The sequence below is a fragment of the Vipera berus genome, assembly GCF_964194415.1.
Source record: "Vipera berus genome assembly, chromosome: 6".
Taxonomy (NCBI): domain Eukaryota; kingdom Metazoa; phylum Chordata; class Lepidosauria; order Squamata; family Viperidae; genus Vipera; species Vipera berus.
The window spans coordinates 44,383,477-44,503,477 of record NC_138208.1 but is presented as its reverse complement, the minus strand read 5'-3'; the positions used below and the strand labels follow the sequence as shown (position 1 = coordinate 44,503,477).

At 38.6% G+C, this 120,001-nt stretch overlaps 4 protein-coding genes and 1 long non-coding RNA gene across 18 annotated transcripts; 2 read left to right on the top strand and 3 right to left on the bottom strand.

Annotated features, from left to right (window-relative positions):
* Positions 1-11,203: 11,203 nt before the first annotated feature.
* YEATS4 (YEATS domain containing 4) lies at positions 11,204-17,926 on the bottom strand. The gene is made up of 7 exons (XM_081330185.1): positions 17,755-17,926; positions 15,196-15,315; positions 14,689-14,755; positions 14,501-14,595; positions 12,360-12,452; positions 12,049-12,136; positions 11,204-11,614 (listed from the first exon to the last, which is right to left on the bottom strand). Exons 1-7 carry the CDS (start codon positions 17,803-17,805, stop codon positions 11,445-11,447), a joined length of 684 nt encoding a protein of 227 aa, XP_081186311.1. The 5' UTR covers positions 17,806-17,926; the 3' UTR covers positions 11,204-11,444.
* Positions 17,927-17,999: 73 nt separating this feature from the next.
* Positions 18,000-29,588, top strand: LOC308669468. Its single transcript, XR_014026759.1, has 2 exons — positions 18,000-18,102; positions 23,000-29,588. It is a non-coding gene; the product is annotated as an uncharacterized lncRNA (long non-coding RNA).
* CPSF6 (cleavage and polyadenylation specific factor 6) lies at positions 26,525-58,651 on the bottom strand (the record flags this gene model as incomplete). 9 transcript variants are annotated; one of them, XM_081330176.1, is made up of 11 exons in its annotated part: positions 58,488-58,651; positions 49,042-49,251; positions 48,406-48,509; positions 47,695-47,840; positions 45,509-45,682; positions 44,207-44,711; positions 42,275-42,367; positions 41,267-41,382; positions 37,887-38,040; positions 36,719-36,911; positions 26,525-33,114 (listed from the first exon to the last, which is right to left on the bottom strand). In XM_081330176.1, the coding sequence occupies exons 1-10, from the start codon at positions 58,545-58,547 to the stop codon at positions 36,722-36,724; spliced, it is 1,752 nt and encodes a 583-aa protein (XP_081186302.1). In that variant the 5' UTR covers positions 58,548-58,651. The 9 variants fall into 9 exon arrangements, 8 of the variants coding, with proteins under 8 accessions (XP_081186302.1, XP_081186301.1, XP_081186305.1 ...); XM_081330175.1 differs by having other exon boundaries at positions 26,525-26,940; XM_081330179.1 differs by having other exon boundaries at positions 26,525-26,940; positions 36,719-36,908.
* A 96-nt stretch (positions 58,652-58,747) lies between these two features.
* Positions 58,748-100,150, top strand: CPM (carboxypeptidase M). The gene is made up of 9 exons (XM_081330184.1): positions 58,748-59,011; positions 81,736-81,892; positions 85,339-85,436; positions 90,961-91,133; positions 91,978-92,162; positions 95,699-95,869; positions 97,355-97,507; positions 99,241-99,389; positions 99,631-100,150. The coding sequence occupies exons 1-9, from the start codon at positions 58,940-58,942 to the stop codon at positions 99,850-99,852; spliced, it is 1,380 nt and encodes a 459-aa protein (XP_081186310.1). The 5' UTR covers positions 58,748-58,939; the 3' UTR covers positions 99,853-100,150.
* Positions 100,151-101,002: 852 nt separating this feature from the next.
* On the bottom strand, positions 101,003-119,432 carry MDM2 (MDM2 proto-oncogene). Of its 6 annotated transcripts, none has more exons than XM_081330728.1 (12): positions 119,234-119,432; positions 118,898-119,128; positions 118,711-118,801; positions 116,558-116,632; positions 112,096-112,229; positions 111,044-111,093; positions 110,666-110,745; positions 109,823-109,883; positions 108,854-109,008; positions 106,780-106,929; positions 103,981-104,058; positions 101,003-102,464 (listed from the first exon to the last, which is right to left on the bottom strand). In XM_081330728.1, the coding sequence occupies exons 3-12, from the start codon at positions 118,792-118,794 to the stop codon at positions 101,907-101,909; spliced, it is 1,425 nt and encodes a 474-aa protein (XP_081186854.1). In that variant the 5' UTR covers positions 118,795-118,801; positions 118,898-119,128; positions 119,234-119,432; the 3' UTR covers positions 101,003-101,906. The 6 variants fall into 6 exon arrangements, with proteins under 6 accessions (XP_081186854.1, XP_081186855.1, XP_081186853.1 ...); XM_081330729.1 differs by having other exon boundaries at positions 118,898-119,033; positions 119,234-119,419; XM_081330727.1 differs by having other exon boundaries at positions 118,898-119,419.
* Positions 119,433-120,001: the final 569 nt, after the last annotated feature.

Genomic DNA, 120,001 nt, shown 5'->3' with positions numbered 1-120,001 from the left:
CAAGTGTATTTTTAAATAGTTCTTTTTAGGTAGATCTGACCTTAAGCATGTCTCAGGTGGCAATATCTGGGCAAAATTAGGTGGGTTTGGAAATTAGATTGGGCCGGTTAATATTAATATTAATATTAGCAGAAAGAGTTATACGCTGGATTGGAAAGTTAAAAAACATGGAAGAAAGCCATGAACATTTATTCATTACATTTACCGTATATACTTGAGTATAAGCCGAATTTTTCAGCCCACTTTTTGGGCTGAAAAACTCCACTTCGGCTTATACTCCAGTCAACAAAAAAAAGAACTGTCCCTTCGTTCAGAACAGGCTGCTGAGAGAAGCTGCCTCGCCTGCTGCGCCCCCAACAACCGCCGCTGCCGCTTTCCCCCCCCATCGCTCACCCGCTGCCCCCGAAAATGCCGCTGCCGCTTTCCCCCCCCCATCGCTCACCCGCTGCCCCCGAAAATGCCGCTGCCGCTTTTCCCCCCCCATCGCTCACCCGCTGCTCCCGAAAATGCCGCTGCCGCTTTCCCCCCCATCGCTCACCCGCTGCTCCCGAAAATGCCGCTGCCGCTTTCCCCCCCCATCGCTCACCCGCTGCTCCCGAAAATGCCGCTGCCGCTTTCCCACCCATCGCTCACCCGCTGCCCCCGAAAATGCCGCTGCCGCTTTCCACCCCCATCGCTCACCCGTGCCGCCTCGAAAATGCCGCTGCCGCTTTTCCCCCCCATCGCTCACCCGTGCTTTCCCCCCCCATCGCTCACCCGTGCTTTCTCTCCCCATCGCTCACCCGTGCTTTCTCTCCCCATCGCTCACCCGTGCTTTCTCTCCCCATCGTTCACCCGTGCTTTCCCTCCCCATCGCTCACCCGTGCTTTCTCTCCCCATCGCTCACCCGTGCTTTCCCCCCCCATCGCTCACCCGTGCTTTCTCTCCCCATCGCTCACCCGTGCTTTCTCTCCCCATCGCTCACCCGTGCTTTCTCTCCCCATCGCTCACCCGTGCCTTCTCTCCCCATCGCTCACCCGTGCTTTCTCTCCCCATCGCTCACCCGTGCTTTCTCTCCCCATCGCTCACCCGTGCCGCCCCGAAAATGCCGCTGCCGCTCGCCCGCTTGCTCGCTTCCTCGCCCGGGGACCAGCACCAGCCAGCCAGCCCGCCGGCGAGAAGCCCGGCCCGGAGGTGAGGGGAGGGAGCGGAGTCGCTCACCCGTGCTTTCTCTCCCCATCGCTCACCCGTGCTTTCTCTCCCCATCGCTCACCCGTGCTTTCTCTCCCCATCGCTCACCCGTGCTTTCCCCCCCCATCGCTCACCCGTGCTTTCCCCCCCCATCGCTCACCCGTGCTTTCTCTCCCCATCGCTCACCCGTGCTTTCTCTCCCCATCGCTCACCCGTGCTTTCTCTCCCCATCGCTCACCCGTGCTTTCCCTCCCCATCGCTCACCCGTGCTTTCTCTCCCCATCGCTCACCCGTGCTTTCCCCCCCCATCGCTCACCCGTGCTTTCTCTCCCCATCGCTCACCCGTGCTTTCTCTCCCCATCGCTCACCCGTGCTTTCTCTCCCCATCGCTCACCCGTGCCTTCTCTCCCCATCGCTCACCCGTGCTTTCTCTCCCCATCGCTCACCCGTGCTTTCTCTCCCCATCGCTCACCCGTGCCGCCCCGAAAATGCCGCTGCCGCTCGCCCGCTTGCTCGCTTCCTCGCCCGGGGACCAGCACCAGCCAGCCAGCCCGCCGGCGAGAAGCCCGGCCCGGAGGTGAGGGGAGGGAGCGGAGTCGCTCACCCGTGCTTTCTCTCCCCATCGCTCACCCGTGCTTTCTCTCCCCATCGCTCACCCGTGCTTTCTCTCCCCATCGCTCACCCGTGCTTTCCCCCCCATCGCTCACCCGTGCTTTCTCTCCCCATCGCTCACCCGTGCTTTCTCTCCCCATCGCTCACCCGTGCTTTCTCTCCCCATCGCTCACCCGTGCCTTCTCTCCCCATCGCTCACCCGTGCTTTCTCTCCCCATCGCTCACCCGTGCCGCCCCGAAAATGCCGCTGCCGCTCGCCCGCTTGCTCGCTTCCTCGCCCGGGGACCAGCACCAGCCAGCCAGCCCGCCGGCGAGAAGCCCGGCCCGGAGGTGAGGGGAGGGAGCGGAGTCGCTCACCCGTGCTTTCTCTCCCCATCGCTCACCCGTGCTTTCTCTCCCCATCGCTCACCCGTGCTTTCTCTCCCCATCGCTCACCCGTGTTTTCTCTCCCCATCGCTCACCCGTGCTTTCCCTCCCCATCGCTCACCCGTGCTTTCTCTCCCCATCGCTCACCCGTGCATTCTCTCCCCATCGCTCACCCGTGCCGCCCCGAAAATGCCGCTGCCACTCGCCCGCTTGCTCGCTTCCTCGCCCGGGGACCAGCACCAGCCAGCCAGCCCGCCGGCGAGAAGCCCGGCCCGGAGGTGAGGGAAGGGAGCGGAGTCGCTCACCCGTGCTTTCCCCCCCCATCGCTCACCCGTGCTTTCTCTCCCCATCGCTCACCCGTGCTTTCTCTCCCCATCAAAGATCCTTGGAAGTAATGGTTGGAAAAGTGTGCAAGTCTTTGGGAAAGTTCAAGAAGTGAAAGGAATACCCTCCTCTTGAAAGACCAGATAAGGCAGACAGGGAGATGAAGAGTTCAACCGAGTTTCCTCTTTTGTTCAGGCATCTGCACCCGCTGCTTTTAAACTCGCCGGGCGCTGCAACCCGTTTTCCCCGGCGAGTTTTCCCTACCTGGCCCCTGCAGAATCGCGGCGGCGCCCCCGGAGAAGCCTACCCTGAGGCTGCGGCCGATTTTTCCTTCTCCAAGACTCTGCCGCCCAGAGCGTTGTTTCTGCCCCTCGTGCGTGCGTGGGATGAGGCGAGAAACCAACAGCCTGCGTCCATCTCTCTTTATGTATATTTCTGTATATATCTTATCTCGGGATCTAGACCTTTCGAAGGAGAAGGGGCGGCTGGAGTTCGTGAGTTGCTGTGGGACCCAAGGGTTGGGGGAAGAGAGATGGGAGGGAAAAGGGGAGAAACCTGCCGCTGGCTAGTTCTTTGTCTGATCGGGGAGCCTGAACAAAAGAGGAAACTCGGTTGAACTCTTCATCTCCCTGTCTGCCTTATCTGGCTTTTTGAAACGCACCACCGGCTGCTCCGTCCAGAAGCCCAGATTCGGGAGGGCTGCTTGGCTTCCACTTGAGCCCATCTATGTCCACGGGCCCCCCCCCACTACCCCTAGACCTCCGCCGCCGGCGGAGGCTGGATCCGCGCTCCGCAGCGGCAGGGCGCAGATCCAGCCAGCGGCAGAGGCTTGTGGAGCACGGATCCAGCCTCCGCCGGCATGCAGGCAAATCCTGCTAAAGGGCTTTCCCCCCCCCCCACTGGATCCGCGCTCCGCAAGCCTCTGCCGGCGGCAGGGCGCGGATCCAGCCGGCGGCAGAGGCTTGCGGAGCGCGGATCCAGCCGCCGGCGACAGAGGCCTGCCTGCTTCTTTCCGCTGCGGAACGAAGCAGCCTGCCTGCTTCTTTCCGCTGCGGAACGAAGCAGCCTGCCTGCTTCTTTCCGCTGTGGAAAGAAGCAGCCTGCCTGCTTCTTTCCGCTGCCGCAGTGGAACAAAGCAGCCTGCCTGCTTCTTTCCGCTGCGGAACGAAGCAGCCTGCCTGCTTCTTTCCGCTGCGGAACGAAGCAGCCTGCCTGCTTCTTTCCGCTGCGGAACGAAGCAGCCTGCCTGCTTCTTTCCGCAGCGGAACGAAGCAGCCTGCCTGCTTCTTTCCGCAGCGGAACGAAGCAGCCTGCCTGCTTCTTTCCGCAGCGGAAAGAAGCAGGCAGGCAGGGCGCGGAGGTCCGGAGACCTGCCGACGTTTGGGGAGGTTTGGGGAGGTGCGCGCGCACCTCCCCAAACCTCCCCAAACTTCGGCAGGTCTCCGGACGGCGACGGCTTGGGAGAGGTGCGCGCGATCCTGGAAGCACCGAAGCCTCGGCCGCGCGCAAGTCCTCGGTAAGCTCCGGGCGGTCACTTGCTTCGCGTCTCCTGAGGGAAGGGGGGGCGACTGGAGCGGGCGTGTTTCCTTGCCTGCTGGGCGCCGCGATTTGCCCGGGGAACGCGCGGGCCCCAAATGGCAGCGTGGAGCGAGGAAGCGGACAGCCAGGGCTTCCCCGAGAGCCGCGGCCACACAGGGTATTCCTGTGTATTCAGGCTTGCAAAATGGCGGATCGAGCCTCTGCTGGCGGCGGAGGCTTGCAGAGCGCGGATCCAGCCTCCGCCGGCGGCGGAGGCTTGCAGAACGGCGGATCGGCTTATACTTGAGTCAACAACTTTTCCCAGTTTTTGGGGGTGAAATTGGGGGTCTCGGCTTATACTCGAGTCGGCTTATACTCAAGTATATACGGTATATGCCATCCATCTCATCAATAAGGCAACTCTACGCAGTTTACAAGCTTTAAAATAAATATAAAAGCACTTAAAATTAAGAATAAAAACTAAAACCAAGGGGACAGACAGCACTGGGATGAGATCTTTTTCTTATGCTGTCAACCATTTCCAATTAAGAGCATCCCCATTGTGGCTCCAAGTCAACCACCAAAATCAAAACATTGCAGACATATACCCACAGAACCATCAGTTGAAGTTGATTCAAGAGAATCTGTACTTTTACTTCATTAAACCTAGTTGTGCTGCTTGATGTATATAATACATTTTAGAACTAATGGGTCTGTTACCTGAGGAACCATCTCATGCCAATGGTGAGGGATTGGCCAGTGCCCACCCACACCAACAGAAGGGGCAGTGCCCACCCACACCAACAGAAGGCGCTATGGACCCCGTCAGTCAAGGTATTCTGCTTCTGGGGTCCAGGAGAAGAGCCTTTTCTATCATGGAACATTGTGCCTTCCATAATGTGCTCCTGGCTACTTTCCTTCATGACCAGAGGCACGTTCGCCTGACCAATAACCAGTCAAGACGCAGTGAAGGCCTTTTGTTTCATTTATTGCAATAAGTGGGGAGAGAAGCTATCAACACTTGGTTCTCTCCAAAGTTCCAACACAAAATATTCCCTTCTTTATACAGCCTTGTCCCGGCTGCCACATCCCTCCTCTTTCCCCATTGGCTGAGGTACTATGCGGTTACACTCTTTCCGACTGCCTCCTACCTATTTTCTGCTACATACTAAATCATACATCACATGTACATTAATAATATAAAACATTAGACATATTCAATTGTTGGTTTTCAATTCTGGGCCCCTTACAACAATAGGTTCTTTCCTGTTTTTCAGTTTAGTTAAGTTTTCCTAGCTAGCCATTTCCTCTTACAGATGTTTTTATAGCTTGTCTTCTTCCTTTCCCACTCTAAGACCCAGCTAATTTTTGCCTAGGTATTTATCTTACATCCTGTCTTTATGCTATCCTTTCCTATTTCCCAGCCATTATAGTTTTTGGTAAGCTTGTTTATCCAGGCAGTAAGTTTCCACTACAACAAATTCAATTTTAAATTCTGTTTCAATATTAAATTTCTTTTTTTATATACAAATTTTATTGATTTCCTAATATTACATTCACATATTTGAAAAGTAACGTGGTGACTGAGTAGTAGTGATTCAATTACATACACATATCATTAGTACAGATTTCAGATTGCTATTGTAAACATTTCCTCTCTTTTTCCCTTCATATATAGTGTCTATTTGTAAATTAAAAGACAAATTTTATTAATCACATAGAAAATAGCTTTCTTACATATATCCAAAGTTTTTAGTTTCCACATATTCTAGTTGTTTTAACATACAATCTTTTAGACAATCAATGACCTAATAGATTTTTCAGTTTTAATTCCCACTAACATTTAGATTTAACGTTTGATTTTTATCATTCCCAAAATTTTTAATATACTCCCAATTCATCTATCATCATTCCTCACAAAGTCTAATATTCAAAATACTTATCCTGTCTACTTAATTTCTCACCCTCTATGTCAACAAATTAAGGATACAATATGATATCCTTCCTTTTTACTAGTTTTCAGGCTTTTTTAAGTAATAATCAAAATTTCTTTTTATTTCAATATTTAACACTTCCTCTTTCTTCCTCTTTGTATCTGCTATCTCTTGCTTAAACTAATAATTTTCATTTTTAACATTCCATATAGACCTATTTATTACTTTTAACAATAGGTTTTTAGCTTATCTACATTGTTCACCCTTACATGACTTTTTTTCCTTTGCCAAATCATCTTCCATGTCCTTGTTTTTGGGTCATCAAACCAGTCTCCTTGTAATATCATGTATATTAATTGATATTGGCAAAACCATCCGGTCGCTATTTTTTTGAGACAACTTGTAGCTCTAGTGGATCGTCTCTTTATTCTTCCATATCGACATGGTTGTTCTGAATTGTTTATCTTCTTATCCAACTGTTCTTTTTCTAGATTCCCTAGTTCCTTCTGAGTTGTATAAGAAACCATTTCCTTTTTCCAAGTTGTCAATGTCTTTTCTGAATTTTCAAATGTCAATATTTGTTGAATAGTAGATTCTTCTGTCATAGTATTTGAATGTTTCATTTTTTCTGTTGTATTTTGTATAGATGGTTCTTTAGTTGTAGTCAAAGTTTGGGCTTTCATATCTGGGCTGTCTTCTTGTTCCTTCATATAGCCTCTTAGTATTTCATTCACCTGGATTTTTTACCAGCAGAATTATTTAAGAAATTCCTGAGTGGTGGGGTCCAGTATTGGCAGGTCTTTTTATGATGATGATGATAACTTTATTGTCACTTTGAATGTACACCAATCGGCATACATCAAAATGAAATTTCATTGCATACAGCTCTCAAAGGGTCACCACCTCCGATATATACTCCTTGTTCGTGGCCCGCTCAAATTTCACATTGTCCATTTTAGTCTCTAGGGAGTGAACGGTGGCAAACAGGACAGATGGAAATGGGGCTCCATGTGGATTAGCCCTCAAATTTGCTTGTATTCTGACAACCTCGCCTTCTTTCCTTTTTCTGATCCTGACTCTTCCACCTTTTCTTTAAAGAGACGTCCTCGGACAAGCGCTGGCTCTTCGGCTTTGAAACGGAGATGAGCACCGGCCCCTAGAGTCGGAAACGACTAGCATGCATGTGCGGGGGAACCTTTACCTTTACCTTTAGTATCTCTTTTACTGAGAATGGAGGCCAAAGGGGCGGAGTTCTAGTGTTTACTAAGTCATTGCTTAAAGACAGTTTCTCTACAGGCTCTGTAGAAGCAACCAGACATTGATAATAATCAGCCGGGATTGGTATATCAAATGCAAATCTCTCTTCCTTTAGGACTCCTGCTACAGAGTGCCAAAATATTACTGAGTTATAACTTCTGGCAGCTAGCTCAAGTTCTGACCAAATTGAAATGGCATTTTTTTTCTTTAAGTTTATGAGTTTTTTATATTCTCTTCTTATATGCAGCATCCTAGCTTGTATATGACCTTTTTCAACGACTGACATTCAAAATCAAACCAGGGAGACCCTCCCGCATGACAACTTTTAGCAGGCAGTTTAGTTATTAGATATTTCTTCAGCATATTACAAAGATTAAAAAATGCTTTGGAGACTGATAGCCAGTTGGTAGTAGATAACTGAATTGTTCTAGTCCAGTTAACAGCATTCTCTGTTTTACGACTGTCTGATATTGCCTTTATATCAATTTTAGCCCAGATTAACCTTTTATTTTGGGTCACCTCTAAGTTTTTAATGAGTCATCTGTTGGCCATGTTATATGAACTTAAGTTTGAGCAACCTCGTAATGTTACCCTCACAGGCTGATGGTCACTTTCATTGCCTAAATGTACGGTAACCTCTGAAAAGAGGTCAACTTTATCTCTTGATACACAGAAGAGATCTAACACACTGTTTGAGTGGGCTGAGTGGTATGTGTAGGGGTATATATAGTTATTACCTTTACCTCCCAAGATTTGGAGATTACCTTTAAAAATCAAAGAAAGTAGGAACAGACCGTCAGTATTACTTTTGTTGTCTCTAGAAAGCCACTAGGGATGATTATCAAGAAATTCCTTTGGGAATCCTTTCTTTTGAGCAAATTCATGCAAGGATGGACCTAATTTAGCATTAAAATCTCCCCACAATATAATTATGGATTGGGGATACAGTACAGCTATATCATCCAGAATGACTTCTAAACATGACCAATAGGGATGTGTTTGGAGGAATGTATATATTTACCAATATTAATTCAAACTCCTCATATCTAAATTTCACAGCTAAAAAATTTGAAAACTTATTTTCATTATATAGTTTCTCCCCCTGCCATTGCAATTCTTGCTTAATAAAAATATATAGACCACCAGAGGGTCACCCTTTGTTCTTTGTTTTTTGGGCGGGGAAAGCCCATCTGTTAGCCAGGTTTCCTGAATGGCTATTACATCAAATTTAGATAAGAAACTCACTAGTCCACTGTCAACCACTTCTTTCCAGCCAGCTACTGTATGTTCCAAGTCACAATTTGTATAGGAGTTCCAAAAGCAAGATATTCTGACTGGGTTGGAACCGCTTACCGGTCGAGCTCCGGATGGCCCCCGACCTTCGCTCCTTCCGGCGCGATCTCAAAACATTCTTTTTTGAACAAGCTGGCCTGGTCTGACGGGATGGGGTTGGGTTTTTAAAACTAGTTTTAATTTTAATATGTATTGATTTTATGGGCATGATGTTTAATGGCTTTTTAATTTTTGTATTCGATTTTTATTGTGTATTGCCCTGTTCACCGCCCTGAGTCCTTCGGGAGAAGGGCGGTATAGAAATCAAATTATTAAATTAAATTAATTAAATAAGGAATAAAGATATCGGATGTCAGCTTGTTTTTGGAGCTGGACCAATGTTGACTATACTTCCTGTGTAAACACAGTTTTTGTGAAATTCAATATTCCTCCTTGTAAGTTGTAGTCGTTGGTCTTTTTTGATTACTGATATTCCCTTGATTTTGATCTAAGACTGGCATTTCTATTGATGTACAAGGCTTCCAATCCTCCTTCTCATTATCTAGTTGTCGTACTGGATCGTTAATTTGGACCTGTACTGTTATGTCCTTTTCCTTTACTTTTTGTTTTGGACTGACACACCTTCTCTTTTTGTTGGGGATTTGGTGCTTTCAGAAACCGAGTTTGATAAAAGTTCCACAGAAGAGCAGCTACGGTTAGGATTTAGAGCAGAGGGTTCAGACTTTCTGTTGCATTAGCTGCCAATTTCAACACTGAACTAATTATTCCATATTTTTTTTTAGCTCAACTGTTGATCTCCTAGGAAAAGGGTGGCAAACTGATGGATTAATTCTTCTTCATCATCCATGAACTGTAACTGTCCATTAAGTAGATCTGCGTTCTCTTTTTTATTATCCTTATTTTGTTCTATCTTTGTTAATAGAGGGATTCTTTGGTTAGCCGTTAATGTTTTGGAATTTTCAAGGTTGAAGTAAGCCTCCCTAACTTGCCTCTCTGCCCAGAATTTAGCAGAGGCTGAATTTGGGTGGTATAAAATACCCGTATTGACCGAATACAATATTTCCTTAGAAAGCTCTCACGCCTAAGCAACATTGACGGAAGAACAATCTGCCCAAAGGTTAACAATATTCTTTTACATGTCTGCTGGGGAGCCATGAAATCTCTGTTAGTTCATTAGAATATACCCTGCAGTGTAAAAGTTGGGAAAGAGAATTCAGTATTACTCATCTGTTATGCCACCTGCTCCCGTTCAAGAGAACATCTGCAACTTGTATAGTATCCTATGTCTCTGTAGAACAGCCTCTCCTGTGTCTTCTCCATTTTGAGGCCCCCAGTCCATGTAAGCTGTCCATGAATTCAAAGTTAGTTTTGGAGCATGGGCGTTGCGATTTACTTCCTTACCTAATCTAGAGATATAATTTCCTATTAGAGATTTTATTTCTTCAATCTTTTTATTTGCTTCCAAGAGCTGATCAAATATAGCAATAACTGTTTGTGCTGTCAAGAGGCAATTCTTGGGATCCAGATCCAAGTCATCCTTAAAATTGCTCTTAATATTATCCTTATTCTTCCATGTCTCCTAACGGTATTGGTCAGGTGATGAGTGGTTCCTGTTAATCCTTTTACCCACCCAACCTCATCAAACCAAGTGCAAACTGGATATTCACTTCAAAAGTTGGCACAAAATGTTAAGGTAAATTATTAAGCTACATTATTAAAGCATAATGAGGATTGTGTTCCTCATCATAAATGTTGTAATGGTTGCCACACTGGATTATAATTTATGAATAACTCAAGGTGGTGAATATACCTAATATTCATTCTTCCTCCTTTTTTCTCTGTAATAACCACCTGTGAGGTTTCTTGCACAGGTTTCTGGCATTTCTGATTACCGTAGAGCCCTGGGCTGTTTAGGATTTAGGATCAGAACCCAGTTATGAACTGGGCAAACAGTAAAATAACTTACTGGAGATGTTTCGCTTCATTTTCAGGGGCCAATGGAAGAAAACTATTTCCTAACTCATTCCCAAGAAAAGAAATGTACTCCTTTGTTATGTTTAACATTAAATTCTTCACTTATAAAAGACCCGTGTCTTCAGCCAGGCAATTAAATATTATCTTAATATTTTCATTTTTTAAGGTAGCTCTCTTTATACATATGTAAATATGGTTTAAGCTTTTCTGGTTTTCATTATTTTTAACCTTTTCTGTAAATTTGCAATTTTCAGTTAGTAGTGAACTGTATCACTGTGAATGGACATAAGATAATAAATTGTTAACAGAGAAAATTCAACTTTATAACAAGCCCACATATTACCAACAAAAGGAATTGTATAAAATTATATATTTTATCGTATTTTAATATTAAAGAAAATATATGTTGTTTCACATGTTACTTTTATTAGTGGAACTCCAGAACATCAGACATATTGTTTCCAAACAGGGCCATGATCAGTTTTGTCATCTGTAAGGGTAAACCTACCACTGATATTTCTTTGTACAGCCGTTCTATCTCAGGTTTCTGAGAAATCTAGGGAAAGAAAATAATAGGAGACTTGGTTTAGCTGCCCATAGTACAAAGTTTTATTTCTCTTGAGGCAGTGATGGTTTATGTAAATAAGTAGAATTTTGACTACACACTTAATAACAATATCATAGGATTTCATATATTCCTTAATACATTAGAACATGAACAGGTTGTAGCAGCAATACGTTCTCTTTTTCTTTAGAGAGTCACCATTTTAAAAATAAGTGAAGTCAACTGTAACTTAAAACTACGAAAATATTTTTATTTTTTTAAAAAAATTACTTCGTGAAATGTCACATGCTGAATGTCTTTCCTTCCCCCACCCCTCAAAAAAATTCTCTCCAGAATGCCTATATGCAGTTCTTCCCAGAAAAGGAGATGTGTTATTGGTTCCATGATGAAAATAGGTTTCACGTGAAGTCTCTTAAAGTAGTAAATAGGTATTATATATCTTTAGTTTGATCATCATCCTCAAGCTTTCTTATTTCATTTTTTAGACAGTTGATAGTTTCACGGCTTGCTTTTAATCTTTCTTTAAGTTCTGCAATCTCAAAGCTGGTCTTCTTCTTAGCAGCTTCCAACTTCTCTCGAGTTTTTACTTCTACACTGGCAACTAGAAGAAAAATGTACATGGTATATTGCTTAATTATTTCAATATTTCTCTCAAGGTTTAGAAAGGCACAGTCTTTATTATTTTGAATCAAAAAGATTAAATATTCTGGACCGACCATCATGTGCTACTGTTTGCTAGTACAACATACAATGCCTTTAAACTATAGCTGAAATACAAGTATCATTTTAGGAATCCAAAACAACTGGATTAGGTTATCTTGAATACAAAGTTGGCATAATCTACATAAATCAAAATGATTATGCAGAAGTGACCTTTCCATACCTTTCCATAACTACTGTTTCATGAAAGCCAAAGCTAAAGTGAAGATCTTGTTTAAGTCATACAATTATAATAGGAAAGAGGGACTTTAAAATCAAGTTTCAGATCCTCTAAAATCAACATATAACACTGAAATCTTGGCGTTCAGCACTTACATTCTGTTTCATGCTTATAAGCACCAAGTGTTAACTGACGAGATGTAGTTAGCAATTGCTGCATCATAGCAGTGGGGTCCTGAAAAATCTATTGGAAAAAAGTAATACATTTCTATTATTTGCTAGACTGTAATGCTTCACAGTAAAATGGACTATAATTATGTAATTTGATAACTAGAATATTCAGAGTCTAATGGATCTTTCCTTCTGTATACCCAAACATGCACAGAGTCTGAAAAGGAAAGGGAAAGAAGGGGAGACAGTCATCCAATTCCTGTTTCTAAAGTTAATGTAAATTTTTGTTATCTTACCATCTCATCATAAAATTCAGAAACAACAGTTTTCTTTCCCAAAATGGCATTTGTATCAGACTGAAACAGCTTCAGCAAATGATACAGAGTCACCTGTATAATAGAGAAATCTGGTTACTACCCAAATATACAAATCAAACAGTAGGACAGAAATTGAATATTTTACATTTCAGCTTGCCATGATAACTGAAACTGAAAATTTACTGTATACAGACAATAATAATAATAATAATAATAATAATAATAATAATAACAACAACAACAATAATAAAGTTGGAAGGGACCTTGGAGGTCATCTAGTCCAACCCCCTGCTCAAGCAGGAAACCTTATACCATTTCAGGCAAATGGCTGTCCAGTCTCTTCTTAAAAACCTCCAGTGTTGGAGCATTCACCACTTCTGGAGGCAGGTTGTTCCACTGGTTAATTGTTCTGTCAGGAAGTTTCTCCTTAGTTCTAGGTTGCTTCTCTCCTTGACTAGTTTCCATCCGTTGCTTCTTGTCCTGCTTTCAGGTGCTTTGGAGAATAGCTTGACTCCCTCTTCTTTGTGGCGGCCCCTGAGATATTGGAACACTGCTATCATGTCACCCCTCACCCTTCTCTTCATTAAACTACACATACCCAATTCCAGCAACTGTTCCCTATATGTTTTAGCCTCCAGCCCCCTAATCATCTTTGTTGCTCTTCTCTGTACTCTTTCTAGAGTCTCGACATCTTTTTTACATCGTGGTGACTAAAACTAGATGCAGTATTCCAGGTGTGGCCTTATCAAAGCATTGTAAAGTGGTATTAGTACTTCACTTGATCTTGATTCTATCCCTCTGTTAATGCAGCCTAGCACTGTGTTGGCTTTTTTGGCAGCTGCAGCACACTGCTGGCTCATATTGAAGTGATTGTCTACTAAGACTCCGAGATCCCTCTCACAGTTACTACTATTGAGCAAGGTACCACCTATACTATACCTATGCATTTGATTTTTCCTGCCTAAATGTAGAACCTTACTTTTTTCACCATTGAATTTCATCTTGTTAGATAGTGCCCAGTGTTCGAGTCTGTCCAGATCTTTCTGTATCTTAAGCCTATCTTCTGGAGTATTGGCTATTCCTGCCAGCTTGGTGTCGTCTGCAAATTTGATGAGTTCCCCATCTATCCCCTCATCCAAATCATTAATGAAGATATTGAAGAGCACTGGGCCCAGAACAGAGCCCTGGGGCACCCCACTACACACTTCCTTCCATGTAGATGCGGTTCCATTGAGGACCACACGCTGAGTACGGCCTGTCAGCCAGCTACGAATCCATCTGGTGGTAATGCTATCTAACCCACATTTTTCTATCTTATCAAGTAGTAGGTTGTGATCTACTTTATCAAATGCCTTACTGAAGTCCAAGTAAATTATATCTACAGCATTCCTCTTAAAAGAATTAGTAATTACAGGTCACTTGTGATGGAATTGCACTATTTGCTGATATAAACCACGTTTTTTTCAGAAAGCAAACCTTCATTAGTGACATTTATTTTCTATAAAGACACAGGGAACCATTTTAAGATTATGCTGCAAAATATTTGTTTCTTCATAATTTGGCACATAGAACTGTTGTATCATTCCCAGACACAAAGCAAAGAATGCCCAAAGTTAATACATTTAAGTGATTCATTCATTTATCATCCATAGATAAAACTTCTCAATCTTTTCCCAACTGTTATTTTAAACAAGACGCACTCTTCCACATTCTCAAATTTCCAACTAAACTCCAGTGAAACTGACCCACATGTCAATCACAAATAATTTACTTATGATTCTAACATGAGCAAAATTACAGTCATTGACTGCTTTAGGAATTCATGACAGATGTAATCTACTGTTTAAAAAGTCATGTTCAAACATGTACAGCTTTACCCAGTTAAGCTCTCTCTCACACTAATGCTTTTTCTCTAAACATGGCTTAAAACAATTCAGCTGGCTTTTCTTTAACCTTAGCACAAAATTCACAACTTTTATAGACAAAAGTTCCTTTCCAGGAAATACTAGCAATGTATACAGGACCCACATTTTAGCTAACCTGAAATAGAATGTGATTTCATCAAGGTAATCAGATGTATAAAATTGAGTATTGCTGTTTGTACTAGGAAAACTACTTACCGGCCTTTCATTAGGATCAATAAAAAATATCTTAATGATGATTTCAAATTCACCCCAACCTGTTTCAGTGATCTCATATGGTGGTTTAGTTACCACTAAAAAAGGGAGAAAACACTAAATATTAGATAATCCAACGTTGAAAAATAATGAAACCATTCTATTTTCATCAAAGACTGTTTAAATCATACCTCTTAGTGGATTACCATAGCTTTCATGTAACTTGAACTGGATTTTTTTTACATAAGCAGACATATCCTAAAATTAAAAAGAGCCAATAAGAATGTACATATATATATATATGCATTATACTGTTTCAATGTCCCATTCTAGTCTCTGTTACATAGCATTCTACTGAGTAATTCCAGTACTTTTTACAGATTTTAAGTTATTTTCCTTGTGCAATATTTGTGTGTCTTCCAAACTATAATAGCTGATAAGACATTTTGAATAAATCACCAAATACTAAGAATATTTATCAAGAAATGACCTGTATTCTATACAAAATCACTTTAGATTGTGGCAAAAATTGTTAGCCAATTTCTGTAGATCATAATCTTTCACGGGGCATTCTCCTAGCTTTCCCTATATATTTTACTTAACTGTACAGAATAGCAAAGTCCTAATTAAACATTTTAAACACCCAAAATATTCAAAATTGAAAAAACTGCATTAACATTGAAAATATTTTTGCTTACCTCATTTCTATAGGGCTTAACATAAACTGTCCACTGATGTGTATGCCCATCTTCTTCTCGTTTCTTGCCAAAATAGCGGGCAACATTACCATAAACAATGGGTTTTACAATAGTTACACCCTTGAAGGAAAAAAGCAAAATCATTTTATATTCTTACTTTGAAGCTCTGTCCTAGAGTTAAGGACACAGAAAGTTAAAGATTCTTTCTTAGATTATTTTTTTCCTTCAGAACTCAGTAAAGGGACCCTGTTTGGGCTAGTTATTAAGGCACAAGACTAGAAAGCAGAAGACCATAAGTTCTAGTCAGCCTAACTCACCTCACAGGATTGTTGTGAGAAAAATAAGAGGAGGAAAGCATGTTGGACATGTTTGCCGCTTTGAATTATTTGTAAAAATAAAGATGAGACACAAATAAAAAGTAAAAACATATTAAGAATTCCAAGCTGTGTATAGTAGAGATTTACAAGTCACACTATATTTTCAATTACAAAAACTTTAGAAATAATTTTTTCTATATATTATAAATACGTATTTAATAAGTAGTAAATATACTTAATAAGTAGAAAAGTAGTTAATAAGCAGAAAACATACCTTTTCTACTTCTATTTTCCTTTTCTATTCTGTTACTTTTTTAACTTGGCCTACTCGTATCTAGGATTTGAAAGCATGTACTTAAAAACTTTAAAATTTGCAAGGTTATCTGGAAGAGTTTGTGTCTGCTGATCCCAAAAATGTAGACAAGGTCCTTGAAGAGGTTTGATAGTCATCAGCACATTCATTCCCTCTCCTCCTAGTGGATGAAAGACTTCTGGAACTATACAGGTAGTCCTTGACTTATAGCAATTCATTTAGTGACCGTTCAAAGATACAACAGCACTAAAAAAAGTGACATGACCGTTTTTCACAATTACGACCTTTGCAGCATCCCCATGATCATGTGATCAAAATTCAGATGCTTGGCAACTGGTTCATATTTATGACAGTTGCAGTGTCCCAAGGTCATGTGATCACCTTTTACAACCTTCTGACAAGCAAAGTCAATGGGGAAACCAGATTCACTTAACAACTGGGTTACTAAATAATCAACTGCAGGGATTCACTTAACTGTGGCAAGAAAGATTGTAAAATAGGGCAAAGCTTATTTAACAAGTGTCTCACTTAACAAAGAAAATGTTGGGCTCAATTATGGTCATAAGTCGAGGACTTCCTATACTGAGTTTCCTGAAGGCAGAAAGTTAGAATGTAAGTATAAAAGTAGTGTTGAACAATTTAGTATTATAAAATAATAAGCAGTCAATTAGCAATAGCCAAATCAGTACTTCCAATGGGGTTTAAAAGTAAGAAACTAGAACTCTTGGCTGTCTAAGCCAATAAATTCAAATTTATCAGCACTTACTCCCAATACTTATAGGAGGTTACAAACTTAGTTGATACAAATCTTCTGAATTACAAAGATTTAGAGACAAACTATTTTAAAAAATTATGCAGGTAGTCCTTGACTTACAACAATTCATTTACTGACCATTTGAAATTATAACGGCACTGGAAAAAATGACTTGTGACTGTTTTTCACTTATGACCATTGCACCATCCCCAGGTCATGTCATCAGAATTCGAATGCTTGGCAACTGGCTCATATTTATGATGGTTGCAATGCCCCAAGGTCATGTGATCACCTTTTGCGACCTTCTGACAAGCAAAGTCAATGGGGAAGCCAGATTCACTTAACAACCATGTTACTAACTTAACTGCAGTGATTCACTTAACAATTGTGGCAAGAAAGGTCATAAAATGGGGGAAAATTCACAACTGTCTCGCTTAGCAGCAAAAATTTGGGCTCAACTGTGGTCAAAAGTTGAGGGCTACCTGTAAATAAATCCGGAGACACCATCATTTTGAAGAATATCTTACAAATGATTTGAATGTCATTTGTCTGTAATACTGCAAACTATGCTTTCACCATACAAAACCAGGTAATATTTAATAGAGAATTCATTTTAACCACAATTACCTACTGTATGTGGGGTTTTAAACACTAGCAAGTGCTTAAATATTTGCTGTAGCTTCAGCATCCCTTCTTGCACCTATTAAGTCTAGGAAGTCATAATCTAATGAAGGGATATACATAAAATCTGAAGTAACGAAAAATATAATCAATAAGCAATTAGTTAATTCAGCAACGCTGATAGAAAGCAACGAAGAGATTAAATTTAGGGAGAGTTAAATTTATGTTTAAAACTAGAAAAGGCACGTGAAACACAGCTTTCCAAGGAAAGAATTAGTGATTTAATCCTCGAAGATCTGTATGAAAATAAATTCCCTTAGGTCTCTAAGCTCCAGAAGACCTTTCGGCGTTAGTTGCAAGACGGTTCCCTCCTTCGAAACCGTTCGCAAGCCTCTTAAATCAATCAGTACACTTGAACTTGTGCAACGAACCGACCCAAGGGACCAAATATGTGTCGAACCCTGCGATCGCCTTGGGCGTCTATCACTGCCCTTCGGGAGGAAGAGAAGCCTTTTGCCAATTGACCAAAAGCCCCCTCCCAGCGGCCCTCGCACCTTCACTCTCCCACCAGAGTCAGGCCCGAACTCAGCCATTCTTTTGAACATATTGCACCGGAAGGGAAGGCTCCTCGCGCCGCTCTAGCGCAGCCAGGGCAAAGCCGGCCTCATCTGCCCGCCCGCCGCCCGCGAGACCAAGGAAACCCTCCCTCCGCTCCGTAACCCTCTGGGCGAAGCCCGTGACTCTCATACAATAGCTTCCGGGTGAGGTTAACGTAACGCGCATTACAGGCACCTTCCCATTTCCAGCAGAAAGCAGCCGGCTGGTGATGTCACGTGATCTCCCATCGCTTTAGTTTCGCGACTTGGGAGATTAAAATTAAAAGCTAGAAAGAGAAAACTAAAGTACGTTCTTGGTATGTTGCGGTCGTGCTGGTTGTAAAGGGCTACATTTTGGAGCGTAAATGTAAGGCTACAAATTCAGTTTTGAGTTACTGGCAGCTGTTGGGATGCTCCTCGGAAGCTTTTGTAATCCACGTTAGCATACAATGAGAAACTTCTATTTGAATTCCGTGTTTCAGAATCCGTCTATAAACCAATCCCCTTTCCAAAAAAATGTTATCTATGCTTACACTAAAGCATTAGCAATACTGTTGTTATAGCCTAATAAATTTTATATATGAAAACCATCAGTTTAATAAGATGATATAAAACACATCCGTCTTAGGCTGAGTTCCTAAACCAATATATTAACGGTTAGTATTTCAATTTATATAAGATACTGGACTATGGATTATTTCTTCTGCATTGTAATCCGGTCTCTCACCTAGAATATTGTCATTAGAGGAATGGATATACAAGTTATGCTTTTAGTCTTTGGGATGTTCTTGTCACTTCTGCAATATGCCGGTATATCCCTTTTGTTTCTCAGAAACTAACGTATTTCAAGTTCTATTGTTAAATGTTCTTTTGTAAGTGCATACCATGTATTTTATTCTCTATGGTTTTTATAAAGCTAGTCAGCTGTGTAAATCAAATACTTCCTAGGTACTGTTTATTGGGTGTTGGATATTTTGGAATTACAAATTAGTGGCAGCTCAATATAATGATAGTCCTATACATTTTAAATTTAGTTATAGAATTGAAAAGACACATCAAAGAACTAGTTTGCTGTAGTGGTTAAGGAAGGCATCAATATAGAAACTGGGAAGCTATGAGTTCTAGTTCTAATACAGCTGGGTTATCTTGGGCTAGCTAGTCATTCTCTCTCAGCCATAGGAAGGAGGCAATGACAAACCACTTCTAAAATCTTGCCAATAAAACTGCAGAAAGTATTCAGGCTGTTCCTAGGAACCAAGACTGAGTTCATACACTGTATACTTATTGCCTGTTGTTGGAGCTGCCTTCACAAATCTACTTCTCTCCCAAGTATGTTGCACTAGTGCTCTTACAGCAGTATGCTAGTTTCGAAAGACTGATATCGAATAGAAAACATTAATTGTAAGATTGTTATATGGAATTCTTAATATTAGTGATATCTTAATGGTAAAGCACCCCACCTTCCAAAGTATCCATTATTTTAAAATGCAAGTTGATTTTTTTTTACATCTAACCGTCTATCTACAGGTGAAACTCGAAAAATTAGAATATCGTGCAAAAGTTCATTTATTTCAGTAATGCAACTTAAAAGGGGAAACTAATATATGAGATAGACTCATTACATGCAAAGCAAGATAGTTCAAGCCGTGATTTGTCATAATTGTGATGATCATGGCGTACAGCTCATGAAAACCCCAAATCCACAATCTCAGAAAATTAGAATATTACATGCAATCAATAAAACAAGGAGTGTACATAGAACAATATTGGACCTCTGAAAAGTATAAGCATGCATATGTACTCAGTACTTGGTTTGGCCCCCTTTTGCAGCAATTACTGCCTCAATGCGGCGTGGCATAGAAGCTATCAACCTGTGGCACTGCTGAGGTGTTATGGAAGACCAGGATGCTTCAATAGCGGCCTTCAGCTCTTCTGCATTGTTCGGTCTCATGTCTCTCATCTTTCTCTTGGCAATGCCCCATAGATTCTCTATGGGGTTCAGGTCAGGCAAGTTTGCTGGCCAATCAAGCACAGTAATCCCATGGTCATTGAACCAGGTTTTGGTGCTTTTGGCAGTGTGGGCAGGTGCCAAGTCCTGCTGGAAAATGAAGTCAGCATCCCCATAAAGCTCATCTGCGGAAGGAAGCATGAAGTGCTCCAAAATCTCCTGGTAGACGGCTGTGTTGACCCTGGACTTAATGAAGCACAGTGGACCAACACCAGCAGATTACATGGCTCCCCAAATCAACAGACTGTGGAAACTTCACACTGGACTTCAAGCATCTTGCAGTGTGTGCCTCTCCATTCTTCCTCCAGACTCTGGGTCCTTGGTTTCCAAATAAGATGCAAAAGTTGCTCTCATCAGAAAAGAGGACTTTGGACCATTGAGCAACAGACCAGGTGTTTTTCTTTAGCCCAGGTAAGACGCTTCTGATGTTGTTTGTTGTTCAGGAGCAGCTTGACAATAATACGACATTTGAAGCCCATGTCCAGGATCTGTCTACGTGTGGTGGCTCTTGATGCACTGACTCCAGCCTGTCCACTCCTTGTGAAAGTCCCCAACACTTTTGAATGGCCTTTTCCTGACAATCCTCTCCAGGCTGCGGTCATCCCTGCTGCTTGTGCAACTTTTTCTTCCACATTTTACCTTCCACATAACTTTCTATTAATGTGCTTTGATACAGCACTTTGGGAACATCCAACTACTTTTGCAATTACCTTTTGAGGCTTTACCTCCTTATGGAGGGTGTCAGTGATGGTTTTCTGCACAACTGTCAGGTCAGCAGTCTTCCCCATGATTGTGATTCCTACTGAACCAGACTGAGAGACCATTTAAAGGCTCAGGAGCCCTTTGCAAGTGTTATGGCTTAATTAGCTGATTAGAGTGGGACACTTTGAGCCTAGAATATTGCACCTTTTCACAATATTCTAATTTTCTGAGATTGTGGATTTGGGGTTTTCATGAGCTGTACGCCATAATCATCACAATTATGACAAATCGGTTTGAACTATCTTGCTTTGCATGTAATGAGTCTATCTCATATATTAGTTTCTCCTTTTAAGTTGCATTACTGAAATAAATGAACTTTTGCACGATATTCTAATTTTTCGAGTTTCACCTGTCTATGTGAGCTTCAGCTTGTTTTGTTTACTGTTGTTACCTTTAAACTTCAAGAGTATCTTCCTTTCCCACCAACAGTAACAAGTTTAAAGCCCAAAGGAAACATGGGTTCTGCATTTAATAATAGTTTCGGTGTCTTTTGCCATTCTGTCATTTAATTTAAATCTCATAAGGGTTCATTTGGAATGTAGCTGATCATCCTCTTTTTCTTCAGGAGAAAACAGGATAGTAGCTGGAAATTAACTAATAAACTGAAAATATTTTTAAGGGGATTGGATAAAACCTTCTGTGGGAAAAAGAAATGGATCAAAGTATAGTTGATGGGGAATGCAGGGATAGCTTTAAGAGAAATTTTATACTGAGGAGGAAGTTAAAATAATCAAGTATGAAGAGAAAAAAATGGATTCCCAAGGATATTTGATCAACTTCAGAACTGGAAATACTGTAAATGGATTATTTCATTATATAAATATACATTTTAGACTAGGATTAAAGCAGAAATATTAAAAGATTGGTGACATCAAACTTTGTCTTTGTTTACATGAATATGTATATAGAGAACAGTAATCATAGTATTTACATAGCAACAATTGATATAAGAAGTGGTAGAAACATTACCTTTTCTATTTTGTTTTTCACAAGATATTTTGTTTGGCTTGTTACTTTTCGCATTTCAATAAGAGCCACTTGCATTTAACTTCAAAAAAATCCCCATAGTTCCATGAAAAGAAGACAAAATAGACTTAAGCTTTCACTAAAATGTACTTTATTTTTTCCCCATAAAAGGAAACTTCTTTTGCAGTTTAAAAAACCAACAAATGGTTCAATACCAAATTCTTAACAGTGACCTAAAGACTAGAAATAAAGGTAATTAAAATCACCAAATTATCAAGTAGAAGTGAAATGAAATTTTAAAAGCCATTTCTACAGGCAGAGATTTGGTTTATAAAATTTCATGTGTTGGTATGACATTATTCCCTCTTACCTTGTGAAGCCATTTAAGTTCCAAAAATTCAACACATTCAAGATGTTCTTGAGTTGCCAAGTATTAGAAAGTCAAAAGAACCTGGGTTGGTTACATATACCAATCAATTTAAAACCTTAGTGTACATAGTGCTTTCATGTAAACATTTGTGCAAACTATGACATAATAAATTCCAACCCCAGCCATGTAAAAAGTATCCAAAGAAGTGGTTAGCTCCACAGGCACTAAAGAACTATAAAATGAAAGTTAAATCTCCCCACTTTTAAGGCAATGTATTTACAAGAAATAGAATCATAGAATGTTTCACAAAAAATAAGCTGGTATCTAAATCATGCCAAATCCATCAATAAGGAATGCAAGATCACAGTACTTGGCATTTAATTTCACTTTCAAGAAAAGCCATTATAAATTTACTCTAGGAATCCAATTGAAAATCAATCCATCCTCTGCTTCAAGTGTGCACCTGATGTGTTGTGTGAGAATAGATAGTATAAAGTTCTTCAAAGGGGTACCTGTCTACTTTGGCTCTTTCCACCATCAGCAGCAACTTCCCAATAACCTGCCAATAAAGCAATTAGCTTTCATGTCTCCACCCCTTTATACAAAACCCCTACTCTAAATGCTGATTAATTTGACATTTTGTTGAAGGTTTTAAAATTTTTGCAGTAACTACAATGATAAATTGTCTCAGAGTTGGAAGAAAATTGTAAAATTGTCTAATCCCCAGTTTAATACAATATAAAAAAGATGTCATTCTCCATGGAAGAAGTAGGGCCCTTGCAGCACTTCAAATTCAAAGGCAAAAAAGTATTCAGAGTATGTAAGGCACAAATGTATCATCAGTTTGCATCGCTTCAAAGTAGTTATGCTCCTTTCCCAAGGTCATGATGTAGCTGTGTGAGTTCAGAAAAATACACTTATTTTAGGGGTTGCAGATAGGCATTACATTTGTGTCTCTGCATGAACTGAAGCACTATTTTGCTTTTAAATCCAAAGTGTTCCATGTTTATTGCATTTTTGGATCTCAGCTGAGTTGGACTAGAAATGTATGAAAACAGAAAAGTTACTGCTTATATAATATGGTCTTATTCTTTCAGTTTGCCCTGCTGCGGTCCCATGTGGAGAATCTCTTCTCAAAAGTGGCTTTTGATTTGAAAGACTGTACCCCAAAAGCTTGAAATAATCTACATTACGTTTGTAATATGGATACTGTGGCATTATTTTTATTTAAACTAATAATTTACAACTGCAAAGAGAGAAAGCAATATTTGATGGAAATGAAAATGTATTAATAGTTTGCATAAGCATGTGTATGTTTGCTCATGGCACAGTATGTTCACATACATAAGGAGTATCAAAGTTTCTTATATAAAATATTTCTAATGTCCTTTTTAAAATACTTTGTTCTCAGATTAACTATCTGGTTGTTAAATAAATCCCCACTATTCTTCCTTCTCTCAGATGAAAATGTTATTTTCATTAAAACAATTTTGCCTATTTCTCAGATTTTTAAGATTGACAAACAGTTGAAGTATGCACATTTTACAGAGTCTGTTTAATGCTTTTACATTAAAAGCTGTATTTTAAGGCTGTAAAATCTTACATCAAACAAGTAAACAATGTGAATAAGACCCTACATATAAAAATTAGTAATAAGCTGAAATTGGAGTGAGAATCTAACTGCTATCCAGTATTGTATGTACAAAAGAGTTCTTAAAACTAAAGTCATTATATACATTTAAAACCTGAAGTTTGTATTTGACAAAACTTAAAACAACCAAACATAGTCTCGGAATAATCAAAAGCAGTCAAGTACAATCTCAACACTAACCAGGATTTTCACTCGAAAATTAATTGGGAAATCTAAACATAAGTAACATGCATTGCATTTCCACTGCAATATTTGCAATCAGGCTGTTTGGACAAACACATGATAGCTAATGGGCAAGATTTCAAATATGACAACAAGAGTGCATATCTGCTTAGTATGCAATTTGAAAACTTATTCTAAAAACAAAGCTATCCACTATATGTATTGTTAGCTCAATACACTGAGAGAAAAGCTATCTAATTAATAAATTCACTGTTCTAGCAAGTTTAAATTAGTTTCAGGAGTACCATTTGCTGCAACCATGCACATTAAGGAATGTGACAGTGATATTATAGGCAAATGCCGATTTACCTAGGGACATTAAGCAATTAATTTAGTTCAGGTTTTTTTTCAATTGTATTGATAAAAACATAAAATATTGATTTTTAATTACGAATATCTATATACAGAATATCAAGTACCTACTTGGACACATTTTCCTGCCCAGAAACAGAATAAATACAGAAATCCAAACAAACTTTCGTAGAAGCCTAGAAAATATCCAGATTTTTGTTACTGTCTGGTGAGTATGCACAATAATATATCCTGAGTTTGCTCACAGACATATCACAACTGGAATGCCTTCATTTGTCTTAATATCTTTGGAATTCTTTAAATGTTAATTAAAATTAATAATTCCAATTGGAAAATAATTTTTACAATTTACTACTACACATCAAACTTTCACACTACATATATAAAAAGTTATTAAAAAAACCATTCATACTTTGATTTTTGGCAAATCCACTGCCAGCAATGGAAATCTTGAGAAGAAAACATAAAATATGTACACAGCAATAACTGTTCAACTGTAAAAAGTTACACTAAAGTAAGTTATGATTTTAAATTATTTTCATTTTGGATCTTGGATACTTGAAATTGTCCAAATAAAATTTATCCATGATGCATATCTAACTTACCTGGCTGTTTCTTCAGCTTTTGTTTTTCCCAGTTTTTAGTCCAGATGTGCACATTCTAGCTATTTAAAAATGCATTACTGCACTGGAATTCTTAGGGCTACGACAACCACCCTATATAATAAACAAGCCATTCCAAGTATGTGAGCAACTTCCCATTTTCTGATCATATACCTAATCAGCTCTGCACAAAGGAAAGAACTTAAAACCTTAAGTATAACTTTTAAATAAAAAGATTATATGGATTCAAACATCTTAATATTTTACTTGAATCAATTTTTACTTCTGAACTACCTATTTATTTATACATATATATACACACATGCGTGCGCACACACACACGGACACGCACAATGAAATTGGAGGCTAAATCAAAGATAATAGACATTTCCACATACTAATTAGGTAAATTGATCATAATATGCTTAACAGAAGCCAATTTCACATAAAAATGTGTTAATAAGACAAACCAAGAATGGATCATAAGAATGGCCAATGTACAAAAATGATAGCAGCTGTTATAAAAAATCTTTTCAGTGAGCATTAACATATCCATACAACTCGTTATTAACAACTAAAAATTAATTTGAAATAGACAAGTCTATACAGTAGCTTAAGTTGCTCTGGCTGAATTAAGCACATAATAAACTGACTTTTACAACAATGTAAATTAAGTCATATTGGGTAACCTTCAGAGAGATATAATATTTTATTTCTACTCTGAGCAGGATTATGTATAGAACCAGTATAATTTGATTGCTTGCATGTGCCGCTAATAAATGAGTGGATACATACTAGTATGCATATTTACTTAAATGTAATTCCACTTTCAAAGGGAGTCCCGGGTAAACAAACAAAAATCCAGACAATACCTTATATAACTGTATATAACTGAAACACATATATATGTTAATATATATGCTTCATTTATTTTAAAAACTGTAGATGTGTCAAGGATGCTTTTTAATATTATTACAGTTATATTAATTAAAAAAACCCAGACTGATCATGGTTTTTATCAAGTTATAACTGCAAAATATATACGGTGCATTTAATTTCATATCTCAGCAAATTTATAATCCAATTTATTATGATATTGATTAAATATTAAAAAGGATTTTCATTAATTCACAAACCAATTACAGTAAATTTGGGGAAATAGTAAACATTTAAAATGTCGATAGCTTTGAAAGGAGAAATTAGGTAGGTGCAAGTAAAAATCTGAGAAGTCTGTTTTTATCAACAAACGTATTGCTGAGCATGACTATAAATCTGTTGATTCTGGAGTACATCTGTTTATTAGGACAAACTACATTTTACTGTTTAAAGAAATTTCTGGAATTTTTTATTTTTCATGTTTTTTTAAGGAAATTCTTTTATATCTACTTTTAGTTGACATACTATGTAGCTATGTATATGCTATCAGAGCATCTGGAAATAGAACATAACAAAAAAGTAAAAAATGCCCAATTTTTTTTCTAACATTTTGTAAATAAATATGGGTTCTGTATATTGCAACAGAAGTCTTTTGTACATTTTAATTCAAGTTAAGCCTAAATCTTCTCCAATTGAGTTTCAATCTACAAGGATCAGAAACATTAATTTTTTGGTACACCGAAAGGCATGTTCACAAACCATCTATGTAGAACTGGTTACAAACTAATAATGTGATTTCTATTCTTGTTTCATCATAAAGTTCATCAAATACAATAAATTGATGCATTTGTAAAAAATATGCATTTTGTTAGAGACATTTAACACCATTAAATATTGCTGAACACAAGACGCTCCCTGAGGTGTAAACATCAAATAACTCGAACAGATTTACACATCAGCCCCATCAAACAGTTTATTACAACACTACATCTATTATAATCAAATTGGTGCGCTTTACAGACATTATCTTGAACATTTAAACAAGAACCAACTACTATAAAAACAAGCATTTACTTGACTTTTTTCCAATTGTCTGCACATTTTAATTGTCAAATATATATAACCAGTAATAGTTGCAAAAAGCTATATGTTTTAAATCACACAGGTTCCTTCAAATAAAAACAGCTAAGCAACATAAAAAGTAAGAGAGCTACTGGTTACCATATATGCAGATTTGCTTTATTCAGATCTATTCCTGTTCAATTTATCCATGAATCCTTTACAGCTCTGTTCGATCACAAGAAGCAAACTGCCGGACAAGCCTCTTTCCACGAAGTTACATTTCTTTTCTGGCGAGGTGCTCCTCTTCCTTCAGCTGTAATGTGTTAAAATTTGTGATGTAGATTTTGCTAGATCCCACAGCAAGCAAAAATGGTGGTTTAACTATACATACACAATTTACACACATCAAATCTATTTCAGCATATAAATAAAAAAATATAAATAACAAAAATTTGTTTGAAAATCTTCCAAATTGCAGGTTGATCCTTTTAGAATCATTTTACAGGAATATATAAATACTTAATTTTGTAAAATGTAAACATAAATAGGAATGTTTCCTCAGATCAATATTCAAAAAAGTGCACAGAGAATTATGTATCAGCCAGACCATTTTATTACATTGTTAACCATTTTAATTAAAAAATGAAACTATGTGAACAGCTAAATAATAAAACTGTTAAAAACAGAAATTAATCTGACAGATAAATTATAAACAGTTCCTTTCATCTATGTAGCTTTTTGTCCATGCGTAAAAGTTTAAATGGACACACAACTAGATCATATGTATATGAATTAAGAGATGTGTGGAAAAATGAAATGAACTTTTCTCACTTCTAAACACAGCTAGCACTCAAATATGACTGATTCTCAGGTGCAGTCATGTACGGTATTTATAAGCAGCAATCACATAAGTGTTTGGCACTTTGAAATATCAAAGTCAACTCAATAACAAAATTACTAAAGATTTCACCAGAGTTACATAACTGTGCAGAGATCACATGGAAGACTTACTTTTGTTTCAGATACCATGAATAATTATTTAATTTATACTAAGATGTGATACAAACAATACCCCCCTCCCATTTTAATAAAACCAAGAGCTAATATGTTCTTTCTTCAGGCTGTATCAGGAACTATTTTTAAAAGTTTGCTCTGCTTTAACAAAAAAAATGTACCCTAACACATGAATTCCAGAAACAAAACACTGAAAATTTATACTCCATATCTTTAGATTCTAGCTAGTTATCTTTTTAAAAGTACCACACTTTTTAATAACATTATTGTTGAATATTCTATATCAAATCTACAGTAAATATACAAACATTGCTTGGTAACTATTATAACTGATATTAAAAATGATAAAAAATACAGGTATACATCACACGTTTGTTCATTCCTGTGCCCAATGCTAGCAGTATGCAAGCTATACCATTTTTAATAGTTTACTTTTAAATATGTTTCCAGACTTAAAACAAATTTTAAATCTTACTGTAAACTAACTCACGCTGAATCCAGTGGAACATGATTCCAAAAAAGAATGTTAGGATATAGCATAAAACATCAAAGCAATAATTTTAAAAAAAAATTTTAAGAAAATTTAAACTATTTGGAAAAGTACATATTGGTATATTGTGTGTGCAGATATCTAGATAAAGAATTTCAGAACACAGCAATATGCAGCTGCCATAAGGTCTCTCTTACTGCTGATACAGTTCAAGTTAGAAAAACTAATTTAATTAATAAAAATGTCAGATGCCCTTTTCTGGTGATTCCTTTTCTGCCACAATGGGTTTTAAGCAGGTTAAGAATTTAATTAGTTTTCACTTTGAGTATTAAGCATTTGGATTTTTTCCCGTTGTACCTTAAAATCTTTTTAAAATTGATTTTATTAACAAGATGAATCAAAATGTGCATAAATTCTGTAACTAAGTTATTATGCACAGATGGAATCTCAGTTTCAGAGGAACAAAATAACAGCTGCAAGATTATTAGAATTTTCCATTGTGAATACAGTGTCTATTAAGTACCTAAAGAAATAATAAACATGAAGGAACATAGCAATAACTATAATGAACTACTTCTAAAACACTATCTTGTTGGTGAACACATTTTTAAGATTATCAGCGACAAATTTATGAACAGACTCCAAACTTCTCAGTTATTGACACAGATTCTATTCTAAACTATTTCAACATGAATAAATTAATGAATTTAGACTAACATTATTTCCATTGGTAGGTAATATTTTTTAAAAACCTATACTAGCATGTTGTGGATTGGGATTACTATAACACAAAATCAGATTTAAACTCTGGTTCATATACTGGAAAAATATTCAGTGATTTAAATTTTTATAGGAGCATTGCTATTTAGAGATATTTTTCAATATTTATATTAAAATTCTTACAATGGTAGTAGAGTTTTGATATTACCAATATTCTTCCATAAAAATAAATTATCTCTTTGTTCTACTAAATACATAATATTTTCTGTAACTGTTTTTATTGGCCAATTATTTCAGTAGAGTTGTCTGCTGCAATATGTAATTGCAAGTCAAAAACCCAATAGCTTTCGCAATTATTCAAAGGTTTCACTGTGGCTTCACTAAATAGCAATTCAGTCCTTTTGAATAGTTCCCATATGTTAATAAAAATGTAAAGATAAGGCAGGTTTAGGAACTGTGAAAGCAATTAGGCAACTTCTCATCCTCTCAATCACTTCCTACTTTCATTCTTTAGAGCAATTTATTTTCCAGTCTAATAATCTTTTATAATACCAAACCAGATAAATTACTTCCTTTTGATTTTTAAAAGAGCAGGAGAATTTATGGACATTATGGAGAAGGACAGATGCAGTGTCACACAACACAGTCCCCAAAACCTGACCTTATTTTTTACAAGTGCAAGCCCATGACATTTTAGTTTATTGTAATTCCTTATATTCAAAGCCTGACACCCCCCCCCCAAAAAAAATTGTTCACTGAGATTAACACCCATATTTTAACATAAACACTTATTTTTCAGCATACATCACACCATAGTTGCAAATCAATATTCTATGAAGTCTTAGGCTTGTTGTATTTTAATGGATTTAAGTATGTTAAAATGTATACTTGTATACATTTCCTTGCAAATAAAATACTTTGGCTTTTCTCCTCCAAGGAGACTCTTAACGTTAGCATTTCAGCTTTTGGGAAGGGAAATGTATTCCAACAAATGTCCAATTATGTATGTGTGTTTTTTCTGTTATATTTCTAAATACTATTAAATATTATATAGTTGTATATACAAAATGAAACTTTGGTGTTATGTCTTACTTTGCTTTTACTCGAGTTAAAAATAATGTTTACTAATTTTTTCAACCACTAGTACTAACGAGTACCAGTAAAATAAATATTATAGCAAAAAAGACATAAAACATACAATCACCTGGAATAAGAATTTCAGACACAAATATTAAGTCTTTTAGGTTTAAAAGAAATGCTTTCTCGCAAAGTTTTTAAATAAAAATTTGGATTATAAAAGGGAGACATAGTTGTTGCCAACCATCTAATCCAACTAGCTGCCATCCCTATACATTTCACTGATTTCAGAACAAATTAGCATTGCCTCTTAAGACAGCAGTAACAGTATTGACTAATCTAGCCATAGCATCTACTTATTTAAATGAATATAGGTATAGTTGTTGCAATACATCTGCCCAATCCATTTAATATTACAATTTACCAGGATCATGAACAGGATGTAACCAACTTAAGTTCTAAATATAGGCTCAGTCATCTGATATGCATCTAGTACATAATTATTCTGATCTTGTATCTTTATTTATATAGTTTATATAAAATAGATAAGAGATGAAGTAGTACAACTGTTATGCTTGGACACAAGTGTTTATTCTATTCTGGTAGATTCCATTTTATTATGTGCAATGCCTATACATAAAATGCTGAGAAAATGGAGGAATTTTATGTTTCCACTTTTCATTAGGTATTGCAGCCTACCCCATCTGGTGCAGCCTACATATGTTAGATTATAATTTCCATCATCCTCAGACAGTATAACCATTTCCTGTGCTGACTGGAAAATGTAAACAGTAATCCAACATATATGGAAGCCACTAGATGGTGAGAGCTACACTGAATATGCAAATACAAATATTCTTCCCAAGAATAAAATGTTAAGATTTTTTTTTCTACACAAAAAGACAGATTAAGAACACGCTTTGTAAAAAAAAACAAAAGGCCACATTTTAAATTTTACACAAATCTGACCAAGAATTATGTGCATTCAAACTACTTTTAAACTATAATGATGTTATGCTTATAGTGGTCTGAGACCACAGATAAATTGTCAAATGAAGCTCAAATTTATCAATGCTAGATTGATTCATCCTCTTTTTAATTTAGTACTGTATCAAAGTTGCGAGAACAAATTACTGTAAGCAAGTAAAAAGAACAAATTGATAACTTTCAAAATCTGTTGTTAAAAATCTTGTTTGTAATGTATATGATATGCATCAGAGCTTAAGATTTTTAACTTCCTGCATTTTTAAATGCTTATCTATGACAAAGCATAAAATTAGTAAGCTCATCACAAGATAATCTACAATTTTCATGCCTGAAGAATTTTAGAAATGGTAATTATTATTTCTATACAGTAATGTTGCTTTCAGCTTTTAATCTATGTATATCATCCAACACAAATATGATCTGTTGCTATTTGCACACAAATTTCTGGTTTTTTTTGGCAAGTACAAGAAAATAAGATACACATCTGAAATATTTACAATTTTCTTGTACTTTTATAATGACAATTTACAAAAGACATAACAAAAAATACAGAAATTTATGAAAACGTCCCAAATAATCCAGTAGCCAGAAAAACATGTCAAGGTACATTTAAAAAAAACATCATTAAACACATTGAAACCATGTGAAAATCCATTTTGGGATCATTCAATGTACCATTCATTAACCCCCAAACAAGATTGGAAAGTTACATCTGATTTCAGAGGAACTACATAAATACAAGTAATACCTATGGCTGTAGTAAATATGGGTGATTATCATTTTAGGTTCATAGGAATAGAAAACAAATTTCGGCACTTTCAGAAACTCCTGTTCAAAGGTGAGCAGTAGAGTTCTTGCAGTGTATGACTATATATTATATGTATGGTTTCATCTTACTCATAAAAACTGAGTAGGAAAAATAAGGCTGAGAATACTATATAAACTTCAAAAGACCACACAGTAATGCATTTTTGTGAACTCATTAAGAACTTGTGCAAACCTGATTTCCTCAGGGTCTGAGGATGATACCTTGCACAGTGTCTTTCCACCTATTAGAAATATTTTTTTCTCTTCTGGGATGAAAAAGATATTTGACACAATCTAATATGACTAACATATTTATATTTGGAAAATACCAAAAATATACTTTGTGTGTGTGTTCAATATCCTTCATTACACTGATAGAAAATTGTGTCACTATGTTACAGGTACATCTAGTTATATTACTAATTACCAGAGGACACATCCAGAACATTAGATTATGTGCTGCTGACATGTACAGCATCTGGTTTAATTAAAACCAAAGTTGTAGATGAAAATTGGGATTTTAAATTGTATCATTTATCCTTCAATATTCTCTTTGGATAATATATATTTTTAGATGGCCAACATGTCAATGTAGGTGGGAAGTATTATTAGTTAACACAAATACTGCATAATTTAAAGTCTGAGATGAAACTTTGGCTGGTGGTTCTATAATCAACACAGAACTTTATATATAAAAAATCTGGTACCCTCATATAACATAGATAGTATAATTACATCAGATTCAGAACTGTGTCCAAAACATTGCATCTTTTAAAAATAAAAATGGGTTTTATTTCAGAGAAACCAAAGATAATCGAGTTCTATGACTAATACACATAACTGTATTTATCCTTGAGGCAGACATCTCATTCTCTCTCATAATAGCAAGTGCTACTTATTTTCATAATTGACAAAATGTAGCTACTTTCATGTACGTTTCCCATTATCTTTTAAAAACCTAAATTCAAGTCTTCATTCAAACTCCTCCTAAGAATTATAAAGTGAAAACTTAAACATATTTTATGGTTAGATTGCAAATTAGTAAAGGTAAAAGTTCCCCCACACATGCTTGCTAGTCGTTTCCAACTCTAGGGGGCGGTGCTCATCTCCGTTTCAAAGCCGAAGAGCCAGCGCTTGTCCGAGGACGTCTCCGTGGTCATGTGGCCGGCATGACTAGATGCCAAAGGCGCACGGAACGCTGTTACCTTCCCACCGTAGTGGTCCCTATTTTTCTACTTGCATTTTTACATGCTTTCGAACTGCTAGGTTGGCAGAAGCTGGGACGAGTAACAGGCGCTCACTCTGCTATGCGGCACTTGGGATTCGACCTGCCAAACTGCCGACCATCTGATTGACAAGCTCAGTGTCCTAACCCACTGAGCCACCGCGTCCCTAGATTGCAAATTATATAGTAGTATATTTCATATTTTAGGAATTTATTTTTAACTATAAATTACATACTATTATTTCAAATTATGAAATATAGAAGATTATTGTAACCATTAGGGCAAATCATATTGTTTTATATTGTCTGATTAATATTTGAATTCATAGAATTGAACTTACTGTACTGAAATTAGGTAACTGAAAAATTTTGTGAACTGGAACAGAAGCTTCATGTACAAAATGAAATTTCAAGGATATAAAACCAAATGATCATTTCAAACAAAATTTCTCCAGTTTGAATTATATGTGCAAGGATCACTCTATAGTCTATTCAATATGTTTTAATAAACTGTAACAACAAAGGCCAAATTATTATATTTACATGTTTTAGTTTCCTATTATTTGACACTGGCCAGAAGCCAATGGGAGTTTTACCTCATTCCACTTATCACCAATAAGTGTCTTAAATGGGATAGGGATAGTTGAGCAAGAAAAAAAAAGTTCAAAACCACATTGGGCATATGTAAAATAACAGACAGAATTTTCTAGGCTTTTAACATCAAGTATATAAATGGAATTAAAATAAAAAAAATAAAAAATAAAGTATTTCATACAATACTGCTAGGGTATATTTAATGTTCTTTAATTGATATATCAACTTAATTATATTTATTAAGGAATATATATTTCAGACTTAATTCAAGGTTATTACCCTTTCAGGCACTATTTAAATTAGCAGGATGTTCACATGGACAGATTAGTAGGATATTAGCTGGATATTAACTGTGACTACTAATTGTATTATTAAGCTCCTGAAACCTTCTGCCTCAAAAAAAGTATTTACCTTTATTAAGAGGTATTCCTTTCACTTTGACCCAAACAGAAATCATGTGGCCTTCCAGATGCTCACAGAATACAATTCCCACAATACATCTCCTGACAGATCCTTGTAATATATCATTCCCTCTAGAATTTGGGGATAGGTTTCTCTAAGATGAGAAGAGGATTTTCTTTTCTTCCCATCAATGACAGATACATATTTTAACAGTTAAACATGCATAAAGGACAATAGCTCTTATATTTATAAAATGAATAGCAAAACTATAATGATGATTGTTATGAAAAACTCAACTTATGTTTGTACAATTGCTGGAAGAAGTCACTGCACTAAGACCATAAAATGCTTAACTAACGGCCCTCAAATCTTCCCTCAGCACATATATAACACCCACCCCCATACTAGCCCATGAATCATTTAGCAAAATCCTAAGCATTAATAAATAAAACTGTACTGTACTGCTGTACAGTAAATTCCAAGAACTTTTAGACTTGAAAGAAGTACTACAAATATTTTGAATTGAAAATCTGCATTGTGCACATAGGTTTCCATAAAAATTTTTTTGAATGAAATAAAAAAATAAGCAGGGTTATCAAATGAGGAAAGAGGCTTATGGAATGTCAGGTGTAAGGGAACCTAAACTGCTTTAAAAATACTGTAAGTATAATTCTTACTTGCAAATAGCAAACATTTGCAAACATCTTACAAAATTTTGAAACAGATCGTGCAGATAAAATTAAGTAAGAAGAGCATGCAGTCAACAATAAATATTAAGTGCCATCTACTCAGAAAAGATTAAGAGTTGATAATAAGTAAAACTAATACATTTTTCACTGTGTATTGAGTGTACTCGTTATTATTCTTGAAAAAAAATCATAAAATCCATGTGAGAAGTGCAAAAAATTTTGAAACTCAAAAGAATACCTGTTATAATGTGAAACAACACATGTTCATGAACATTATTCTCTACTTAATTAGTGTGTAACCTAATCATAGCTATGTCTACAGAAGTAAGCAGTGTTTATTAGATAACCGAAAAAAATCTGGAAGCCAAGAAAAGTTAATTGCTGTAAGATAAAAAAAAGGAACATAATGATTCTCTAATGAGAAACCTCAAATACTTTTTGACCATTGGCAGCATGTTCAAATAAATTTTCAGGCTTAAAGAAAAAAAGAAAATAAATCGCTGCAACTAGAATCTTAAAAAATGAAAGTGACTTTTAAGTAACGAGAGTCCTGGTAATGCAGTGGTTAGAATACAGTACTGCAGGCAAACTCTGCCTATAGCCTAGAGTTCGATCCTTATGGGGCTCAAGGTTGACTCAGCCTTCCATCTTTCCAAGATCAGTAAAATGAGGATCCAGATTGTTGGAGGCAATATGCTGACATTGTAAACAACCCCGAGAATGCTGTAAAAGCACTATGGGGCAGTTTATAAATGTAACTGTTATTGCTATTGCTATTAAAAGAAAGTGCTACCCAAAAAAGTAGCACACTATTATTTAATTCATTGGAACTAAAACATAAGACAGCATCAACCTTTGGAAACCATATATTAAAGCTATTCTAAATGTCACATTGTTGACTATATCCTACGCTACTTAAAAAAAACCAAAACTATGAATAATATTGAAAACAAGTATGTATTTTCTTGGTGTGGAAAAAAGCATGCAAGGTTCATCAAGGGTGGAAAAAGAACCAGAGAACAAATTGTCAAAAAAACAAACAAACAAAGCAGCAACCCATATGACTGCATACATGAAATTGTACTGATACATTCAGCTAGAATCTCATTACTCTACAGATGATAAAGAAGTCTATTAAAAATAAGAAATTTATATTAATTACTGTCATGAAGAGAAACATCTTATTGAATAGAAAAATCAGAAATTCTATACAAAGTTCTATGAATAATAAATATTACAAATATATAAATATTACAAATATATCTGCTTTTTGGAATTTGTAATGTATAGAAAGTACAGCATTAATCAATATTTATTTGTTGTTTAATCCACATTTAGGTAGGGTAGTCAAACAGAACTTGAAAGATACAGGAATATAAGTTCTAAAATTTTCACAATGTCTATAACTTTACTGCCACTATAGTTTTTTTTTATAGTTAAGGTCTAATGCTCAAATCTATGAATGAACCCAGTGATTTCAAGAGGCTTCAAGTTCAAATCAATGTGTTCAAGCAGTTAAGCTCTTAAAGCCTATCCAGATACTGTAATGCAATAGTTCACAGGGCTCATTGATAGTCTCCTCTAGCAGCGCTAGATCAGTCTTCAAGCATAGCAGCCATTGACTGTAATAGCTGTTGCTTCTTGAACCTCTTAGTTTCAACTTTGGCTTCCTATTACTAAACAAGAAGTTTATAAATACTATTTTACAAATCTTAAGAATCAAGACTATTCCAATACTGGCTCCTCAAATCCTAAAGAAAAACCCATGTTGCTCTCCTTTTCTGCAAATATCTAAGGACAGGGCATATAATAACAGGACCAACTGAATCCTAAAGATCTGAATTAGCTATTGGGCAATTAATTGATAAGACAACAAAAACTACATATCACTTCCAAAAAGAAATGCATGCAATTAGCAGAGGAGGGAAAGGGAAGGAATAGTTGGAGATACCACTCTCATACTTACCTGACCATATCTCCCATTTGAAGTGTGTTCAGTACAGCATACTGCTACATAATTCAAGAATATATATTTATTACATTTTCAAGATTAGTAAATTAATAATCCAGGAACAAATGTGCCCACCTCTTAACGATGACGATATTCTCGTTCTCTATCACGCTCTCTATCACGGTCTCTATCACGGTCACGATGCCTCTCACGTTCACGGCTTCTTTCCCGATAATAATCATCATGGCGATCTCTGCTACGAGATTTATGGCGTCGGCTTTTCTCCCTTGATCTACTATGGTCTCTCTCCCTTGACCGTTCACGTCTTCTAAAAGAAATTACTTCCTTAATTCTCTAAAATCAATTTACATATCTTGTAATAATCTAAAATTTCTTGAAGTTTTGAATAAAAAAAACTAGTGCCAGTACAACTACTCATGATGAATATGTTTTGGTAGCCCCATTTTTTTAAGTAATGCAAGGAATGACTGTTATTAAGGAGATGAAAAGGCAAAATAGATTTTTGTAGTACTAATTACAAATATGCAAAATGTTCTGGGCACAAAAGCTTGATGCATTAAAGAACTTGTTTTGGACTGCCCATGCCTGAACCAAAACATGCTTCTTTGAATGTTTTGGTCCATCCACAAATGAAGCAGGGTTATTTTGCTCCATGCATAGGAACAAAACAGGATTTTTGCAGGCCAGTGAGTCATTGGTAACAGCTGAAAGACAGGAGGGTAGGGAAAATGGTAGGATGATAGGCCAATGGTACATGAAGTGCTGGGTGCTGAGAGGGGAGAGAAGAGGCAATCTGCAAAGTAGTATATATATTTTTGGTTATACTGAAATATGGCTGAAGTAAAACAGTTTGGTAGACCTCAAGAACACAATGTTTGTTCTGAATTTGGAAACAGCATTTTTCCTATCTCGTGTATACTCTTAGCATTGATGTTGAAAATACAGTGTATTTCTTTTTAATGGATTCACTTCAGAGCTAGCTGCTATTTAAAAAATGTTTTACTTTCTATTCTAAAATTTCATCACCAAATCTTTATAATTTTAGTTCCATTTGTTTGTATAATAATTTTAATTATGTTTGTGCCCACGTGTGTGTGTGTGTGTGTCTGTGTCTGTGTATAAAAAGTGGCTTAAATAGGATTGCTATTCCACTGAATGAGAATGAATAACCCAAATTTTCCTAACCAAAAAATTGAATGTGTAAAGATCCAAGAATCATACATTACAGAACTCTTCTTGTTCTACTAAACATCAAGTCAAGATTTTTAAACAAAAGGTTTACCTTGACCCAGAACCGTAAGACTTTGATTCAATCCCATGAAGACAATCTTGCAGAGAGCTAATAAGTACTTTGCAGCGATCATCTGCAGATACTTTGGACTGTTTAATTAATGAAATTGCAGTCACCAATGTTTCTATAGCACTTCCATATTCCGCTGGAAAATAAAATTTGGTGAACAGATATGTATTTGATTAATATAAAAAACCTATAGTTCAAATATTTTCTTTTCCTTCTCAAAAATGTACCAAAACTAAAACCATGCAAATATATAGTGAGGGAAAAAGTATTTGATCCTCTGCTGATTTTGTACGTTTGCCCACTGACAAAGAAATGATCAGTCTATAATTTTAATGGAAGGTTTATTTTAACAGTGAAACAGAATAACAACAAAAAAATCCAGAAAAACGCATTTCAAAAAAATTATAGATTTGCATTCTAATCAGTGAAAGAAGTATTTGATCCCCTATCTATCAGCACAATTTCTGGCTCCCAAGTGTCTTTTATACAATGTATTACCTATATAAAAGACACCTGTCCACAGAAGCAATCAATCAATCAGATTCCAAACTCTCCACCATGGCCAAGACCAAAGAGCTGTCCAAGGACATCAGGGACAAGATTGTAGACCTACACAAGGCTGGAATGGGCTATTATATTATTGATTATCACTAAGCAGCTTGGTGAGAAGGTGACAACAGTTGGTGTGATTATTTGCAAATGGAAGAAATACAAAATAACTGTCAATCTCCCTCGGTCTGGGGCTCCATGCAAGATCTCACCCCGTTGAGTTTCAATCATCACGAGAACGGTGAGGAATCAGCTCACAACTATACGGGAGGATCTTGTCAATGATCTCAAGGCAGCTAGGACCACAGTCACCAAGAAAACAATTGGTAACACACTACACGGTGAAGGACTGAAATGCTGCAGCACCCGCAAGGTCCCCCTGCTCAAGAAAGCACATGTACAGGCCCGTCTGAAGTTTGCCAATGAACATCTGAATGATTCAGAGGACAACTGGGTGAAAGTATTGTGGTCAGATGAGACCAAATCGAGCTCTGGCATCAGCTCAACTCTCCGTGTTTGGAGGAGAAGGAATGCTGCCTATGACCCCAAGAACACCATCTCCATCGTTAAACATACAGGTGCAAACATTATGCTTAGGGGGTGTTTTTCTGCAAGGGGACAGGACAACTTCACCACATAAAAGGGACGTCAAATCTTGGATGAGAACTTCCTTCCCTCAGCCAGGCATTGAAAATGGGTCATGGGTGGGTGTTCGGGCATGGCAATGACCCAAAACACACAGCCAAGGCAATAGAGGAGTGGCTCAAGAAGCACATTACAGTCCTGGAGTGGCCATAGAAAATCTGTGGAGGGAACTGAAGGTTCGAGCTGCCAAACGTCAGCCTTGAAACCTTAATGACTTGTAGAGGAACTGCAAAGAGGAGTGGGACAAAATCCCTCCTGAGAGGTGTGCAAATCTGATGGCCAACTACAAAAAACGTCTGACCTCTGTGATTGCCAACAAGGGCTTTGCCACCAAGTACTAAGCCATGCTTTGCGAAGGGATCAAATACTTATTTCACTCATTAAAATGCAAATCAATTTATAACTTTTTTGAAATGCATTTTTCTGGATGTTTTTGTTGTTATTCTGTCTCTCACTGTTAAAATAAACCTGCCATTAAAATTATAGACTGATCATTTCTTTGTCAGTGGGTAAACGTACAAAATCAGCAGAGGATCAAATACTTTCCCCCTCACTACACAATAAGCTGATAAACCTGTTCTTGGTTTACACCACTTTAGATTATAAACTAGAATTTAAAATGAATGAGTAGGACTCAGTCATAAGATTTAAGTACACCACTTTAAAAAATATAATTAAATACTAGGGGAAAAGATTCCACTCTAGTATTCCTCCCGACACGAATAGTCTCTATATAAAAATCTTTTTTAAAAAAGCATGCTATTATATGTGCTCTATGACAGGGGTCCCCAACCTATGGTTTGTGCCCAAGTACTGGAGTGCAGTCTGTTGGCAACCGGGCCGTGAGAATAGCAGGCGAGCCCCACCCACTAATGGTAGCACTGCTGCACAGGCACTAGCAGCCCCATTTGCACATGCCTGGGGGATGCTAGCACTGCTGCCAGAATCATGCGGGTGCCAGTGGCCCGTTTGCACATGTGCTCACCCCATTGATGCGCATGGCCCACTTGCGCATACGCACGAACATTTTTCTGCTGCTCCCATTCCTGCCGGGCCACCAAGCCAGAAAGGTTAGGGAACTCTACTCTTGAGTCCACTCTCCCTCTCCCTTCTGGAATGGAACAACGATTCTTGGCCAACTCACAGTGGCCAACTTGCTGCAGCCAGTTTGCTGTGGGACAATTCACCACAGCTAACTCTCCACGGACCAATTCAATAATTCAATTTAATTAAAAATTATTCTAATTTTTATCATTCACATTTCATTTTATCCCTCCTTTTGCATCCTTTCATGATTCTATTCCACCATTTCTTTGATATTAGTGTAACTCTTGTCCCGCGGCAAGTTGTCCCATGGCAAGTTGGCCACAGTGAGTTGTCCTAGATCCCCTATTTGACATACAATACACAGATTTACTTATCCATCATTCGTACAAACATTAATAATATTGAAGCAACATTAGAATCTATACCACTCTACTCTTCCAAATCCTTCAGTAGATTGAACAGCTGATAATACCTGTAATTTCTGAATTATAGTTTACAGGTTACAGATATAGATTATATATGAACAACAAAAATCCAGTATACCTATCCTTTCTTGAAACTTGTGTAAAAAAATTTCCACGCGTATATTCATAAAAGTATACAATTTTTTATTGTTATATTTTTTCCTTTTAATTGCTTTTTGTTCCATTTTATTAAATAAAAGCAAAATGTTTAAAAATCCAAAAAATATTTTGTATTTAAAAATTAAAAGAATTTATGATATCAACAACTGACAAAGCTTTAAAATCAGGCAAAAATAATAAATAAAAATACTGTATTTTAAATGCTTTCTGGAAGAATAATATTAGTCAGAGCTGAAACACTAATATAGGGGCCAGAAGTCAAGTGTATGGCGTAGACTTCTACTTTTTTTGTACTTCAGAAACAAAGCCCCACTTCCTTGCCCTTGGAAATAAATAAAGCCACAAAAATTACCTCTCCAGAAGAAATGTCCTAATTCATACAGGAGGAACCAGTCCTTTTAGATAAGCATAGCATAAGCAATAAATATCCTTTGACCAGAAAGCTTTATTTCCTATATTTATTTTTCTAGTTCATCTCTTGCTTATATGTAAATACAGATTATAGAACAAAATAGTCACTAAATTAAATATACTGACCAGCACTTGCATCTGATACAGCTCTTGAAATGGCACTGCTAGAGATAGCCCTATTTCTATTCATAATTTCTTCAAATTCTGCTTCACTTAATGGTGTCCTTGCAGCATCTATTTCTCTGCAAACAGACAGAAGTTCCATTTTTATTTACCTCCAGCAGCGCAATATTACAGTAATTTTAATATGGAATTATAAGCAAAACACATAAAAAGAAAGCTTTTTCTTTGCAATACAAAACCTGCAAGCTAGAGAGAAAAAAGTATACTATCACAAAAGCAACAGTTCTGATATATTTATGCAGTGCTTTCCATCTTCAGAAAGCTTCAGATGCTTACAAAACTTCTGTCAATCAATGTATAATAATTCAGGTACAGAATCAAAGTTGCCCCAATCAAAAAGTATGGCCTCAATGCATATGCTTATTCTCTTATAAGAAACAGTGAGTAAATAATTGTGCCAAAAATTAAAAATATTCTATGTTCTGTAATGATATAGTACACATAAGCAAGGTAAATATGCTGGCTGCACACTTGGCTAATTATTTAAATTACCTAAAATTGGAGATAGAAAATGTTAACTTATTCTGCTAGTGCCCTTTTGAACTTCGTGACATCTGTCAATCTCTATCTTAAACAAGATCTGAAGACTGACAATATGAACAGAGCGACCTTTTTTCCTTCTAAAGGCACTCTCCTACACCCAAGATGTAATTAACCAGTTTTCTCCTTCCCTCAGCTTGTAACAAATACAAATCAAAACCATGTAATTTCACTGAGACACTTAGAAAGGAGTTCATGCTTTGTGTGATGTTAGACTATATGTTCTTCATATTCCTTCCAGCACTATAAATTATATGGCTTAAATTGCTTTTGAGAAATGTTTCTTGCAAATGTTAGTTCTTCTGGTAGAAAGAAAATGCAGAATAAGCAATTCTATCCTCTTAAGAGCAAGAAGTGGATCAAGATCCTACAGCTGATTTAGCATAAGAGGAAATGTCTAAAAATTCATACCTCCCTGCGTTTTGAGTATTATTTTTCGTTTGTCTCCAATACAATGGCATATGTAATTGTTCTCTTATGGACATGTTATTTCCAGTGAAACGCCTATGATATATAATTGACAATTTAAATATAGTTATGGATTGTAGTTCAGATCATCATGAAAATATTGGTCATTATGTGCAGAGGTTCTATTCCTGCTTTCACCACCCTCAGCCCTCCTTTGCTAATTAAATTATTCTCTTTATATTAAAATAGAAATTTATTGAGTTCTTCGTATATTCTTTCAAGCATTTATGCATAATGCTTTAACTTCATAAAAATAAGCTTTCTTACATTTTAGATGTTAATTCCACAAATAAATTAATACTACTGGACTCAATGTTTCAGGAAAAAAAACTATGCTACTTATTTAACAAATCTTTATGCCCACAAAGCCTCACTGATATACTCACAACATGCAAAAAAGGGTATGTATCACAACCTACAAAATTTTGAGGTGATATAACATTCACATAAAATAAATACCATCAAAAATAAATATAAAGAAACACTATAAGCCTACAGCATGCTTTCAAATGAAGCTAGCAAATAAATAGGTTGATTTAAAAGCTGAAATATGGAGTGGTGAAGCAGTCATGTGAAGTCACTACAGATATTCATAAGCTGAATATTGAAAAGGTACTGCTGAAATACACTGCAATATGCCTGTTGTCATCCTTTATTTTGTAATGGCTGTTTTCTCATATTTTCTGCCACCTGAAAATGTTCTCTCACTCTGTCACAATAACTAGTTAAGCTAGGCAGTAAGTATTGCAAATGAAGATCCCTAAACATAAGTAAAGCATACTGAAAAGAAAAACATGCCAAGACAGACAATCCACAGAGGTTCTATTAGAGGCCTCTTCAAATTCTGTCCATTTAGTACAGCTTTGTAGTATTTTGAATCTGAAAGGAAAAAGTGCTTTTGTATACATAAGTGCACTCATATGGTACTTGCAGTAACTCCATAAACACAGCTACTTCTTTTCTCGGGACTGCATGTTTGCCCTCTGCAACTGCAGAGCAATTTGTATCCACACAGGGTCCAAAACAACTTTGTCCCTTCAAACCAGTCCAACTCTATAATTTAAATCTTAAGACAGTAGATACTGAACTGTTTTATAGGCTATTATGCCACTGAGAGAACTGTGTCCATCAGAATAATGAATTTTAACATTCCAGAGCAGATGGGTATCTATGTATAAGAGACAGAAGAAAGCAAAAGCCATGTCTGTTATACAAGTATAAATCTCCCTGCATTTAATAGTTAGCTGTTTTGTGAGTAACAGACACATTAAAAGAAGGATATTTAAAGTTAAAAGCAAATCTACCGAAGGCAAGAGAGATGTAATATATCTCATTAAAATAATATTCATAATACATTCTTTAAAAGGCTTATGTACAATACATAAAGGACAAAAACAAACAAATACGTAAATGAATGGAAGACAAAAGACCTAAGTAGCATTTTTAATCGACTGTTTGGTACAATGCTTTGGTAGGCAGGTGTCACAACACCCCTGGAAAGCAAATAGTGACAAAGAGAAACAGTGACTATTCAGTTAAAGTATGGGTGAGCTCTATATACACTTTTTTGCAATTATGAGCCTCAATTTTCTTTTAGCAGGGTTTCCCTGGTGAAACATGTTTTTGTATCACTTTCTAATGCAAAATGACAGATATTCCCCACTGCAGAGAATTCTAGAACTCTAATCAACAGAAGAACACTGGAGATCCCAAAGTCATAAAATACTCAGAGGGGGGGTTAAAAATAGGAAAATACTGTTTTAATGATGACACCAGATGTTGAATATCCCTTGTCCAAATGTAACAATACTATCTGAATGGGCTCTAGAATTCCCTTAAGTCAATAAATATGCAATAAATGTAAGGCATACTCACCTGCCTGGTGGCCCATAATCACCTCTGTCATATGGTGGAGGTCGGCCATAGGGGTCTGATGGTGGTGGACCACGACTGTCTGATGTAGGTATGCCACTGTTGGCTGGTGGGGGGAAGAAAGCTGGATTCACGTGTGGGGCGGGAGGGGGAGCACCTGGTGGTGGCCCAGGTAAGTGAGGAGGAGGAGCCAGTGTAAGGGGTGGTCCTAAAGGACCAGGTGGACGAGGGGGGAAAGGACCTGGAGGTGGAGGAGGACCTTGCTGTGGGGGTGGAGGACCTGGTGGAGGACCATAGCCTGGAACTGGAGGTGGAGGACCAGGTGGAAGTGGACCCAATGGAGGCTGGCCAAACGGTTGTCCTGGAAACAGAACTGGAGGAGGGGGACGGTCACCACGATTAGGAGGACCAGTTAGTGGAGGAGGCAGAACCTGGCCAGGTGGAGGAGGACCTGGTGGGCCTGGTGGGCCAGGAGGACCTAGAGGTGGACGTGGAGGAGTCTGTCCAGCTAAAGAGGGAGGGAAAAATGTCAATTATTAATATTCTATTGCCCATGTTTTTCCAAACACATACAAACATTTGCAGTATGCCGTCTCATAGATAAAATCCAAATAGATGTCAGATTCTAATTCTCCCCTTTCTAGTCAAAAGGAAGGATAAAAACTAAAAAAAAATAACTAATCATATTAATGTCATTTAATTTGCTATTTGTTTCTATAAAAGAATTATTCAAAGAAGTCTTCTTCCTCTATCTCTTTTATTTAAAAAGCTCACAATTTGAGTATAGGCTCAGAAGGGAAGTAGCAACAGTAGAACACAGAATAAGCATACCATCAAAGTAAACAAAAATGAAAGTGAAAAAATATGGAAGAAACCTTATAAATAAAACTACCATACCATACTGCTGAGTCTCGCTGGGAATCAGGTGAAATATGCATTTAATAAATTATGTTGTTGTTGTTCATCTTATTTAACAAACAATTTAGGAAAGCTTTTAACAACTTAGGCAGCCTTAAAAGGAGTTTCATTCTATTCTAAACGGACTACCTTTTCAAATGAAAAAAGTGGAAAGTCTATATTTTAATAGAAGAGAAACCATTAGTTAATGTAAAATGAAAATATTCTACATTTCTGTTCCTATTTATTGCAAAACTATATTATACTGTGTCTAAGTCTTTAATGCACAATACAACAACATTTCTGCACTACTCCCAAATTTCAGGAACAAAATAAAAAGCTTCAAGTCTCCTACCTCTGCAGAACAACAAAACTGCAAAACATATACAATAGAAGGAAATACTTTACCTGGAAAAGGTGGAGGGGGCCCTCCAGGTCCAGCTGGTCCCGGAAATCTGTCTCCTCCAGGAAGGGCACCTGGAAAACGGCCCCTCCCTCTGTTACTTGGGGGAAAAGTTGCTCGTGAACTGCCTCCTGGGGGACCAGCTTTTCCTTCACCAGACATCTGGCCTGACTGTGTAGCTGCAGTTAATGAAATAAAGTGTTTGAAGTGTTATGTACTACAGAATTAACAGGACTCTTAAACTGGTGTATTCTATGTCAATTATAGTTTTCTTTGGCAATTCTGTTTTACAGGCAGCATGTTATTAATAAGAGTTTTGTTTTGTATGTTTAGGTTTTCATTTAGAAAGAAAATTGCACAAAGAAATTTCTACCAAGAAAAAAGAATGCCATTCTCTAGTTTTTATCTTGTCTACTAGAGTTTAAGATCTTCAAGTAATTTGGCTAGAATACATGTTACAGGTAGTCCACGATTTACAACCACAATTGAATTTAAAATTTCTGTCACTAAGCAAAACATTTATTAAATGAATTTTGCCCCATTTTACAACCCTTTCTTGCCACAGTTAAGTGCATCCATTGCAGCTGTTAAGTTAGTAACATGGTTGTTATGTGAATCTGGCTCTTTCAAGGATTCTCATAGTAAATATTTCCTAAGCAACAATGTATGGATTTACATATCAGATAAAAGAAAAATCAGTCTTCAGAGGCAAGTCCTGCTTACTGCTTTCGTGAACAGGACTCCGGTGGCAATTGTTTAGATTATAGTAATTAACTATATGCTGTCTTCTCTGTAAATTTGATACAATTCTACTTAGAATTCCTGCTAAATACTCCAAATGATTTGCAATACACAGATTTCAAATTAATCTACTCCTATGGAAAGTACGACCTACCCCCAAAATAAGCCCTAGTTTTGGGGCGAGGTGCATGCCTAAAAATCAAGTTAGGGCAGTGTGGGTGGAGCTTACCATTGCAGCCAGGCCTCCCATGGATCAACACTTGCCTCGCTGGCCCACTTCTTTTGCAGCCGAGGGAGGAGCTTCATTCTGCAGCTAAAAATGGAACTCCGGCCTGCATTTCGCTGTCAGAGGCCTTTCTGAAAAGCCTCTGCAACCAAAAACTGTGGAAAGGCCTCTGATGGCGAAATGCAGGCTGGAGTTCCATTCTTAGCTGCAGAATGAAGCTGCTTCTTCAGCCAATGAAGTGGGCTGGCTGGGCGGGGTTGTTGGTGCTATGGCAGTGAGTAGAAAAGACCCCCCCCCAATAAGACCTGGTGCCTCTTTTGGAGGGGAAAAAAAGACCGGGTCTTATTTTCGGGGAAACACGGTACTTAGGTTACTCATTTAACTGAGAATTATGTAACACAGATTATTGCCGTATGTTGAAGAAAATATGTAAAGAATAAAAATTCTAAATCCTCAATTTTATAATAGCCAGTAGGGATACAATTATGTTTATTTCAAATGCACAGACATTCAAGTTAACTGTTACTATTTTTTATATAGAATACATGAAAATGGTAAAACGGTGCATATTTTTTAAATGGTTCAGAATAAATGTTTTGGACCTTACACAGATGGAGCACCCCTTTGCTCTTCATTAAAGCAGTGTCTGTTTTTCAGACTTCCGCATAAGTCTGAAAAAAGATGTCTTGCTTTTAAGTGTCATATTAAAAACACTGTGCTTTAATTTAATTCATTAAAACAGTGAAAATCAGGAAATACTATGTAGCCCTTAAGAATAAAACGTACTATGTTTGTACTTTATCCAAAACACTTTATAAAAATAAATTTGAGACGTATAGATCAGGGATCCCCAACCCCTTGTCCATGGACCGGTACTGTTCTGTGGTCTGCCAGAAACTGGCCTGTGCAAACAAGCAAAGTCCCATCCACAGGATGCAGGCAGTAAATTAAAACATGCCCCCTCCAGATAACTTTAAAAATCACTATGAATAGTTATTTAATAAAACTAAAGAAACATGTTTTTCTTTTATTTCCAAAACATACTATCTCCAGCAGTCGTCAATAGTAATTAAACAAGATAGACCTTCAGTAAATGAGATTGAAAGACAGCACATTATATAAAAATTATTAATCATTCAAATATATAGTAATTGGTAATTTCTAACCCATCTCCCCCCAAAATGTTTTTCCAGTTCACAGGAAGCAGTAGAGAACAATTCTTACTTTTTCTCGATTGCAATTCAAATTGACTCAGAAATTGCTTATTACAAGGAGTTACAACAGGATTTTGACCATGTAACTCTCTTTTAGGCAACAGGTCCATCAGCTTTTTGGAAGATGCCTCAGATCCCACACCTACAAGAGCAAATCTGGAGGACAGACAATATAATTTTATGATGAGAATTCTTAACAGATCCCTAAAAGATGGATAACATGCTAAACCAAGCCACATTATGATTTAGCACAATATGCAATCATAGGTGTATTATATTCAGCCACTTAGAATATCCCATTATAACTTTCAATAATTATAATCATGACTTAATTTTTAAATGTGGAACTAATTTTTTCACCCCATAAATTATTTTCCAAGTTTTCCAGAAATACTTTTTGTAGATCAGGGGTGTCAAACTGCCGGCCCACGGGCCGGAGCGTCACGAAAAAACCGCACCCATCCCATTTTCGCCAATGGGAAAAAGTTCTGATATGTCGCGCGACGTCACATGACGTCGCGAGTTTGACATGCCTGTTGTAATCGTCTCAGTTGTTGTTTGTAATCTGATTCTGTTAAAATCAGTAGTTTTCTCATTCTGATCTCTGATCGTCTTCCCACCTATTTTTTTCCTATTATTCATCTGTATTGTCTTTCAAGATAAATATATTGTAACACATCTTTAGAAATAACATTTGTGCTGAATTTAAATATATTCTTACCCCTTAGATTGGCCATTAGCACGGTTTTCAAAAAATTTTATCTCCAAAATATCATTTACACCAAGCGAATGAACTGCTTCAGTTAAATCTTCATCTGTGGTCCACTGCAAAACAGTTGTAAATGACATTTCTAACGTAACAAAGGAGCAATTCTTTTCTCAACACACCATTTAAAACAATGCTCAACATAACGCACAAATATACACACTAACATATTCCATATTTTAAAAATAAGTAAGCTACAAGTTCATTTCACAAATCTGTTATTGATTACAAATCCTACAAAGTATGCTGCTCAAAAAATAAAGGGAACAGAAAATAAGACATCCTATTATTAAATACAGTACATTGTGTTGTTTAAGTGTTCCCTTTATTTTTTTGAGCAGTATATGTTACAATCACAATTATAGTTTAGTACTAGTTTATATTCCACATGGGAAAAAATGTTTCATGTTTGCACCTTCAAGTAAGTTTTCAGAAAAATTGTTTCCCAAGTTACAGAGCGACTGCCAAACCACAGTGAGTAATTCTGAATTAAATCGATTACGGACTAAATGACTAGTGCAGCGGTAACTAATGAAGCACTTACCCAAGTAAGAATCCAATTAATACAGTGGTAACTAATCAAGCACTTACCCAAGTAAGATTCCCAATATATAATGCAATTCTCTTTCCTGTATATGTATAGACAACATTTGGTGCTGATCCTTTGCCCACATCATCTCCAACAGATGGTGGAAGAGAGTCCATATAATCACGATCCTCTGGTGCATCACCGTTATTGGCAGAGGGAGAGATGACGTCGTCATACAGATCTATCTGATCGTGTCCACCATATTCAGCCTCCTAAATGACAATGTATAAATATTAATGATCAGTTTATTTATCCAAAATAATCCAACATCACACTGTAATTTCCATAGTGTCTACCTTTTTCTGTATCTTGTCTATGCAAGGTAGTGGACTGTGATGGAATGTCCACCTGAAAGAGGGGGAGATTTTTGGCAATACAGTGCATAGAAATAAAATTATATTGTATCTGCCATATACTTTATAATTTATAATATATACTGTAGGTAAGCCAGATTTGGTTACAACAATCCTTTTGAATTTTCAATATTTTTGCAGATCAAAACATGATCTCTTCTCCACATGTCCTAAAACTAGACGAAGAGAATCCAATTAAACAAATGAGTCACAAACATTATACTCACTAATTTATTGAGGAAGATGATCCAAAGCTACAGATTTTATGTAGCAAATGTATATGAACTTTAAGGATTATCTCCTTTATCTGAAGGAGAATGTCATGGTTCCGACAGACAGAGACGAATAAAGCAGAACTCCGAGGCTTGAGAATTCCTCAAAGAACATGTTTATTAGTTACAACGTATCAGCATGGTCAAAAGTGAAACCAAGTCTGAATACACAGACTTCAATTTTTAAAGTTAAATGTCCCACCCATAAAACTATGCAAGCAACTACATCCCCCAATATGATTATTTGTCGGGCTTTTTATGCAACGCCCAGTCCCTAGGCTCAGGAGCAGCCAATGACCTTGGTTCCCACGGGACAGAATATTATTTTGACTAATGAAGCACCTGGGCAAAAAAAACAAACCCCTCCATTCTAGTGGCAACCTAGAATGAAAAGAAAAAAATGGCTGCATCCATGCTCATTGGTAGAGTTGAGAGTGAAATTAAAGAGTAGGTGTTTCAATCAATGGAATAATCAGTTCTGAGTATGGGAAGTTTTGCCTTACTTAAAGAACAGATTTCTCAGTATTTGTGATCAAAGTCTGATCTTCACAGGCTAGATATGTGAAAGTGTGTCATACCTCAAACAAAGGAGACTTCTGAATATCACAAAAACAAAAACAAAACTGGTTGTTAACAATTACGAAGCTGAAAAATCTTTGGACCTCTAGCAGTCCACTGTCAGGCAGACTGTGTATAAATGGAGGCAACTCAATCATTGCTGCCCTCCCAGGAGTGGTCCAACAACCAAAATCACACCAAGAGCAAGGCATATAATGCTCTGAGAGGTCTCAAAGATGCCCAGAATAACATCTAAGGAACTAAGGGCTCTTTTGCATTTGCAAGTGCCAGTGTTCATGAGATGACCATCAGGAGAATACTGAACAGCTGGGGAGGGAAAAAACAGTGAAAGGAAAGACAAGTAAAAGATCAAATTTGAGTTGGGAAATGATACAGATTTCACTGGGGCCAATGAAGAAAAATGTTCATCATGGGAGAGGAGATCAGGCTGCAGCTTAAAATGTCATTGACTTTTCCATTCTAACACCTTCCTTCCTCCCTTTATGATCCAACAATGCAGAGCCTACTTTGCCCAGCCATACTTTCTAGTGCTCACCAACACATCCAGATACAACACAATGGAAAACATGTACAATATGCTGCTTTTTTACATAAAAAAGGAAAGACTGTTTCCTGTGATTACTAGTAGTAAAAGATTAAGAAAAAATGCTAGAACCCATTCTGTGCACAATTTTTCGACCTTGTTTAACAGAAACAATAAATTCCCTCATTAAAATATTATTTGAAGTTGCATGTTCTTGAAATTAAGAATTAATTGGTCTAGCAAACAATTTTTATAACACAACATTGGTTAGATTCATATGTTGTGCTAAGCTACAAAGAGGTAAGTCACACTACTTATTTATATTTATCTAATAACTGTAATATTTTACATTTCCCAACACTATACAACAATACAATATCTTCAACGTAATATAAAAATATAGAATATCATAAACATAACTAGTAGTCATGAATAGTGGAGCACTATCATAGTAACAGAGGGACGCGGTGGCTCAGTGGGTTAGGACGCTGAGCTTGTCGATCAGAAGGTCGGCAGTTTGGCGGGTCGAACCCCGAGTGCCGCGTAACAGAGTGAGGGCCTGTTACTCGTCCCAGCTTCTGCCAACCTAGCAGTTTGAAAGCACGTAAAAATGCAAGTAGAAAATAGGGACCACTACGGTGGGAAGGTAACAGCGTTCCGTGCGCCTTTGGTGTCTAGTCATGCTGGCCACATGACCACGGAGACGTCCTAGGACAAGCGCTGGCTCTTCGGCTTTGAAACGGAGATGAGCACCAGCCCCTAGAGTCGGAAACGACTAGCACGCATGTGCGGGGGAACCTTTATCTTTTACCTTTTATCATAGTAACATATCATTGTCAACATGAACATTCCATATTACAGATAGTCAACGTACGACTAGAATTGAGCCCACAATTTCTTTTGCTATGTGAAATATTTGTTAAGTGAATTTTGCCCCATTTTATGACCTTTCTTGCCACATTTGTTAAATTATTTATTTATTTTATTTTATTTCCATTTATATCCCGCCCTTCTCCGAAGACTCAGGGCGGCTTACAAGCTTAGCAGTAGTTATTAAGTTAGGAACATGATTGTTAAGTGAATCTGGCTTCCCCATTGACTTTGCTTGTCAGAAAGTCGCAAAAGCTGATCATATGACCCTGGGACATATGCGTCAGTTGCCAAGTTCCTGAATTTTGATCATGTGACCAAGGGGATGCTGCAATGGTCATAAGTGTGAAAAGCGGTCATAAGTTAATTTTTTTCAGTGCCATTGTAACTTTGAACAATCACTAAATGAGCTGTTGTAAGCCAAGGAGTACCTGTATAGTGCATGCTTTATTATATGGAAACTCTCTTACTGGTAGATATCAAATAAATACTTGCAGAATGTGGCACAACCAAAAGTGCTACCACTGGTTAAGACCAATTTGTAGGCAGATTTATATGGGAATCTTGACAACACATGCCAGGTTGGTCCTCTCATCCATGATCAAATCAAGGATAAGCAGAGCTTTACTACAGTCCAACCTAGCATTCAATAACAGCAACTGGAGACCAGCGCAACTGAATGTCCATTGACAGGGCATCAGGGCTAAGATCAAGGTGCTGGAACATGGAACTATTTCAAGACAATAGTTCCGTGATCCCCAAGAATGGACTGTTCCTTGTCTCCCAACATATCCCCATCACCCAGGAGAAGCTCCTCATACACCCTCCCCCCAAGATCTACCTCTGGTTCTCACCCAGGGGGAGAAAAAAGGGCAGTCACTTCACCTCAATGGGAGACCCCCCCAGGGCAACTACCAAGCACTTTGCCTGTTAATAAGAACAACAGCATTTCTTTGTCCTTGGGGCCACAGGAGGGCATGGTTAATACATACTAATACTGGTAACTCAACAATTAGTATAGCTGTCAGATGAAGTGTAGTCATCATGTTACTCTTTGGGCTTAAGACAATGGTTCTTCTCCCAAAGTGACAAAAACAAAGAGTGAGCAGTCAAGTTGTCAGACTTCCCATCCAAGATAAATCACACCAGATACTTCATGACTTAACTTCTCAGAAGACTTAGAGACATGGTTCAATGAGATTAGAAATGAAGCCATTATGCAATAGTTGATTGCCTATCAGTACAAAATCACCTTTATATTTCATGGGTTAAATTTGTGGTTTTGTCTCACCCTTCTAAATTAACAGTTTATAATATAACACCTAATAGCTATGAACCTAAGCAGATGTCCTACAGTTGCAAGAAAAAGTATGTGAACCCTTTGGGATTACGTGGAGTTTTGCATGAATTGGCCATAAAATGCGCTCTAAACGCCATGTAAGTCACAACAATAGAAAAACACAGTCTGCTTAAAATACTACTACACAAACATTAGCTGTTGTCATGTTTTAATTGAACATAAGATGGAAACATTCACAGTGCAGGGTGGAAAAAGTATGTGAACCCCTAGCCTAATGACTTCTCCAAGAGCTAATTGGAGCCAGGAGTGAGCCAACCTTGACCCCAATCAGTGTGATGATATTGGATGTGTTGCTGACAGCTGTCCTGCCCTTTAAAAACACACACCTATTTTGGGTTTACTGGTCTCAAGAAGCACTGTCTGATGTGAACCATGCCTCGCAGAAAAGAGCTCTCAGAAGACCTACGATCAAGAATTGTTGACTTGCATGAAGCTGGAAAGGGTTACAAAAGTATCTCCAAAAGCCTTGATGTTCATGTGTCTACGGTAAGACAGACTGTCTACAAATGGAGAAAGTTTAGCACTGTTGCTACTCTCCCTAGGCGTGGTCGTCCTGTAAAAATGACTGCAAGAGCACAGCGCATAATGCTCAATGAGGTAAAGAAGAATCCTAGAGTGTCAGCTAAAGACCTACAGAAATCTCTGGCACATGCTAACATTTTTGTTGACACATCTACAATAAGGAAAACATTAAACAAGAATGGAGTACATGGGAGGACACCACGGAGGAAGCCATTGCTGTCCAAAAAAAATATTGCAACACGTTTGATGTTTGCAAAAGAGCACCTGGATGTTCCACAGCACTACTGGCAAAATATACTGTGGACAGATGAAACCAAAATTGAGTTGTTTGGGAAAAACACACAACACTATGTGTGGAGAAAAAAAGGCACAGCACACCAACATCAAAACCTCATCCCCACTGTAAAACATGGTGGAGGGAGCATCATGGTTTGGGGCTGCTTTGCTGCCTCAGGGCCTGGACGGATTGTTGTCATTGATGGGAAAATGAATTCCAGAGTTTATCAGGACATTTTGCAGGAAAATGTACGACCATCTGTCCGCCAACTGAAGCTCCGCAGAGGATGGGTGATATAACAGGACAATGACCCAAAGCATACAAGTAGTTCAACAAAACAATGGCTTCAACAGAACAGAATACGCCTTCTGGAGTGGCCCAGTCAGACTCCTGACCTCAACCCAATTGAAATGCTGTGGCATGACCTTAAGAGAGCGATTCACACCAGACATCCCAACAATATTGCTACACTGAAACAGTTTTGTGAAGAGGAGTGGTCCAAAATTACTCCAGATCGTTGTGCAGGTCTGATCTGCAACTACAGGAAACGTTTGGTTGAGGTTATTGCTGCCAAAGGAGGGTCAACCAGTTATTAAGTCCAAAGGTTCACATACTTTTTCCGCCCTGCACTGTGAATGTTTCCATCTTATGTTCAATTAAAACATGACAACAGCTAATGTTTGTGTAGTATTATTTTAAGCAGACTGTGTTTTCCTATTGTTGTGACTTACATGACGTTTAGAGCGCATTTTATGGCCAATTCATGCAAAACTCCACGTAATCCCAAAGGGTTCACATACTTTTTCTTGCAACTGTACGTTTAGATAAAGGTGATCTCATGGCCAGGTAACCACTACTTCCTGCATCTGTTCCTCAATTCTTCCATATCTAGCCTCTAAGAAAACCAATTATTTAATTTTAATATACAAGAAATTATTCAGATTAGATGGCAACTTGCAAAAGCAGCAGTTATATAACAACCATAACCAGATATCCTATTTTGAACATAACTTTTGCAGCAATTTTTCATTTACATTTTCTTTCATTGATTTTAAATGTATCAGATCACAAATTTACTAAATGCATACAAAGCAAAAAACTAAGCCAAATAGAAACTTGTTAATACTTCAATGAAAAGCCACCAAAAATATTCAGGGGTCTAGACTACAAAGTTGAGAAAACTTTCTGGAAGAACACCAAGCTATTTCTATATTGCTGCCAAGAAAACTATACTGAATCACCAGAAGTTGCGCTCAACTTAAGGAAGTATTTAAATTTTAATTGTATTATTTTAATTTAATTAACAATAGTTTTCATCAAAATTTTATCCACTTCTGGTGCAGAGCCCCAAGCCTGCCATTCAAAAATAGGGGAGCTCTCAGACTGAAAAAAATTGCATTATCTTTGCTTAGCATAATGTGAAGTCAGCCATCCCTTCCAATTACATTTGGCAAAAACAACCATTCCTTGCAAAAAAAGAAAAATGTACCATACTCAACTTCAAAAAGAAAAAGAATGTATCCAAAATCTATGTATCCTTTAAACATGTATTAATGTTAAGTGAAACAAGGAATTTACAGCATTCCTAATAAAACTACGTATTATCATTATAGGTGTAAACTACCAGAAGACAGAATGATACATAGCTTAGCAAATATACAATGGACCCACCCACCCCAAAATAAAGTACTTACAATCTGGTTCCAAAGTTCTTCACTGCTGCCCTCCAGTCATATAACCACATTTCAGGCAACTTGTTCTCACTTAACAGTCACTTGCAGTGTCCCACAGTCACATGACTGTGACTTATTTTTGCCAAAAATTGGCATTTACTTCCAGTTTGCAGCAAAAATGTCCCATAGAGAACAATGAGCTCACTTAATGACTATAGATTTGCTTAATGACCACCATAAAAACATTTATAACACGTGGGTGACCTGCTTGATGACCATAATATTTTACTACTGTAATGGTCAGACTCTATTACAGTTGTGTCGAGGACTACCTATGAGAAATTTCCAAGAAGGAAAAAGATTTAAATTTAAAACACATTCCCAAAAGTAAGTTTACAAATGAAAATGGAAAATCACATACAGAAAATATTTCTGTATTTTTTAGTCAGCACTACAAAACAGGAATGATAGCTGCAAGAAATGCGTCTATTGTGGTCAAACTTCCAAAAAAAATCCCCCCTCCCCAACCAGCAGCATAGACAACTTTTCCTCAAGAATCCAGTTACTCTGCAGCAAGAATAAAAACATTAGAAGAAGAAGAAAGGCAGCCCAGTAAAAGGATGCCTGAGCAGGAAATGGAATTTGTTCACATCACCTCACACGCAGGCAAAAATGAAAGTAGAATCCAAAAGAGGGTGATATTTAATCTTTTTTCATTTAATACAAAACAGACCATAAGGCAGGGGTGTCAAACTCAATTTCATTGAGGGCCGCATCAGCATTGCGGTTGCCCTCAGGGGGCCAGGTGGGTATGGCCAGCTCTACATCATTGGCATCAAGGGTACCTATGGGGGCCTGGGCAGGACTGGGACAGATCTGAGGGTCTCTGGCAGGAGGAGGGTCTCTGGGCCAGGGCCAAGGCAGTGGGGGCCATTCCCTCATTGTTTCCAGGATGGCTTTGCGGGCCACATGAAACCACTTTGCGGGCCGGATCCGGCCCCCGGGGCCTTGTGTTTGACATGTCTGCCATAAGGGGACTGAATCCTTGCAGAATATAAAATACATCCACAATCAAATCCCAGAAGGATTTGACTCATTTGGTATATCTTTAAAAGCAGAGTCGAACTGACTTTTGGAACTAAAGCAGGAAACACTGTCAGGCATTTGACTTCTTTAATTTTGTTCTTTAGATTCACATGAAGCAGTCAAGCAGAGCTCATAAATCATCAAATCAGCAGTAACCTCATTTGCTTCTGCAGGAAAATCTAAAGATGAAAACTTTTTAGTGGAAATAATAAGACAATAGAAAATCTCTGGGCATTCTCAGGAATCATCCCACAAACAGGAATACCGATTCCTGTGGCATGGCTCCAACTAAAAAATCCAGAGGACAAATGAGCTAGATTGCTTGTTTTATTTCAGGATGACTGTAAAATTGCTCCAGCAAATCAAGATTTCTCTCAAAGATGCACTTGTAGTTACTTCTAACTGGAGTTGAGAAGCAAAGAGTAGCTATAGATGCTGATCGTTATTAAAAGTAATATTACACAGCATGTAGTTTTTTCCACACTGACATGCCACTCATTATACGTAACTGCAGCTACAATGCTAAAACCCCAGTACTACTATCAAATCTCATTGAGGACCACCGTTTTACATTATCTGCAATTGCAGTGATGACTATATAAACATTCCTATTCTTGATACAGCACATTTAGAAATCTCTGGTACAAAGGCCCAAGATACAGAGATGTCCAGGAGCTAATCATTCATTCAATATCTACAAAACTTCCTACTAGCACAATTATCAGCCCACTCAGTAAGTAACATTTCAGGAAGTCTAAGTGAAACAACTCAGGAATTTAATCCCAGCATCTTCAAGAAGTTACAGACCCTGGGACACTGCAACTTTAAAATATGGAAGAAAACAAGCAAAAATTTCAAAGCAGTTAAAACATAAAACAGAATTATATTTTGGGGGGCACTTTTAAAAAAGAGCACATTGCTTTAAAATAAATCTCCTATGATAAATGTTTAAAACAAATCTCCTATGATAACATAGGAGGAAAAAAAAGAATAAATGACTCAATATCCCAAGCCAGAACAGAGCCAAATTTATCAGTTTTACATCATAGCATGCTATTTAGTGCTATCATTGACTGGGAACACAATTATGCAATCGAACCGTTTTACCATTCTGTCCCATTCTACCGATTTCAAAAATGAAAAATTATTTCCCCAAACGTGTAAAAGACACCCATTCAATCTTTACGAATTAATAATCTGAGGAAGCCGATGCTCCTTAAAAAGTAACGGAAATGTCATTCTGGCATAATCGAGTTCATTATCAAAACTTGCGCATCGAACGTTGTTGCCATCATTAAATTTGGTGCAAAAAGAAAAGAGGGCACCACCAAAGGAACCGCAAACTCTTCTTTGGGGGGAAAAGGAGTTACTTTTTATCCCCTACAGGTTGAAAGCGATCATCTTGATGAATCGGCAACAGACAGGAAGGCCGTGGAAGCACTCTTTTTTTTTTGGCGGCTTATAAAGGGAAGGCTGCCGTGTTTTTGTGCCGCGGTGTTCTAGCTTCCCTCTCCTTAAGGGAAGCAGGCGGAATGGGGAATACACAACGCGGTGTCTTAGGGGAGAGACTCCTCCTTCGGCTCATTGTCTCCCAGCGCTTGGGAGCCTCGTCGAGAAAAGGGAAGAGGCGGAGCGGAGGGGGGGGGGAAGAAAAGGCGCATTCTAGGTACGATGCCGCGCCCCTGTCGTGCGATCCTCCGGGCGCCAAGCACAGCCGGTGTGCAGCCACGCCACAGGCCAGGCGGGAAAGTCGCGCGGCACCGCTGGTGAGCGCCACAGCCAACAATGGCGCCGGCTTCCCCCTGCGCTGAGAGGCCCGCACTAGCCAGCCACGCTCCGCCACTCGAAAGCGCAGGCCTCTCCCCCTCCGCGCAAGTGCCATTTCTGGCTTGGAACGTTCCCCGTGGAAAGCCGGCCGCGCACCATTTCCTACCTGGTTAAACTCCTCTCCTACATCGGCATAAATGTCTATGTGGTCCACGCCGTCCGCCATATTCCACGGCTACTGCTTCGCCTCGGCCAGCCCCTCCTGGCTCTCTACAGCTGCCGCAGCCAGCCACCGCCGGAGAGGAGGGGGCGAGTTAGCGCTGGGCGACGTCACTTCCGGGAACTAACAAGGGAACATCCGGCGGGTAGAAGTGCGGATGCTCCGAAGGACCGCAAGGGTGGCCACGCCCACGCGGCGATGGAGGAGAGTCGTCGCCTTGTCCAAACGGCTACGGAGCTTCTCAGTCATCCAGGTCACGGTGGTCCAAAAGGCGCTTTTCCAAAAGAGAGTTTTTTTCAGTTCTGAAGAAGCTTCTTAGATGAGAAGCGAAATGTTTTCAAGGAAAAGACCAAGAAAGTCGGGTTGCCTTTTGGAAGAGCACCTTTGGGACGCTTTCCATGTCCTTTTTCCTGGCCAGTTCCACGCGGAACGAGTTGACAGCAGCCGCAGATCAGTCGATTGCCATTACGGTAAAGTCCCCTTGCCTTAGCCTTAAGTCGCGCTGCAGAGCGGCTCAGAACCACCTACCAACAGCAGAAGTTTCGAAGGTGCCGCCTTGTGCTCCGGATCTATAGATGGAGGAGAAGACAGAGGGGACGAGAATGAGTCTAAATAAATGTTTCACAAACTTGACAACTTTAAGATGTGTGGGTTTCAACTCCCAGAATTCCCTAGCAACCCATCTTGCTGACTGGGGAATGGCAGTTGAAGATCAGATATAATAAAGTTGCCAAGCCTGGTCTAAATTATACAAGTGGTCCATTTAGTTGGCAGCCACTTTCCAAGTCAGAAGGCTTTCTAAAGTCCTTACTAGTACCTGCAGTTTTCTTAAACTAGGATGGATTTTCAGATTACTAACCTTCTCTTGTTTTCAGAATTGTGTGGAGTATTCCTAAATCTTAGGGCAAAGCATAAACAGCGTTGGAATAATAAACAACTTCCCATGCATTAGCTCCTGGGTCCAGGCATCTCCCTTGCAGTTTTTCTTTATCTGATGCCCTCCAGAGGCACTGAACAACAGTTCTTTTAATTCCCAATCAGCAAAAGGAGAACCCAAATAGTCACCAAGGAAACTCAATTTGTAATTTGAAACAGCAGTAAGGATTTGAGATTATATTTCTGTAATGACTCCCTTGAGAAATAAACTCTTGTCCATTCTTTGACTGTTTTAGCTTTTGCTGGCATTATTAGTGGATAAGTAGAAAGAGCCAGTGGGGAAAATAGTAATAATAGGTAATATCCAAAGAAACACAGTGTTGTCTTTCTTTGAGGAATATAAGGTAGTTGTACATTGTATTTCACATCTAGTTTTAGCCTCATAATAAAAACTTATTAAATTGATTTGCTGCCTGACTCCCAGTGATTCTGGGCAGTTTACAATTGATAAAACATTTCAAAACAAGGAACAGAACACAAAAACACAGCCATCTGTTTTCAACTTTCTCCATTCTTGTTCCACTGATGTGCACATGCAGACACCCACACATATATATACATCTGGGGATGGGGGGTATTAGGAGTGTCAGAGAGAGCTAGTTAGGTGTGGTGGTTCAGATGTTCACCTAAGAACCAGGAGACTGAATTCTATGCCTCCACTAGGTATGAAAGTCGGTTGACTTAAAACCAGTCACACACTCATCCTAACCCACCTCACAGGGTTGTGGTGGTGGTGGGGAAATAGGAGGCAGGAGAAATTAGGGGAATTGCCCTGAGTTAACCAAAGAGGTTTTTTTTAAAAAAAAATGAATTAAAAACATAATAATACGTGTCACAAAAAGCTGGATGAATTAGAAGTTTCTACATACCTGCTGCCATCTAATGGTTGTTTAAAGTAAAGCTCAATTATAGCCCTAAGCTAGTGAAATTGCACCTCATACTGTACAAGACTTCACACACAGGTGACTCTGTCACTGCCCTCAACTTAAGTAGGCATTGGCAACTAGGCTGCACCATCCAGCAGACAAGCAGGACAGTTTGCTTCTTTTCTGTTCCTTGGTAATAACTGCTTTTTTTCAATCTCTGCAACAACCAGCAATGTCATCACCTGCATCCCTGCCCTGTTCTTCCATTGCTTGGCCTTGTATACTCAGTGGAGGAGCCAGATGCAGATACTAGATACACTATAAGACATTAGTAGAGGAGCAGCAAGTAGAGACCATTATATTGGTGGGCACACCACAGAGAGGGGTAATATGTGGGAAGAGCCCTGCTTAGGAGCTACTATTTTCTGGGCCCCACTGCAACTGTCTATACTACATCTCCTTTTAAGTTGCTCTTGATTGACATAAACCTGTTAGCACTTTCACTGCCTCTTTTGCAGCTATAAATAGTTCAGTGGGTTTTTCTATTGGTTGTTACTTCTATAAGCTGCTTTTAGTCTTTTTTTAGATTGTTATTGTTTAGATTGTGATTATTTTTGAAATTTCTATCATGAATGCAGCAAATATTTGATTTTCTTTAAAAGATCTTGTATTTCTCATTTTCTTTTACATTTTAATTTATTTAGTTGTCAATATATTGTTGCATTCATTTGCTTCACTCTTGTTTGTTTTGTTCTTTTAAACTTTTAAACTTTGCTTGACCAAATAAACATTATTGACTGAATTGTGTTTTGCCATTTTGGGCTGAACTAACTTTCCTTGTTTTCCTGGATTATGTTGAAAGTGTATGTTCAGTAATCACATCTCCATATTCTTCAAAATGATCCTCCATCATTTTGTAATATAATTATATATTCTGAAGCCATTAGGAGCTTTTTCTCTGAAAGTTTGGAAATATTTTTCCACTTAATTTTTTTTTAAAAAAACTATCTTCCCATAGTTCCTCAAGTTCGCTTTTGCATGTATTAAATGTATGTAATCTGTTCCTTTTTTAGTTTTACTCATGTAATAATCTGACTTAAATAGTTCAATCTGGTCCATTTTAACTAATTTATTTATTTCTAAGATGTCCATTTTGGTAGTTTGCTTTGATAGTTTCAACTCTTTCTTGGTTTGTGCTTCTTGCTTTTCATATTACAATTCACTTTTCTTCTCTCACTATCAGTGACCAGATTTCGTTGCAAAATTGGTCTGCCAACATCATCATATGCAGATCTACTTGTGAAGTTCTACAATCTGCTTTTGTAATTTGTATTATTTGATCAGCTTCTTCTGATCTGATTTGGGAATTTCTTCTTTTAGTGGTTTGCGTATTATTTTTAATTTTAACATTGTTAGGCTTTGCATGCAAGGGTGATTTTGCCAGCATGGCTGTCAGGTCATTGGGGTTCTTCCAACATATAAAGAGAATAATCTCCAGAAAAGAAAACTAATTTATAGAGATTTTAAAATTTTAAATTCCGCTTATGTATTCAGAATTATGAATTCTCAGATTGTAAAAAATACAGAAATATAAATTAATTTTATAATACCAAATTGTCATATATTGTTATTAATAACCAGTGGTGGGATTCATCTGGTTCGCACCACTTTGGCAGAACCGGTAGCTAATTTTTTGTTGCCCAGGCCCAGAATGGACTTCCAGAAGTGGCATTCACACATAGAACCAGTTGTTCACATATTTGAACCACACCACTGTTAATAACTTATTACAATAGATGTCACTGTAGCTAAAGTATAAGAAGCATACACAGATGCATCCTGCATCTTCCCCCAGATTAGGGGTGTCAAACTGCCAGTTGCATCATATGGAGACCACGCCCATCCCAGCTCTGGCAATGCAAAAAAAAGTTGTGATATGTCGCGACATGTCACGTGGCGAGTTTGATACCCATGCCCCAGATGAAATGAAAGATAGGAAGTTTTAATAAATTTTGTACAGAAAGTATTTTTGCTCAGGACAGTATTTGTAGCTATTTTACTAAATAATCAGGTAATATCTTAGTGATAAATCAAACATTCAGATTGTCAACTTGAATTTACTTCCATTGAAAAACTATGACAAGATATCAAAGCTACAAAATTGCTTAGCAACACAAATGGGACATCAGTTCCTTTTGAAAAGAAAGAAGGGTAATAACTGGAGGGAAAAAATAATCAGAAAAAACTTAATACAAGGCTTGATTCAAAGAGACCACATGACATATTCTCAAAATATCTAGTATGACTTGTGCTAGGTCATCCTCTTAATGAACAGTATTCTGCTTCTGCTGCTCCACATAAACAGGGAAGAGCAGAGATCTGGAGATGTCACATAATCAAAGGAACTGATTATATGAAACTGATTAACAAGGAAAATGTACGCCAGGGGTGTCAAACTGCCAGCCCGCAGGCCGGATGCGTCATGCCAAAACTGCGCCCACCCCATTGCCGGCAATGGAAAAAAAGTGGTGATACGTTGTGATACGTCAGGTGACTTTGCGAGTTTGACACCCCTGATGTAGGCAGTTGCTAAAAGAGATAACTAGCTGGGTGATTGTATTTGTAGATACTTTATCTACAGGTTTATTTACAGGTTTTGTTTTACTGTTCTACTGACACTTGAACCATTTTAATAGGAGCAATTATATTAATTTGTAAGCATATATGTCACAAGATGTAATTTTACTAAAAAAAAAATCTGCTTTCTTTGGAACATGAATCCTTTCCTTAAATTTTCTTTAAATTAAACTATTTTTATATTTCTCATCTAAAATAAGTTTCTGTTTGTAAGTTTAGTCTTAATTCATTTAGTGTAATTAAATATTAGTCATGTACAGAATATATTATGCCTGCTGTTTTAAAAAGATAAGCACTACATTCCCGATGTGCACAAAATGTTGTATACAATTATCATAAAAGAAAAACCAACACTTAAAAGACTTACAGTTATATTAATAATTTTTGGTATAAATGTGTGACCTGTTAAAAGGTGAGAGGACAGAGAAGAAAGCTTTCATTCTTAATTTTCACAAAAAGAAATCATGAATGAAGAGATGAGTCTTTTTTCAGCAGTTGCTTAAAACACATTCTAGATCATTACGTGAGTGCTGGGAGCAAAAGCTTAGTTGTGGAGAACCACAAGGTGGCAGTTTGCAAGTTCAGACACAAAGAAGGTGAAAAAAAGACTAAGGTGAGACTACATTTTAGCCCTATCATAAAAAATTATTTAGGCATCATCCAACATTAGCAAGGTCCAAACTTACAATACGTGTTATAACAACTTTATGCCTTTTGGTATCCTTATCTCCTAGCTCACCATAGTTTGCTATTGCTTTTCTTCCTCAGAGTCAGACATATAAAGCACTTTCTGTCTCATTTTCTTCCAAATTAAGTGGAAAAATGTCTATTTTGCTAACTCTACCAGTAATAGAAGGGGGGGAAATGCCCCTTCCCCAATTCTTAGCTTTCATTTCCAGCCATCCTGGAATGGCAAATGTTAGTCATCAGTTGTTAGATTTTCACCATATACTTTTACATTATCAAATTTCAGGCCTGGGTGATTGATCTTGCACCACAAACCAAGGGTATTTAAAGAGAGAGAAATCGTGTACTTCTGGTGGAGATATGGCCAACAGCTGACACACCCTGAGAGTCTCCTCTCTCTGGTCATTTTTCCAACTCAGCAACAGAAGGAACAGGCTTCCTCTTGTTTATTTGACCCTCCTGGGCTAGGGAGTGTCCCAGAATCATCCCTCAAGATCCTCCGAGATAACAGCATCAGTCTGCAAGCCGTTTTGGAAGCTGTGCTTCAGAACAGCGGGTGAGCTGAAGCTGGGAGGTAGGGTAGAAATCATGTGGGTGTTGGATAAAGCAGCCGTTTTGGAATTTATTTTTCAAATGGACACTAAGCTGTGCCCTCCATGTCTTAATTTATGAGACTAGTGTCTTTATGAGCTAAAAGAGGCTCTGTTTAATTACAGCTTAACACTCCTTTTTGAAGCTATACGCCATTTTTGAGACTCCTTTGTTGTTAAATGACAAGGAAGAGGTTTGCTGAATGCAGCCAAAAGAAGGTACTTTTTCTTTTGAAATACAAGGATAAAAGTTGTGGTTTTTAATATAGTTTTTAAAATAATCTGTAGCTCTGTATTGTGTGATGTTGGTGGTTGAAATTTTCCAATTTTCATGAACTCTGGCCAGAAAAAGGGAAGAAAGGAAAAAGAAAGAAATAAAAAAAGAAAGAAAGAGAGAGAGAAAGAAAGAAGAAAGAAAGAAAGAAAGAAAGAGAAAGAAAGAAAGAAAGAAAGAAAGAAAGAAAGAAAGAAAGAAAGAAAGAAAGAAAGAAAGAAAGAAAGAAAAGAAAACATTCTTTTGATCACTAGAGGGAACTGAAGTTAAACATGAAGACATTTAACTCTGAGCTGGAATCTGCTATCCAAGATGTTTTCCAAAACTCTATACAGAAAATTAAATATATAATAAACTCCCTAGGGTTCAAAGATTTTAATGATACAGAGAAGATTAAAAAAGATTATCAGCCCACTGTAGAAATCTATCAACCCATTGTGTCAACTCTACAAAGGCTGGATAATGCTAACTGTACCTTTGAAATACATATCTGACACCAATTTTTATTATAATGATGGTTTGAATATTAGCCTCCCAGTGCAACTGATAGAAGAGTATCAAGTAAATTCACATCCCTTAAGAGGTCAAGTTTGGGATTTTTTCCTCATGAACATCAACATGGTCAAGAATTCTTTGAGAAAAAAAAGATATGATTGACATCTTAGAAATGGAAACTACAAGGACCTGCTCCAGGTTAATTTACAATGTTTAATAGAACAACCTTTTGACATTTTTTTAATGGATATAAACAAGGCTGAGAATTCCTTGAAGTGACACTCTTGAGAGGAAAAAAAATCATTCTATGAAGACAGGCTGGAAAAAGTGACTTAAATTAATGGTTCAATTAATTAGGATGGATTTTTATAAGCTTTGACATATGTATTAAAAAAGTATTAAGGTAGCTTCATATATATACAATAAGTGCGTAAATGTATGTTCTCTTTGTTCTTTTTGTAATAATGTGAAAGCCCTAACGTAGTTTTGGGTTTGGGTTTTAAAATGAAGAAGGTGGGGGGTTTTTTGTTTTCCTTTTTATAAATAATAATTGAGTATTGCTTAAAGGTAGTAAAGTAGTTTAGCTAGGGAAGGTGTTTTCTCCCTTTAGGGTTAAAAAAAAGATTGAACATATATGTAGCGCCACCCCTGTAGGGACTACTTAAGTCCTGGGCCCTCCTGACCTCCCCTCCAAGTGGCCACCAGTTCAAAGAGTTCTCTCACAGTGCCTCTGCCTAACAGGGCACATAACACAGTGGTATTCTTCAGTCACGATTGGCAGCCACGCACATGGGGCGGTGATGGTCGCTGTCTCGATGGTGACTCACTTGGGATGATGGTGGTTGATCTCAGGCAATATGAACTTACAGGGAAGATGGTAGTCGAACTCTTAATGACAACATCTTGGCCAGAATGATGTTAATCAGCTTCTGGTGACGGCAACTTGCCTAGAACGATGGCGGTCAGTCTCTGGTGATAGCAACTTGCCTAAAACAATGGTGATCAGTCTCTGGTGACAGCAACTTGCCCAGAACGATGGCGGTTAGTCTCTGGTGACAGCAACTTGCCCAGGATGATGTTAACCCGTCTTTCATGACAACAACTTGCCTAGAACGATGGCAACCAATCTCTGGTGCTGGAAGAGGCCTCCCTTGTCCGCTCTCCTTACTCCTCTCTGACTTCACTCCATGTAATCCCTTTTCATCTCCCCCAGCTGATCCTATAAAGAAAAAAAACCCTTACCTCCCACTAAAAGATGTATGTCAAACTCTTCCCTAACTCTCCCTCTGCCTAACTTACTCCAATGAGGGAAAGGAATTAAAACTCCCCAAACTACCCTCTCTCCCTCTCTTTGTCTGGCCTGCCCACAACAAAAGAGAAAGAAACAATAAAACTTCACCTTTCCCCATTCCCTCTCTCTCTCCCCCCCTCTTTGCTCTGCTTCAGGCAAATAGCTCCAGCAAGCTACTCCCACTCTCTCTCTCTGCCTGGCCTGCTTCCAGCAAACGGCTCCAGCAACTACTCTTACCGTTTATCCCTCCCTGCCTGGCCTGCTTTAAGCAAACAGCTCCAGCAACTATTCTCACTCTCTCTATCCCTCCCCTTTCGTCCGGCTTGCCTGTAACAAAGCAAAAAAAGCAAACGCAAAACCCCCAGCTTCTTACTCTCTCTTCAGTCAGCTGGCTAAGAACGGCAAGCTCTACCAAGCCTTCTCTCTTCCTCTCTTCTATCAGCTTCCTCCTCCTATTTCTTCTCTCCTCTAAGCCACATCCCGCCGCCAGACCCATGGCAGCTGCCAGAGCTCCTCATCTTCCTGCCTAATCTGCAAGGCTCCTGCAAAGCCTCTCAGCTGGCCCCATTCTCACCCCAACTCCGCTACATATATATAGAGGATTCTCTTAATAAGAACAAAGATAAAGATTAATGAGTCAATAGATTTATATACCGTGTTTCCGGAAAGTAAGACCTATCCCAAAAATAAGCCCTAGTTTTAGGATGAGGCGCATACCTAAAAATCAAGCTAGGGGTTATGTGGAGCTGCCCCATGTGCCCTGCACCCCCTTACCATTGCAGCCAGGCTTCCCATGAATTGACACCTGCCTCGCTAGCTCCTTCTTCTGCAGCTGCCTTCACCGCTCACACACGTCGCTCCTGGCCTCCATTTCGCCTTCGGAGGCCTTCAGGAAATGCCTTTGCAGCTGAGAATGGAGCTCCAGATTGACATGTGCAACACCGCCCAGCTTCCATTTCATTATCAGAGGCTTTTCTGGAAGGCCTCTGACAGTGAAATGCAGGCTGGGGGGCACCGCATCCTTCAACCCAGAGCTCCATTCTCAGCTCCAGAGGCATTTCCTGAAGACCTCTGATGGCAAAATGGAGCCTGGGGGTGATGCACACGAGCAGCCGCAGAAGAGGTGGACTAGTTGGGCAGGGCTGTCAGTGCCGTCAGTACCGCAAGGTGAGACTGTGGAAAAGACACCCCCTGGAAATAAGACCTGGTGCCTCTTATTTTTCGGGAAACACAGTATCTTTCCCCACAGAAATGAGAAGCAGAGAAGGTAAAATTTATTCCTTTTATTTCAAGATAAGAATGTATTTAATCTTGCTTATATTTTAAATTGTTTCCAGATTTTGTGCTTGCAATGAAAAAGAAAATGAAATTTTGATTTTGTTTTTGTTAATTAGATAGGTTTATTGTTATAGAAATAATTTGTACATACTGTTGTGTAAAAGCAAAACGTTATGATTGTAATGTTATCTTCTACTGTTCTAAAGAGAATCGGACATTGGTGCTTTTTGCTTTTTTCTCACACTATCTTTTTTCTTTTCTCTCCTTTTTCTAGTTTTCTATTACTTTCTAAATTTTTCTTTGTATTTTATATTTTGACAGACCAATAAAATTATTAAACCTAAAGACAGAGAAATCAAGGTAATTATAGTAATAATCTGTGGGCTCTGGGGACTTGAATATAAAGAAAAATTGAAGTTAAAAATTGCATATTTTCAAGCAAGAGGTTATCAACTGCAGCTGGGTATTACCAATCCTTTCTGGTCTCATGCTTTGAGCTGAATCAACATCCTGACTACATTTATTTTCTATCAGTATATTCCGGAGGTTAGCAAGTGAAGCTGCTGTCATCCTTTATCGCACAAATGTAGGCTCCTATTTCTGTTGCAGAACTTGTTGTTTTCCTATGCCACGGGAAGAACAGAACAAGCTACTAGTTGTTTGAGCACTCCCAAATCACCCCACCCCCATGACTCTTTAAATGAACAAATGCCTAGAGATAGGAGCCCATCTTGTCCCAAATAGATGATGACTGAGGGGTTCAGTTTCACAGAATTCTGAATGACTGTGGCTGAATGGAATGGTCAATGACCTAATCTAGACATAACTAAGGCATTGTTTGTGATTTATTACATAAGGTGTAAGTCTCTAGTTTCACCCAATGTGCTAAAATTTGACCAAACACATGCTCAGAACAACAGAGACATCCAGCCAATGTGAGTATAGAAAATGAATTGGAGGAAGATTCTGCTCCAACTGGTCCCCCTATTCAGCAGTATTTTAACACTAGTGTCTCTTATGTGCAATGACCAGTCCGCTAACCTCAAGCTGCCTGTTCTATTTTTATGCATTTCACACCACAAGTTGTCAGTTGTTTCAGTTCACTCAAATGTCTAAAGAATTATTTCATCAATTCATATTACATTTTGTTCTTAGTTACAACTCAAGTATATTTTAGCAGACAGCAATAAAAAAAATCTCCTTAAATAAAAAGACTGTGTTTCAAAGTCAATTCTAAAAACATACCTTAAAGCATGTGGGAGTACAAATACATCATTCTGTTGCAACTCTTTAAAGCAGCTGTGTTTTCCCCCCCTGGACAGCAGTAGCTGCATGACTCATGGAAAAGATGCACCTACTGTACGTTAAAGAGTTGCATAGAGATTGCATACATACTTTCCCTTCCCTGGGATCTGCAAAATAAAAATTATTTACTAGCTTCAGATGAAAAATAATACAAGATAAAAGTCCCATCAAAGGGTTGTGAGAAATGATGGCAGCAGCAAATTTGTCAATTTTAATTTTTAATATTGGAAATATCAATAAATATAACCTATAAGAAATAAAGTGCTTTGGAGTTCTCCATAAGTCCTGAGAGAAAAATGTTTAAGAAACACACTGTTCTATACTCTCCATTTTTGGTGACATAAGAGCAAAGAGAGCAGCTTGAACTGGCAAGCCTAGACATTCAACAACTGCCAGTTCCTCTCTTGCCATCCCACACATCACCCAACTGCATTCACTTTTCGTACTTGTGCTGATGTATTCCTGCTGGTATGGAGATTTGTTGTGTGATAGTAGCTTGGCAATCAAATGTTATTCCTAAATTAGTATATTTTTCCTCTGTGATACTGCAAGGGCAATGAAAATTGAATGTAGCTCATGATACAATCTATCCAGAAGATGTAACTCATGATAACAATCACTCCAAACAATTCTGTGTCAGACAGAGCAAAGCATTTTAAAATTGTTTTCCTTAACTGCAGGTTGTAATAATAGATTTTGAAATCTGTGGTTCAGATGTCATGTATGGTTTCTTAAGAACCAACACAAATTTGTCTGATAATAGACTTAGAATTTGCAACAGGAGGCCAGACCTAGAGACACTTTTTAAAGCTAATTGTGGATACGGATATGTTAGAAATAAGCTTAATAAATAATCTGCCAATAAAATAGCTTTCAGGAAATCTACAGTATACATTTTTGGAATGAGGATAAAGAGGGAAAAAGGTAATTATCTTTTTTTAAAGGGAATCAAAGGTGTCAGTGAACAGACTAACTTTATGGTGGCAGAGATGTGTGGCCAGGTTTTTGCTGTTCAATAAATTATGAGAGGTATGTGAATGTCAAAAATTTATTGCACAATTGATGACTCATAAAATGTATGAAAACAGGCTTGCATTTTGGAATTTTATCTATGTATGAATGTTGGTCACTGAATACAATGCATCCACCATACAATGGAAGTAAAACAGTTATTAGAATAAACAGAATCCTTAGTGAATGATTTTTTAAATAATTTATGAACAAATTGATAATGTTTTAGTGATATTAAAATCATGTTAGTTGGGAATGTGAATACTCTGTACTTTTGCATGACAATAATATATGTTGGCTGAAAATCTGAATTATCTGCAAACTAATGCAGTAATGTCTTTAGGAAGTTAAAGCAGGCACAATTGTAGCTGCAGCATTGCTATCAACCCCTTTATACATGCATTTGAGATCAATACACATCTAAAAGGGATAAGGCTTTAATTGTTTGAAGATGCATTCACCACCACTAGTTTTGTCACTTGGTCAAAGAATGCAATAAGATTTGTCTGGCATGATCTGTTTTTGACAAACCCATGTTGGCTTTTAGTGATAACTTTGTTCGCATCAAGCTGTTCGCTGATTTGTTTTTTGATTATCTTTTCCAGAATCTTCCCAGGTATTGCGGTCAGGCTGATAGGTCTGTAGTTTCCTGGATCTATTTTTTTCCCTTTTTTGAAGATGGGAACTACATCAGCTCTCTTCCAGTCCTCTGGTAGTTCCCCAGTGCTCCAGGATCTTTGAAAAATATAGTTCAGGATCTTTGAAAAATATAGTTCAGAATATAGTGCATTATTTATTTCTGTTTATCTAATAGCTTTCTATGTAATTCAGTTCAGATAGATTACCTGCATTGTTGGTTCATCATCAAGTAGGTGATAGATGATCTTTCACCTGACCCTGATCCTAAAATTAGTCAACCAGATTCTGTAGCACAGGGATAAAACATTGGAATTCTTTAAGCTAATAGTCTATGTCAGACATGTCAGACACAAGGCCCGGGGGCCGGATCCGGCCTGCAAAGTGGTTTCATGTGGCCCGTGAAGCCATTCTGGAAACAGTGAGGGAACGGCCCCCACTGCCTTGGCCCTGGCCTAGAGACCTTCCTTCTGCCAGAGACCCTCAGATCTGTCCCACTACTGCCCAGGCCCCCATAGGCACCCTTGATGCGAACGATGTAGAGCTGGCCACGCCCACCCAGTAGGCCATATGCACTCTAGCCACGCCCACCCAGCAGGCCACACCCACCCTGGCCACACCCACCCAGCCCCCTGAGGGCAACCGCAATGCTGATGCGGCCCTCAATGAAATTGAGTTTGACACCCCTGGTCTATGTAGTGTATGCTGCTAAGCATACACAGGAAATACCAGCACAGCAGGGGGCTGGACAGCTCCAGGCTATAACTGCTTAGGTGGGAAAGCCTGAATAGAGTGAGTCATTGACAGCCCAGGCATGGTCAGCTCTGGCGGGAAGCCAGGGTTTAAACCTATTGGCCACCTGCACTGGCAGGAAGCCCAGGTTCAAATCTATTGGTCACCTTTCACCTGGGCAGGTATAAGAAATGCCAGGTAAACCCCTTTGTCCCCAGCTTCATCCCTGATCCAAATAAAGAAGTACTACCCAGCTCAAGTGTCCGTCTCTCTGTGCGACCACGCGACATTGCAGTCTACATTTCACAACAACTCTTAAAAGTGCTTCACATATGTCCTATTGTTCAATGCACTTGTATGTCATGCATATAATTTCAAGTGTTGGTTGCCTTAATTCATCACTGTGTGTACAACAATAATGCATTGTTTGAAAAACATTTTTTTAAAAATAGGAACAGGAATTTAGGGCAAGGCATTTACTCATCACCATCCATGTCATGGCAAGAATTTACGTAATATAGAAGTTAATTATTACTTCTGGATTACCATCCTACATTCATTATAGAGTTTTTAGTACTTTTTATTCAGTATTGATGTCACAACATATTTTAGTGGATTTGTTTGCTCTTCCTTGACTTCTGCTAATCTCGGTGTCTTTCCCTTATCTATGTACTGCAATAGAATTTATGAAGGTTTCATTTCACTTCCAGTTTATGAGGAATGACTAAAAAAATAGAGACTTTTTCCAAAGAATGCTGAAAGGCTTTGTTGAGGTAATCAATACAAAGATGAATATACATGTTCAGTTTTACATTAGTCTCAGTTGGTCTTGGAAGAGCAGAATTGGGTACCAGAATTGATGCAGATCATGCATTCTGCGAGCCTAATAAACTCCAAAATATTTCTAGTGCATTTTGAAGCATAAAGCTGTAATATATTATCTTAACAGCTCCTCAGGAAAGGAATCAGATCTCATTTCCCATTACTAATAATCCTTTATAGTTAACTGATAGGTAGGCTCTAGGTCAGGGGTGTCAAATTGTCAGCCCGCGGGCTGGATGTGTCATCCGAAAGCCATGCCCACCCCATTGCTGGCAATGGCAAAACTGTCCCGATACGTTGTGCGACGTCATGTGACGTTGCGAGTTTGACATATCTGCTCTAGGTTCAGTTTTACTGCTAGCTCATGGTCTTTAATGGTCATTTTTCCATGTGTTATTCCCATTTTGAAAAACATATTAATGTACACATTTGTTCAATTTGATTTGTTTAGACCAGACATGTCAAACACAAGGCCCGGGGGCCGGATCCGGCCCGCGAAGTGGTTTCATGTGGCCCGCAAAGCCTTCCTGTAAACAGTGAGGGAATGGCCCCCACTGCCTTGGCCCTGGCCCAGAGACCCTCCTTCTGCCAGAGACCCTCAGATCTGTCCCACTCCTGCCCAGGCCCCCATACGCACACTTGATGCGAACGATGTAGAGCTGGCCACGCCCACCCAGTAGGCCATACGCACTCTAGCCACGCCTACCCAGTAGGCCACGCTCACCCAGGCCATACCCACCCGGCCCCCTGAGGGCAACCGCAATGCTGATGCGGCCCTCAATGAAATTGAGTTTGACACCCCTGGTTTAGACTCAGAATGGCTCATAGAGTTTTTCCTAATATTAATAATCCTGTATTTAGCATATATAGTCTATGTCCATTAATTGTGAATAGCTCTCAATCTAAATTATAAAAAGTAGAAATATACCTCAGGCACTATAAATAAGTCTGAATAATTGAAAATTGCCCCCATATTTGATATTCTTCCAGAAGTCCCTTAAAACTTGACTATGTCAGCAGGCCTATGCAGTTTGCTATAGGCACCAAGCTTGAAATCAGGAGACTGAGCTCTAGTCCTGCCTAGAACTAGGTGTGAAAGCAGGCTGAGTGACTTTTGTACTCTCAGTCTAAGCCTCGAAGTGTTGTTGTTATTGTGTGGAAAATAGGAGGAAGAAGAAGTGTCACTACCTCAAATTAGTTATAAAAACAGTAAAGGTGCGAAGTAAATAAAATGATAATTTCCTTGTTTTTTTCATATGGTTCTATCTTTGATGATTTTATAGAAAACATTGTAATTCTGCTTCTTGTCTCTTCCAACGGTTCTCTGCTGTTAACTTCCTTCCTTAGATCTTTGTCCCTCTTGGCTTTGGCATCTCATATTGGCAAATTTAATTATGGCCTGACATCCAGTTTGATTTCTTCTGTTTCTTGCTCTCTGGTATTCTCTTTTCATATTCATTCTTAATAACTCTTTTGATCTCATTCCACAATTCCTTTGTTCCTCTTCCTATCAGTTAGATCCAGGACTTCAAAGTGATTCCTCAGGAAACTTCTTGAAAATGATGGATGTACATTAAGGTCATATTGTGGAAACTGGTTGGCTTTATTTCTTCTGCTTTGATTTGACTTGGAACTTGCACACAAGTATTTGTGATATGTTCTATACTGATCTCCTGGCCATGTTTTCCTATTATAACTGAACTCTTCTATCTCCTTTACCAATAATAAGGTCAGTTTGGTCAGGGAGATATCCATTTATATAAATGTTTTATTTTTTATTTTTTTATTTTATTTTAATTCCATTTATATCCCACCCTTCTCCGAAGACTCAGGGCGGCTTACACGCTTAGCAGTAGCCTTCATTGTATGTATATGCCTGCTTATTAGGGCTTTCACACACACCCCCAAGCGGCATTATTACAAAGTCAGCTTAATTGCCCCCAACAATCTGGGTCCTCATTTTACCTACCTCGGAAGGATGGAAGGCTGAGTCAACCTTGAGCCTGGTGGGATGCGAACCTGCACTAATTGCAGGCAGCTGGTGTTACTTAAGGAGGCATTAGCCCACTGCTCCACCAAGGTTTTGATTGTCTGAAGATAGTGTTAACAATGAGTCATTCTCCTGCCTCATTTCTGTTTCCTAGATTGTACAATCCAAATGTCATGGTTCCGACAGATGAATCTCTTCAAAAGAACTTTGAGGCATTGTTTTCCTTAAAGAATCTTTTATTCAAGAAACAAAGTATCGGCAATACATAATTGAAGCCAAAAACTGATTTCCCCTCTCCTAGCACAAAATAGCAAAGCACAATTCCCTCCTCCAATTAACAGTCATAAATCACATTCCCCAATTAACTTGAAGCGAGGGCTTTCTCCCCATCTCTCCAGCCCGCCAAATCTCTATCAACTCTGGACCTAATAACCTTGGGTTCCCACAGCTGAGTTATTGTTATAACTAGCTGGACTCTCATCTACATTCCCCCTCCCAGCATCAATGAACTCTAAAAGCGATAGAGAAAAAATGGCTACATTTCCATCTGTTGTCAAAGCAAGAACATCCGATGTTAGCAGCATTGACACCAATTACATTTTACTATTGTCTATTTCCAACTTTAGCATTCTAATTTCCAACTACAAGCACCACATCTTGCTTGTACTTTCTGTCAGGTTTAGATTGAAGTTGATCATAAAACTTATCAACCTTCTCTACTTCTGCACCAGTAATTGGAGCATAATCTTATTACTTGATCATTGGTGGCATTATATCCAAATACTGTCTTAGTTGTATCTTTTCTTCATTTTTGCTGTGTATGTGTCCAGTTTCAGTCCCTTTCAATTTACTAAGATATCAACATGGAGTTGATTTGTTTTATCTTTCATTGTGTCAGGTGTTCCCATGTACATGTTTCTTGAATTCACATAAGTGTGATGGGTGGCTATTTGGCTGATAAATAAATAAATAAAATTCTATGTTCCCATTGTAATTGTTTTGCAGCTTGAGATTTTCTTTTCCTGAAGGGCAAGTTGAGCAAACAGATGTCTGAAGGGCTTTATTCTAGTTGTGTCATAAACACCATTAGTACTCTGAAAAACCCCTTCATGGATTACTGCTTTGTCGTGGTGAAGGGGCTTGCGTAACTCAATGAAGCTATGAGCTATGCTGTGCAGGGCCACCCAAGATGGACAGGTCTTAGCAAAGAGTTATGACAAAATGTGATCCACTGGAGAAGGAAATGGCAACCCACTCCAGTATCTTTGCCATGAAAACCCCATGGACAGTACCAATGCTGGCAGATAAGCTCCTCAGGTTGGAAGGCGTCCAATATGCTACTGGGGAAGAGCAGAGGGCTAGTACTAGTAGCGCCAGAAAGAATGAAGTGACTGGGCCAAAGCCGAAAGGACACTCAGCTGTGGATGTATCTGGTGGTAAAAGGAAAGTCCGATGCTGTAAATATTTTTTCTCCATAGGAACCTGGAATGTAAGATCCATGAATCAAGGCAAGCTGGACATGGTCAAACAAGAGATGACAAGACTGAACATTGACATCTTAGGAATCAGCAAACTAAAATGGACAGGAATGGGTGAATTTAATTCAGATGACCATCAGATATACTCCTGCAGGCAAGAATCCCACAGAAGAAATGGAGTAGCCTTCATAGTCAATAAAAAGAATAGGAAAAGCAATACTGGGATACAATCCCCCAAATGACAGAATGATCTCAGTTCGAATGCAAGGCAAACCATTAAATATCACAGTAGTCCAAGTCTATGCCCCAACCACTGGTGCTGAAGAGGATGAAATTCTATGAAGCCCTACAGCACCTTATAGAACTAACACCAAAAATGATGTCCTTATCATCATGGGAGATTGGAATGCTAAAGTAGGAAGCCAAAAGATAACCGGAATAACAGGCAAGTTTGGCCTTGGAATACAAAATGAAGCAGGGCGCAGGCTGACAGAATTCTGTCAAGAGAATACGATGGTCATAGCAAACACTCTTTTCCAACAACCCAAGAGATGGCTCTATACATGGACATCACCAGACGGTCAACACAGAAATCAGATTGAGTATGTGCTCTGTAGCCAAAGAAGGAGAAGCTCTATACAGTTAATAAAAACAAGACCAGGAGCTGACTGTGGCTCAGATCATGAGCTTCTCATTGCAAAATTTAGGCTTAAATTGAAGAGAATAGAGAAAAGCACTAGGCCACTCAGGTATGAACTAAATCATATCCCTGATGAATATACAGTAGAGGTGACAAATAGATTTAAGGAATTAGATCTGATAGACAGAGGTTCACAACATTGTACAAGAGGTAGCAACTAAAACCATCCCAAAGAAAAAGAAATGCATGAAAGCAAAATGGTGTCTTAGGAAACTTTGCAAATAGCTGAGGAAAGAAGAGAAGTGAAAAGCAAGGGAGAAAAAGAAAGATATACCCAATTGAATGCAGAATTCCAGAGAATAGCTAGAACAGATAAGAATGCCTTCTTAAATGAACAGTACAAAGAAATAGAAGAAAATAATAGAATAGGAAGGACCAGAGATCTCTTCAAGAAAATTGGAGAGATGAAGGGAACGTTTCATGCAAAAATGGGCATGATAAAGGAACAAAATGGCAGGGACCTAACAGAGGCAGAAGAGATTAAGAAAAGGTGGCAAAATTACACAGAAGAACTATACAAGAATGAGCTTAACTTCCCTGAAAACCACAATAGGGTGGCCACTGACCTTGAGCCAGTCATCCTAGAGTGTGAAGTGAAATGGGCCTTAGGAAGTCTGAGCAACAACAAAGCTAGTTGAGGTGACAGTATTCCAGCTGAGCTATTCAAAATCTTAAAAGATGATGCAGTAAAAATGCTACACTCAATTTGCCAGCAAATTTGGAAAACTCAACAGTGGCCACAGGATTGGGAAAGATCAGTTTACATTCCAATTCCAAAGAAAGGCAGTGCCAAAGAATGTTCAAACTATCGCACCATTGCACTCATTTCACATGCTACTAAAGTTATGCTTAAAATCCTACAAGCTAGACTCCAGCAGTATGTGAATCGAGAACTACCAGAAGTACAGGCAGGATTTCAAAGAGGCAGAGGAACTAGAGATCAAATTGCCAACATACACTGGATCATGGAGAAAGCCAGGGAGTTCCAGAAAAATATCTACTTCTGCTTCGTTAACTATGCTAAAGCCTTTGATTGTGTGGATCACAACAAACTGTGGCAAGTTCTTAAAGAGATGGGAGTACCAGACCATCTTATTTGTCTCTTGAGAAACCTATATGCAGGCCAAGAAGCAACAGTGAGAACTGGACACGGAACCACTGATTGGTCCAAAATTGAGAAAGGAGTCCGGCAAGGCTGCATACTGTCCCCCTGCCTATTTAACTTATATGCAGAGCATATCATGAGAAAGGCAGGGCTAGATGAATCAAAAGTTGGAATTAAGATTGCCGGAAGAAATATCAACAACCTAAGATATGCAGATGATACCACTCTAATGGCAGAAAGTGAAGAGGAACTAAAGAGCCTCTTGTTGCAGGTAAAGAAGGAGAGTGCAAAACTTGGGTTGAAACTCATGGCATCCGGCCCTCTCAATTCTTGGCAAATAGATGGGGAAGAAATGGAGGTAGTGACAGATTTTATTTTCCTGGGCTCCAAGATCACTGCAGATGGGGACTGTAGCCAAGAAATTAAAAAACGCTTGCTCCCGGGGAGGAATGCTATGGCAAATCTAGACAGCACACTAAAAAGCAGAGACATCACCCTTCCAACAAAAGTGCCTATAGTCAAGGCCATGGTTTTCCCAGTTGCAATGTATGGCTGTGAAAGCTGGACCATAAGAAAGGCTGAGCGCCAAAGAATTGAGCCCTTTGAACTATGGTGCTGGAGAAGACTCCTGTGAGTCCCTTGGACTGTAAGGTGTTCAAACCAGTCAGTCCTAGAGGAGATCAACCCTGACTGCTCTTTAGAAGGCCAGATCCTGAAGTTGAAACTCAAATACTTTGGCCACCTAATGAGAAGGAAGGACTCACTGGAGAAGAGCCTAATGCTGGGAAAGGTTGAGGGCAAGAGAAGAAGGGGACGACAGAGAATGAGGTGGCTGGATGGAGTCACTGAAGCAGTAGGCGTGAGCTTAAATGGACTCCGGAAGATGGTAGAGGACAGGAAGGCCTGGAGGAACATTGTCCATGGGGTCGCGATGGGTCAGACACGACTTTGCAACTAACAACAACAACTCTGAAAGATCCTCAGCAATTCTTCAGTAGCACCTTGAGTGCTCCTAACTTGAGGAGCCAAACATCCTGCACTAAATCATTTTATTTTGTCCATCCATGTGATTTTCTAGGCAAAAAACAGTAGTTTGCCTTAGCCTTCTTCCATGCAGAAAAAATAATGCCTTTGCTTTTCTCACTAATAATCTGCCTCTAGCATCTTCCTGTATCACAGATATAGGTATGTTTGCTTTAGGTAGGCAGCTGAGGTGGCCTTCATGCCTTTGGTGACCCTGCTAGGAGAATATAATCTTGACATAAGTACCCTGCATTCTTTGTTCACCTCTCCCAGGACACATACACAAACTTTCACACTGAGGGAGTATAATGGGACTGAAAAGGTGTTTGCTGTTCCTGTTCCCTATTCCTATCTTGCAGCCTCTGACTTGCTGTGAAATCATGATGTTGTAATTTCATATGTCCAGAGTACATTAGATCATTAATGAAACCCTAGGTTGATGCCATCCCCTATATTCTAAGTCTCTCCAAGTGGTGGAAAACATCTGCTAATTATAGCAGTGCTGTGATTAGTAAATGGTTTTGGTAAATAATTAGACTTTTGGATTTAACTTCACAGTTTCTTCATGCTTCCTCATCAGTAGACTGGAAGAGCCCTAAACTAGCAAGTAAATCTACTCCCAAAATCTGCTATTTCCCAGATCACTGGATAATTGGTTGACAGGCTCAGATATTTGCAGATTTGGAACATATATATTTTCCTGCTGTACCCACCATGTCCACAAGCTGTTGGGCAACTGAATGACTGAAGGATGCCTTGTTATAAGTTACAGGTGAGATGAAGGCAGTGCCATAAAGACATGGCAGAAAAAACGGAAGTTGTCAACAGTGTCCTGTGTTTTATGCAGCAGAGATAGACCTACAGTGAGAGAAAAAATTATTTATCCCCTTCTGATTTTGTACGTTTGCCCACTGACAAAGAAATGATCAGTCTATAATTTTAATGGTAGGTTTATTTTAACAGTGAGAGACAGAACATCAACAAAAACATCCAGAAGAACACATTTCAAAAAAAGGTATAAATTGATTTCCATTTTAATGAGTGAAATAAGTATTTGACCCCTTCGCAAAACATGACTTAGTACTTGGTGGCAAAATCCCTGTTGGCAGTCACAAAGGTCAGGCATTTCTTGTAGTTGGCCACCAGGTTTGCACATATCTTAGGAGGGATTTTGTCCCACTCCTCTTTGCAGATCCTCTTCAAGTCATTAAGGTTTCGAGGCTGACGTTTGGCTCCCTACACAGATTTTCTATGGGATTAAGGTCTGGAGACTGGCTAGGCCACTTCAGGACCTTAATGTGCTTCTTCTTGAGCCACTCCTTTGTTGCCTTGGCGTGTGTTTTGGGTCATTGCCATGCTGGAATACCCATCCATGACCCATTTTCAATGCCCTGGCTGAGGCAAGGAGGTTCTTACCCAAGATTTGACAGTACATGGCCCCGTCCATCATCCCTTTGTACAGTGAAGTCCCCTTACAGAAAAACAACCCAAAGCATAATGTTTGCACCTTCATGTTTGACAGTGGGGATGATGTTCTTGGGGTCATAGGCAGCATTCCTCTTCCTCCTAACACAGTGAGTTGAGTTGATGCCAAAGAGCTCAATTTTGGTCTCATCTGACCACAACGCTTTCACCCAGTTGTCCTCTGACTCATTTGGATGTTCATTGGCAAACTTCAGACGGGCCTGTACATGTGCTTTCTTGAGCAGGGGGACCTTGCGGACACTGCAGGATTTCAGTCCTTAATGATGTAGTGTGTTACCAATTGTTTTGTGGGTGACTATGGTCCCACCTGCCTTGAGATGATTCTGGGCTGATTCCTCACCGTTCTCATGATCACTGAAACTCCACAATCTAAGATCTTGCATGGAGCCCCAGACTGAGGGAGATTGACAGTTATTTTGTGCTCCTTCCGTTTGCAAATAATCGCACCAATTATTGTCACTTTCTCACCAAGCTGCTTGGCGATAGTCTTGTAGCCCATTCCAGTCCTATGTAGGTCTACAATCTTGTCCGACATCCTTGGACAGCTCTTTGGTCTTGGCCATGGAGAGTTTGGAATCTGATTGATTGATTGATTGCTTCTGTGGACAGGTGTCTTTTATACAGGTAACAAACTGAGATTAGGAGCACTCCCTTTAAGAGAGTGCTCCTAATCTCAGCTCATTACCTGTATAAAAGGGAGCAGAAATCTTGCTGATTGATAGGGAATCAAATACTTACTTCACTCATTAAAATGCAAATCAATTTATAACTTTTTTGAAATGCGTTTTTCTGGAATTTTTTTTGTTATTCCGTCTCTCACTGTTAACATACACCTACTATTAAAATTATAGACTGATAATTTCTTTGTCAGTGGGCAAACATACAAAATCAGCAGGGGATCCAATATACTCCTTTCCACTTCTTGAAGGCAAATGCGGCACATCGCTGTTTCAGAATGCCTCTGACTGATCAGCGTCCAATACAGAAAACTAGGGTCGTTTCCTCCTCCCCCTCTTCTCCTAATATTGAATTTCGCTGCTGCTATCGCAAGAGAGAGGAAAGGAACGAATGGGGTGTAAATTGGAACTGACAGCAGCAGGATTTGAAGAGCCCTTGTCGGAATGCGGAGTAATATTCCGAAATGCTAAGTCAGGGGTCTTCAAACTTGGCCCTTTTATGACTTGTGGACTTTAACTCTCAGAATTCCTCAGCCAGCTTTGCTGGCTGAGGAATTCTGGGAGTTGAAGTCCACAAGTCATAAAAGGGCCAAGTTTGAAGACCCCTGTAAGTGAAGCGCGCCTCAGTCCCGGGAACCGGCCTGCTCTGCGTATGCCCAAAGCCTTATGGAGCCAACTCGGGAACGTTTCTTCCAGGCGGTCACAACTTGGCATCTGGCCGAAGGAATCCGGGCGAATCGCTCTGCTTTGTTTCGCGCGCTGTTTGGCTGCCGGCAGGGCTCTCGAGCAGGGGTAGGCCGAGTTGGGGAAGAGGGGAGGGCTATCAGGGCAAATCAGTCTCTTCTCACTGGACTGGACACCGCCTGTGTCAGTCAAATAAGGCCCCGCCCCAGCCCTCCTGGCTCTTCGCCCTTTGCAGTTTGGCGCAAGCAGCCGATGTCAGCGGGTTTTGCGGCTACCTGAGAGAGACTGGTTGGCTGCCGTCGCTTCGTAAGAATAAGGCAGCGCCTGGCAAAAGTTGCCCCCTGTCCCTTCTGCCAGTCGGCTTGCTGCTCCCTGAGTTCGCTGTCGCTGCCGACTGGGCGCTTTATTCGCTCGACTTAAAACTCTTATAAGTCTCGTCTGTGCTGTCCTCCCCCCCCGTGCTTATTTCCTTGCTCTACTTCTTTGGAGTAGGAGATGGGCATCTTCTCCCTGCTTCTTCTGCTGCCTTTGGTATCCAGCTTGGATTTCCGCTACCATGACACCAAGGAGTTGGAAGCTTTTCTGAAGGAGGTGCAGAAGAATTACCCTGCCATCACTCACTTGTACAGCATTGGCAAGTCAGTACAAGGTAAGGCTGGGTGGGGTGGATCTTAGGCTGTTTGCTCCGGCCTGTCTCCAGCCTGTTTGCCCAGCGTAGAATTTAGCATTTGCAAAAGAAAAGAAAAGGAAAAAAGACAGTATCACCCAGAGGTCTGGCCTAAGCACCGTTGCCTGGAATACAGTGCCACTGGAACCATTGTGCAGCCACTCCGGATACAGTAGGCTACACCTCCTACCACCTCTAGTTATTCCTAAAGGCCTAAGGGTTATCATGGGAGAGTGTCCTCATCCAGCTGGAGGGTCTAAGAGTTTGAAAACAGCTGCAGTATCTCCACTTCAGGGAAAGAAGACAGCTGTTACTTTTTAAACATAGCATTTTATAAGGGACCCCACATGTCGTCCTCTGTCATAAGTAATCCGAATCTTCCCAGCTTTTTTTCTTCATCCCTCTCTCCGATTAAAAAAGGAAATAAGTGCACTAATGTATCTGGAGTGGCTGCATATTTATGTCCTGCCCAGAATCGTTTAATAGTGAGATGGGAGGCATATAAATTTAATAAATAAGTTATTAAATAAATGAAATCTATTTGTAGCTTCCATCAAGTCTTAGTTCCTAATATGGATTTAGTTATGTTTCAGTTATTTAAATGTTATTTTTTTGAATCTTTCATGAAAAATACCCAATATTCTGAAATTCTCATCTCCCAATCAATCTGTTTAAAACCTTCTTAAATCAAAATCTATTTTTTGCTTTTTGCCAGCTATACAACATTTAAAATTCTTGAAGGTCCATTTAAAATTTCTTAAATCTGAAGAAGGTGGAATTCATCAGGTATGTCAGATTGAGCTCAACATTTTGAAAGTGTCTAATATCCATAAAGTGATTAAATTGAACATTCCCCACAAATGATTAAAAAGTCAGTTTAACTGGCTTTGTGTTGTTATGAAAGTCAGTTTTTTCCCTTGGCTCTTGGAGCTCAAACCTGGTAGAAACCATTATTTTACAGTCTCCTCATGAGGAGCTGACATTCAGAGTACTTGTGGGCAATTTCCTGATTTCTCTTTCTCTGGAGAAATTCAAAGAATCTGTCTCCTTTGCAGTTTTGTTCTACATGGCTTTGTCTCCATTCAGTCATTGAGTCATATTTGGTCAGCCATGACTCACATTGGAAGTTCAACACAGGGGTGAACCCAAGAGTCTCTAAGCTCTTTGCCTCATTGACCTCTTCATGAAGTTCCAGATTGTTCATCAATCCACAAATATTCACGTTCTACAGAGACTCCAAAAAATTAATTGACTCTAGTCAACCTTTCAATATTTATCCAAGCACATATTGATCCCCAACAATTTCCTGACTCACTTTTGATCCCCAGACATTTATTATTCCCTTGGATTGTCCCATTGATCTTGAGGGGATCAGTATTAACCACATTGGCGAACTGTTCTAACTGAAATAATTCAGTTGCTGGAATTCTTGTGACCTCATTTTTTTCATGTTAAAGTGTATTCTGTGAGAATCATGCTTGGAATAGAATCTTTTTCATTTAGGCAGCTGCGAAAGAGACTGAAAAAAACCGTGTCTTTTTCCAGGCAAATGTGGTTGTGTCAGTCACTCTTCCTGAAATCTATTCACTTTGCAGGTTTATCATTGTGAGGAAAATAGAAGGAAGAATGAATATTAGGTATGTTCCCTGCCTTGGGTTATTTATAAAAATAATAAAGTAAAGAAAGAAAAATAAGTAAAAATAAAGTAAATTTTAAAAAGTGAAGAAAAAGAAGGAATTTTAAAAAATAAAAATTATAAATAAAATAATAAATTGTATTGATATTTTTGCAGCTGTTCAAATTTAACTTGTGATTCAACAAGATAACCAGATTCCTTTCAAATGCATTGCTGCTCAGTATGGTCTTCCCATATAGTATAATTCCTTTTATTTCTCCTTCCCAAATGTAGTCCTTTAGGTTTGCCCCTGGTGGTCCAGTTTGATAAGGTCCTCCTAAACCTTGATATTGTCTTCTAAGGCGATTACTATTCTCCCTACTTCCATATCATCTCCAAATGTGAACTGTGCCTAAAATTTTGAGCACAGCCTAGAGAGGATGTGTAGAATAGATTTTTCAGTCAGTTCTGTATCCATTCTAGATAGCACATCTGACACATATTTTGCCATCTTTTCTATTAGAATCTCATCAGAAACTTTGTTAAATGTTTTGCTGAAGCCAAGCATTCAAGAAAGTTTCCATGATATTCTAATAGATAATAAGATATATACTATCCTCAGCATTCCCTTGGACAAATAATCTGCTTGATCTGTCAAAAAAGCAGAATCAGTTTAATAAATTCCTGCATAGCTTGGGAGCTGATACATTATTAAGAAGATTTTTTTTCAAAGACATCAACAGCAAAGGTTGGATTGATAACTTGATTTTGACTTAGAGTATAATACATGGGGAAATGAAAGCTTAATTCTTCCTTCTCAGTTTAAAATCCACCAAAATAGTTCTCCTCCTTCCATCTACTTCTTTTAAACTTACAAAAATAGTTCCCTTTGCAATTAATTGCCATAGGCTTATAGCTACATGAGTATAAATGAGTGATTTTGCTAGATTTATAAATAGGGAAGGAAGGTTAAGCTTCGTCTCCCTAAATACTGCAGGCCTTCCATTCTTCCAAACAATGCTTTTGTTTTCCCCCCAAAACAGTTTAGAGAATTATATTATACTTTATTCCTTTCAGTAAATGTCAAACAAAGTAAGCCTAGCTTGTGACACACTTGGGAAATTCAGCCTGCTTAACTTCCTCTGTAAATACTGTTAAAAGCTCCAATTCATTTTAATAGGGGATTGAAATGATCTCCCAATAATATAGGTTTAAACAGAAATCTGAAGTGCTACTTCAGTTTTTTATCTCAGACTTGGTCCAATGCAGAGATCGAGTAAACCAGTAAAAATGTTTTAAAAAGGAATTGTTCGTTTCAGCTACTCTGGGAAAAATGGTTTGTGCAAATCTTCCAAATGTTTCCAAGTGTTCAAACAAGGATTTGTTTTAATATTAGTTGCATATTACATTTGACCTTTTAAACATTTGCAGTCCTTTGTTGTCTTTCACTAAGCCTTATTAATCTGACTTCTTGTTTATCTTTTTTTGCAGATTTCTTGTTCATATATTTTTTTAAACTTAGCTCTCTTCAATAAAATTATTTAGTTATTATTAATGATTATTTTAGGAATGAATAAAATTTTTATATTTTTTAATTTAAAATGTTTTGGTTTAAATAAAAGAAAAAGTAAACATTGGGCTTTAAATCTTCTGAATAACTGCTTACGTTTAAATCTCAGATTCAATGCCATGACAATGAATTAAAGATAAGACAATTTATTCTAGCTCTCCATTGTTTATTTGTGTTATTATTTTACAACTGTGTGCATACATGCTGTATCTATGTGTATGTAAAATTCTTTTCCACTTAAAGGTAGAGATCTCTGGGTTCTTGCTCTGGGAAGGTCTCCAACCCAGCATAAGATTGGCATACCAGAGTTCAAGTATGTTGGTAATATGCATGGGAATGAGGTACGTCTATAACTTTAGTTGTTGTGGTTTCCTTACAGCACTGTTTATAGGAAGCACCCAAATTATATACATATGGGATGTATATGTATATACATATACATTTTAATCTTTTATCTAAGCAGCCAAAAAAAAAGACTGACATGTTCTTTTTTTCTTCAAAGATTGTACAAAGTTATAAAACGCTACGAGAGAGAAAGAGGTTTGCTAAATGCTACATGTTTTCCTTAATTGCATGAAATAAAAAGTTATATTTTGCTATTAATAATCAGTCAATTAGGCCCCAAAACATAAGAATATATTAAGCACAGAATACAAGGTGAAGGGGAAGTATTCACTTATTTATTTGTTTGTATATTTCTATTTTGATGACACCCAACACTAAAACAACTGTGAGCAGCTCACAATATAAGAACTAAATGCAAGTTAGTAAAAATACAATAAAGGAAAGTGGAAATTAAAGTAGAATTAACAGAAAAGAAATCCAGAGCACTTGCATCAAAACATATGAATATCTCTAAGACAGTCATATCTAAAGAATAAAATTCCTATCAATCCACTTGATGTCATAGGTGGACTATTCAGTTGATCCTAGTGCCATGCAGAAGTCTATGGCATCATGATGTCCATAGCGGGTACCTACCTGCTCTCAAGCCTCGCCCGGAGAGCTGGTAACAAAGCAACCGAGATGAGTGCCGAGTGCTCAGGAAAAGCGTTTAATGAAGACAAGCAAACGAAATCCAAAGGAAACAAAGCTAGCGTTGGCTGCAACCAACGCTGTTAAATACATGTTGCACATACACGCCCACGGCCCACCCGACCGCACCCACATCCGCCCATCCCCTATTTAAGAAGTGTCCCTCCCAAACACCTCCTTTCGTGTCCCGTCCCGACACCCGGCACCCTACACCCCCCAGGTGAGTCCCCGCACACAGTTCTGCCCCCCCACCACCAGATGCCACCCCCACACCCGTCCCCAAGGCCGGCGTCTCCCGCCCCAGCTCCTGCCGCTGGTCCCTACTTTGTGGAGCTGCTGGAGCTTTGGCCGTGCTGACCCGGGCACAGGCTGCGCTCCCCTGTTCCAGCTGCTTTCGGGGACCAGGCCGGTGTAATGGGCCCGTCGGCACTCCGGCAGTCAATCCCGTGGCTGGTCCGGGCCCAGGGCTCCTCGAGGCCGCCGTCACCGGCAGGAAGCGGCCAGACCGGTGTGCGCGTGCTGGCCCAGGCCTAGGGCTCCTTGAGGCCACTGTAACCGGCAGGAAGTGGTCGGGCTGGTGTGTGCGTGTGCGTGCCGCCGAGGCTCCAGGCGACCTAGCGCGCGTGTGCGCATGCGCGCAGCTCCAAGCAGCCCGCCGTCGCCGCTGCTGCCGTTGTGGTGCAGAAGCGGCCCGCCTCCGGTCGAGAACGTCGGGGCACGGTGCAGGACAGGCATGGGCGCGGAGACATGGTGCCGGTGAGCGTCGGGCCCGCGGTGCCGGTGAGTGTCGAGCCCGCGGGGCGCGACACCTGCATGATTTGGGACTATAGTTGCTGTGATAGAACATGGAGGTTGAAGTCAGCCAAGGAAATGATAATAAGGTAACATTCAGGATTTGCAGAGAGATGCTGGTTGATACACTAGCAGCAACCAAAGGTCCTCATTGTGGCACAGTTCCATTCAAAGAAACTAACCACCTCTGGAACAAGTGCTTGGTTGCGAGCGTCTATAAGATGTCACAACTAATGAAGCCCTGAAACACAGGTGGCCAGCTTTTTCTTGGATTTCATCTCCATCATGCCTGATTCAATAAACCATAACAAGGCTGTGTGTTTATTCACATATCATAGATGGACATGGGCATGTTCTGTATAGACTTGGCATTTACCAAAACCACAAGGGATCAAAATGCCCAACAGTTAGGCCACCTGGACAGGGAAAAATGGCTTAGGTTATATTACTAAATAGTTATATTACTGACCTCCGATAGTCGATTCAATTTATAGTTATTATAAAGCAGTAACATTAATTAGCTCTGTATTGTATTACATATTGGTCCTATTGGCAAAATTTATAGAGCCCAAGCATTAGGGATGTGAGAACATGCCATTAAGTGGTGTAGTGGTTAAGGTGCTAAACTAGAAACAAGGAGAACATTAGTTCTGCTCCTCTCTTAGGAATGGAAGTGATCGAGATAGTCATTCTTTCTTCTGCCCTAATCCACCTTGGAGGGGTTATGTTGGGAAAATAGGAGGAAGGAGCATTATGTACACCACCTTGAATTGGACAAAATAAAGGCAAGATATAAATGTAATAAATAATCCAGTTGCTTAATATGTGTTTATGTTAAAACACGTTTATTCATAAAGGAGTGCTTGTATAAGAAATTCCCATTTTTAATACAATGAATAATGTAATATCACAGTAACAAATAATTTGGTCATCTGAACATAGACAAAAAAATAATAGATTTTTTCCCCTGCCTAGTTCTAAAAATATATTAGAGGAAGATAAGCAACTATTCAGTTCCCGTTTGCACTTTGACTTGTAGAAATATGTGTGACAATGGAGCGAAGGATAACTATTAAAATTCATAAATAAAAACAATAACAGTTAAGTGTTTTAACTATGCAATAGGTTTGTCTAGGTCAGGGGTAGGCAACCTTGGCTCTTTTATGCCTCATGGACTTCAACTCCCAGAATTCCGCTGACTCAGGAATTCTGGGAGTTGAAGTCCATGAGTCATAAAAGAGCCGAGGTTGCCTACCCCTGGTCTAGGTGATACAGGATTCCTGGAAACTTTCAATACAGGAAGTCTCTCTACAGTCCCTTCAGGTATACTGGACGTAAATTGCCATTATTGCCATCCAATGTAGCAAATATGAAAAATGTCACCCAACAACATTGATTTAAAGGAGGGAGGGTATTTTGGCTGGCTGGTTTAGGAAAAGGGTTTAAGTAAGTATAAGTGGCAGAGTGATTAAATAGCTATTTAACTAAGTACTGTTACTATATTTGCTACTTCATTGAAACCTGAGAAAAAAACCAAAATATATAAATTGTAATTTTTAAAACAAGTCTCCTTGTTTTCCTTCTTAAAAACATTAAGCAATAACATAGTACTATGGTGGAAAAGATTGGGAAGCCTTACACCCTGCTGACAAAGAAGCATCATTTACAGTTATAAACTGCCATGCAAGCACAATGCTTATAAATTGTTTACAGCCTGTTCCAAGGAAAATAATAAAAAACAAACAATTTGGGAATTGTCTATCTGCTGTTAGATTAATTAAATTAGTATTAGAATTCTTTCAGAGGCTCTTGTTATTCTTTACAATTTTTGAATTTGTCAGGATATTTAGATAATGTTATCACTAAAAAAATTATTATATTGATGTTGATCTAGTAGATCTCTGCATTTCTATCCTCTGTTGAGGGTTCTGATCTAGCAGACTGTTGGTTGAATAGGAAGAGCAATCCTTATCAATTCCTCCCAACTTTTGTAGCCCCCATTCTTTCTCTTCATCCAAAATGGACTCAAAACTTGCTGGGGAGATACAATTACAATGCTTAGACTGCTTAGGGGTTAGACAATCGGTCAGAAGAGTATCCAGCTTCCAGACTGGACAGAGCGATGTGAGTAGGTCCCTCAAGGAAGGTAATTTGGTCAAAATAGTGTTCTTTATCTAAGTCACAGTCTATACAATATGGATCAAAATTAAATAGTGTTCTCAACATTTTTCCCCTTTATTTTGTTTTTTAAGTTATTACTACTTTAATTATTTTGTATTATTTTTAACTACTACAATTTATTGGATTTTTCTGCTTTTCTATTATCTTTCTTGGTCTCTCTATCCATACAATACAAATAAACTTACTGTAATAAACTTTTTAATCCTAAATGGCTTCATCTAGAAACTTATCCTTTTGTATTTGTTCAGGCATTTTAGTATTATTTTAAGTAGTTACCTCATGGTAATATGGGCGGCTAATACATTTTATAAATAAATAAATTTTATGCATTTTGGCCTGATTTAATTGTTGAATTTTTTTGTTTTTTTTAATTGAATTTTTATTTGTGGATGGGAACTTGCCTTTAACAAAAATACATGATATTTACTTGTCCTTTTAGATTATATATTTTTCTTCCTAGTAATTTAAATGATTATCAGAAGTACTTAAAATGGTTAAAATCACACATGATATAAACTCTAATGAAAAAAAAACATTCTTGGATACACTGAATTTATTTTTCATTGACAGCTGATGTTAAGGAAAACAGGCTGGCTTCTATTATGAAATCTGTTTCAATAGCTGAAATAATACATGTTGCTAAAACATTGCATGATTTGTTTTTTGCTTGGCAAGCTGTGTGACTTCAGCTATTGTGGTTTGTAATCCAGGGGTGCCCAATCTGTGGGCCGCGTGAAGGGATGGCCAGTGCTCGTGCACACTCGTGCTAGCGCCTCCCCGAGCATCCTGCTGCTGCTAGTACCGCCCCACCCCAGAATATCCCACCGGCACTAATACCACCCATAGCGTCCTGCCAACACTAGCGCCTCCCCATTTGCAGCACTCGCTCCCATGCAACCCCGTTTGTGTGCGTGCCTGTGCTCACATATGGCTGTTTGTGTGTGTGCTCACGCATGGTCCTTTTGTGCGTGCACACATTGTGGTGTCAGCCTTCCCTTTCCAGGCCGCCAAACCAAAAAGGTTGGAGACCTCTGTTGTAATCCATAATTACAGATAGTTCTCAACTTACAACAGTTCAGTTAGTGATGCTTGAAGTTATAATGGCACTGGAAAAGGTTATGACTATTTTTCACAGTTACGACTATTACAGCATCCATGTGGTTACATGATCAAAATTTGGATGCTTGGCAACTGGTTCATATTTATGATGGTTGCAGTGCCCCAGGATCCCTTTCTGCAACCCTCTAACAAGCAAAGTCAATGGGGAAGCCAGATTCAACAACCATATTACTAACTTAACAATTGCAATGATTTACTTAACTGTGGCAAGAAAGATCATAAAGTGGGGCAAAATTGATTTAACAACTGTCTTGCTTAGCAACAGAAGTTTTGGGCTCAATTATGGTCATAAGTCAAGGACTACCTATATAGTTTAGTATATGGCTAATAACTCAATTGATTTCAGCTGATCATGGTTAAACCAAAATTATCACGATACATGAATCTACTGAATCTAAGATGTATTTGTATGATTATATGAAGAATACCCTTGAATTAATAGGTATGACCATAAATTAAGTTGATTTTTTTTACATATATCCATTAACTAGGTACGTACACTATGGCATTTCTCTGTATGTGGTATTAGGGACTGTTTCAGGTAAATAAGCTAGCCCATGTTTTTTTCTGACTTCAGTTTTCATGGAGATTATTTGTAAATTGAAAATATTAGCCATCATATTATTTGCTTGTTTTATCTTACTTCTGTATCATGTGATTTTTTCCCAACTAATATTGGTTTGCTGCCTCTTATTATCAATTTAATTTGAGTACTTATTCTTATGCTTCCCTACACAGGCTCTTGGGCGGGAACTGCTCCTGCATTTGATTAAATATTTGGTGGAAAGTGATCAACGTGATCCAGTAATTACAAAACTCATTAACCACACACGGATACATATCATGCCTTCAATGAACCCAGATGGGTTTGAAGCATCAGTAATGTTTGAGTGTGCACCCACAATTGGCAGGTAAGAAAAAGGCAACCTAGAATATAGTGAGGAATGTCTTGAGTATGTTTCCAACATGCTACATAACCCACAATATATTTAGCAGAACAATTTTGTAGGTTCAGGTTTTAGCTAACATATCAAATAAAGTTACACTTTCTTGAGCAGGAGTAGAAAATTTTAGCTAACCTGATCTTTCCCACTTACCTTTACATGTAGCAAGAAATATTTTATTAACTCACAAGGAGGCTGGGAGCAAGGGAATGGTAGTTTGTGAGTTTTTGCAAAGTTCTAGGATTTCATGTTATCCTGCCCTCAGTCAACAAGAATAAATATTCATCATTCCTCTTCTAATGCTTGGATCATCTTTAGATACTGCTTCAAAACTTATGTGCTTCTCTGAATTAACTCTTATCAATACCTCTCATAATCATGTCCATCTTTCATTCCCAATTAGTGTAAATTTCTCTGCCGGTCTTTAACTTTCCTTTGATTAAAAGAATCCCCCTTCCCTGTGTTCCTCTGAGACAACTGTTTCTATTACTCTTCCTCCTGGTTTACACTTGTTTGATCTCCCTACAGGTTATCTCTTTGTTCCTTAGATTTTACTTATTTTATTATCTACTCATCTTTGCTCTGTTTCCTTGGAATTGTTCTTTCCTTATCTACCTGATAACAAACCATCCTGCCTAGTTATCAAGATACTTTTAGACCACCTTTCCTGGTGAAGCCAGTTCAGGTACTGTTACTATTTCCTACAATTCTGTCAGCATTAGCATAGCCTCTGTGATTCAGTTCTTATGACTGAGCTCATATATTTGAAAGTATATTAAAGATTATATAATAACAATGTTATCTCTTCAAGGTACAATGCTAATAGAAAAGATCTGAACAGGAATTTTCCTGATCATTTTACCACCAATAATCAAATTATCCAGCCAGAGACTAAAGCAGTTATGAACTGGATAAATACTGGAATGTTTGTTCTTTCTGCTAATCTGCATGGTGGAGCACTGGTTGCAAGTTACCCCTTTGATAATGGCAATCCTGGTAAGCTAAAGCTTAAATGACCATAAGGATACTACAATAAACAGCTCTCTATTCTTAATTAATGAACTTATTAATAGCAAATAATAAATAAAAATAAGTTAATTTTGGATTTTATATATATATATAATCATATATAAAATCATATATATGTACAGACACACACACACACACACATTCAGTACTTTAATTTACCTATCAACTCACCAGCACGTTTATTTGTTAACTTATGCATAGTTTTTATAGATCACCCACTTCCAGAGACTTAGGGTGGTATCCAAAAAAAAAGGAATAATAAAAAGCATAAACATTCAGCTTAACAAACTAACTTAGGCTCCATTAATCCAGTCCATGATTTATCTAATCCAGTTCAATTCCAAGGCAGGGACAGTTAGAAAACTAACATTTTATATGCATATACATACTCATTTGCATCTAAATTATTAGAAAAGTGTGAATATTGATATATTTTTTAAATGTCACATTTAATGGGATTTGTCACATGAAATCAATAATAATAATAATATAATAATAATAATAATAATAATAATAATAATAATAATAATAAATCTTATAATTATAATAATAGCCAGTATTCTATAGGTAGCAAATCAAGCTAAATTTCCACTAAAATACAGAAGAGAGTTTTTTCTTCATTCTGAACTGACAGAGGGAGAATTTACTGCAACAGCCAGCATGATAAATGTAAAAATGTGAATTGTGAAAGAAGTGACTATAAGAACAAAGCTAGTAGAAAAAGAAGAGGGAGGATCTGCTGTGACATCCTCGTTGTGGAAAACCCTTCCCACCATCACCAGGAATGCAAAAGAGCAGCATATCCAAATTAAAGCTTCCCTAACAAATTGCTGTTAGCTACCATCTGAATATGCATGATGAAAGACAGCTCACCGTTTCACTCAGTAATTGCTTCCCTGATTGAACTACTCTTACCATCAGTAGGTTTTTCTAAAACAAACTTAGGAAAACATTAAACTGGAATTTTCTTTCTTGTAACTTATGAATGTTAATTCATTGCTTGCACTTTGGAACTAGAAAAATATATCTTAATATTCTCTGCACTGCTTAGTTATTTTCCTTTTTTCACAGTCATATATATCCAGTCCCCTCAATCTCTCCTCATAAGACTTTGTTTCCAGTTCCTGGAGTATCCCCGTTGTGTTGTTGTTTTTTTGGGGGGAAAAATCTCATTCAATTTCTCTGATTTTTAAAAAAATGTAATGCCCAGAATTAGAAACAATACTTAATGTAGGCTCTGACCAATGAAAAATACAGTATTTTTAAATTTCTCATCACTCAGAAACTGTTCTTCTATAGATGGAGCTTAAAATTGTATCAGTCTGATATATGGAAAAATAAGTAACCCTTAACTGCATGATTAGGCTGGATGCATCAAAATATGCACTTGAGTCAAATAATGAAGATTTCGTATATTATGGCCCTGAAAGGTAACGAGAAGTTTTAACTAATAAAACTCTTAAAGATCCAGACGGTGGAGAGATTGGTGGAAAAAAGTATAGTAAATCAAACAAAAGTCCAGGACAATGGATTGTATTATTCTAGATTCAGATAAAGAATGGAGAACAAAGTTAGGAAAGCAGGCCAACAAACCAGAAGTTCAAATGAGACACTACCAAGGCATGAACTGTATGGCCATTTCAACAGTAAGAAATGGATAGATTTTCTGCACATTCAGGAGATAAACATTGCAGGTTCTTGTGGCTTTATCAATCAAAGGTTTCAGATAAAATTTCTCCTTCATAAAAACTCCCAAATCTTGCACCAGTGGTATAGTATTTTCCCGAATATAAGACCCAGTCTTATTTTTTTTGCCACCAAAAATGTATTAGGGCTTATTTTTAGGGAATATCTTATTTTTGGGAAGTGGAGCTTCTCTACGCATCCCACACCTGCTTACTTCAGGGCCCCCGCACCCAGGCTACTCTCCGCTCGGTGATCCCGCCGGATTAGTGACCTGGCTGCCCAGCCGCCTCTTCCCTTTCACTCCCCTCCCGAGCTGGACAGCCATACTAAGGATAGAGCAAGGGCCTTACCCGGTCCCTCTCTACTGTTTCGGAGTTGGGGGGAGTGACGGCGAAAGACTCTGCTGCCGCTGCATAACAGCCACGTCTGCTGCTGGAGGGGCTTTCTTTGGTCCCCGCAACTCCTGCTTCACCCCGCAGATCAGCTGTGGCAGCTGCTCCTTCTCCTCTGCCAACTGTCCTGTGGCTTGTGCTGTGGCTGGGGGGGGTGCAAGCTTCCCCTGCCTCCTCCCTCTGCCAGTCCTCCGTCACCACCACCACACTTTCTTGCTGCCCTCCATTGGCCCGCTTCTCGCTTCTCAATTCTGGGAATGGCAGCCCTGTTTCCTGCCACTTTCCTCCCGGCAGAAGGGAGGAAAGGAAGGATGCTAAGCTGCGGGAAAACAATGCAAGCTGGAGCTGGGCAAGGAAGGCTAAGGCCCCTGCGGGAAGCAGATCCGCTCTTCATGGGCTTTGCAGAACCATCGGGGAAGGGGAGCCTGGTCTTCCTTGCCCAGCTCCAGGTGATCTGCAGGGCGAAGCGGGGACGACGGGGACCAAAGAAAGCCCCTCCAGCAGCAGAAGTGGCTGTTGTGCAGTGGTGGCAGAGCCTTTCGTCATCACTACCCACTGGCTCCAAAACAGTGAAGGGGGACCAGGTAAGGCACCAGGTAAGCAGGTGCAGGACATGTGGGGCAGCTCACCTAACCCCCACCCCCACCCTAGCTTGATTTTTATGTGTGCGCCTCGCCCCACCTCTTGCAACCAGAAGGCAGGGTCTTAACTAGGGCTTATTTTGGGGTAGGGCTTATTTTAGGTGCATGCTAGGGCGTATTTTCGGGATAGGTCTTTTTTTCGGGGAAACACAGTAATACTACAACTGACAGTTCTGAAAAGCAAAAAAAAAATGGGAGAAGGATGATCAGAATAAGAGACAATAAGCTCGGCCCTCTCCATATCTTAGTTGTAAGGTGGTGAGAAACATCTCAACTGCAAATTTAAATGGGAAGGCAACAGAAAAGGGATGATCATGTCATATCATTCATAATCAGAATAGGGAATGACATCTGGATGTCATCAGCATAAATACTATGATAGTTTAACCAAAAAAATAAATGAGAGCACCCAAAGACAAACTGTACAAGGTGAACAGATGATTGAAAATTAAACTCAATGGTTGAGAGCAAACTATTTGTTGTTCTATTTTGGGGGTGTGATGGCATGGATTTTGAGATTAAAGGATCCATAGCATCATCTCATTTTTCATACCTCTGTATTTACTTCTGCTGTTAAAAATTTCAAATTTAGAGAGGCATTAGCTGTTTTCAAGACACTGTGTCTAAGTACAATCATCTTTTTGTCCTTGTAGGAGAAAACTGAAGATTCTATGGGCTGTGGAAGATCTGGAAAGGATTTCTATTTCTATTTGTATATTTGTGTTTGTATATTTATTCGTTAAATATTAATATGAATTTCACTGCAACCGCCTTCTTTCTACAGTTACAATTGATGCAAATGGTGTTAGCAAAACAGTGGACAATGATGTTTTTGTTCATCTTGCAAACACATATGCTAAGAATCATCGCACAATGAATAAAGGGATTGTGTGTGATGATATGACTTACTTTAAAGATGGCATTACGAATGGATATTCCTGGTATACAGTGAAAGGTACAATTTTCTATTATTTCCTTATGCCTCTTCTATTTCTTTAATAGTAGAATACTTACAGATTTTAAGATCTTTGTCATCCGTAAAGAGTTTGAAGAACTCACAGTAGTGAATGTTGAGATTAATATGGAATCCAATAAGGATTAATTTTATGCTAAAAACAGAGATAGGTTTTCATATACTTTTGGGGACAAAGATGAAAATAAGGGAGAGCGGAGAACTATTTATGGCATATGAAGGAGTAAAAGAATTTGCATTCCAAAGCTATATCAAGAAGTATTTCTACATAAAGAATGTTTGTGCTCTGAAAAAAAAATCATGAAAGTATGGAAGATAGAATGGTACAAAATGAGTTTGTATAGATGCTTCTTGCATCTTAAATTGTTTGAACTTTTTCCAATGTACATTTGGTTGAACAAATAAACAAGCTAAAACACCTATTCAGACTAACATCTAAATTGCATTCAACATTACTGTATTTGTATTTTTTTAGCATTTTATATGCCTGATCTTATGTGATATGTTATGCCAACAAAAAGAGGTATGAGAAGAAGGCCGAAGGAGCAATAGTGCACTGCTCCCATTTCTAATCACCCTATGATACCACAATTACTTTTAATAAGAGTGTAGCCTTTTGTAATTTCCTAGCATGCCCAAAACCTTGAGCCACAGACGTGTCTTAATAGCAATAGTCCATCCTCAGGTATGACATATTCTTTCTTTGTAGTCCTTGAAGTTCTTCTGTCTGAAGTTCTTTTCTTCTTCTCCTCTCCTGACTACCACAGTTCTTCATTTTCCACATTCCTCAGTTTAACTTCAGATTGGCTACATAAAAACAAAGGCATTTTAATTCTTACCTTTCTTTAAACAGAATTGTAGACCTCAAATCCTATTTAAAAATGTAGACATTTTTGAAATGTATCTGTTGCTATTGTCTGCATCAACTTTATTTGCTTCCACATGCAAACGTGGATACATTTGTAGATGTTATCAGTGCTTTTTTTGTAAAAGAAAAAGGTGCTGGAACTCACACGTCATACAACCCGCCTTGCCTATCCTACAAGATTCCATCCAAAAAAGGTGCCGGAACTCCGTTCTGAGCGTTCTATGAGAAAAAAAGCCCTGGATGTTATCTACTGTATGCAATCAGAATAATTATAGTATGTTATGGTTGATTGCCATTAACTAGAAAAGAAGTGCTAATTACATGAGTAAGTGGAAGCAGTCATTAGACAATACCCGTTGTAGTGATAAAATAATTAGCATTATCATTAATTATTTGGAGTTGCAAAACCCGATGGTGACATCTGCAGAGAAGTTCAGTTTTGGTGTTGTCCAGCCTCATTCATGATGCAGAAATGCTTGCTTGCAAATCAAGAGCACACATTAGTGGATGAGAAGCAATATGGAAGTGATCAGGGGAATAATATGCTTGCTTATTTTTTGACTGACATTTCAGTAATGTAATTGAACTTTTTACTTTAGGTAGCATGCAGGATTATAATTATGTTTGGGGACAATGCTTTGACATTACATTGGAGTTATCATGTTGTCACTATCCCTTAGAAGAGAAGATTCAAGATTTCTGGGATAACAATAAAATTGCTTTGGTTGAATACATTAAACAAATTCATCTAGGTGAGTCAGTTCTGCTGTATTTAGCTTATTGGAATCTGATATCCTGTAAATCTTGTGGAATAAATTACTTAAAGGACAATTTATATTTGTTGGGTTGTTTCTACAAGAATTGTCACTGGTAATATTGTTAAGCAAGTCCAGTTTCCCCAATTAACATTGCTTGTCAGAAACTGGCTGGGAAGATTGCAACTAGTTGTAAAATGTGAGCCAGTTGCCAAACTTCTGAATTGTGATCATATAACCACTGCGGTTCTGGGACCCTTGTAACTTCGAGGACAGGTAGAAGTCACTTTTTCCAAAGCTGTCATAAATTGGAACCATTGTTAAGTGAGCAATTGTAAATTGATGACCAGCAGTATTGACAAACCATCCTGGCAAAATAATATCCATATAATCACAAAGAGTCAGAAGTGGCTGAATGACTGAATAATAAAAGTACATTTACAACTACAAATTATAGTTCACACATGAACATGAAGTACGTTTCTCTTTTCAAAATGTCCATTGGTATTGTCTACTTATTGTTTATTCATTCTACATGCTCACTTCATTTTAATGTATATGTGCTGACAGACAGTTCTTTGACCGATGGGATCCAAAGTAGGCCCTGTTTACCACCATAAGTAGGAGGAGCTTCTCTAGTGGAATGAGGTGTTCATCAGGTGGCCTGGGCATATGCCATTAAGGGCTTTAAAGGTCATAACACCACCTTGAACTGTACTTGGAAGCAGACCAGTAGCCAGTGAAGTTCATGGAGCAGAGAGCAGGGCCATCCTAAGGGCTCTCAAGACTGGTCTCACTACTGCACTTTGCACCAGTTGAAGCTTCCAAATGGAGTTCAAGGGTAGCCCCATGTAGAATGCATAGTAGTCCAGATGAGCACTGGGAGTCATAATCTAGGAAAGGTCACAGCTTGTGCACAAACTGGAACTATGCAAAAGCTCTCCTAGTCATGCCCACCACCTGCTCTTTAAGAAGACATGAGTCCAGGAGAATCCCTAGTTTGCAAACTGGATCGGAATAGAGATGTGCAACTGCATCCAGAACTAAGGTTGACAGACACTGAGATCTTGAGGGTTGATGCACCCAAAGCCACTTGATCTCGTCAAGGTTAAGTCAAAATCTGTTGTTCCCCCATCCAAATCCCTGCAACCTCCAGACATCATCAGAGGGCAGAGATAGTATCACTCAGGTCACCCTGTGTACTCCTTTATCCATTCATTCATGTTTTTTCCAGAGACTCTTAGTGGGTTACCATCATCATAATGAAAACATGTATAGTACAATTTCAAACCACCTAACAGTAAAACGTGTAGTTCCCTAAAATAAAATCATGTATTAAATCATAAAATGACTTACAGAAGAGCAATAAATATAAATACAATATCTAGTGTATTAATCAAAGGCCCTCTGAAACAATCCTGTTTGTAATAATTTTCCTGAAGCCTAACAAGGAGATTTCAGGGACAGGGAGTTCAATAAAATTAGCACCACCACAGAGAAATAATATTTGTATTAACTCTGTCTACTTTGGAGCATATATTTGTGTGTTATGCATTGATGATTTAGGCTTGTTCTGTTGTGCAGCTATAGCCAAGAAATTCCAACTTGCCCTTTAGTCACAGTTGTGCCTGCAAAGAATCATCACTGAATTGTGATCATCTGTAGCAAAGGAAATTCTCAATTACAGGCTGAAAAAAATAAAACCACCCTTTCTTCTTTCCTCCTTATAGGTGTAAAAGGTCGTGTTCTGAATCAAAATAACAAACCCATTGCAAATGTGATAGTGGAAGTTCAAGGAAGGAGGCACATATGTCCTTACAAAACCAATAAAAATGGAGAATATTACCTTCTCCTCTTGCCTGGAGTCTACACTCTCAATGTAAGTACAATACTTATCCAGCTCTTATCCAAAATACTTTTGTATTTTGTATATTCTGTCCCAGGCCCTTGAACTGTATTAATCTGTGGGATTTGAAGTAACTTGTGTTTCAGACTTTAGGATATGAAATGAGCATTCTGCACATGGAGCAAAGAATTCATTGATATAGAACTTCAAGTTACACTCTGAAAATAAAAATAGCAAACATCGTCATACTGACAGATTTAAATTTGTTTTTCAGGCAACCCTCCCTGGATTTATGTCATTACAACAGGAAGTGGTTTTACCAAATGGTGCAGAAAAACTAAGTGCCTATGAATTTGACTTTATTTTCTCAATGGGATCTACCTCAAAAAAGCCTGTTCCATGCTCATTGAAACCACTTTACTCAAACAGTATTAGTAAATTTACTATTACAGTGCTTAGTATTAACTTTCTAATTTTTGTATATATAGTCATATGAAAATTTGTATTTTTTATATTTGCTTTTTAACAGTTGTATGTACTCAACTATAGAAGATTTTAAAGCATTGAGATATTCTGGATAATAAAGCCTTTGAATTAACAACTGCATTTTAATGAAACATCTTCACTTAAAATGGAACTTCTAACACAACTGGCTTTTATGGATAAAAGTGAGAAGTCAGAAGAGATCAATGGCATGTTTTACGTGGTCAGTCTTTTCTCTTTAATGAAGACGAATGCAACGAATGCTTGAAGTTTTTTCCACTGTTTAGGGCATCTGTACGCACATGGGACCTACTCTGAGCAACCTGAGCCAATGAAATTATTTTATTAGTACCTATTAAGCATCTATAAAAAATGCTGTTGGATACGGTGCTGTATAAAAAAGCATGATCTGTTGCTTTTACCTTTCCTAGTCTCTCCTTGGAATCACATTTTACAACTCTAAATTAGGGGAAATATTTCTGTGACAAACTATTTTTACATTCCAAAAGTGCAGTACTAATGCAGTTTTGCCCCAAAATTAATACAAATGGGGAAATACTATTTTATATGCATGCACACACATACCCAAGGAATACAACATATTATGCTCTTCTTTGTCAGATCTCCTTTTAGAAAATAAGGCTTCCAAGTAAATAGTTCACCATCTACAATCTTTAGATTGTACATTTGGAGGGAAAGAATTAACATTACATATTGTTGCTCAGTGGGTTAGGATGCTGAGCTTGTCGATCAGGTCAGCAGTTTGGCGGGTCGAATCCCAAGTGCCGCGTAACAGTGAGCGCCTGTTACTCGTCCCAGCTTCTGCCAACCTTGCAGTTTGAAAGCACATAAAAAATGCAAGTAGAAAAATAGGGACCACTATGGTGGGAAGGTAACAGCGTTCCGTGCGCCTTTGGTGTCTAGTCATGCCAGCCACATGACCACGGAGACGTCCTCGAACAAGCGCTGGCTCTTCGGCTTTGAAACGGAGATGAGCACCAGCCCCTAGAGTTGCAAACGACTAGCACGCATGTGCAGGGGAACCTTTACCTTATTGTTGCCTCTCCCCACTACCAAAGAAAGACTGGAAACATATTATTGCTGTGAACTGAATTACGACATAAGAATAAAATATGGAAGATAAGCAAAAGCAAAGATTGATTGCTTATTGGTAACATTTATTGGTAAACCACAGGTTGCAACTCCACTCATTGTACATTATTTGCTTGCTGTGAATGTATTACAGTAAGCACTTGGAATGCTACATCTTATTTCAGTGACTTTCAGAATTAGTTCTTCTAAAAACTTTTTTAACAGAATTCTTGCCATAATACTTGATCAAAGCACAAATGTAAGTGATCCTTTTAAATTTCACCAAAGAAGTACAGGCCTAAAGAATGCAACTTGAATAGACCATCAAAACTTCACTGGGTTCACCGAGGCAAAGGTAGAGCTTTCACATTGGGAACAGACTGTAAGCTTGTCCAGGTCCAAAACAAGTGTCTGCCTCTTGTTTTAATCAGCATTAAGGGATCTGCCAGAACTAGTTTTTCCAACATGAGCTTTAGGCTCTTTTTGAGACAGTTTGCTAGCCAATAACCACTTAGATACAATAAAAATATTAGACAAGAGAGAACCTGGAAAGCATCTAGGATTGCTTCAATCATTATTAAGCACCTTCCATTGTATCTGTTTGTTTGGAAAGGGGTAATTTGAAGTTCTATATCACACATAACTTGGCCTACAGTATTTGGATCAGCTTAGGTAAATCAGTTTTCAGATTTAGAAAATAATATATACTTTATTTCTGTGGTCCTTACAAGAATATTAAGATTCCTTTATATTAGATATAAAGAATAAGCTCTGAATTATCAATCTTCATCACGTATACGTGTGCTTGCTGTTTTGGCAAATTTCAAAACTAAACGAGAATGTTCTGATCACACTGTCAGTTGCAGTGCAATATTTAAAAGTTTCTATCTTCTGGAAAATAAATATATTTGTGTAAGCATTCAAAACTGCATTCTGTGTTCTTCTACATGTAGAAACCGTTGGTTTGCACTGCAGCTAGCAAAAATAAGTTAGCAATATCATGTCAATAGGCTGCCTGCAAACTGGGCAAGGCTTGTTCCTTTTTTTCAGCTTTTTTGCACATACAAAACATAACATTAAGTGTCCTGTCTTTCCATGTACTATGCAACCATTTTTAGGTCGTGTTTGACATATGACACAAGGCTCTACGCTGGAGAGAGGCTGCTCGGCTTCCAGTCTTTCTTCTTTGTCTTCAATGTCTTCTTTCTCAGATTCTTTATAGTCTTCTTGGCTACTACAAAACATACTGCTAGATGTAGATGGTTGTGAATATGCCTCACTTTCCTGAGATTCAGGGCTTTCTTCTGCACTCTCTTCTTCTTCTTCTTTACCCTCATTCATTTTTCCTTTCTTACAGTCAGGAACATCAAAGCCTTCCTCAGGATCTAATGGTGAGGGATTTAGAAATTTGCTCTTCTTGGCGATCTCAGTCTTTTTATCAGGCAGCCAATCCTTTCGAAGAGTCCAGCATCTTGGGCAATGGGATGGAAGAGGTGGGTTCATTTCATTGCACTTTGCGCACTTCCAATAATCCTTTGATGAATTAGATAAGAAATAATTTATGTTAGTGAAAATGCTTTATCAAAATAAAAGATAAACTATAAAGTTTTTTGTGCACATGATGGGCTGTAAGTTTTCAGAAGGGACCATATTTGTGGCCAAAACTTATAAACTCGCATTTCTGATCATTGTAATCCTTATTTGTACAAAATATACATATAAAGTCAAAGCAAGGGCACTATGCCATAGATGCATGGTAATCTAGAAATATGTTGAAGAGCTAATAGTGTTGGATGCTTATATATATATATATATATATATATATATATATATATATATATATATATATGTAACACCTATACAGGTAGTCCTTGAGTTATGACCACAAATGAGCCCAAAATTTATGTTGCTAAGTGAAACATTTATTCAGTGAGTTTGCTCCATTTTATGACTTTTCTTGCCACAATTGTTAAATAATCCTTGCATTTGTTAATAACACGGTTGTTAAAGGAACCCGGCTTCCCCACTGACTTTGCTTTTCAGAAGATCACAAAGGGGGATCACATGACCCTGGGACACTGCAACAGTCATAAATATGAATCAGTCGCCAAGCATCTGAATTTTGATTATGTGACCATGAGGATGCTACAACGGTTGTAAATGTGAAAAACGGCCATAAGTCACTTTTTTCAGTGCCGTTATAACTTTGAACAGTCATTAAATGAACTGTTGTAAGTGGAGAACTATATGTACTACTTCTATCTTTCTGACAGATTGAAGCTTGCATATAAATAGCAATTGACTAGAAGTCCTGAGTCAGAAGCTTTCGCCTCTGATAAGATATGAGGTAAATATATTCTGAAAGGCAAAATGTCCATGACTGGAATAAAATTTCATGTTAAAAGTATTGTAACTGGCCAGGTTCTGGACGACTCAATATACTTCGTGGTATAGCTATTCACAGCACTTTGGTTTTAGTGACAGAACAGTTATGCTTAAAGAAAAGTAATTTAAAATTAATACATTTTCACCAAGATAATTTCAGAAGAGGATCCTGACAGAATTTCAGACTTGGTGCCATATTTATTGTAATGCACTCTGCTGTCCAAGATACTTGATATCCTGCAATTGATTTGGTGATATACCCAATCTATAATTAGGGAAATGATCATCATTCCACATGTAATGGTTTGGGGAAAGGGACCAATATACATTCTTTCCTAAAGTGAACTCATATTACCCTATATATAGCAAAATAATTTTTAAAAGATTTATGAAATATATTTTTCTAATTAGTTGTTATATTAGTATTTTAGAGAAAAATATACAACTATAATTGGCACCTGAAAATAGATTATAACTCTCCAATTCACTGAAATACCACTCTAAATTAAAGCTGAAAACAACATGCTTTTAACCTCTTGAGTTTTTAATATATATATTAATTATATATGTATTTGTTTATAGACAGATGGGTCATCTGGAATAAATTAAGGAATATGTTGCAAATTCAAAAGTGCAATTAGTCTCAAACCAACATTTTACTTACTGCTAGTGAAATTTCAGGGTCTTCGTCAAATGAATCTATATCACTATCTTCGGTCTGATATATAGTTACTTGATATACCTGATGAAAATCATTTTTAAATTAGGGTTAATTAAAATTCACACAAAATACATTTTATAACTCTAGATTAAAGTTAATTTGTGAAGGTTTAATTCTCTTTCATCAATGAAAATAAATTTTGTAAACAATTATTTTACTATTTGAGAAGAAAATACAGTAATTTCCCCGTCCCAAGTCAAATGACTCAATATTTGATTTTAAAATCAATAAAATATTATGAGCAATTATCTTTGAGAACAAGAATGAGTGACAGTAGGGAAGTCAAGGCAAGATACAATTAAACTAGCAATCTTCCTCCTCCCATCAAAGTCATAATGTCCATTTGAAATCCAGCCAATCCACTGGTGGCAAAATGAACGGGTAACTGGCACAGTGGGCGCACATCTCAAGGTCTTCTTCAGCTTTCGTTTCTCTGTAACCATCTCCCTGATAAGGGAGACACATTCCTTTCTCAGGTGGATAGAGGTAGAAGAAGGAAAGCAGAAAGGAAAAGTTATCCCAAGCTAAAGCAAATACCCCCCCTCCCTCCAGCATAATGGCAGGCCCCAAAGCAAAGCACAAGAATATATATATATATATATATATATATATATATATATATATATATATATATATATATATATATATATATATATATATATATATATATATATATATATATATATATATATATATATATATATATATATATATATATATATATATATATATATGGAAGAGAGACAATAAGGATTTGGGGATCTGACACTGAGCTTGTTTTCTTGCAGAAAACAGTGCTCAGAGCACTGATTGTTATCTAATAATTTGGCTAATGAAACATCTGCAAGAAAACATGCAAGCTCAGAGGGCACCAAGGACCCCTCCTTTCAACCCTGAGCTAAAAATATTCTCCTTTATTGATTTTCAAAATTGAATAATAGAATATGCCATTTAGGTAGAAGCATTTTCTCCCAGCATCAAAATTTATTTCTTCATTCAGACTCCCTTTTATTTACACTGCGCAATTATTAGGCAAGTGAGTATTTCGACCATATCATCGTTTTCATGTCTATTTTCTATCTCCAAGCTGTATAAACTTGAATGCTTAGAGCAGGGGTGTTAAAACTGCTGGCCCACGGGCTGGACGCGTCATCCAGAAGCCACCCCCACCCCATTGCCGGCAATGCAACGTCATGTGACATCGCGAGTTTGACATGTCTGGCTTAGAGGATATAAGCATATCAGGTGATGTGTATTTCTGTAATGAGGGAGGGTGTGGCCTAAGGAGATCAACACCCTATATCAAGGTGTGCATAATTATTAGGCAGCTTGTTTTCCTCAGGCAAAATGGGCCAAAAAAAGATTTAATTGACACTGAAAAGTCAAAAATTGTAAAGTCTTTCAGAGGGATGCAGCACTCTTGAAATTATTAAGATATTGGGGTGTGAACCATGACAGACCCATCAAACATTTTGTTGAAAATAGTCAACAGGGTCACCAAGAAACATGTAGAGAAAAAAAGACACACATTAACTGCCAAAGATTTGAGAAGAATCAAATGTGGAGCTACCAGGAACCCATTACCCTCCAGTGTGTCATATTCTAGGACTGCAACCTATCTGGAGTGCCCAGAAGGACAAGGTGTTCAGTGCTCAGAGACATGGCCAAGGTAAAGAAGGCTGAAACCCGACCACCACTGAACAAGACACATAAGTTGAAACGGCAAGACTGGGCCAAGAAATATCTGAAGACAGATTTTTTCAAAGGTTTTATGATGAGAGGAGAATGACTCTTGATGGACCAGATGGATGGGCCCTTGGCTGGATCAGTAACGGGCACAGAGCTCCACTTCGACTCAGATGCCAGCAAGGTGGAGGTGAGGTATTGGTATGGGCTGGTATTATTAAAGATGAGCTATTTGGACCTTTGGGGGCTGTGAAGATGGACTCAAAATCAACTCCAAAACCACCTCCAGTTTTTAGAAGACACTTTCTTCAAGTCAGGGTGCAGGACAAAATCTGCATCTTTCAAGACCACGATTTTTATGCAGGATTTGCATTGTGGATACTCTGGGGTCGGGTGGGGGTAAGGATTTGGCATTGTGGATGCCAAATCTGAACCCCCACCCCGGGGAAGGGGGTGCTTCAACCACCGCCACCTCATTCCACCAGCATCAGGGCTGTGCAGGCCAGGCGGCCAAGGATACTGTTGGGACTTCATCCTCCATCACTCGCACTGTCTCACTTAGTGGCCGTGTGACCGGCGCATTGCTCAGTCTCCTGCTTCATTGTGGCAGCGAGTAAGGAAAAGAAGCTTCATCCTCCCCGCCTTGCTTTGTCCTCCACACCCCCTACTGCCTCACTTTATGACCGTGGCATCCCCCCTGCCTCATGTCGGCAGCAAGCAGATAGAATGGGTGGCCAGCCAGCTGCACAGGCTCTAATTTAGAGGTAGGGCTTATATTTGGAACAGGCATGGAAAACGGGCTAGGGCTTATTTTCGAGATAGGTCCTATTTTCAGGGAAACATGGTATATCAGAAGGACTTACATGAAGATCTGATAATAGTAAGTAGCAAAGATAAGCAGAACTTCTGAAAGATTCTGAATACTTTTTATGAAAATGTACTTCTAGATTTTCAGAGATTGATAGTTCACTCAGTAATGTCCAATTTTAAGTGTACCTATATGAAGTTACATTTCTCAAACAACATTCCATCTGATTTTGGTTCAAATATACATACTTCATCATCCTCATCTGTTAGTTCAAATCCTTCTTCATTAGGACTATAGTCTTCTGAGTAGATAGATTCAACTTCAAACTCTACACTGAACTGATCTGAAACAGAATCTTCATCTAACCAGTCCGAGTTTTCACTTAAACTGGCATGATCCTAGAGAGAGAGAGAATGTTTCTGATTAGAATAGTAATGAAATTTAAGAGATGAGGTCCCTATAATTGTAATGCATATATGGGATGAAAACTGTGCTAATAGGATAAAAACGTCTAGTAACATTCTAGGAAAGTAGTTAATCATATTTACTTTTAATCAAAGTACAGGAACCCATCATTTTACAACCATTCATTTAACAACTTTTCAAAGTTAGGACAGCATTGAAAAAACTGGCCTGTGACTTACAAATGCTGTAGTATCCCCATAGTCACATGATCAAAAACCAGATATTTAACAACCAGCAGCATCTATTTATAATGGTTGCAGTGTCCCTGAGTTACACGATCACCATCTGCAATCTTCTCAGGGGGCTTTCAACAATCAAAGTCAATGGGGGAGGCCAGATTTGCTTAACAACCATGTGATCTGCTCAACAATCATGGCAAAAAAGGTTGTAAAATTAGGCATGACTCACTTAATGACCCCATCAGTTTAGCACTCCCAATTAGTTCAGGTCCCAATTATGGCCCTACGTTGAGCATTACCTGTAGCTCCTACAATGAAGAACACATATTGCCTGAACTGTAGGGGCATTGCTATGGGAAATAAGTATTTTCTTTAAAAAAAGAGGCTACTTCCATAGTTAAAAAGTAAACATTCATCTTTTTAAAGAAAACATTCTTGAAATGTCATGGGTATGAATTGAAGAGACAAGCTATGTTTAAACAACAATGATCATAAAGCATCAGTTGTCATACAGTTTTAGGAATTGCCCTACCCTGGTTCTATGTGGAATATTTAGCATTTTAGCAGGTGTTGTGCTACACAAGTCTAAAGAAATTGTTTAGCAGAATTATATTTTACTGTGCTAGTTTCCAGCTTGTAGAGGCAAGTTCTGATATCACTGAATATTCCTGATTCACTATTGCATTATGCTTTGTCAAACCAAATGTTGCAGAAATGTTGAGACTCCAGAAAGAGTGCAGAAAAGAGCAACAAAGATGATTAGGGGATTAGAGGCTAAAGCATATGAAGAATGATTTCAGGAATTGGGTTATGTCTAGTTTAATGAAAAGAAGTAGGGGTGACATGACAGCAGTGTTCCAATATCTAAGGGGCTGTCAGAAAGAAGAGAGGGTCAACCTATTCTCCAAACCACCTGAAGGCAGAACAAGAAGCAATGGATGGAAACAAATCAAAGAGAGAACCAACCTAGAACTAAGGCAGGGGTATCAAACTGCCAGCCCACGGGCTGGCTGCGTCACGTGGAAGCCACGCCCACCCCATTGCCAGCAATGGCAAAACCGTCCCGATACACTGCACGTCACGTGACTTCGTGAGTTTGACATCCCTGAACTAAGGAGAAATTTCTTGACAGAACAATTAATCAGTGGAACAATCTGCCTCTGGAAGTTGTGAATGCTCCAACACTGGAAGTTTTTAAGAAGAGATTGGACAACCATTTGTCTGAAATGGTATAGGGTTTTCTGCTTGAGCAGAGGATTAGACTAGAAGACCTCCAAATTCCCTTCCAATTCTGTTACCTTTTTGGTGGGTGTATTCCAATGCAACAGAACTGGGGTAAAAACATAATAAATATCAAAGGGGATTTTTTTTCCTTTTCTATACAGTGCTATACATGACAGCTAATTGTTTCTAATATTTCCTAAGAGGCCTTTTAGCCTCTCGCTTCATGAAAAATTTTCCCAGCCATTTACTATCTTAGAATATGGATGTTAATTTAATACCCTATTTATGATGGAGAAACTTTACAGATAAAAATTAGTATGTTTACTAACACGTTTTCTTCTTTTTGACATGTCAGGTTAAAATGCATTTTCTCATGCTATTATCACTTACTTTCAGGGGTACAGATTTAACAGTTAAGTTTCTTGTTTAAAAATTCAAACTAGTATCTACTTACTGGACTTGGCAAGGAATTGATTGAGCTGCTGCTGCTGCTTTGCTCACAATGTACTACACACCATTTAAGACTTTCATCAAACGTAAGAGAAATACTATCAGATTTCTGCCTTTTTCTTTGTCTTTCATAATTTATATCTTCTGAAGCACTTTCTTCTGTTGGGAAAAAAAACTCTTCTTAAGCAAATTACCAAATCTCTGATTTTGTGTAAGAAAAGAATTGAATGAACAAACTCTGCTATGCAATTCCTAAACTTCAGAAAGTGTAGGTTATTGCTATGTCTTATTTCTACCATTCTGAGGACACAATCTTCTTTCCATATTCTGAAAGAAAATCACCAGTACTATCTAAAATGCTAGCATAAAACTAACAGCTCATTAAGACATCTATTGACATCCCAATGTAAAAAAAGTTACATATTTTCAATGTATTTCCTAAATTATAATGGAAAATTGTTCACTGGATTGCTATCTTTAGAAGCATTCCTAAATGGTTTTTTAAAGTTCAACATTATTTTATAAAGATTACAAAAAACTTCTACTTGACAATAGTAATGGTATGACAAATTATACTATATTGTACTATATCTCACTATGTTTTTAACTAGATTTAAAATGTTTCTAGTACAATTTGCTTTTTACTAAACCAGTTGGAACAGTGTGAAGTAAATTGATCTATAGGATAAGTAATATTCTGGATACAGTCAAATAAACAAAGCTGTATATCTTTCACTTAGCCATATCTCCACAACATGCTGTGTTAGTCAGACAAGTTAAACATCTAGTGTTAAATTTGAAGCCAACAGCCAAGGTATTAGAGTATGAGAAGTCAGATATCAATCAGAGGTCAGCCAACCAATAAACAACTCTATTTCCACACAATGTACACAACTGCATTACTAGTCAATGATTAACTTTGAATATTCAAATGACTCTAAGGACTGAAACAAAACATAACAGACTTATATACCTGTTTCACTGGATCTTGTTCTTCGGGAAGTAGTTGCTTCAGCGGCTTCTTGTATTGTTTCCTGTTTAATAATATATTAAGTAACTATTTCAGATTTACATGTGAAAAAATAAAGAGGAATACACTATATATATTACTGAGGAATCATCTCAACCCAATGGGACAGGCCTGCCCCATCTGCACCTCCAGAGGTGGCACGCTGCAGATCCAGTCAGTCAAGGAATTTTGGCTAGTGAGATCCAGAAGAACTTTCTCTCCTGTGGCTCCTGCCCTCTGGAACATCTGACCCCTAGGGCGAGATCTGGTCCCACCCTCCTGACCTTTCTTTTTCTTTATGTCCCTTTAATTCCTTTATTCGAGTTGGAATCGAGGCGACTAAATGGAGCTGAGCGTTTACTGGCCGGATGCCTTGGCTGACATCTACATGGAGTTCACAGCAGATAATTTTCTCTTTGTACCCTGATAGAGAAACCTCTGCGACTGCCTAACATTGAACTTTCAACCTTCTGAGTGGGGGCAAGTGCATCTTCACTTCTAGGCCACCAACGCTGCTCCCTCCTGACCTTCCATAAGGGCTTGAAAACTGGTTCTGTAGCATTCCCAATGGGGGAATGCTACAGTAGTGATAGTTGGTAGATTAATAGCAGATCCCACCTCACCACCAGCACATCTTCTTACTTCCCTCCCCATATTTTTATCATAATGCATAATTTTATTGCTATACTTAACATTTGTACTGTTTTATTGGTTTTAACTTTGTAAGCCGCCCAGAGTCACTTTGTGGTGAGATGGGTGGCAAATAAATTTAATAAATGAATGAACAAAATATAAATCAGTGATCACCTTTAGAATGTTTTCATTTTCTAGCTGGCATCTGGATGGATTCACAGCTATGTTATTAGAATCTTCAAAAGAAATACATACTGGAAGTCACAAAAGAAGAAAGCTGGCAATTCAGATACACATTTACAAAATAATCTAGTTATTACTTTATAATTGTACAAACAATTAGGAATATGACTTCCTTAAAATTCAGTAATAAATGTTGGCCAATAGAGTTAGAAAAGAATTAAACAAATATTTATATAATTGCTTTTCAGGATCTATTATTCTCTTTTCAAAATGTTAACCATGCAACAGTTCAGTGGGTTTCTTATTTGAACCTAGCCTTCTGTCCATCAATTGTTTAAGTGGAAGCTTACTTAAAAAAAAATAACTTACCTTGCTGGGTGGCCGTTACCAGGTTTTTGGAAATCATCAAATATAATTGCCTTTTAAAAGATAAAACAATATCTTAGTTTTAGATATAAAGAACAGTGAACAAAAACACTGATGAAAAAAGTTTGTATGTATTCAGAAGCTTCTGGGAAAGAAACCGTAAACTGAAAATGGCTGCTAAAAGCAGAGTGATCTTTCAGTATAGGTATCATATGAGTCTCCTCCATCCCGAGCCTTTTTTAAATATCTCTGAGTTCTGACAACCGCCTGGACAAGTCCCTGCAGTTTTCTTGGCAACGTTTTTGGAAGTGGTTTGCCCTTCTCCTGTTCCTAGGCTGAAGGTGATTAGTCCAACATTGCGCAGCTGTACAATTACCGGTATGCCTAAAGTATGACTAGAATTAGGCAGGATTGGAATTGAATCTGCATTTATTTTGATACCATTTACTTATACCAACTAAGAACCTAGCTGACACTTATTACCCATCTGAAGTGTTGGTTGAAATAGCATAATATCTGACTGCTTTTTCAAGCATGGATTCTAAATGGCCGTATGAAGGCTACCTTCAGATCCAGCCATATGATATACATTTAAGCTTCTGGGTTAGCTGCTAGGATCCAGATTCCAGTGTACCTTCAGTCTTGGTCCAAAGTCATCTAGGGTTTCCAAAGCTAAACGATGACTAGAAGCTGTATCCTCAGTCCCAGCCCAGCACCTTAAGCACTGTATCACACTGGCTATAGTACTTTTTTTAAAAATCTAGAAGAAACTCTTCTCCACTGCCCCCAATAATCTATTGTGAGCTCTCACAGAACTATATAAATGCAGTAAATAAATATTACCAAAATTTGGATGATTTTCTTGTAGACAGTACTTTATTTTACAGTATATTTATTACAGCTACTAAGGAAATATAATGCAGAACTATAAACGGTTACATCAGATGTCTACATTAAAAATAAATTCACTATAATCATGCAAACTATCTGAACTGATATATTTCTAACACATAAATTCATGCCAACAAAGCAAGCTACGTTTTTTTTTTGTTTACCTGTGTTCCTTTATAGAAAAACTCTGTACTCCAAACAGATCGCCCAGAAGGTCATTTGCACACTGGACAATATGCTGTTGCTTTTCATCATACAGACGTTTAGACATAATATATTGACCAAGGTAGAACAGAATCTACAACAGCAAACATTGAACAGTTTTGTAACACAAAATTTAGAAAGTAGAATTTGTACTGCATTTTGCTCACAGGACAATTACATTTATTAAAGGTAATTCCCAATAACGTCTCAGCTATAATACTGTTATGGTGCCCTTCTGAAGTTGGAAATATTCCAGTGATGACTAAAGGTGCTATGAGGTGTGAGGACAACACCACAGCTTGATTGGAACCCAGCTACCATTGCTGGATGCTGAACTTCCTTTGGATGAAGGAGGAAGTGTGAAATTAACCTACCTGATCTTCAGAGGGCCATTCCCTATGGGTTAACCACAAAGATGGAGGTTTTTGTGGTTGTTTCACAAGTTGAGTATGATGTAGCCTATGGACACTTGGACCTGCCAATCCTCATTTCTTAATCGCATTTGCAATATTATTCTTCAATTTAAGAGACATTTTCTTTTGTAACAGATAAGTATTTTTGTGACTATAAACTTAGAAGAAGTATAAACTCAAAAATATATTGGTATTTAAGCCAAATAATAGGGATTATATAAGAAAAGTATTAACAGAAGAAGCGGAACATTACTTTTAAAAAAAATATTTTTCAAGAATTTGCATTGTAAAAATCTCAGTTGCATTGACTTAGTTCTTCCATGGGAATGCTTTTTGTTTTGTCTTAATATGCTTAATCGTTGACTGGATTTATAAAAAAAGCCACAGTAATTTGAGTAGAGCAGACATGTCAAACACAAGGCCCGGGGGCCGGATCTGGCCCGCGAAGTGGTTTCATGTGGCCCGCGAAGCCATCCTGGAAACAGTGAAGGAACGGCCGCCACTGCCTTGGCCCTGGCCCAGAGACCCTCTTTCTGCCAGAGACCCTCAGATCTGTCCCACTCCTGCCCAGGCCCCCATAGGCACCCTTGAGGCCAACTATGTAGAGTTGGCCATGCCCACCCAGTAGGCCATAAGCACTGTAGCCACACCCACCCAGTAGGCCACACCCACCCTGGCCATACCCACCCGGCCCCCTGAGGGCAACTGCAATGCTGATGCGGCCCTCAATGAAATTGAGCTTGACACCCCTGGAGTAGAGTGTCTATTTCACTGAGACATGCCTGTAATTACAGCTTTAAAGACACTAGAGGGAGTGAAGTACAGATAATCCTTGACTTAGAATAGTTCATTTAGTGACTGTTCAAAGTTATAAAAGCACTGAAAAAAGTGACTTAAGGCTGTTTTTCACACTTACAAACATGGTCATGTGATCAAAATTCAGATGACAGTTGCAATGTCCCAGGGTCACGTGATCATCTTTTGTGACCTTCTTCCAAGCAAAGTCAATGGGGAAGCCAGATTCACTTAACAACCACGTTACTACCGTGTTTCCCCAAAAGTAAGACCCTGAAAATACGCCCTAGATTGATTTTGGGGGGTGGGCCAAATATACGCCCTACCCCAAAAATAAGACCTAGTTTTAGGGTGAGCAACACACCTAAAATCAAGCTAGGGCCCACACCCACTTACCTTGCAGCCAGGCCTCTCCTCGCCAGCCCACTTCTTCTGCGGGATCCCCAGGCCTGCATTTCGCAGAGGCCCTTCTAGAAGGCCACTGTAGCCAAGAGCCAAGCTAAGGATTCAATCCATAGCTGCAGTGGCCTTCCGGAAAGGCCGTTGACTGCAAAATGCAGGCTGGAGCTCCATTCTCAGCTGCAGAATGAATCTGCTCCTTCGGCCGCAGAAGAAGTGGGCCGGCTGGACTGTTGGTGCTGGAGGTGAGTGAAAAAGACCCCCCCCCTCCCAAAAAGAAGACCTGGTCTCTTTTGGAGGCAAAAAATAAAATAAAATATAAGACCGGGTCTTATTTTTTGGGGAAACACTTTAACAACTGCAGTGATTCACTTAACAACTGTGACAAGAAAGGTTGTAAAATGGGTCAAATTTCACTTAGCAACAGAAACTTTGGATTCAGTGATGGTTGTAAGTTAAGAACTACTTGTATCTGTTTTCTTTTCTGCCTACTACTTTCTCTCTGGAATGACTAAGCAAAGGGAGAATGGAGGTTTTTCAGAACAATTGTTAACAGTAGAAAAGATAATGAAAATGAAAATAAAGCAATCCTTGTTATAAACTTAATAAGTTTATCTCAATCAATGTTTGATGAATTCAGGACTAAAACTGGCTCAGTTGCTTGAAGCCAAATTTATGACCCTTGAAGGAAAGACAGATGAAAGATTGAATAAGATGGATAATTATTTAAAAGGTATATAAGTATATAGGTAGTCCTTGACTTATGATTGGTCATTTAGTGTCAGCTCGAAGTTATGACAGACCCCCAAATAGCCACTTACAACCAGGATTCAAAGTCTGAAGTTTCCCTCCTTTTACCTTGCATGATTGCATTGAGCACTTGGCATTTATGACTGTTTGCAGTGTCCCACAATTACCTGACTGCAATTCATGATGTTTTTTTCCAGTTTCTGGGGAAAAACACCCTATAGCATAATGACTATGATGCTTGCATAATGACCAATGCAAAAAAGGTAATCAAATTGGGTGGAGTCACGCGATGACCCACTTTACGATCATCACTTACAACCGAAATTGAAGACTCAATTAAGATTGTAAGTTGAGGACTACCTGTAAAGCAAATATATGAAAAAATTAAAAGAAGTTAATGAGAATCTTAGAGAATAAATCAGAAGTTAGGAATATGAAATTAGAAAGAGGTATGATAATGTGGCTCAGCTGAACTTAGCAAGAAGGGAACAGTGCCTGAGGCCCAGAGCCATTTGGGAGAATCCAAATGAAGTGCTTAGATGATGAAAAATTGTTCAGGCATGTGCTGGTATTGGAAGATTCTTTAAAGGGCTTCAAATTATTAATGAGAAAATTAAAAGAAATTGGTGTATTATCAGGCCTTAAGATTAATAAATAAAAGACAAAGATGTTAATAAAAATATGAAAGTACAAGACCAAAGAGAATTAATCAGTAAAAAGGATAAGATTTGAGAAAAAGATAAGACTTCAGTATTAATCTGATACATGTAAATTGAATGTTGTTTCTACATAATTATAAGGCACTGAGTGAAGTTAAAAAAGATAGGTTACAATGGGGAAAATTATAACTGACACTATTGGGGGGAATTTCTATATTAAGATGAATGTTTTAATTAGAATGTTGTTTTAATTTCAGACAATATGTTTTGAAAAACTACTGTGCATTAATTTTAATGCTGATTTGAAACTCCTTTTGGACTTTTTGCATGAACCAGAAAAAATATTAAGAAAAATATTAAGAAATTGATGATTAGAAATAAAAGTAGATAAAAAAATGAAAGTTAATGTTGTAAATGTAGAGTAAGTGTTTAATGTAATGTTGTAAAGGAAAAGGTGGAGGTCATTTCTTTGTATTTATAAAGAATGAAGAATGAAAAAGAAAGCAAAATCAAAAGTATAGAAAAAAAGGATTTTGCTTTTTCATTTTTTAGCTTAAATATTACTTTTTGTTAGTTTCTATTTATTTTAAAATCTAATAAGGTTATTTTAAAAAAATGAAATTAGAAATATTCACTGAACGTAGAAAATAATTCTTTGAAAATAGGCAAGTTTGGAAAACAGAATATGGGTCTTGCCTTTGCTCTCACAATATAAGGCTAAGATAAAATCATAACCCACCCGCTCAGCTGTGCGGTATTCTTCACTCTTCAGTCACATTATTGTAACTTGGCATGTTGTTCAGTGTATAAGAAATAAACACCTAATTCAGTGGTGGCGAACCTATGGCACGTGTGCCAGAGGCGGCACTCAGAGCCCTCTCTGTTGGCACGTGCACCACTGCTAGCAGAAGCAGGTCCATCAGGCTGCCACTGCCGCCCAGAGCAGGAACCTGCCCAGCACAAAGGAGGCATAGCGGCTGACTAGCAAGCTCAAGTAGAGGTGGTAGAGCAGAAGTCACCAACCATTGTCGATTGGTGGACTGGAAGAAAAGGGAGGGGGAAGCATTTTACATGTGTGCGTGCACAGGGCCACGAGCATGCGCGTGCTGCAAATGGGGCAGGGCTAGTGCCTGCATGATACTCACTAGCCCTGCCCCATTCTTGCGTGGTGCAGCGCCTTGTATCTGTGCCTTGCAGCACGGTGGCCCATTTTTTGCGTGCCAGAGGCAGCACTCAGAAGCGCCTCCTTGCCCCCCCCGAGGGCACCATAATGCTGATGCGCCCCTGGCACTTTGTAATAAATAAGTGGGTTTTGGGTTGTGGTTTGGGCACTTGGTCTCTAAAGTTCGCCATCGCTGACCTAATTCATTTTCACTTCCTATGTTGACTGCAATTAATCTATTTACCTCCTTCATGGTAAAAGTATCCTTTTCTGCACCAGCAAACTGTAGAAGTTTCATAAACAGTGGTTTGGGTTTAATCTGAAAATATAAAGATTGCAGTTTGTTTAGTTGTCTTGTTCAAAATACGGGAAATTTTTCAAAAACGAACCTTGCTCTAAAGTTTTTAATATGCTCAATAGCAAATCTTTTTGAGATCAACCGCAAAAAGAATCTCAGAGTTGCATCTAAAAGCGGAAGGGAAAAAAGCGCAATTTCATAGAGCGTGTTTTTGATTCCTCAAGATCATGCCCAAATAACAGAGAATGCTATTTTATTTAAAATCTTATATTCTGCTTATCATGAGATGGGCTGAAAAGACAGTGCAATAACATATCCAAAAGTAAATAGCAGAATAGCTTTTAACATATGAAATGAAAAACATCCATACATAGGCCTTAATAACCAACTGATCATGCCTAAAGGAATGTTGGGGCTTCTCAGATACTATATATTGCCACTCTTTGAAAATGCTTTGAGTGCAGCTGATCAGTGCAAACAGAATACTTCCAAATGTACATAGTCCACTTTTTTTCTTTTTGACAAAGGTGACCTAAGTTTTATTTTTCCCTTAGGAATGGAAGCTGTCTGCATGTCTTTTAGCCAGCCATTCTTCAGCCCTGAAGTGGGAAGTTGAAAACATCCCTCTACCAAATGACAAGTAGGTAGGTGAGGTTTGCATAATATTCTTATATCCAGGCTAAATTACAGTTCACCACAAAGTGGCTACCCACTCATAGCTTCTTCAACCTTGAGCCAGTCTCCAAATGAGGATAACATTTTTAAGTGATCTTCACTTTGCCTCAAAAATGTCTTACCATCTCAAACACAGAGTAATACTTAACTATTCCAATTCCATCCTAGTAATTTTTAAACCTTTCAAGTGATGCTACCTTGTACCTTTATGCTAAGAAATCTTATTAGCCTGAATTTCCCAGCACACTTTATAGATTTTTCACTGGGTCTCTGGCTTCATGTAAATAATCATCTCAAGCATAATTACACAAAAGCATGTTAACTCCTATGGATTTTTTCCAAACAAATTAATACAAGCTAATCTTAACTTTTTTCTGAATGTCTAAACCGAGACACTGCAAAAGATTCTGAACAATGAAGTGGGTCAGAGTTCTCCAATTTTAAAAAAAAAACCTATCAGCATTCCCACATTGGCCATATCAACCTGTCATTTGCTGATCTCAGGATGTTGACCGAATCACTCAATGCAGTTCCTAAACCAGTGTTTAAAATTTAAAACATGTGACCCATCTAACTTTTTTAACCACCTTTCCCCACAAAAAAATAAAGAACCCTCGTCATAGCATGGAGTGCGCACTTGTTAGCTGTGAAGTCGTGTCCGACCCATCGTGACCCTATGGACAACATTCCTCCAGGCCTTCTTGCCCTCTATCATCTTCTGGAGTCCATTTAAACTCACGCCTACTGCTTCAGTGACTCCATCCAGCCACCTCATTCTCTGTTGTCCCCTTCTTCTCTTGCCCTCAACCTTTCCCAGCATTAGGCTCTTCTCCAGTGAGTCCTTCCTTCTCATTAGGTGGCCAAAGTATTTGAGTTTCAACTTCAGGATCTGGCCTTCTAAAGAGCAGTCAGGGTTGATCTCCTCTAGGACTGACCGGTTTGATCGCCTTGCAGTCCAAGGGACTCGCAGGAGTCTTCTCCAGCACCATAGTTCAAAGGCCTCAATTCTTTGGCGCTCAGCCTTTTTTATGGTCCAGCTTTCACTGCCATACATTGCAACTGGGAAGACCATAGCCTTGACTATACGCACTTTTGTTGACAGGGTGATGTCTCTGCTTTTTAGTGTGCTGTCTAGATTTGTCATGGCTTTCCTCCCGAGCGTCTTTTAATTTCTTGGCTACAGTCCCCATCTGCAGTGATGTTGGAGCCCAGGAAAATAAAATCTGTCACTACCTCCATTTCTTCCCCATCTATTTGCCAGGAATTGAGAGGGCCGGATGCCATGATCTTCGTTTTCTTAACGTTGAATTTCAAGCTAACAACGCTAACAATCCGCCCTCTCCCTTCCTATTGTCCCGCTCAACAGGGACCTCTGGAAAATGCAATCGCTTCGGAAGGGCCTCGAGATCGCCTTACACGCTTACCAGGGCTTCTTGATCCGAGCGGCCAAGGACAGCAGAGCCAGCCGCAGGCTGGTCGGTCGCAGAAGCCATTTTAGTATTGCACATTTGCCTGCTAGGGAGGAAAGAAAGAAAAAAAAACTAAGTAAGCTGAGGCGTTGCATAAGGCGACAGGACAGCAAAACCCAAAGAAACACCTCGATCAACTTACCGTAAGGGGCCCTGTAGCTACGCAAGTCTCAACTGCCTCGCAAGGGCCGAGCATAAATAGCGGCCTCGCGACCTCGTTTACGGGCATGTCTAGACTTCACTCCCCAAACCAAACGGCCAGGCATGTCCGAGCATGACTAGAGAGAGGCGCTGAGTCAACAAGGTAGCAGGGACAGAACAGCGAAGCCGCCCCCGCCGCTTTTTCCCAACGATCCCTCCAAGCTGAACGCGCCTTCCTGGGAATCTAGAGGAGAAATAAATCCCTCTTCCCGCCCAACTCCCAAGCCGCTCTGCGACTCCTTCCCTTGAGCTCGTCCTCGCTCGCCCGTTTCCTTACGCGCCTCTTTCTCTGTTGGCGAAAGGAAGCCGCTTCCTCCTGAAAGTGGAGGCCAAATTATTTCACGCCACGCGCCGCCATTTCCAACTTAAGGCGCTCGTAGCTGCTTTCTTTTTTTATGCAGCGGCAGAAGCCACTTCCTGGCTGAGGTGCGCGAGCGGCCTACGTGGCGTCCCCCGCAGACGTTCGCGCCGTCGCCCGACGTCCCCCAGCCGCGACGAAGAAGCGGCTTTATACGTGGGGGGGGGCATTTTTTTTCCTCAGGGGCCCTGCCACGCGCTGCCGTTCCTGTTTGAAACCGGTGGGGGAACGGGATCAGTTGCAGACTTCCTGCATCGCACTGTATTCATCGGGTTTAATTTAGAAACGACCGCACAAGGTTTATAGTAAAGCAGCCATCCAATCAGCGTGTATATTTTTGTCTGGAATCTCGGGTTTGGCTTGGATTATTTCTTAAGTCCATACACAAATATAAAATCCGATGCATTGTTTTACTCCCAAGTCATTTTCCCACAACCTGAAGGATGTACGTACATTAATATTGTGGAGACCGTGAGTTCTACTCCTACCTTAGCCATCCATGAAAGCTAGCTGGGTGACTGAGCCAGTCACACACACTGCCTAGCTCATTTCACAGGTTGGTTTGGGGGAAAATAGGAGGAAGGCATGTTGGATATGTATGTGTATGTGTGTATGTATATATGTATGTATGTATGTGTATATATATAATATATATATATGTGTATATGTATGTATACACACACACAC

What these genes read in the sequence shown, in the direction of transcription:
- YEATS4 (XM_081330185.1), bottom strand. Translation starts at nt 17,805, where the DNA reads ATGTTCAAAAGAATGGCTGAGTTCGGGCCTGACTCTGGTGGGAGAGTG. An exon ending in ACTCTGGTGGGAGAGTGAAG is followed by an intron (nt 15,316 to 17,754) that starts GTGCGAGGGCCG and finishes TTTTCCTTCAAG; the next exon opens with GGTGTAACTATTGTAAAACC. An exon ending in CTATGGTAATCCACTAAGAG is followed by an intron (nt 14,596 to 14,688) that starts GTATGATTTAAA and finishes TCCCTTTTTTAG; the next exon opens with TGGTAACTAAACCACCATAT.
- CPM (XM_081330184.1), top strand. Translation starts at nt 58,940, where the DNA reads ATGTCCTTTTTCCTGGCCAGTTCCACGCGGAACGAGTTGACAGCAGCC. An exon ending in TGTGCACCCACAATTGGCAG is followed by an intron (nt 91,134 to 91,977) that starts GTAAGAAAAAGG and finishes TATCTCTTCAAG; the next exon opens with GTACAATGCTAATAGAAAAG. An exon ending in CTTTGATAATGGCAATCCTG is followed by an intron (nt 92,163 to 95,698) that starts GTAAGCTAAAGC and finishes TTCTTTCTACAG; the next exon opens with TTACAATTGATGCAAATGGT.
- MDM2 (XM_081330728.1), bottom strand. Translation starts at nt 118,794, where the DNA reads ATGTGCAATACTAAAATGGCTTCTGCGACCGACCAGCCTGCGGCTGGC. An exon ending in GCTCGGATCAAGAAGCCCTG is followed by an intron (nt 116,633 to 118,710) that starts GTAAGCGTGTAA and finishes TTATATTTTCAG; the next exon opens with ATTAAACCCAAACCACTGTT. An exon ending in TTTTCTATAAAGGAACACAG is followed by an intron (nt 111,094 to 112,095) that starts GTAAACAAAAAA and finishes ATCTTTTAAAAG; the next exon opens with GCAATTATATTTGATGATTT.